The following is a 144,179-nucleotide window of genomic DNA, read 5'->3' as shown; positions in this document are numbered from 1 at the left end:
CTGAGCTCTGGGTGACTTGTCCCTTCCCGGTTCTGTGAGGGATTTATATGAATCTCTTAGAATACAACTTGTATCCTAGTTCCTCTGGTGGTGTACATTATAGGCTGGTGATCCTTTGATCTAGTTCTAAAATCCATATATGAGTGAGTACATACTATGTTCCTCTTTTTGTGACTGGGTTACCTCATTCAGGATGGTTTCTTCAAATGCCATTCACTTGCCTGCGAATTTCAAGATACCATTATGTAGATGGTATTCCATTGTGTAGATGTGCCACATCTTCATTATCCATTCTTCAATTGAAGGGCATCTAGGTTGCTTCCAGGTTCTTGCTATTACAAATAGTGCTGCTATGAAAATAGTTGAACAGATGTCTTTGTTGCATGGATGTGGATCATTTGAGTATATGCCTAAGAGGGGGATTGTCGGGTCCTGTGGTAAACTAATTCCCATTTTCCTGAGGAACCCGCCATACTGATCTCCAAAATGGCTGTACGAGTTTGCACTCCCACCAGCAGTGGAGGAGTGTTCCCCTTTCTCCACATCCTCTCCAGCATGAGTCATCATTGGTGTTTCTAATTTTAGCCATTCTGGCAGGAGTAAGATGGTATCTCAAAGTTGTTTTGATTTGCATTTCCCTGATAGCTAAGGATATGGAGCACTTTCTTAAGTGTCTTTCAGCCTTTTTGATTTCCTCTATTGAGAATTATTTCTTCAGTTCTGTACCCCATTTTTTAATAAGGTTATTTGGTGTTTTGTTGACTAGTTTCTTGAGCTCTTTGTATATTTTGGAGATCAGCCCTTTCTTGGATATGGGATTGGTGAAAATCTTTTCCCAGTCTGTGGGTTGCCATTTGGTCTTGTCCACTGTGTCCTTTGCCTTACAGAAGCTTCTAAGTTTGAAGAGGTCCTATTTATTAATTGTTGCTCTCAGTGTCTGTGCCCCTGGAGTTATGTTCAGGAAGCGGTCTCCTATACCAGTTTGTTCAAGGGTACCTCCTACTTTCTCTTCTAAGAGGTTCAATGTGGCCGGATTGATGTTGAGGTCTTTGATCCATTTGGACTTGAGTTTTGTGCATGGCGACAGACATAGGTCTATCTGCAGTCTTCTACACACCCTCATCCAATTGTGCCAGCACCATTTGTTGAAGATGGTGTCTTCGCTCCATTGTATAATTTTAGCTGTTTTGTCGAAAATCAGGTGTTCATAGATGTGTGGGTTAATATCAGGATTTTCAATTTGATTCCATTGGTCTACCTGTCTATTTTTATGCCAATACCAGCTCTGTTGTAGAGCTTAAAGTCAGGAATGGCGATGCCTCCTGAAGTTCTTTTATTGTATAGGGTTGTTTTGGCTACCCTGGGTCTTTTGCTTTTCCATATAAAGTTGATTATTATCCTTTCAAGGTCGGTGAAGAATTGTGGTGGGATTTTAATGGGGATTGCATTGAATCTGTAGATTGCTTTTGGCAAGGTTGCCATTTTTACTATGTTTATCCTACCTAACCAAGAGCATGGGAGATCTTTCCATTTTCTGGTATCTTCTTTAATTTCTTTCTTTAGAGCCACAAAGTTCTTATTTTATAGGTCTTTTACTTGTTTGGTAAGCGTTACACCAAGATAGTTTATGTTGCTTGTGGCTGTTATAAAGGGTGATGTTTCTCTAATTTCTTTCTCAGTCTCTTTGTCATCTGAAAAAAGTAGGGCTACTGATTTTTTTTTTTTTTTTTTTTTTTTTTTTTGAGTTTATCTTGTGTCCTGCTAGTGCTGAAGGTGCTTATCAGCTGTAGGAGTTGCCTGGTAGAGTTTATTGGGTCGCTTATGTAAACTATCATATCATCTGCAAATAGAGACAGTTTGACTTCTTCCTTTCCAATTTGGATCCCCTTGATCTCCTTTTGTTGTCTTATAGCTTTAGCTAGAACTTCTAGTACGATATTGAAGAGATATGGAGAGAGAGGACAGCCTTGTCTTGTTCCTGATTTTAGATGAATCATCTTAAGCTTCTCTCCATTCAGTTTGATGTTGGCAGTTGGTTTGCTGTATATTGCTCTTATTATGTTTAGTATGTTCCTGTTATCCCTGATCTCTCCAAGAACTTTATCATGAAAGGGTGTTGAATTTTGTCAAAGGCTTTTTCAGCATCTAGGGAGATAATCATATGGCTTTTCTTTTTCAGTTTGTTTATATGGTGGATCACGTTGATAGATTTTCGTATGTTAAACCATCCCTGCAATCCAGGGATGAAGCCTACTTGGTCATGGTGGATGATTTCTCTGATGTATTCTTGAATTCGGTTTGCCAGTATTTTATTGAGTATTTTTGCATCGATGTTCATCAGGGATATTGGTCAGTAGTTTTCTTTCTCAGTTGTGTCTTTGTGAGGCTTGGGTACCAAGGTTATTGTGGCCTCATAAAAAGAGTTTGGCAATGAACCTTCTGTTTCTATCTTGTGGAACAGTTTGAGGAGTAGTGGTATTAGTTCTTCATTGAATGTCTGGTAGAATTCTGTGCTGAATCTATCTGGCCCTGGACTTTTTTTGGTTGGAAGGCTTTCGATGACTGCTTCTATTTCATTGCGGGTTATAGGTCTATTTAAGTTGTTTGTCTGTTCTTGATTTAATTTTGGTAAGTGATAGTTATCCAGAAATTTGTCCATCTCCTTTGAATTTTCAATTTTTGTGGAATACAGATTTTCAAAGTATGACCTGAAAATTGTCTGGATTTCCTCTGTGTCTGTTGTTATGTTCCCCTTTTTGTTTCTGATTTTGTTAATTTGCATGTTCTTTCTCTGCTTTTTTGTTAATTTGGATAAAGGTTTGTGTATCTTGTTGATTTTCTCAAAAAACCAACTCTTTTTGCATTGATTTTTTTTTTTTTTTTTTTTTTTTTTTTTTGTATTGTTTTCCTGCTTTCTATTTTGTTGATTTCAAGTCCCAAGTTGATTATTTCCTGGCATCTACTCCTACGGGGTGAGTTTGCTTCTCTCTGTTCTAAGGTTTCAGTTGCGCTGTTAATTCTCTTATGTGACTATCCTCTGTTTTCTTCATATGGACACTTAGTGCAATGAACTTCCCTCGTAGCACTGCTTTCAAGGTGTCCCATAAGTTCGGGTATGTTGTGCCTCATTCTCGTTGAATATTAGAAAGTCCTTAATTTCTTTCTTTATTTCTTCTTTGACCCAGGTGTGGTGCAATTGCACATTGTTCAGTTTTCATGAGTTTGCAGGTTTTCTGCTATTTGTGTTGTTGTTGAATTCCAATTTTAAAGCATGGTGGTCCGATAAGATACAGGGGACTATTCCTATTCTCTTGTATCTATTGAGGTTTGTTATGTCACCTAGTATGTGGTCTATTTTAGAGAAGGTTCCATGTGGAGCAGAGAAGAAGGTGTATTCTTTTGTCTTTGGATGGAATGTTCTATAGATGTCTGTTAACCCCAGTTGAGACATAACTTCTGTTAATTCTTTTGTTTCTTTGTTGAGTTTCTGATTTGTGGTCCTGTCTAATGTTGAGAGTGGTGTATTGAAGTCTCCCACTATAAGTGTGTTAGGTTTTATATGAGCTTTGAGTTTTAGTAGCTTTTTTTTTTTTTTTTTTTAACGAATGTGGGTGCCTTTATATTAGGGGTATAGATGTTCAGAACTGAGACTTTGTGTTGATGGATTTCTCCTGAGATGAATACAAAATTACCGTCTTCATCTCTTTTGATTAATTTTGGTTTGAAGTCTAACTTGTTAGATATTTGGATAGCCACGCCTGCTTGCTTCTTATTTCCATTTGATTGGAAAATCTTTTCCCAGCCCTTTACCCTGAGGTAATGTCTATCTTTGAAGCTTAGATGTGTTTCTTGTATGCAGCAGAAGGATGGATTCTTCCTTCGTACCCATTCTGTTAGCCTGTCTTTTTATAGGTGAGTTAAGACCATTAATGTTGAGGGTGAGTAAGGACCATTGATTGTTGATGCTTGTTTGATTTAGGTTTGTTGTTGGCAGTGGTATTGTGAATATATTTGTTCTGCTTTACCCTTGGTTTCTGGTGTAGTTGGATTATCTGTTGCCTACATTTTTGTGGGCGTAGTTACCTTCCTTGGGTTGGAGTTTTCCTTCCAATACTTTCTTTAGGGCTGGATTTGTAGATATGTATTGGGAAAATCTGGTTTTGTCATTAAATATCTTGTTTTCTTCATCTATAGTGATTGAGAGTTTTGCTGGATATAGTAGCCTAGGCTGGCATCCGTGTTCTCTTAATACTTTTAGAACATCTATCCAGGACCTTCTGGCCTTGAGGGTTTCCATGGAGAAGTCAGGTGTAATTTTGATAGGTCTGCCTTTATATGTTATTTGTTATTTTTCCTTCACTGCTCTTAATATTCTTTCTTTATTCTGTATGCTAGGTGTTGTGATTATTATATGTCGAGGGGTCTTTTTTCTTTGGTCCAGCCTATTTGGGGTTCTGTATGCTTCTTGTACTTTCATGGACATGTCCTTCTTCAGATTGGGAAAGTTTTCCTCAATGATTTTGTTGAATGTGTTTTCAGCACCTTTGAGCTGGGCTTCCTCACCTTTGTCTATGCCTATTATTCTTAGGTTTGGCCTTTTCACGGTGTCCCACATTTCCTGGATGTTTTGTGTTAAGGACTTGTTGGATTTATGATTTTCTTTGGTCCATGAATCTATTTCTTCTAGTTTATCTTCTGCACCTAAGATTCTCTCTTCCATCTCTTGAATTCTGTTGGTTATGCTTGCATCTGTAGTTCCCAGTTTTTTTGCTCAGGTTTTCTATTTCCAGCATTCCTTCGGTTTGTGTTGCCTTTATTTTGTCTATTTCAGTTTTCAAGTCTTGAACCATTTCCTTCACCTGCTTATTTGTTTTTTCTTGGCTTTCTGTACTTTCTTTACTTTCCTTAAGGAATTTGTTCATTTCTTCCACTTTTTTGTTTGTTTTTTTCCTCCATTTCTTTAAGGGATTTTTCACATCTTCTTTGAGGGCCTCTATTATTTTTATGATGGTAATTTTAAGTCGTTCCCTTCTGCTTCCTCTGCTTTGTTGTTGTGTTCCATTCTAGTTGGTGTAGATTCTCTTGATTCTGGTGGTGTCAATCTTGTCTTTCTGTCGTTAGGTGTTTTCTTGTATTATCGTCTTCCCATAGCTTCTTTCAGTAGGTGTTGGTGGGGTCTCCTCTCTCTATGGTACTTCCCCGGTGGGCTTATGTGGGTCTGAGATTCAATATCTGTAGCTCTGTGTGGTCCAAGCTCTCTAGGAGGTCTCTCCACAGACAGGGACCCAGGGATGGGGTCAGGGATGAGGATCCAGTAGAAGATGCCTCTAGCCAATGGCTCTAGCCAATGGCTGGCAGAAGAGGACAAAGGCTGAGCTGAAACTTGGAGGTTTCTGCAGGATAGTAGGATCTCACTGGAAACTGGCACTCTCCAGCTGAAGCCTCTTTCTTTAGCAGAGGCCCTGCTTTGGGGGTCAAGAATCTTTCTGGGCGGGAACTCAAGAGTGGACCAGCAGAGGTAGGCAGATCTCTGGGAGGGGCCCAGGACTCCAGCAGAGGACTGGAGGTGGGGTCAGAGAGCAAGCAGGTGGAAATTACGGGTGGTCCCGCGTGGATAGGCAGGTCTCCTTTGTTCAGAGTTGCTCCGAGCTATGGACCGTTTTTAAAATCAGGTCATTTGAAGTAGAAATGCCCACCCTAAGTCTAGGCCACATTTGCTGTCAGTCCACGTAAAAGAACAGAAAAGCATTTTGTCTCCTGGCCCTCACTGTCTTTGTCAAGTTCATCTATCCTGCTGCTGAGGCATTCCTGCTGATAAGCTGGTATTAGAACCTGCTTTGGGGGAATTACAACATAGACCGAAAACAAGCTGAGACATCCAACCTTGTGGACTGAACAACTGTTTAATGGGCTTTCTGTTGGGAGTCAGCCTTTGTAATAGTCAAACCTCAACCTTAAGCCTTTCCAGTGAATCTGAGGGGGGAGTTCATCTTACCATTTCTGTTCCTCTAGAGAACCCTGACTAATACTTCATATGCTAATTTTAAAAACAAAAAGGTATAAAAATAACATTAATGAAGTAAAAACATTTACTTGTTCTCAGCATTGTTTTTCAGAACATCCTGTTCTTGTTTTGGTGATGTTCATTGTTTTTTCTTTGTTTTCTTCTGTCCCCTTTATTGCCACTTTTTCTTATTTGTACTTTGTACAATGTTGGGGGTTGAACCTAGGGCTTTGTGAAGCTTAGGCAAGCACTGTAATACTGACCTATATCCTTAGCTCTCCTTATATTTTCTGTTTTGAAATAAGGTCTTGTTAAGTTACCCACTGTATAGCCCAAGCAGCCCATGAATTTGCCATATTGTTTTCTGCTTCAGCATCCCTAATAGCTTTATTTACAGGCTTGCAACATGAGGCCTGGCTTGCCTTGTGTTTTGATTTCTGGCTTACATATTTTTATTTATTTATGTATTTGTGTCTACCTGCACCAGCAGGCCTTTGATATCATCCCTGGGAGGTGATCCAATGGCAGGGTATCTTGTTGGACAAAAACTCACCAAGTAGGCTAGACTAACTGGCCAGTAAGTCCAAGGAGTCTGCTCGTCTGTGCCTCCCCAGCTCTAGGGTTTTAAATGAATACCAGAAAGCAGCTTTGCTCTGCTTTTCTACGGGTTTAGGGCATTGAACTCAGGTCCTTTTGCCCACAAAGCATGCGCTTTACCAGCCAAGGCACATATCCCCAGCCTGTGGTTTTGTTTCTTCATTCTCTTTTGGGATCTCTGCTTATATATGATAGTGAAACACCACAATGTTAGCCATGGTGTCATACACTAGGAGAGTTGTGTTGAGTTCAAGGCCAGCCTGTGCTACATAGTGAACTCTAGGCTTAATCTCTTTTATTTAGCACTGAAATAATATTTTGAGGTATAGTATCATTTTGTATGTGTTACATTTATGAACTTATTTGTAAACAAATATCAATCACCTTACTTAAAGCTTAAGAAAACATCTACACAACATACTTTTATTGCACACTTTTACTAATAATAACACATTTATGATTGTGTCACATCCATCTTATAGTGATAAGTTGCATCTTACTCATACATTTGGACTTTGGAATAACTGGCCTACGTTGTTTGTTCAACACTTGTAGCTCAGTTATGGATTTTGGGAGTTATGTACTTTACTACCAAGTTCCTTTCTGTCCCGATGCACAAAGCCTTTTGTTGATGTTGCCAATGAAGGGATGCTGAAGGACTCTGTTATCTAGTCAAATGGCCCAAGTTTGCTGAGTTAGTCTCGAGTCATACTATAGCTTTCCTTTTGAAATTTTTTTTTAATATCTTTGGAAAAGGCACTGTGCCAAATCTAAGAAGCTAATTTTGATGCCATGCAGCCATCTACTTCAGAATCTTCAGGGGATAGGCCCTTCCTTCCCCTGACCTTTCAAGGGCTCCGGATCCATGACATTTCGAATCCATCCTGGTACTGGTTAGTTTTTGTCAACTTGACACATACTAGAGTCAGCTAGGAAAACAGAACCTCAGCTGAGGAGTTGCCTGCATCAGATTGGCCTGTGAGAGAATCTGGGAACTGTGAGAGAATCTGGGAACTGTGAGAGAATCTGGGAATGTTCTCTGGGTTAATGATAAATGTAGGCGGGGCCACCCTGGGCACTGGTTGTATAAGAAAGCAGTCTGGTGCAAGCATGGTCTCTGCTCCAGTTCCTGCCTTGGCTTCCATCACTCAATGATAACCTAAGCTCACTTACATCCTTTCTTCTCCAAGTTATATTTGGTCATAGCATTGGTGACAGCAACGGTAAGCAGCTATGCCGGTCCCTACCAACTTTTTTTCCCACATCTTAGATCAGAAAACAGAGAGTCATTTCACTGTCCCTTATTCTTTTTCCTTGTTTCTCATTTTTCTTCTGAAGACCCGGCATAAAAGAGTCAGAACAAAGAAAGGACACATCCTTGTGCTTTTCTGTCCCTTTTCCTTTTGAGTGATAGGAGTGCTTCCCCAGGCTTCAGAGAGGTGAAACACAGACTGGGGGTCCTGTGTCGCTCTGGAGTTGGTAGGAGTCTGAGTGGTGGTCTTTGAGCGTCATTGCTCTTGTGCAGCCACCTGCCCCAGACACTGACATTCCGAGGCTGGTGAGCATCTGTCCGGCACAGCGGGTGTGGCAGGGGCTTCCGGAGGCTGGCTCCTGATGTGCACCCTCTGCTTTCCCATGTGTGCTTGTACCGTTTTCTGTTGACCTGTTTGATGAAGATTGCTTTTTGTGTTTCATTTTCTAGTTACGAGAAACCTCCTCCTGGCTTTATAAAGGTAAGCATAAGCAACTGTAGGCTTTTTTACTCCATTAAATATACTTGGGGGCTTAGTGGTTTACTAGGAAAATATGGTGCATTTTTTTAAATCTCCTTATATGAAAACATTGTTTCTTTTCTACAGATACCAAGTGGACCCTAATTTTGGTCTTTGTCCCCCAAACCTATATATACCTTTCTAGAAATTTAGTCAGCTGTCATCCCCTGTCCCCAGGCACCAATGCAAACACACAGGAGCCCCTGAGCCACAGCCCTTTCTGTCTCTGGCAGGGTCTTCCAGAGGCTCTGCTGACCATTGGCCGAGTCTGCCTCACTTGGCCAGCTCCTCGGTACAGTTAAGGTTGGAGTCTTAAGAGCCCTCCGCTGAGCCTGTGACGATGCCTGAAAGGAGGGACACTCTAGCCTCCAGGGTGGGAGCCTGCAGCCTGGATCAGGGTTAGGGTGCTTCAGTAGTAGGGGGACACAGAGAAGCAGCCAAAGGCCAAAAGATTTTCAGTAAAAGAAAGATTTTAAATAACCAGGAAGTATTCTAGAATGCCTTTCTCCTCCCACACACTGCGAGAGGATAAAACCTGTTGGACCTATCTTACGTCAGAGTGTGGAGGTCGCAGGTCATTCCTGTGTGAGCTTGTGCTTCACAGTGAGGTGGAGCCGTCCTCTTGTGTAGTTCGTTCCCTGATACCTTGTCTCTCAGTTCCCAGGGCATGTTATGGAGGAGGGTAATGCCACACAGTTAAGAGGAAGCCAGATGATAGCCTCCCATGCAGGAAGCAAGGGCAGAGTCCTTGTTTTGATTTGTTGGGTTTGTTGTTGTTGTTGTTCTGGTTTTGTCCTGTTGTTTACACATTGTTATCTGTTATCTTCCTCTAGGAGGATGAGACAAAGCCAGAAGACTGTATACCAGATGTGCCAGGCAATGAACATGCCAGGGAGTTTCTGGCTCATGCACCAACTAAAGGACTTTGGATGCCTCTTGGGAGAGAGGTCAAAGTTATGCAGTGTGAGTGAGCATGGGTTTGAGTGACATCTCCGTGTCAGTTTGTCTTGTCACTAAACATGATATGTGAGGGTGGGTAAGTCATAAACAGGTTTATTTGGCCCACAGTACTGACAGCTGCATCAGGGTCTACACAGCGCAGCAGCCTATGTTCCCTACTTGCATCGTAAATGAGGGAGAAGCCAAAGGAGAGTATTCTGAAGGGAAACATAAGCAGGCAATGATGAGATGGGTGTACAGTCACTCCAGACCTGGCCTACATTCCCACTAGTGAGGATTTAGTCCCCTTGACCAAAAACCTTCCTCTAAGCTCTAAGCACCACATCTTAAAAGGTCCCCTAACCTGCACTACCACACTATGGACCAGGCTTTCAACATGAACCTTTGGGGAAACAAGTCAGATCCAAACCACAGCACACCTCTGTACACACTGGTTATATGCTGTACTTGATAGTACCTTAGTCTGTGTGTGTGTGTGTATATGCATGCACATAAGCACTTGCCTTTGCACCATGCATGCATGATGGGAACATGTCTCCTCCAAGCTGACACAGATTAGATCTCTGCTTCAGCTTGCCCCCCTCTTCTGGTGAGGTCTTGCTGTGTTGTCTCATCTTCCTGCTGTAGCCTCCTGAGTAGCTAGAACTACAGATGTTCATCATCTCACTCAGCTCTCCACAGCCTTTAAAGGCCTAGCTGCCCAGGCCCCAGATCACACAGAAGTGGGTTTCTGGAATCTTCCCAGACACATGCCAGCTCTAGATGGCCAGGATCCTGGTCAGGACCTGTGAGAGTTTCTCTTGAGTGTACCAGTCTGACTGGGTTCTTGTGTGCCCTCTTGATAACCGGCCTGACATTGTGCCTTAATTTGCTTGGGGAGGAAAGAGCTCGCTTGGCTTACATATCCTAAGTCACAATACATTGAGGGAAGTCAAGGCAGGAACTCAAACAAGGCAGGAACCTCGAGGTTGAAGCTGATGCAGAGGCCATGGAGAAATGCTGCTTACTGACTTGCTCTCCTTGGCTTACTCAGCCTGTTTTCTTCCTACACCCAGGACTGAACCACCAGTCCAGCCCAGAGGAGGGGACCACCCACTGTCAGCTGGGCCCACCTATATCAATTATCAATCAAGAAAATTCCCTATAGGCTTGCTTACACGCAGTATGATGGAGACATTTTCTCAAGTGAGGTTCCCTTTTCCAAGACGACTAGTTTGTATCAAATTGACATAAAACTAGCCAGCATGTTAAACTAACCATTATTTTCAGCCAATATTCCGAAAAGTTGTCATTTCTATAGAATGAATGATATGCCCAGACAAATAACTTATAGGTGTGGCTTTTCCAGGGTTCTTTGAGCTGATCAAATAGTGACAGTGCCATGTGGCTCGGTCTTTTTAAGGAGCTGAGACCTCATTCAGATTTTGATCAGACTGTTAGTGACCTAGGACAAGAATACTGTGAGTGGTCCAGTTCAGACACCAGAAGTGGCAGTCTTCACCAAAGTTGGGTGGATTTTCTGGAAATAGCATTCCTTACATTGTTGTATGGGAAGCAGATATTCAGTGTCATGCAAAGAAACAGGAACAGAGGGAAAGTAATTCAGTAAGGCTGTTTCTGTTTGTAAAAAGGGTGTCCTATGACCTAAAGCAGGCAGTAAGTGCACTTGATTGCATTCTAATGCAAGTGTGACTGTGCTTTTTCCCCACTGGATGGGGTCTGACAGCACAGGCTGTCAGGATTGGCTACTTTTAAAAGAACAGACGTAAGGGAAATGAAGGACTCTGGGAGGGCACAGTAGCTGGGGCCCATCAAGTTCCTGGGGTGCTTGCAAGATCTTTGGATAAGTTCTACCAGACTAAAAGACTTGATTGCCAGGTGGCAGCTGGAGACACGGTTCAGAGTAAGTATACCTGATGCTCTTACAAAGAGCCCAGAGGAGTTGGGGTCCCAACACCCACATGGGGGCCCAAAGCCTCCAGTTCCCGAAGATCTACGGCTTTCTTTGGCCTGCACAGGCACTTTGTGCACATGGTCCACAGACATATATGATGCAAGCATAACAAAAGTAAAACAAAAATTTACAAGGTCTCACAAGATGGGACTGGTTTGTGAAATATTAACCTTTGATTGAATTTTCTTTCTCAGTGAAAAGCCTGTGACTAATTTGCAGAGATCTATAAGGCAGTTGTTTTAGACAAATGCTACAATTCATTACTTGTTTAGGGAATTTTTTAAAGATTTATTTTTCATTATGTGTATATGTGTGGTGGTGAGGAGGCATGTCTGTGTCCGCGGATGCCCTGAGAGGACAAAGGTGGTTGAGCTACCTCATGTAGGTGCTAGGAACAAAAACTTGGGTCCTTTGCAAGAGCAGTATCTATCTTAACTGCTGAGCCAGCTCTCTGAGCTTTCAAAATTTAGTTTTTTACTTTTAATTATGTGCATGTGTTTCCTTGGTCTACAGGTATGAGCTGCCTAACATGGTTGCTAGGAACTGAACTTAGGTTCTCTTCAAGAGTAATAAGAGCTCTTAATTACTGAGCCCTTTCTCTAGCCCCTATGTTTGTGTGTTTGCCTGTTTGGAGATAGAATCCCATTCTATATTTCAAGGCTGGCCTAGAACTTCTCATTACTTTTAAGAAAAAACATATTGGGGCTTGAGAGATGGCTCAGCAATCGAAAGCACCTTGTTGCCCTTGCAGAAGACCTGGGTTTGTTTTCCAGCACCCACATGATGGCTCCCAACAGTCCGTAATTGCAGTTCAGAGGTTAGGGTACTTTCTTCTTACCTCTGAGGACACCAAATGCATGTGCAGTATACATGCAGGCAGCACACTCATAGGAATAAAATAAGTAAACAAAAAAGAATGATTTATGAAGGCTATCAGCTTGCCCATCTTAAGGGACCTCTGTATATATTCTTCATTAATCGGATTCCCATTGATGCCATGTTTATAGACTGTCAGGAGTCCTGTGGCACCCCCAGCAATGTGTTCTTGCCATATTTACATGTGATGATGGACAGTTTCTGAAGGCAAGATGTTTTGTATTTGTTTCCTCACAACCATTTACCCACTTCACCAAATGATGGAAGCTTCAGGTCCTATACAGCAGACTGTGCATGTACAGGAACCTGCAAACGTTAATTGTTTCTGGGCCTGGAGAGATGGCTGTGGTTAAGGGCACTGGCTATTTGTCCTGCTTACTTTGTGTTGCCATAATAAAACACACGAGGAAGGCAACTCAAAACACAAAGTGTTTAATTTGGGGCTTACTTCAGAGAGTGAGGCTATGAACATCATGCTGCAGGCAGATACAGTTCTGGGTGAGACTGAGAGCTCATGTCTGTCTCATCCACAAGCATGAAGCAGAGAACTAATTGGGAATGGCACGGGCTTTTGAAACTTCAGAGCCCATCCCAGTGACAAGGACACACACCTAATCCTTCCCAAACAGTTCCACCAGCTGGGGGCCAAGTATTCAGACATATGAGTCTCTGGGGGCTAATCTCATTCAAACCGACACATCACTCTCCAGAGGGCTGGAATTCCATTCTCAGCACCCACATGGCAGCTCACAACCACCTGGGACTCCAATTCCAGGGAATCAACGATTTCTTCTGGCCTTCCTAGGCTTCAGGCATGAATGTGGTATATAAACAGACATACATGTAGGCAAAACACCTATGCATATAAAATAATAACAAAATATTGAAAAAAATAATAGAAAATGGTTTCAAACTGCCTAGCCTACAGATCACGTTCCCCGTCCCCATCCCAATCTCTTTCTGTCTCTTTGTGTTCTCTGTTACAGTATCTCACTTGCACAAAGTGGGTCCTGTGCTGCTGAGCTGTCACTAGTTTCTTAATCTGCCAGCACAGCTCTGTATTCAGGTTATTCATTCATACTCTGAGGGGGTCCTAAGAGTGCACTACTAATAGCATCTTTCATGTTGTCACTTTTACTGTGGGCCACACTTGGAATTACAAGGACCATCATTCTGGTGTTGTTTTGATACCATCTCCTTATACAGGCCATAGTAGTCTTGAATTTGCAATCCTGTTGTGTTAGCGTGGGGAGGGGGAGATTATGGGTCTGCACCACCACTATGCCAACACATCACTTTCACGCTACGATAACTTTGAGCAAAACTAATATGCACTGGGATGTGTGCATATCCAGCCATGCCCCTTGGCATCTCACATGCCCTGAGTCTTGGTGAGCATTGGTTTAGGATGTGGTCCTTCTTCCTGAGACTGTTTAAGATGAGTGAAGGAGAGGTTGTGACAGGATCCCTTGCCACAGCACTTGTTAGCCTAGAACTCAGTAGGCCTCCACATCTTCCCTAGTACTAGGATTCTAGGTGTGTCTCTTTCTGTCAGTTAAAGTGGTGGTGGGTTCACATGAGGACAGGAACCCCCAACACCCATGTAAAATGGTGGAAGAGACTGTCACATCTATAGCTCCAGCGCGCCAGAAACCTCAACATTAGATGATGGAGACAGATCCTAAGAGCTTGTTGGCCAGTCAGCCTGACCCAAACATGGAGTTTGTGGTGAACCCTGTCTGGAGGAAATACAGCGGAGAACTGACAGAGGAGGGCACGTGACTTCCTGTGCGGCCTTGAAATGAGTAGTGCACTCTCCTACACGTGCACATGCCACAGAGGACAGTCACTTGCTTTTACGACATGCTTTCTAGAGTTGCTATCATGGACCACATCAGCTCACCTTTATCACATTCTTGCTTCCTGACCTCCTTGGTCAACACCTCAGTACCATTATCACTTGGCTCACCAGCCCCCAGCAGCTGCCTGATTTGCCTCACGTTTGGAATGTGATATTTTACTGTTTGGCTCTATAGTCTTTTGGAGGGGGGTGGGCTGCCACCCAGTTCCCACATAGGTCACTCACTGAGGCTTATTCTCATTTATAAATGCCTGTACTTAGCTTGGCTTGTTTCTTGCCAGCTTTTTTTGCCTCTGGGCTTTTTCCTTTTCTTGTTTCGGTACTTTACTCTGTGGCTGGCCCCTGATGTCGTCCTCTCCTTGTTCTATTGCTCTCTTCTCCTCATTTCGCCTATGTATACTCTGCTGCCAGCCCCTCCTGTCCTTGCTCCTGCTGTTGACCATTCAGCTCTTTATTAAACCATCCAGTATTTTAGACAGACAAAGTAGACAGACAGCTTCACAGAGTTAAACAAATGCAGCACACACAAAGTTACACACCTTAAAATAATCTTCTATAACAGGGACCGCACCAGTGTTTGCTTCATACGCCTCAGGTTGCCACACCTAATGCTAAGTGACGTTCAGTGAAGTCCTTCACACTGCATGCCTGCTTATGTGGACTTGAAGCATCAATTCTTCAAGGCCAAAACCCCTTTAAACTCCCCAACAGTTTCTCTTTTTCAGGTTAAGTTGTGTGATTCTAATGGCACTGCATTTTAAGAGGATCTGTTGCTTTGTTTAAAAGTGCAGCTCTAGCTGGAGAAGCTCAGCATAGAATACATTGTGCTCTTACAGAGGGCCACAGTTCAGTTCCCAGCATGCACATCAGGAAGCTCACAACCACCTGTGACTCCAGTTCCAGAGCATCCCACACCGTCATCTGGCCTCTTCAGGCCACACTCAGATACATACACATATCATTTTAAAACATTTTAAAAAACAACACACTGGGTCAGGTGTTATAGAATGTGCCTTTAATCCAAGTGAGAGACGGGCAGTCTCTGGATTTAAGGCTAGCCTTGGCAACACAGTGAGACCCTGTCTTTTAAAACAGAGAAAGCTGAGGTTCTATGAAGCTTGATATAGTAGTGTATCCTCCAAGTCCTAGCACTTCAGAAACCAAACGTCACTTAAGTCTAGAAACTGGAGCCTGAACTCTCTACCAGGGGGAGTGGGGGCAGCTTTGTACGTGGTTTACTCAACCTAAGAAAGATACTGTTGTGGTGAAGCTGGAGGTTTTACCCATAGCCTTGAGCATGCAAAGCCACTCTCTCTCACTAACCTAAACCCCTAGCCCTCAGAATCCGAGCCATTTCACAAATAAAAAGAATTTACTTTCCTCCACTTTTAGTTGTTTTCCTGTGTATGTGTGTGCTTGCATGAGCTCATGTGCACCCCCTGCAGACAGCAGCCCATGGAGGCCAAAAGAGCACCAGATCCCCCCGGAGCTGGAGGAGCTGGAGCTGCGGGTGGTTGTGAGCTGGGAATCAGCTGACCGTGTCTCCAGCCCCTGCTGTGCTCTTAAAAAATGGAGTGGAACATACTAAGAGCATTGGATTACCTCATAAATATTTGATGAGGGAACATTTATTCCTAACTTCACGAGATTCAAGGAAGCAATGAGTTACCCTTCATTATTTCCTGGGAACTTCGTGTTAACATTTCATTGTTAATCCTTTGTGTTTTAGAATTGGAGTCTAATATGAAACTAGAATCTACTGAAACATTATCTCAGTGAGGTGAGACATATCATATAAAATTGTTTTTCTTTGGCTTTAGGTTGGCGTTGCAAAAGGTACGGCCATCGAACAGGCGACAAAGAATGCCCTTTCTTTATCAAAGGCAACCAGAAGTTAGAACAGTTCCGAGTCGTAAGTAAACCCTGCACTGTTGATTTTAACGGTTATCAGTAGTGAATGTGAGCTGTATAAATACATATACTCCTGTTACACATTTGTAACAAATAACCTCTCTAACAACAAGCTAACTGGGGGCTAGATATGTAGCTCCTATGGTAGAGTGCTTGTGTAGTGCACAAAGCCCCAGTACCACATAAAGCAAGCATGATGGTACATGCCTGCAATGCCATCACTTGGGAGGGAAGGGCAGAAGAAGTTCAAAGTCATGAGTTCAAAATCAACCTTGGCTACTGAGTGAGTCTGAGGCCAGCCTGGGCTATAGAAGGTCCTATCTCAGAAGGGAAAAAAGAGAAAGGAGAGGAAAGACTCTACTAAAATGCTCTCTGTTTAGCAGGTCAGCAATTTGACATGGAGAACAGAAAGTTCATGAATAACCTGAGCAACTATGTGAGATCTTGTCTCAAATTGAGAAAGAAAGTTGAAATAGCTGGAAGTGGATGTAGACAGCTCAGTGGTGGCATGCTTACCCAGCATGTAAAGAAACTGAGTTCAATCCACAGTACTGCAGAAAAAACAAACAAACAAACAAACAAAGATAGATGAATGGATGGATGGATAGATAGATACATAGATAGATAGATAGATAGATATTCTTTACTAACCTGAGGAATAGTGGTTCCTTTTCTCAGATCCAACACCATGTGTTGAACCCTTCTTTGTAGTTTACTATCTGTAAATTCACTTTTTTTACTCAGGGAGGAAGTTTTGTTCCCATGTAAACTTAGATGTGCCTTTGGAGCTGGAAGTGTGTGTTTCTAAGATGACATAAAGCAGCTCCCCCATCTCCTTACTGCACCTTCATGAATCACCTCTTGGAGGTATGCGTTCACATCCACTAACTCGTTCTGCCAAGTGAGGCTTGATCTGTGAATGCACTGAGGTTATCAGTATATACAAAATAAGTCAACAGGGCTGGGTGTGCTGAGCTGTGTTTGCAGTCCAGCTCTTGAGAAACAATGGGAAGACCCTACGTGAGCCCAGCTTGGGGCCCATAGCAACAGCCTCTCACAACACATTCTCCAGGGACTAGGGAGATGACTTCAGGATAATAGCCCTTGGCAGGCAAGCACAAAGATGGGAGTGTGACTCTCCATCATCTGTGCAAATGCTAGGTGGGCATAGCAGCCCACCAGTGCCAGTGCTTAGTGGGTAGAAAGGGGATCCCTGAGGATACTGGCTGGATAGAATAGCTGTCTTGGGGGCTCTGGCCTCAGTGAATATGATGGAGAGCACTGGAAAAGATTCCTAAAGTCAGCCATGGGCTTTGACATTAGCACATACACACAGACACACACACACACAGACACACACACACACACACACACACACACACACACACACACACACACACACACCCCTCCAAAACGAAAATGAAAGAAGAAAGCACTGAGCATTGTCTAGGCTCTGTGATGCTAGAGCTTGAGCCCAGAGCCTCCTGCATTCTAGGGGAACACTGTGTACTCGCTACAGTTCCAGATATAGAATTATATTCTGATGTTCAAGATTGCAGAATGTTAGGGGAAAGGGTTCATGAAAACCTAAGTGAAAAACAACCTGTAGTCCCGTCACTCAGAGGCAAGGCACTTCAGTCTCTGAGCTTGAGGCCAGCCTAGTCTCCATAGCAAGTTCCATGCCAGCCAAGGGTGCACAGTGAGACTCAAAACAAAACAAACAAAAAAATCTGCATATATCTTATTGCTCAAATTCTTTATAAAATATACCAAAAACTAGCCAGGTGGTGGTGCACACCTTTAATCCCAGTACTAGGAAAGTAGAGGAAAGTGGATCTCTGTGAGTTCCAGGCCAGCCAGGGCTGTTAACACAGAGAAGCCCTGTCTCAAAAAAAAAAAAAAAAAAAAAAAAAAAAAATTTAAGTAATAATAAAATATATCAAAAATTAACAGTAATTACTCCTGGTTGATGAGAGTTCATTTTTACACTTTGGAGATTGAAGCAGGATCGACATAGTATGAGGTGATCCTGGATGACAAAGTGAGACCTTGTCTTAAAATAAGCTGGCACTGGTGACAAAGGCTGTAATCCAGCACTTGAGGGGGTAGAAACAGGAGGGTCAAGACTTCAAAGTCAAGGCTGTCCTCAGTGTCATAGAAAGTTGAAAGCTAGCCTGAGCTACATGGTAAAATCTTATATGATTGAGAGGACAAACACAGATGCTGATGCATATAGCACGAGGCCAAGGGAGCTGACTGTAACCCCAGCGGGAGGCCTAGGAGGAAAAGTCAACAACCCAAGGCCAGTCTGAGCTCCACAGCCAGTGTGAAAGTAGTCACGGCTAGAGTCTCAAACTAAACAACAATCTGCATCAAATCCCAGTTTCAGATCAGAGGTTCAAATTTTACATAAGCAGTCCGTGATTACTGACTACAAGGTAACCTTCTCTAACCCTTAAGGCACATGAAGATCCCATGTATGACATCATTCGAGAGAATAAAAGACATGAAAAGGATGTAAGGTAAGGCTGTCCCATTGCTACCAATATACAGGGTTTTAAACAAGTGTTCTAATATATGAGGGACCATTTGTAATCCAAGTACAGTAACTAAATAGCTGGGAGAGCGAGATTTATCACTGAGCGGAGATGTTGGGGTAATGAGTAGGAATGCTTCTACTACAGTGTCCTAAATAAACAGTAGGCATGCCTTGAGTTGTGGACGGTCACATTGTACTTAACTTTAGGGTGTGTGTGAGTGTGTGTGTGTGTGTGTATGTGCACGCGCATCTTATTGCAGTGTCTCACCATGAAGTTCATGCTGGCCTCAAATTCTAGACTTTCGTGTGTCAGCCTAAAGAGTGCTGAGATGACAAGTATATGGCCAAGATTAAGGAAGGGGTGTGTGGTTTTGTTGTTGTCAAAGTACTTACCTAGCATGCAGGAAGCCCAGGTATTATAATGCACACCTATTCCACCATCACTTGGGATGTGCAGGCAAGAGGATCAGAAGTTCAAGGTCATCCTTGACTATCTAGGAGTTGAGGCTAAGCTAGAATACATTGGCACCCTGTCACCCAGAACAAAAAAGGTTGTTTTCTTATTGGTTGTATTGTAGTTCTTGAGATGCTGCATTACCATGAAATAGTGGTGGCAATGTTTCAGTGGGTGTGCACTTGCTAGAAGTTACTAGGGCTACAGGAGTTTGCACAGCTATTTAGGACAGTGAAGGGGGTTGTCTTTAGCAAGGCTGCTCTTAAGTGGAATGTTGTGATGAATCTGTTTAGGATCCAGCAGTTAAAACAGTTACTAGAGGACTCCACCTCAGATGACGATGACAGCAGCTCCAGCTCCTCAGGCAAAGAGAAGCGCAAGAAAAAGAAGAAAAAAGAAAAACACAAGAAAAGAAAGAAGGAGAAGAAAAAGAGGAAGAAACGGAAGCACAAGGCTTCCAAGTCGAGTGAGAGTTCAGACTCAGAGTGACAGCTGATGGCAGATTCTCAAAACCACCCACAGGCCAAAGAACGGAGCTGCCCCTGAGAGTAATGGGGCAGGACTAGGAGGGGACACCTGGCACAGCTGCAGATTGCCACCACCTCTTGGTACAAAGTGACCACCTCAGGGCAGGCAGGCTCCCAGGTGCTGCTGCAACAGCACCTGTCCTCTCCCTGAGGGTCTCTTGTGTCTGTGATTGCTTTAAAAGGGCCCCCTGCAGGGGAGGTGATGAAGACACTCTTAGGAACACTCTAGGGTGCTGCCACAGCTTTTGCTCTCCATGGTGTTGCAACTCAGTTCCCATGAACTTCAGGCTTGACACTTCTCTGCGGTTCGGGATAATAAAAGTTGATGATTTATTTTTTAAATGTAGTCATTATTAATTCAGGCAGGTGGTCCACGCTCCATTTTTACCCCAGTTCCAGTTGGCTCACTAGTTTGCATTGGAGTTATTTTTATATCTCATGTAGACCTAGGTGTATGCGAGGCCTCCAGTTCCAGCCCTAGGAGACACTGATGCTGGAAGATCGCTGAGTCCACAGCCAGTCTGGGCTAAGCAGCAGGAACATATCTTTAAAGAAAGAAAAGGAAAGGAAAGAAAAGGACTGTGTGCCATCAACATAATAAATAGGATGTTTTATTTCATTTTGACATAGGGTCATAGCTCTGTCTGGTCCAAAGCTGGCTGTGGAGACAGGCTGGCTTTAAACTAACAGGGATATGCTTGCCTCTGCCTCCCAAGTGCTGGGATTAAAAGCATTTGCACATTGCCAGGTGTACATAGGACTTTAGTGTTCGTGTTTGTACGTACATGTGTATGTGCATGCATGTGTAAGCCAGAGGACAACCTGAAATGTCATTCCTTAGGTGCCTTTTTTCTCGGAGTCCCTCACTGGCCTGCAACTCACCAAGTAGGGTAGGCTGGCTGGCTAGTGAGGCCCCCAGATTCTCCAGTCTTCACCTCCCAACACTGCAATTACAGATACACACCACCATGCTTGGCTTTTTTCACATGGGTCTTGATGCTTGCAAGGCAAGCACTTACAGACTGAACTAACTAAAAAGGGTTTTTTTTAATACACAAATGGTCTTCTATGCTAACCATCACATTCTTAGGTGTTTTAAATAAGAGTCTGAAAAGGTTGCTTATAGTGTTGAATACTTGCTTGGGTGGGTACTTTTGTTACCACCCTGCCTGCTGTGCCTTATTTCAAGTAAATTCCATTCTATAAAAACAAAAACAAACTGGGCATAGTGCAGCACACCTTTAGTCCCAGGACCTAGAAGGAAGCAGAAATCTGAGTTGAAGGGCAGTCTGGCTGCCAAGGGAGACCTAGTCTTAAGAAACAAAGTGTATGTCCCCTGCCATTATTTGCTGACTTGAGGATGGGGTTTCCAATAACAATGGAATGTGTGTGCCTGTGCCACACTTAATATATCTCATAGTGGCAAGATCTTCACAAAGGAACTAGCTCATAAAAGGGCTGGAAATAAACTCGGGGGAAGCATTAGACTGAGCACCTAGCTACGTCACAGAATACATGCATAATTTCCTACCTCTAATTGCATAGAACAACCCACCCATGTGCCTGTACTTTAGACTGGGTTGTGACAGAGGTTGGGGTGTTCCTACAAGTAGAGAATCTGTATTTTGTTGTTGCTGAGCCAAAGCTGTACACACTCTTCTTGGTGTTTCAAGACAGGATTTCTCTGTATATCTGACTGTTTTGAAACTCGTTCTATACACCAGGCTGGCCTCAAACTCAGGATCTACCAGTCTCTGCTCCTGAGTGTTGGGATTAAAGGCGTGTGCCACCTCATATGGCCTGTACATACTCTTGAACAGCTCACCACTTATCTAGTTCAGGGTAGGAGGGAGATACAGAGGTCTTTGCACACAAGTAATAGGGGAGCCTAGAATTATAGCATACAAAGTTGTTTCTTCAAGGGAAGGACTGCATTCATTACCTGATATCCACTCAGAAGGCTGGAGTGCTGTGCTTTCTAGCCCGGTGACCTTTGCATTGTGTGGTCAGAGACTTCGGGCATCATATTATCCCCTAGACCCTTATACTAAATTTGCTTTTCCCGGTCAATCTATACAACATATCTTTATGGACTTTAGAAGTAGTTTTGATGCAGTCACATCTGATCTACATTTAAGCTTATTTGTCCTCAAGATGCATGCATGATTTATCTTGCATGCAGGATTGAGCAAATCATTACCAGCATAGTTTTCACCAAATTGTGCTGTGCTTACATATGCCTAAAATAAACTACTCCGGGTCAGACTCCAGAAGTTAGAACCAACACAGACTACTGAGTCCTGATGAACCAAAATGCCTCAGATTGTCTTTCTGCAGACCATAAAGGTCCCAGAGACAACTCCCCAACACCCATCCTCCTGCCTCAGTCTGGGGTGGTATGGGAAAATGCCCAATGGATAAGAGTACTGTTGCTCTTGCAGAGGACCTGGATTTAATGCACATAGTGGCTCACAGATGCAGGGATCTGATGCTGCCTTCTGAGTTCTGTGGGCACAAGGCATACCCATGGTATATATACATACATGCAGCTAAAATACTCCTGCACATAGAATAATTAAAATAGTGAGTCAGGTGACTATAGTAGCCCATGCCTTCATAATCCCAGTACTCAGGAGGCAGAAACAATTAATTCCTGTGAGTTCAAGACCAGCCTGATCTACATAGCAAGTTCCAGGCCAGTCAAGGCTATATAGTGAGACCCTGTCTCAAAATAAATTAACTACATATAATTTTATTTGGGGGCAGGAGAGATGCTTAGTGGTTAAGGAGCACTTGATGTCTTTCATAGAGGACTCAGTTCAGTTCTGAGCATCCATGTTGGGCAGTTCACAACTGTAATTTTAACTCCTGGGAGATTCAACGGCTCTGACCCCCGAGGACACCTGCACACACATGCACACAGCCATATACAGACACATAGAACTGATATTTTTATTTTAAAGTTGGGGTTGGGGCTGGAGATAGGGCAGTTAAAAGTACTGGCTGCTCTCTCAGGAGGCTCAGGTTTGATTCCAAGCACCCACATGGTGGCTGCAACTGTCTGTAACTGTAATTCTGGGACATCCCACAACCCTTTTCTGCCTCCAGGGGCAACAGCCACATACGTGGTCCACAGAAACACAAATGGGCAAAACACCCATACATATGTAACATTTAAGGGCTGGAGAGATGGCCCAGTGGTTGAGAGCATTTGCTGCTCTCACAGAGGACCTGAGTTTGGTTCCCAGAATCCACATCAGGCAGCTCCCAAGGGCCTATAACTCCAGCTCAAGGAAATCGGGCCTCTTCTGGCCTCTGCAGATGCTTGCTCTCATATTTTTATCCCCACCCCACCCCACCCCACACATTCTAGTGGGTGCGTGCCCATAATTAAAAATACAGAAATCTAGAAATGGTAAAATGTGCCTGTAATCACAGCAATGGGAGGTGGAAGCAGGGGGTCGGGTCAAGGTCATCTGTCCTTCGATGCACACCAAGTTTAAAGCCAGCCTGGCTACATGAGATCCTCTTTCAGAAAGAAAAATCCCAAATAATAAAGGGAAGTCACACCACACAGGACTGAAGACAGCATAATGGTAGACCCTTAGTTTGACTCCCAGAACTAGGAAAAGGGTCAGGGAAGAGATTGTTGAACAGAATCAGCATGAGGACCCAGTGCCAGGGGAGGAGACAGAGGGCTGGCTGAAACAGGCAGGCCTCAGAGGCTCACTAAGCAGGCAGTCTAACTGGCCTATGAACTCCAGATTCAGTAAGCAAGCCTGTCTCACAGAGAGTGAGCTGGCCTGGTGGCATTTGGGATGCAGAGGCAGGCTGTGGGCTCTGGTCTACAGAACAAGTTCTAAGGCTACGTAGTAAGACACCCAACAATGACTTCTGGACTACACAGGGCACACAGGTAGTTGAACACACCAGTGCACACACACGTATGCAAACACGGCATACACACAAATCACACCGTGTAAGTTGAAGACCCTACAAATGAGCCCACAAAGCCAGCTAGTAGAATATGTTAGTCACTGGTTCATACTGTAGTCCCCACATTTCCATATTACATCCCACTACATTCACCACAACACCCTACCAGCCATCATCATGGCTATGATGTGCAAAATGCTAACACCAGTCCCATTCCCTTCCCCTTATCCTCAGAACTGAAGCTAAGATGGATTTCTCTTGTGAGTCAACACTTTTAAGACTCAAGAGGTGGTAGTCCAGGTATTTCTAACAAAGTCACAGAGGAAGTCAGACTCCAAACCAAGGGAACATTTCCCATGCCAGTATTGACTTTGATAAAAGACATGCCATGTGACAAAAAAATACTAGATATCTTTTTCAGTGACATTTGTATTGGATATGTGGGCATGGGTTTGCCTTGGTACTTGTGTGGAGGTTAGGGGACAACTTGCTGGAGTTCATTCTCTCCTACCGTGTGGCTTCTGGTGATGCAATTCCCATCATGCTTTGCTCACTGAGTCACGCTGCCTACTGGGAGAAATGCTGGTCCTGAGCAACCAGAAGGGAAGTGGAGATCCAAGTCCTACAGCCAACCATCAGTAACCCTAACCCTAACCCTATACATTAATCATGTCCTCTAGTGAGTGCCTCACCAGCAATTTGGTTTGGGTTCTGTGAGATTTCTAGTAGATAACCCAGTTTAGCCCGCCCTGACTTACCACCTGAAGAATAAGGATCATATCTGGTAGATGTTTTGGGTTTTTAAAACTAGATGGACTTGAACCCATGGTCTTGTCTCAGTCCCATTCAAATGCCAAGATTACACTGTAAGGAGTATGGTTTTTCCGCCCGCCGCCTGGTCTGGTCCTGCCGTCGTGCCAGCCCCAAATAATGCACTGAGACTCTGTATTTGATACAATGCTATTGGCCTGGTATTAGTTTTTTATTGGCTAGCTCTGTCTTAAGTATTAACCCATTTTTGTTGATCTATGTATTTTTCTTACCCAGGAGCTGGCCGGCATTTTGCTTTCCCTGGTCTCTCCATCTTGACCCCTCCTCCCTACTTCCTCTTTCCTCCTTGTCCCCTAGTCCCTCCTATCTTCCTTTCCTATTGGCCAACAGTGTTTATGCATTAACCAGTATGAGAAACATATACAGAATGACATCTCCCATCATCTCTTTTCTGTCTAAATAAAAAGAAGGGTTTTAACCTTAACATAGCAAAATATATAACACAACAGTTATCAAATAAGAATCACAGTTAACAATATTTAGTCCATTAAGCAAGATTTAAGAAAATATCCCATTATCTATTTTATCTTTGTGAGTCTAAAGACCTATATGTAACTTATCTTTAATCCTAACTAAGGAAAACTATAACCATAACTATCTGTCTTCAACTCCTTTAAAGACCACAGAAGGATAATATATAAACTCTAGAAATGACAGAGACATCTTGTATTGTCAGTCATCTGAAGTTCTTTTGTAATCTTTTATTTTCAGCCCATAGGCCATAGTGTTGTCTGGCAGACTCTTCAGCAAAGCAGGAAACTTTAAACAGTCTTTTTGTATTGGCAGTTTGTCAGTCACTTTTCTCTGTGTCCTGCAGACTGTCTGGCAGACTCTTCCATGAAGCAGGAACTTTGAATCAGTCATTTTTCTGTGAGTCCTGCATGTCCAGTTTATACAGCATAAAGTCAAACAGTCCAGACAAGAGCAGTGTCTTGTCCAAATGGCTAGTCTTGCCATATTGAAAGCAAACTTTATAATGCATTTCTTTGATGTCCATCTTCCTTTCTGGTGCAGGTGGTATTGCCAAGAGCAATTATGTCTCACTGTCAAAAAAAAAAAAAAAAAAAACCCTAAACCATTTTAAATGCCATATTCTGTAGGTCTTTAAAAGGTTTGAAGAATGCCTATCCATCTCAAATACATGTCTGTATATCTAGAAATCTTAACTAACTTAACTATAATATCTGACTATCATAGGTACTATCTATAATCTGTATTGAATTATACATTACATTTATGACATCTCCCATCACACCACCATGTGTAGCTAAACTATTCAATGCCTTTAAGGTTGTGGTAGTTTGTTAAGGTGCAATAGGTAACAAACACTCCTGGCAGGCCCGTTGTTCCATGCTATGCGGCCCTGACAATGAGCTGCAGAAGTCAGTGATTTTTCAGGGGCACCGCACCCAGGCTGCCTGGGAGATGCAGCAGCTTGCTTGGCCTCTGCTCCTCCATTGCCCTGACTGTTTACACTCCTGTGTTATGAGGATAACATCATGTCATAAAACATTATTTTCTGTGCTAGAAATAGAATTCAGGGTGCTCCACCATTGAACATTGAACCATATCCCAGGGTTTTTTGTTTTGTTTTTTTGTATATTAAAGAGCAGAATTTTCTCATGATTTAATGGTTAAGCACATGCTAGCCATCCCTGCTCTTACTGTCTCCACAGCACCAAGGATCTTCTCCTTTCCATGTGCACCTCGCTTCTCTCTTGCAGCCAAGCCTTACATAAAACAGACTACAGGGGGGAAGCGTGGAAGCACACAGAAGGCCCAAGAAACAGCATCCCTCGGTAAAGAGGGAAGAAAACGAGCCTCGGGAATGTCCCTTTTCAGACCCCACCCACCCACATCACTGCTTCTGTTCCTTCTACCTTTGATACCTTGGGAGGTTCTAGATATGATGGAGTTAAAATCAAGTAAGGACACCTTCATCACAGCTTCATTTGCAACCAACACTGGGTGAACCCATGTTTTTAACCCCCCCCCCCCATGCCTACTGCTGTCCTCTCACACTGTGAACCTAACATGTCTCTATTTCCAACTGGACAGCATTTACCACCCATAACCCTCCCAGGCATTTCACGGGTGCTATTTTTTGTAAGACTAGCTGCATGAATTAACTAGCTAGGTTCCAGGGTCTGAGTGTCTTTCAAAGGCTTAGTTAGGAAGAAGGGAGGAAGAAAATCTCCCTTTCTGCAAGGGACTTTCTGCCTGCTTCTCCTTCTCCAAGTTTGGGTCTAACTGGCTTTACTTGGCCCTGGGTTCTGGGGCTAACAGTGTTGGCTTAGCAGGGTGAGTTGCAGTGCATTGTTGAGGATGGGGATGGGAATTAACTAGCTAGGTTCCAGGGTCTGAGTGTCTTTCAAAGACACTATGCTTTCGCAATCACCTGTTAAAGCCAGCAAGACTGTTTTCCAAGTGTTCATAAAACCAAGTCATGGACCACTCTGGGGGTAATTCCCATCTGTATGCATGTGCACTAGCTTGTGCTCTGTCCAAAGATTTTTAAATATTTCCAAATAAATATTTTAAAAGAGATGTACATGTGCTCACACACGCTTGTAGTGAGATATTCACTTTGTTCACATCTATAGCACTGGCCACGCCCATTGGGGGTGGAGGGGCAGAAGTGACCTGGGGAACTAGGTCTGAGGAAGAGCCCAGGAATGCTCTCTTGCTGGGATGCAGACAGGAGAGGATCCAGAGGCATCCTTGGGACCAGGAATGACCTGTTTTTGCTAGCGTGTTAATGCATTGCATTGTTTCTGTTTTGGTTATTGAGGCATCGGACATGGAACAAATTCTGTTTTCTACTTGGTCATTTTTATGTTCCATGTTTTGTATTCTACCTGTCAGCGCTCTATTACCATCTTCAATATTCTGGACCTTTTTTTCTAAGCATTCTATGTTTTGCGTTCTGTTTTTTTTTTTTTTTTTTTTTTTTTTTTTTTTTTTTTAGCTCTCTATTGTCATTTTCCATATTTTGAATCCTTGTTACTAACTCTCTCATGGTTTGTACAAGTTCCTTATTGTTTGCTCTAATCTCAAACCATTTCTTTAAGAATATCATATTAATGATGAAACCCATTGCTATTACCAAAAAAAATGTATATATTGGTTAAGTCATTATTTTCTTCTGCTAAAATTCCTTCTATGTATGAAGTAAAAGAATTCCTAAAGTCCTGCATTGTAAGATTATCTGCCATAGGTATGGAACAATTGATCTCAGATATTATATCAGCTTAAATTGCAAAGGATGTTACAATTACCTTAGGTGTAATTCTGCTGTCCTGGAACTTTGATGCTTTTAGGAGATCTCAGCTTGTGGTAGTTACGCCTGGAGCTGTACCACCAAATAGTCTCTGGGAGCAGACGATCCTTCTGATCCCGGTCCCTATAACTAAGGCAAGCAAAATTTTGTTAAATGAACGAGTGAAACGAGCCTTGTAAAAATTTCTAGGATCGCAGGGCTAACAGGTGTCGCCTCCAACTGGAGCCGCCGGCACGGGAACACACGAGCAGGGCGGGCACTGCAGGGCTCTGTGCAAATACAATGTGAGGGAATGGGCAGGAGATGAGCAGTGGTCTCAGGGCCATAGTGGAAATAAAGGAGATGTAGGGCAGACACAATCGTCTCACAAGCTGCGGTGTGTCTGCCTGGTTAGGCAAGGGACCTGCCTGTTCAGGGATGGTGGGGGAAGGGAATGGCATCTGCCGCCTGGGTGAAACCCAGATCCTGTGAAAATCCTGATCCCGCTTCTGACACCAGATATCGTGGTTTAATAAGGATCAGGATAAACAAATAGGCCAAAATAGATGTTTATTCAGGGAGAAATAACTTACAACATGGACAGATGAACACCAGCAGGTTCCTGGTCCTGTCAAGTCCCAACAAGAGAGTGCTCCCAGGCTCCTCCTCAGGCCTAGCTGGGAATGTCTGCATAGATGCAGTCAAAGTGAATATCTCACTACACACACTAGATAAAATTTGATTTTAAATGTTTTAAGTTTAGAAGAAAGTTGGGCACGGTAACCTACACCTGTAAACTCAACACTTTGGGAGGCTGAAGCAGGAGGATTGCTGAGAGTTTAAGGTCAGCCTGGGCTGCACAGTGAGCCTCTGTCTCAAAGAAGGAAACAAACAGTACAGAAGCTCAAAATAGAAAACCAGAGGTGATCCAGGCAGTGTTGGTGGCACATGCCTTTAATCCCAGCACTCAGGAAGTAGAGGCAAATGAATCTCGGTGAATCTTCAGAGTGAGTTCCAGGACAGGTTCCAAAGCTACACAGAGAAACTGTGTCTTTAAAAACAAACAAAAAAGGAGGAGGAAAGAAAAGCCAGAAGTGTTCACAAAAGAGACTTGCAATGTGCTGTGTGGAGTAGGGGGAGGAGAATACATGCATTTCTCTAGGGGCACATCTGAGGAGTCCCTGAGCAAGAATGAGGCCTTGATGGACAATGTTGGGACCACCTTTCACAGAGAGGCCTGAGGACAAAGATGTGAAGGAGGGAAGTTGGGAGTTAAAGGAGGACAAAGATGTGAAGGAGGGAAGTTGGGAGTTAAAGCCCATTCTGGTGACCAAAGACAGGATGGACAAGGCGATTGGGGCCCAGGGGCCTTTGAAGGACACCCAGCTTTGCCCCAACCAGCTTGCGTTTCAGACTTTTATCCTAAACTGTAATCTAAACTTTGTTTGAGGTCTTTAAGGAGTGGGGAGAAAGAGGCCAACTTGGGAGAGAAGATACTGTGTTAGATTATTGAGCTCAGGTAGCTGGAGGTCGGAAGCAGTTGGAAAGCCTGACTTTCTGGAGCTTTCCATGATGGGTCTGTTGTGTTCTCAGGGCTTGAGGCTCTGGATAAGAATGCACAGAATACTGTAAAGGAGCTTGCTTGCCTGCTTGCCTCACACCCAGACTATGGACATCTAGAGAAGCCAAATGGTCCACCTACCCCTGAAGATAAGACCGAGGTCACTGAGGAGGAGGGGCTGAGGGCAGGAGGCTGTTACTTTGTTACACGTTGAATCATACCCTTCATATCTCAACTTCCTGTATAAAGTCTTTGCATAAGTAATTAAGATGACCTCCTGCTGGAGCAGGTGGGCCCTGCATACCTTTTGACTTGTGTCCTTAGGTGAAACAACATGGCGACACACAGGAGCCACCTTTGTTTTCAGAATTGGATCTCATTGTCCATGCTGGGTGTGGCAGTGTGGCATTCTAAGGTCAACTAGAGACAGCAGTGAGCAGAGTATGCTCCATGTCTGAGAGTTCTGCTACCTCATAGAGATGACTGTCTTACCTCCTTCCAGGTGGCTTAGTTAGGAAGAAGAAGGGAGAAAGAAAATCTCCCTTCCTGCAAGGGACTTTCTGCCTGCTTCTCCTTCCCCAAGTTTGGGTCTAACTGGCTTTACTTGGCCCTGGGTTCTGGGGCTAACAGTGTTGGCTTAGCAGGGTGAGTTGCAGTGCATTGATGAGGATGAGGATGGGATTGTCCGGCATGCTACAGATTATGTTATGAAGAGCTGTTTTCATTATATGATTATTGGCGGTTAGTGAGCAGCACTGAGGGCTCCAGTCCTGCTGTGATAGGGTACGTAGTCCACCAGGTTGAGAGGATATTTGATTTGGTAGAACCAGCTCTGTTGGACAGAGCCAAACTGTAGACAGAGAACAGTGGGAGGTCACCATCTTTGGCCTTCTGTGTATTGTTCAGGAATTCTTTGCTGAGTTTTGAGACACTTAGCTGTGACATTCTATCATGGTTTAATAAGGATCAGGAGAAACAAATAAGCCAAATAGATCTTTATTCAGGGAGAATAACTTACAACATAGATGAACAGCAGGTTCCTGGTCCCAAGGATGCCTCAGGATGCCAGCGAGAGATGCTCTTCCTCAGACCTAGTTCCCCCAGGTCACTTCTGCCCCAGACTCCACCCCCCCCAGTGGGCGTGGTCAGTGCCACAGATGTGGACAAAATGGATTATCTCACAACAACATTCTATTTTGTTTGTTTGGTTTGGTTTTGTTTTGTTTCAAGACAGGTTTCTCAGTGTAATGGACCTCGCTGCCCTGGAACTCACTCAGTAGACCAGACTGGCCTCAAAGACACAGAGATCTGGCTGCCTCTGCCTTCTGAGTGCTGTGATTAAAGGAATATGCCACCACTTCCCAGCTTGCTGTGACACTCTAAAATTGAAATTTAAAGGTTATTTTGAGCTGGATGTGATGGCACATGCTTTTAGTCCCAGCACTTGAAAGGCAGAGACCAGTGGATCTCTGTGAGTTTGAGGTCAGCCTGGTCTACAAAACTAGTTCTAGGACAGCCAAAGCTACACAAAGGAACCCTGTCTTGAAAAAAAAAATTATGAAAGAATGTTTTGTCTGTATGTATGTCTGTGTATCATATGTGTACCTGGTGCCCAAAGAGGCCAAAGAAAAGATCCCCTGAAACAGGAACATAGACAGTTAAGAACTGCTATGTGCTGGAGATCAAACCCAGATCCTCTGGAAGAACAGCCAGCGCTCTTAATTAAAATGAGAAATTTGCGTATTTTATCCATAGGAGTGTTTTGCCTTCATGTACTATGTGTGTGCAGTGCTCACAGAGGCCAGAAGAGGGCATTAAAACCTTTGGAACTGTAGTTAAAGATGGTCATGAACCACCCTGTGGGTGCTAGGAATTGAACCTGGGTCCTCTGTAAAAGCAACAAGCACCCTTAAGTACTGAGCCATCTCTCCAGCCCCCTGGAATAGAAATTTCAAAGATGGCTCCACATCTTGGCATACAGGCACCATGACAGTCCTGTGTACCAAGGATCCCTGTTAATATAGGCTGTGACTATTGCTGACTGAAAAGCCAAGAATAGAATCAGGAATCCAAAGATGCAGGCTTCTCTGCAGAGTGGGGCTGGACCATTTGGGAACTCACTGTCCAAGGCAGTAATCATGTATTCCCAATAGTTATCCTCTCATTTGGAACCCAGAAGTCCGTTTTTGCACTTATATCCCTGAAGGGTCTCATTGCCCTATTGCAAGAAGCAGTCAGTTGGTTTCCAGTGCTGAGACTCTTGGGTGGATGTATGCAGACAGCTAAGAGCAATAATCCTCTTACTAGAAAGTCTGACCAGAGAAGAGCCAGCCTCGGGCCTAATCTTGACCACCAGAAGCTTCCAGTCAGACTCTGGAGGCTGAGGAGGCCAAGGCTTCAGTACAGTCAAGGTACATAGCTATTTGAGTAATTGTCCTTCAAGGCAAGCCCTGCCTTCTTGTAGCATTCAGCTGTGGGGATAGTCATGGCACCCTCACCTGAGTATCCAGCTACTGCCTGCCACCGTTGTGTACAAGTCTGCTTTAACAGCGTGTGGTCTGGAGGATGGGGCTACAGTTTATAGTGGGGGCACTAAGGGAGGGGGATCCTCCTATGAGGCCATGGGGAAGCCCTCATCCCTGCTGGATAAAGGCTTTCCAGATACAGCCTATTGGTGGGGATGGACTACCCACACCCCTGTAAGGAAGCCCAATAAACTCGTTGGCTCCTAGAGAGAACTCTGGCAGACTCCTGGCTCTGTTCCTTGTTGGAACTTTAAAAGGGGTAGATGTTGTTTACATATCTGCAGGAAGGAATTTCAACAATAGCCATGCCTGAATACCTTAGACTTAGAAATTGTCAGCAAATAGGGAGTCTATTTGCCTGGGGTGTGAGGTAGGTTAACTTTTGCAGCTTCTGGAAAATGGTCCAGAGGCTTAACAAGTCAAAGGAAAGCCAGTGCTGTTCATGACAGTCTGATCTTCTGTCTGGTTGTGCAAGGTGTTATGTATCTAAGCAGGGTGGAGTTAAGGTTGGAAACTGTCAACCCTCCCACCTTGCCTGTGACCTGAAAACAAGAAAGCTTGGTGTCAGGGACTATGCCTGCAGAAAGACAAAAATCTCTTTGGCCAGAGGGTCTGTGATTTTTCCCTTAGCACTTCCCTCCACATCTCTAAAATGGAACAGTGATTTCACTGAAACTTATCTAAGGTAAAATAGAATTTGAATGGCATAGACTGTCTCAGTTGCACACACTAAGCACAGAGTCTGTATATTGCTTTTCAGCCAAAATCATCTCAAAGAATGACATCAGCCTGAGTTTTAGATTAGAAGATGAAACTGCTGTTTACAACAGGCCTGCAGGAGATTTCAGTAGCTTATTCTCAGGTTCTTTGTAGTGATACAAAAACCTTCCCAACAAGCTATTCTTGCTTGGGCTTGCTTGGAGTATAGCTGTTTTAGGACTAACCAACAAGGTTAAACCTCTATGCACCCAGTTACTTTTCTATGGCTGTGACAAAACACAACCAGGCCAACTTCTAAAGAAAGCATTTAACTGGGCCTATAGTTTCAGAGGGTCAGAGGTCATGATGGTGGAACAAAGGAATGTTGGCAGGGGCAGTAGAGAGTTCACATCTTGGTCCACAAGTAGGAGGCATGAGTCTTTTGAAACCTCAAAGCCCATCCCCAGTGACATAGTTCCTCCAGAAAGGTCACACCTCCTAATCCTCCCAAACAGTCACCAACTGGAGACTGAGTATTCAAAAACACATGACACTATGGAGGCCATTTCCTTCAAACTATCATATAGCTCACTAAGGGGATTAAAAAAAAAAACTAAGTAGATAAAGATGTAATGTTTCTCTATGGGACACTAGAGGGTAAGGGTCACTGATGTCCTTTCACTATATAAAGTGTCACTGATAAGTGACACTTTATTAGACCTGAGGCCTACTCCAAGGATGGAGACTCCATGCCTGGTACTGCAGTCCTGGTCAAAGCCCCTGGCCAGGGAGCTCAATAAGCCCTTGAATAGAACTTGCTATTGTCAATTTGCTAAGTGATCCATGATGTCAAACTGCCTTCTAAATATTTTGTTTGTATACACAGTCCCAGGCTACTCTTAATCTTGGACAAAGAAACTTCATTTTTCAATGGCTAGCAGTCAATAGAGACATGCAACCCTGGTCAAAGTGCTAATAAAAACAGACTCAAAGTGCTCAGCCCTATAGAGTACATCTATATTACCATAACCACCAACCACTACCAACCACCACACCAACAACAACCACACCAACAACCAACAACAACCATCACACAACCAACAATCACCAACAACCACACCAACAACAACCACACCAACAACCAACAACAACCATCACACAACCAACAATCACCAACAACCACACCAACAACAACCACATCAACAACCACCACCACAACAACCACCACAACAACAACCACCACCAATCACCACACCAACAACCACCACCAATCACCACACCAACAACCACCAACAACCACCACACCAACAACAACCAACAATCACATCAACAACCAACCACAACAACAACCAATAACCACCAACAACCACCATACCAACAACAACCACACCAACAACCACCACCAATCACTACACCAACAACCACCACACCAACAACCAACAACCACCACATCAACAACCAACAACCACAACAACCAATAACCACCAACAACCACCACACAACCACCAACAACAACCACCACAACAACCAACAACCACCATATCAATAACCAACAACCACCACACCACCCCCAACTACCATACCACCACCAACCACCATCACACCAACAACAACCACCACCAACATACCACCACCAACAACAACCACTATACCACCAACCACCACCACCACCCAGCACCACCAGTACCACCAGCACTAGCACTACCATAGATGAGGAGGTGGGAAAAGCTGAAAGATAAGGAGTGCTATGGAATGTTGATTTCTGACATGCGGTCAATCCCAGCCTGCACTTGGGAGGCAAAGGAAGGCAGATCTCTATGAATTCAAGACCACCTTGATCTATACTGCAAGTTCCAGACCCACTGTGACTACCCAATCTCAAAAATGTTGAAACCCCATTTCAAAAATATACAAACAAATCCTGTACATATAAAGAAACACTGTGAATCCATGCATGTTGACATTGTTTCTCTGTGCTGTGTACCTTTGTATTTCTGTGGAGGTGGAAGTTGATGCTGGGCCTTCCTCACTCTCTTTCTGGCTACTTTTTCAGATAGGGTCTCTCACCAATTTAACCAGACTGGCCCCAGCAAGGCCCGAGATCCCCATCTCTGCTTCCCAACTACTGGATTTCAGATTAGTTCTCTATGAGTTCTAGGAATCATATCCAAATCCTCATGATTTCATGGTAAGTGCCATGATGAGCCATCTTTATTTCCAGTTTCCTAGCATTAAATTTACTTTGAGTCCATCTGGCATTAAAGTTTAACACTTCATCAACATTTGTGTTTGACCCATCCTATGTTAGAATTAACAGGCAAGGGCAGTGAGATGGCTCTATGGGTGGAATCACTTGCCTCTGCAAACCTGGTGATCTGAGTTTGATCCCAATAGTGAAAGGATAGGACAGACTATGCAAAGATGTCCTCTGACCTCCACACAAGTGCATACACACAAAGGCATGTACACACAATAGTAATTTAAAAGTGAATTATAACTGGGAAATTTATGGACCCATTACAATTAGAATTCATGTATATCAAGTTAAGTATCTTGCAAAATCTTTCTATTAAAAGATTTATTTTAGGAAAGTAAAGTATGGTGGTATACCCCTTCAATTCCTGTACTTGGGAGGCAGAGGCAAGAAGATCTCTGTGAGTTTGAGGCCAGTCTGGTCAGTAGAGTCCAAAACAGCCTGGACTATACAGAGAAGCCCTGTCTCAAAAGAACCTTTAAAAAGTATTCAGGGAAACAAAACTGATCTTATATTCAATATAGGAAAGAGAATAAATATCATCAACCTCAACTTATGTTGTTGTTTTGAGATAGGGTCTCACAGTGACAGTCCTAGTTTTCAAACCCCTCTGCTGTTCTGAGACCACTTTTAGCTGCTCTTCTGAAGATTTTTAATGGTAACCCATATAATTTAAGGTCATTGTGCTCTTCAGAATGCTTTCTATTTTATTCTTTTATCTTTTGCACCAAAGCAGTAAGGTAAGAAAGCAGCTCTCTTTCCAAACCAGAGATAGAAGGGCCCATGCACTCTAGAACCACTGCAGATAATACTACAACGAGAAATGAAGGCTGCTGAGATTCTCCTTTAACCACGAGGTAAGATTAGCCATGTTACTGCCAGCAGGTGTTGAATGCATACGCATCTGGGTGTAGATCACAGGACATAAACAAAGCCCTTCTTTCTCTTGTAGACTGCTTGCACGGTCATTTGGATAAGCTTAAGATAGGTGAGAGAACTAGAGACACGGCTCAAAGCCCAGCACTCTGCTGCAAGGAGAGGCATGCCTGAGGCGTCAGGAGCAGATGTTTCATGTCTCCTAAGTCCTTCCCTCCCTGGCAAACAGATGTGCAGACACATGTCGATTATTGCCGTGTGGAGTGAAAGCTCCCTAGAGCTGGCAGCCAATTTCTGGCTGCATTGAGAAAGAGATGAGCTTTGGTTAGAAATCACCATAGCGATCCTGGAGTGATCACAGCAGCTATCTTCCCAGTTGTTAAGTTGTAGGAAAAGTCATTTATGAGCCCAGGTGTACATGCTGCAATGTACACGGAATCTTCCTAAATTCTAGCTGTATCAGAATCGACCAAAGGTTGTTTATCGGAAAGAAAGGTCCTGAAATTTCATTTTTCAGGCCATGGCCAGGGTTATTCTGGGCAGCCTGTGTCCTCTCCTCATGATACATTTCAAACAAGCTGAGTGGCCTCACTTTTCCCAACAGATTGAGTGAAATGCATTGAATGAGTGAGTGAATGAATGAATGAAGTAGTAAGGTAAGAGGCAGAAAGCAGCACCTCATTTTCAAGGCTGCCTGCCTACTGCAGGGAACTGTCACTACTAAAATTTAAAGGGAAACCATGTTTCCACAACACAGTGTAGTTCAGGGTAAGTGGCAGGTCCTATGCTGTGGGCGGCACTGTGGGTACTGGCAGCGTGCAGTCCTCTTCAGTGTACTCCATAAATGGGGTGAGGGAGGAAAAGACACAAATGCCAAACCTTGGGCTATGGATCAGTGATAGATTATAACCATGTCTGATCCTTAGCCACACTCTCCTCTCTCTCTCTCTCTCTCTCTCTCTCTCTCTCTCTCTCTCTCTCTCTCATTTATATAAGCTGAGAAGGTAAAATGAAATGTATAAAATAAAGAACTTAATGAAAAGTTCAAATTTCTTTTCATTTTCCTTTTAACATTACTTCACATAAGAAAAATAAGAAATCTTAGATATCACTAGCCTTTTGGCATGTTACAAAATGAGAATTTCAAAGAACAACAATCACCAGTGTTTAGCAGAGAAAATAGAACCCTGGAGTTTATACAGTACAGCTTGGAATTTGGCCACCTCCAACCCAGAGCTGGCCTCAATGCTCAAGTTTACAATTCATCCCGGAGTCCTCATCACAGTAATCTTCATTTGTCTGGTGAGATTTGGATGAAGAGAGAAGCAACTTCCACCTGCAGTCTATAAGAAACATTTTAGGAAAATAGTTTCAGGTTTACATATAACCTAAAATTTCAGCCAGGTACGGAAACTGAGGGCTGTCTTCAGAACACGGAGCTCAGCCAACACTCTTCACTAATGGTGCAGGCGCTAACAGCCACGGAGGAGACGACATTGCTTAGATGAGATGTTTCAGCTCTGCGTCAGTTAGCTCATTCACCTCCATGATCTTCTCTAAGTGCTCCATGTACCGGCTGTGATCATGCAGGAAGTGGGGGACTCTCATGTTTTCAGTAACTGCTAATCCTTTTAAACGATCCACATCTTCATAAGATACCTGAAAAAGGAAGTTGTTTTTACAAGTTACATTTTGTACATGAATTTTTCTCTTAGACCTTAAATATGTGGATACAAGACCTGACTCATATCTTTTTTTTTTTTTTTTTAAGATGTATTTATTATATATAGTGTTCTGTCTGCACGTCTGCCTGAGTGCCTGAAGAGGGCACCAGATCTCATTATAGATTGCTGTGAGCCACCATGTGGTTGCTTTTAACCTCTGAGCTATTTCTTCAGCCCATGGTTCACATCTTTAATGCTAGCACTTGGGAACTTGGAGGCAGAGATAGATGGATTTCTGTGAGTCTGAGGCCAGCCTGGGCTAGATGAGATCCTGTGTCAAAACAAAACAAACAAACAAAAAAAAAGCATGGATTGTCAATTACTAGCTGCAAAATACAAAAACAAACAGACAAAAATGGTTGGTTACTTTACTACATTAAATATTATTTTTGCCCTCTCATTGTTGCTTAAAAGATAAAGTCAATATTTGACTTCACACTCTTATCTTTGAAATAAATCAGTTTGTATGAAAGTCAGGCAGGCAAACTTCCTGTGTGTTTAGGCTGACATTACCTTTTGTTGATGATGCGGAGGATCAAAACTTTGGCCTTGAGCATGCTAGGCAAGTACTCTACCACTGAGCTACATCTCTTGATTTAAAAAACGATGCACTGGGCTGGAGGGATAGCTCAGCTGTTAAAGGCTAGGCTCACACCAAAAATATAAGAGATGGTGCACGCCATTAGTCCCAGCACTTGGGAGGCAGAGGCACTCAAATCTCATGAGTTGGAGGCCAGTCTGATCTACACAGAGAAACTGTTTAATAAGGGAATCAAAATGCAGCTAGCATGATGAAATCTGGAGACGGAACACTCCCGTGGACTGGCTTCCTGACTCTATCCATCAAGCTGGCAGACACAATGTTATTCTCTCTTGCTTTCACTCTCCCAGCTGGCCAGCTCTCCCAGAGCCAGAGGTGATCTGCAGGTTGCTGGGGTGGGATTGTCACCCACAGTCTAGCTCAGCTGTAGGCTCTGCGATGTGCCCTCTGTGGTAGAAGTGGCAAGTCTTACAGGGATAGCCAACTGCTTCTTGGTCAGAATTGGGGCTCTCTCTATAGGAAAGAATTTGTGTAAAGGAACTATAAACCTGTCCAGCAGCCTGTGGCTGAGGTCATAACCATAGCTGGGAAGCTGGGGCTGCTGTTTGGTAGATGAGGTGGTGTCCCTACCAAATCACCTTCTAAATAACCATGTGCATGCCCACAGATGAACGTGCTGCTCTCAGCTTTGACCAGAGGAGCTTCTTTTCGCTGTGGGCAGTAGTTAAGGCAGAGACTCATAACTGGTCAAAGTGTCAAGCTCTAAGTGACATTTAAATGAGCAGCCATAAACGAGCCATCTACACCACTCTCTCCCAGACTCGGAATATCACAGAGGGTCAGAAAGAATGTAATAGCTAGTGGGGTAGAGTGCTGACTTCTGGGCTGAATTCACAGCAGCAGTGATGACCTACATAAGATCTGAGGTGGAAGGGGAGGGCTCATGAGGATTTGTAAGCAGTTAATGATTGACATTTTGTTCAGTTGTCTTGCCACTGGTGAGTTACCCATGTGTCTATAAGCAATCTCTTACCCACACTCCCATAAGCAACTATAAAGAAACTCACTGAGTCATTAAACAGACACAAAGCAGGGAAGACTGTCACACACCTTTAATCCCAGCACTTGAGAAGAAGATGTAGGTGGATCTCTGTGAGTTCCAGGCCAGCCTGGTCTACATAGGAGTTCCAGGCCATCCAGGGTTTTATAGTGAGAGACCCCGTCTCAAAACAAGTCCATGAAAATAAAAGGGGAACTAATTGAGAAGAGAAAACCTTTTATAATTCTATAAGTTATTTTTAACCTTTAAATTCTAAATTTTTTTGAGATAAGGTTTCACTATATAGCCCTGGTTGGCCTAGTACTTACTATATAAACCAGGCTGGCCTTGAACTCACAAAGATCTGCCTGCCTCTGCCTCTCAAGTGCTGAAATTAAAGGTGTGTACCACCATTGCCCAGCTTGACCTTTTTTTTTTTTTTTTTTTTTTTTAATGTAAGTGTTTGGATGCATGTATGTATGGGCACCACATGTATGCCTGGTGCCTCTGAAGACCACAAGAGGGTTTAGGATCCCCTGGAACTGGAGTTATGGATGGTTATGAGCCACCATGTGTTTGCTGGAAATCAAATCCAGGTCCTCTGCCAGAGCATAGGTGCTCTTAACCCATCTCTCCAGCTCAGCAAATACATTTTTAAAAGGTGTGTGTGTGTGTGTGTGTGTGTGTGTGTGTGTGTGTGTGTCTGTCTGTCTGTCTGTCTGTCTCTCTGTCTGTGCAGGTGTGCATGTGTATGCAGGTGCCTGCTTAGGCCAATAGAAAGTATGGGTCCCCCAAAGTTGCAGTTACAGGTGGTTATGAACCACACCATTTGGGCTACTGAGAACCAAGCTCAGGTCCTTTTCAAGAACAGCAAATGCTCTTAAACCACTGAGTCATCTCCCCAGATCCCTGGTTTCTGGGCTATTTGAAACCCACTGTTGTGGATTATTAGTTTAAGATGTATCACATTTGTTTATGTGTGGACCATTTGTTTAATGATGTGTTGCATTCTTTTATGTTGCATTTGTTGAACTCTATGAAGCTGTGTTACTCTGCCTGTCTAAAATACCTGATTGGTCTAATAAAGAGCTGAATGGCCAATAGCAAGGCAGGAGAAGGGATAGGCGGGGCTGGCAGGCAGAGAGGATAAACAGGAGGAGATCAAGGAACAAGTAAAGGAGAAGAGGACATCAGGGGCCAGCCACCCAGCTACACAGCCAGCCATGGGGTAAGAAAGAAAAAAGATACACAGGAATAGATAAAAGTAAAAACCCAAAGGCAAAAGGTAGATGGGATAATTTAAGGTAAGAAAAACTGGCTACAAACAAGCCAAGCTAAGGCCAGACATTCATAAGAAAAAAGAAAGTCTCTGTGTAATTTATTTGGGAGCTGGGTGGTGGGCCCCCCCCAAGAGTTAAAGACTAAAAACAACTAACAGCACACTGGTATAACTTGTTACTTAGAAAGGATTCCTTTCAGATGTCACCATACAATGACAAACTACCCGGTCACCTGAGTCCCTGACTGCCATATGCAACAAGACTGATACTATATTTTAATGTTTTATTGAATTAGTGATAAATTGTTTTTAATAATAGTATGGTCGTGTTACATGATATCCTTACTCACAAGACAGCTTAAAAAGATGAAGTGCAATAGCCATAGCTTCCTTTACACTTTTAGAGAGAAAACCTTTTTTAAAACTGGTGTGGCCATGCAAGCCCAGACACTGTCATAAAAAAAAAAAAAAAAAAAAAAAAAAGGCCCAACAGTGACACACACCTTTGGGAGGCATTCAAGAGGGAGGCAGAAGCAGGTGGATCTCGAATTCAAGGTCAGCCTGATCTATAGAGTGAGTTCCAGGGCAGCCAGAGCTGTTGCACAGAGAAACCCTATCTCAAAAAACCAAAGAAGAAAAAAGTTTAAAGTCATCTTCAGCAGCATAGCTGGCTGGAGCCTACCCTGGCTCCATGAGACCTTGGTTAAAACACAGACAATCAACACCCAAAAGCAAACCAAAAAAAAAAGATAGTTTTAAGGAAAAGATGCACATAAAAACAAATGTTTATCTGGGCAGTGGTGGTGTGTAGCCACTTTAATCCAAGCACTTGGGAGGCAGAGGCAGGAGGATCTATGTGAGTTCAAAGATACCTTGGTCTACAGGGTTAGTTCCAGGACAGGGAAACCCTGTCTTGAAAAACAAACAAAAAAATCATTTCCCCAAATCTTCTATTCCTTCTGTTGTCACAAAGAAACTTGTTCCAACAGCAACACAGTAACAAACAGTTTAAACTGGAGTTGCTTTGATCATATAATCAAGTGAAAGGAAATAGCAACAAGGACAAGGAACTTTGTGGGAGTCCCAGCCACTGTTCACTCACCTTGCCCAGGGCAGTCAGCAGATGAAAGTCTATCGACTCTCTGAATCGAAGAATTTGAAGGATTCCATCCAAGTACACTTGGTCTTTACTGAAACACCCTGAAGGAACCAGAAGAAAGTTTACTTTCTATTTAAAAGGTTATTTTTCCTTCCTCTACTTTTTTTTAACATTTATTTATTATGTATACAGTTTATTGCCTGCTTGTATTCCTGTATGTCATAAGAGGGAACCAGATCTCATTATAGACGGTTGTGAGCCACCTGTGGTTGCTGGGAACTGAACTCAGAACCTCTGGAAGAGGAGTCAATGTTCTCAACCTCTGAGCCATTTCCACAGCCCCCTTAAAAGGATATTTTTAATGGGGTGAGGCCGAAGGCATTAGATCTCCTGGGGCTGAAATTGAGCTGCCCAGAGTAGATAGTGGGAACTGGACTCTGGCCCTCTACACAATCAGTACACATTTAATTGCTGAGCCATCTTTCTAGCCCCAATGTTTACTTTTTAATGTTTAAAGAAATACAAAAGTAGATGCTAAGCATTCTCTTTGTGGTAGGAACATCTCTGTATTTAAAACATTCTAGCTTTATTTTTTGAAACAGGGTTTCACTCACTAGGTAGCTTTAGCTGTCTTGGCACTCACTGTGTAGCCCTGATCTTAAAGACATCCACCTGCCTCTGCCTTATGCTGGGATTAAAGGTGTGTACCACCATGCCTGGCTTATGCTTATTTTTATGCAATTATCTTCATAACAAAAATGCTGTGAAAAATGGAAATTAACAAGATAGTACTGATAGTATACAGTTCAGTACATTCACCTCAAGACTCCCTTTTCCTGATTTTTTTTTTTAATGAAATGACATCTTCCCCAAATTTGAATCCTGGGACTTTGATGTGATGAAGAGATGGGGTGACAGGTCTTAACAAGGGCAATATGGAGATATGGGATATTCGAATGTGCTATTTTTTTCTGTTTGTTCTGTGCTAAATAGCAATGGTCCTACCCTAACTCCTTTATAAAAATTATGATCCTGGACACTATGAAATGTACCCATGATTGAAGCTACTTGGGAAGCTGAGGCAAAAGAATCTTGAAATTTCAATCATCCTGAGAGAAATAATATGGCACTATTTTGGTTGATTAGGGTTGTCTTTGTTTTGCTTTGTTTTTTGAGACTAAGTTTCAGGCTCAGGAAATATCTCAATCTGTAAATAGCTTGCCTCTCAATTCTAAAAACCTACATCTAAAAAACTGTCAATTAAACTGGATTTTGCTGTGTAGCCCAGGCTGGTTTTGAATGCCCACCCATTTCCCATCTCAGCCCTTAAAGAGTGGAATTAGAGGCATGTGCCCCACATCCAGCTAAAACTATGACTTAATGACTTAAAAACTGGAAAGCCCAGATTGATCTACACAGGGAGTTCCAAGTCAGACAAGGTTACATCGTGAGACTTTGTCTAAAAAAACCAAACAAAACCCTAACATCATGGGTTTGTAGCTGAGTGGGTACAATGCATGCAGGGAGCCCCAGCTTGGATTCCCAGCACTGGACAAACCTGGTGTAGTGTGCACATCTCCTATTCTAGAGGCAGAGGATCACAAGTACACAGCAAACCTAAAGCCAACCTGGACCACCAAATTCTTGTCTCAAAAACATAAAACAAAAACCCCAACCAACCAAAACACACACACACACACACACACACACACACACACACACACACACACACACACACACACACACGAGATACCTGTAATCCTCTGGAGGCAGAAACAAGATGAGCTAAAAGTTGACAACAACCCTAGCCACATAAGTTCACAATTCTCATAGTGAGCGAGACTCAAAAAAATAAAGTAAATACACGATAGGTGATTTTGATATTTTTTCTCCCATGAGAATATGGATGAGACCCAGAATTTAAAGAATGTATAAGTTTAGGTCAGGCATGATAGTGTCCACCCTTAATCATAGCACTCAGGAGACAGAGACGGGTGATCTGTGTGTGTCTGAAGACAACCTGGTCTACAAAGTGAGTTCCAGAACAACCAAGGCTAAGTTATGTAACAGAGAGCTCCTGTACCTTAAACAAACACCCACCCAAGACTATACAGGACTAGAAGTAGGAAGTTCTGAAAGGAGCCTCCTTATAAGAAAATCTTTCTACTCATTCTCATACAAACCCTTTGAATAAGGTGCTTGCACTATAACCCCAGCACTCAGGAGGCCACAAAATGGGGACCAGCCAGCCTAGCCTACAGTGTGAGACCCTATCTCAAACAACAAACAAGCCACAATCAACATGAAGAAAATCTCAAAGCTTGCTTTAGCTTTTAAAAAACAATAAGTAGACTGTAATCTCTATATAGCCACATATTAAGGGATTACTGCTAATTTTATTACGTATGTAGTAGCATGCTAATTGGGAATGATACTTAACTTGAGATATCCTGACATGATATTGGAATCATATTTACATTGTTACAGGAAAGCAGATGACTCAGTAGGAAAAGATCAATGGATACTAAACTAGGATAATGTATTAATGAGGGTTTGGCATGTTAAACTTGTCCTTGTTTTATATACATTTCAGGATATCTATTTTTAAAAAGCTTTTAGGGGTGGAATTGCTGCTCCTGCAGAAAACCTGAATTTGATTCCCATCTCCCATATGGAGGCTCACAGCCATCTCTAACTCCAGTTTCAGGGATCCACAGAAACTTCTGAACTTCATGGAAACAAAGAGGATCCAACACAACCTCCTGCACTTCATGGACACCAGGCATGCACAGAATACACGAGGGCAAACCATACACATACCCATTTAAAATTAAGATTAGTTTAGTGGCTGGCGTTGGTGATGCACACCTTTAATCCCAGGACTCAGCAGGCAGAGGCAGGTGGATCTCTGTGAGTTCGGGCCAGCCTGGTCTACAGAGTTAGTTCCAGGACAGGCTCTAAAACAATACAGAGAACCCCTGTCTCAAAAAAACAAACAAACAAACAAACAAACACAGAAAGATTAGGCTTAGTGAGGAAAGGGCTTGCTGTGGAAGCATGAGCCTGTGTGACCCTCATACCACATAAAATACAGGTGTGCCATGCATGTGTATAATCCCAGTGCTGTGAGGGGAGGAGACAGGTGGGTCTCTGGAGCTCGCCGGCCAGCTAATCCAGTAGAACCCACAGTCCTAGTTCAGGTCAGAGACTCTGTCCCAAATTAAAAGGTAGAAAAGCAAAGTTGGGTAGGCAGCACACTCGCTTGGAATCCTAGGTGTTGAAGTAGAAGTAGGGAATCAGGAGTTAAGGCATTCTTGGGTATACATTGAGTCCATACCCGGTCTTAATTATTTTTAAAAAGAGGGGTAAATGGGCATGGTGACAGGGCACAGAGGCACATGGCTTGAATTCAGCAAGTGTGAGTTCAAGACCAACAAGGTTTATAAATGGAATTCTAGGCCAGCTGGGGCTGCTTTGTCTCAGAAGGAAAAAGCCTGAAGTGGGTCAGTGAGCTCATGGTAGGCTTACCATGCAAGCCTGACTACCTGAGCCCCATCCCTGGGACCCATGTGAAAAAGCTGGATGCAATGGTAATATCAGCATCCTGAGAAGCTTGGGGAGCCAGTCAGCCTAGAGCAGGTAACATGGAAGAAATGTGTTGTCTCCTGTTTCTGCTCCATAAGTTGGGAGGACAGAATGGATTCTCAAAAATTGTCCTGGAATCTCCTATACATGTCATGGCTCCTATGCATCCATGTTCACAGACACACACACACACACACACACACACACATACGTAAATAAAAATTCCTCCAAATAAATACAACACTACAAAGGTGTGTGCACTTTGACAAGGGTACTGGAAGCTGACCTCTGGTCTTCACACATATGTGCACACACATACACATACATGCACCAGCCTACACAGTTGTCTCCCTCTACATCAAAAGAACCTCACACATAAGGCTAGGCATGAGGAACATTTGCCTTCTGTATCATCAGTATGGGTGGTAGCTTTGACAACAAAGACAACATGATATAGAACTGGAAAGATAGTGCACAATGGCAGAAATATCTGAAAATCATGGATCTGACAGATTTGTAGCTACATAAATATATGTTGTGATTGAATTTTAAAAAGGCAAATAAACCAATTTAAAATTGGCAAAAACAAAACAAAACAAAACAAAAAACAAGCAGATAGTTCACTTTAAGAATTACAAAGATCTACTAAGCACATTAGAAGATGTTTAACACCACAGTCATCAGGTCAATGCAAATGGAGGCTACAAGAAAATGCATTTTCACATCCACCAGAATGCAGTAACAACTGCTGCCTTAAAAAATGAAAATCACAAATGTTGGCAAAGGCGCGGAGAGGAGCGCTGAGCACTGGGCAGTGAGCCAGCACAGTCACAGGGGATGGCTGCCTCCAAAGCTAAACAGAGTCACAGTGTTCCTTGACTCTTCTACTTCTAAGCAGTGGTGGCTTATACTTGTAATGCCAACACCCAGGAAGCTGAGGTATGAAGTCCTGGAAGTCCCAGGCCAGGCTGAGCTACAAAGTGGCATGCACAGAGTCCAGTGGAATGAAAACACAGATGCATATGCGCGCACACACAGCAAGCAGCAAGCAGCACGATTCCTGAGAGACTAAAAATGGAAACTGATGAACTGTCTGCCAGCTGGCAAAAGCACAAAAAATAATTTCAGCTACATCATGGATCTCAAAACATCCATCCAGGTGTGCTTTTCCATGACATTAGTCCCAGCACACAGAGGCAAAACAGGTGGACCTGTGAGTTTGAGGCTACCGTGGTCTACACAGTGAGTGCCATGTCATCCAGGGATACACAGTGAGACTGTTTCAACAAGAAAAACCAGCATGGGACTGACTCAGACCCTCTGAACATGGGTCTCAGCTAGAAGGCCTGGGCAGTCCTCAGACAGTGGAGCCAGGATGTATCCCTGATGCACAAAAGGACCTTGTGGGCACATCCCCCATGGAGGGATAACTGTCTTAACCTAGAGACAGGAGAGAAGCCCTAGTCCCTACTCCAAATGGCTTGACAGATTTAGATGGCCCCTCCTGGAAGGCATCATGTGGAGTGGGGGAGATGGGAGGGGACGGTGGTGGTGGGGGCATGGGAGGGTGGGAGAGAGAGAAAAAGGGAGGGAGGGAGGGGGAACTGGGATCGATATGTAAAATAAAAATAAAATAAAAAAAGACTATGAAACCCAGTGAATATATGTTAATAAAAGAATTTTACTTAAGAAAAAAAAAAAAAAAGAAAGAAAAACCAAAACTGAAACAAAAATGTTCTGCTAATTGGAGGAAGCCAACCACAAAGAATCACAAATTATATAATTCTATTCATATGACATGTTCAAAATAGGTAAATCTACAGAGACCTAAAGTAACAAACACTAGAAGTAGTTGTTGAAAGCTGAGGGCATGGATTCTAGTGGATATGTGCTTCTTGGGAGGGGGAAGGTAAAAAAAGAGTGATTACTGTTCTTACAAAGGATCCATGGTGGGTTTCCATTACATCACGTGGCTTACAACTGCCTGCAACTCACTTTCCAGGGGTTCTGAAGCCTTTGGGCATCCATATAGTAAATATAGACTTATGAAGACACACACACATACACACAAATAAAAATAAACACATAAATCTTTAAAAATGAGAGAAAATGGCAAACAATAATAAGTTACAAAGACTTTTACACTTTGTGTGTGTATGTGAGAGGAGAGAGAGAGAGAGAGAGAGGAGGAGAGGGATCTTAAGGCAACTTGCAGAAGTCACCTCTCTTCTGCCATGTGAGTCTCAGGGATCAAACTCAGGTCATCAGGTTTGGCAGCAGGCAGCAGGCAGCTGAACCATCTTGCTGGCCCTCTTTGCCCTTTTAAGTCAGGGTCTCACTATGTAACTGACTGGCTTCAAACTTGTTACCCTCCTATTTACATTCTCATTAGCAAGTTGTTACTTGCCAGAAAGTCAGAACCCTGTGACTGAGGGACACTTACCAGGTTGGGTAGTATCAGTCCACCCTCTCTTGGCTCTTACACAATAGTCCCATCTTGTATTAGGATCCTTGACAAACTTGCCAATATCTTTGAAGAGTTCACAAAAGGACATTTGGCTGGCTTGATAGACTGTGTAGTAGAGGAGGGCAGCCCTCCATAGGAAGGGGTCTTTTCTAAACAGAACACTATGAATGCTGGCCAGCCCTTCCTCTGTAGGGTTGTTTGGCTTTAGCTCATGTTTTTTTCGGCCAATCCAACTGTTCCATGGTTGCTGAAGGTTATTAATACCCCGAAAGTAATGAGTGCCTACAGAGAGAAAGAAGGGTATGAATGATAGGAAATGGCATTGTTTTGATCCTTCCCCCAAAGAAAATTTGCACTTAGATCTGGACTATTCTTCCTCCAAGTCCTAAGTACTAACAGCTTGTCTCCAACTTGGTGCTTCTGGGAGGTGGAAGGACCTAGTTGTAAGGCCTAGTGACAGTGTGGAGAAGGGACTGTGAGATCTTTCCCTCTGCCTTCTCTGCTTTCTTGGCCACGTTTGGTGGCCATATGCACCCACCATGATGTGCAGCCTTATCGGGCTGAGGGGCAATAGCATCAGCCTTTGAGTCTTTAACCAGAGAAGGGTAACTTTTCTTTCCTTTGTCTCCGTCCTAAGCATGCATGTCCTCAATTTCAGATGGGGAACTGAGAAACACACACACACACACACACACACACACACACACACACACACACACACACACTGAAAGAATATTTCTTCAGAGGGTAATTCTTGATAGTGAAATGAGTAAGTGGATAGGGCTGTCCCTACCTATCTCATGCCTCAGCATTCCCTCCAGCCAGTGCTCTCGAGCAGTAGAAATGTTGATGGTTAGAGTTGGGCATCCATTGACTACGGTCATGGATGCCCTGGAAAGCAGATCTTCAGTGAGATGAACTACAATCTAGGTAGAGAGAGAAAAAAAAAAAAAAGCACACATAGGGCTGGTAAGACAACCCAGTGGGTTAGGGCACTCAACACAAGGGCTGACAACCCAAGCTCTAGAAGGAGAACCAACACCCAAAAGTTGTCCCCTTGTTCTCTGACCACCATACACACTGCAGCATGCTTGTTTCCACATACATACACATATAAAGACATAATTACATAATATACATGCACGCGTGCGTGAGCGAGCACACACACACACATTCACACACACACACGAAATACAATGGGAAAGGGAAGAAAGTTTTTTACAAAAAATAATGGATCTATACATTAACTAAACTGAATTAAACTAAGTTGATGAAATGTACATCCAGTCACATTTGAACCTTCTAATTTTAACCCTCTGAGAATTTATGAACCTTTATTGGATTGAAAATAAAGTGAAGGAGGATGGTTGTGGTGATTCACACCTTTAATTCCAGCACTTAGGAGGCAGAGGCAGAGGGATCTCTGTAAATTCAAGCCCACTCTGGTCTACACAGCCAGTTCCAGGATAGTTAGCTGGAGAGAGAGGGGAGAGAGCGAGAGAGAGAGAGAGAGAGAGAGAGAGAGAGAGAGAGAGAGAGAGAGAGAGAGAGAGAGATGGCTATGCTAAGGAAGACAGAACTGAAACGTGTGCTCTCAAACACAGTTGCCTTTTAACAGTGCAGAAAGGATACAGTGGGGACTAGGGGGAGCAAGCAAGAAGGGCAAAGTCTACTTGACTGCAGAGAGAATTCAAGGCTACCCTGAGCAACTTAGTGAGATCTTATCTCAAGCAAAAAGTAAGAAGAGGGAATAGAGTTTCAAGGTAGAGTGCTTGCCCAAGGCCTTGAGTTCAATTTTTAGTGCTTTAAAGAGGGAGAAAGTGACAAGATGGCTCACTGGGCTTCCATGCTTGCCCTGCAAGCTGGCAACTCAAGTTCGAGCTCCAGAACCCACACAGGGACTGGAAAGAACCAGCTCATGTGTGAGTGTGTGTGTGGGTGGGGAACCTGCTCCTTGTTAGTGTCAAGGTTTTGAGATTGCTGAATGAGACTGGTCTGTCACTAAAAACACTGCAGCAATTTCTCTCAATAATTCTCCCTGAGTAACTCACCTGTGTACCATACATATAAAAATGATAATAAGAATAAAAGAAAGGTGCAAAAGACCATTCAATGAGTTAAATAGGACTGATCAAACAAAACCTGCAGAAAAGACAAACAAACAAAAAGCATGTATACATCACTGACTGCAAGTGCCAACATCACAGCCAGGTCCCCAAGCTCACCCACAGCCCATACCTCTCCGAGGCAGCCTTCCTTCACCATGTACTTCCTAACATGACTCCAGATTCGAGTTTTAGACAACAAGCTACCACCAGTAGCTTGTTCAAATTTTTCATAACTTCCGTATTTCTGTAAAGTCAGCTCCATAATATTGATGGACTGAAAAAGAAAGGGAGATAAGGAAGTGAACAGCTCATGCCACTCTGAGACAAAGGTAGCTAATATGACCTTATGTATCAAAACTTGTTCAAATTTATTGATTACTGAATTAAGCTGCAACTTCAGCTTCGCATTTTTTCTAAGCTTAAACAGTTTCTGGTGACTTTCACAAATTTACAAAGGCTCTTCTTGCTGGCACAGCATTGCATTCCTGTTGTAAATAGTGAGACCCTCCCAGGGCTACACAGTGAGCCTGACTAAGAAGGTGGAAAAAAGGGTGCAGTGTTCTTCTCTCCTGTCTTCTTGTCTCCTTAGCCAGGGCAGTGGCTGACATACCAAGCATCATGCCAACAACATGCCACTGGGAAAAGTTGGGCAAAGGGGACCCTGGCTCTTTGACAAGATATATGGTGGTTTGGAATAACCCTGGTGTAAATACAGTATGTCCCCAGATCAGTTAATACATTATTAATACCATTTAGATAAAGAAAAAAACTTTAAAAGCATACAAAGCAACCAGTCCTCTGTAACAGTCTATAAAATCTGCTTAAAATGCATCTATTTATATATTTACTCTTATGTTATGGGTGTTTTGCCTACATGTATGTCTGTGCACCACTTGCAGGCCACAATAATGAAAAGCACTTAAATGCTAAAAGCTACCTTTTATTGTGGTGACAAAATAATTAATTTGGTGATTGCAAAATATAACAGTAAAATAAAAATAACAGTCTTAAAATATTTCCATCTTCCATCTAGGGCAATGGGCCATCTACTCATCATCTTAAAAGGCTGATATTTTTACAAGACTAATTAAAAATTCAGGTGTTAAATACAAATCATCAGAACCTCTAAGAAAACCACAGGAAAGAAAAAACCTGTTCTGCAAAGATCTTTTGGGAAAGAAATTAAGAAATTCCCATGTCTGGCTCCCAGCACTCATGCAGCAGCCCGGTAATGGTCTGTAACTGTGGTCCCTGGGAATCTAAAATCCTCTGCAGGCATCTATGCATGAAGCACACTTCACCCACCCATAAAAATAAATGTCTTTTTAAAATCATGCATATTTAAGAAAATATACAAAAAGAAATCTAACTTCTGGGCTATTGTGGACTGCTAAGAAACTTATCAAGATACAGTTCAGAATCATTAGATGCCATGTGAGAGCAGTCTATTTCCCACAGTTTAGGTGTGTCACTGTGAGCAAATCACTGAAGGTATGACTCCACTTCCTCAGTGGTTGAGTGGATAACAATGATAATCTACTCCATAGCTGAGAAAATGCTGTCAACCTGTGTTGTCAGTACATGTTAACTAGAACTTCATCACCGATATGGTTCCATTCTTTATCAGCACTATAAACAATACACTGGTCACAACAGAGGGAGAAAAATCACATCTCAACTGTAACTCAACATACAACTGCATCACCGATGAACTAGGAATGCATCATAACACAGAATTACCTCAACAGGCGTTGCTGCCAAAACCACTTCTGAAAGCCTTGTTCGGTGTGGCCAAGGGCAGCAGCATTGGAGCAGCCAGACCGTTCCTAAATGCAGACCTTAAGCCCATTGCTTACCTTTATGCCTATTAAATCATAATCTGGGTTTTGCTTGTTTGTTTTTTAGTGGTGCTGTTTTGAGACAGGGCCTCACTGTAACTTTATGTATGCAGACCAGATTGGTCTCTATTCATAGATCTGCCTCCCAAGTGCTAGGATAAAAGGTATGGGACAGCATGCCCACACCTTTCAAAGCCTGCTTTTTTAACTAAACCCCCAGGTGATTCAAATACAGTAAAATGCAAGAAATGAGCAGAGCTGTGAGTACAGCACAAGAGTTCCATATGCCGATTACTTTATGTAACAACTAGAATAATTACAAGTACAAATTAGCAGTAATTAAAACCAACTAACAAAGATATTTTACAAAATTCAATCTAATGGTTACAATCATCTACTTATCAAAAGAATGTGGAAAAATGGGTCTTAAAGACTGCAGGAGTAAGTATACCTTTTGTATCGCAGAGACAGACATAAAAAAAGTTTAAATTTTTTATTGTAATTTATGCTTATACTTTTCACATATTTTAATTTTTCCTTTATTATTCCTACTAGGTTTTATTTATTTATATTTGTTTATCTATTTATTTTGGTTTTTAGACACTCGGCTTCTATGTAGCTTTGGAGGCTGTCCTGGAACTTGTCCTATAGACCAGGCTGGTCTCAAACTCACAGAGATCCACCTGCCACTGCCTCCTGAATGCTGGGATTAAAGGCATGTGCCACTGACACCCAGCTATGTTATTTTTTTAAATGTACTTAATTTCAGAAAAAAATAGCTTTTCTTGGAATGTTTACTTAGGGTAAACATGTTTATCTGATTATTACACAGGTGTTCCTTACATTTTTTATATCCTTGTCAAAGAATAAGTACAAACAGTGTATGTGTATGTTCAATAAGTACAGTGTGTGCGTATGTTCAATAAGTACAAATAGTATATGTGTATGTTCAATGAGGAGATGTGAATTTTCTATTAAATGGTACACAACAGAACACCACCATAGCAGTAAATACTATATGAGGGTTACACTGGGTTTTTTTGTTTGTTTTTTGAGACAGGGTTTCTCTATATTGCTTTGGCACCTGACCTGGAACTCACTCTGTAGACTGGCTTCCAACTCACAGAGATCTCCCTAGCGTTGAAACTAAAGATGTGTGCCACCAACATCCGGCCTTACACTTTTTAAAAAGCTTGTTTGAATATTTAACATCAAATATTGGTGCTGCAGATACATGTTGGTTGGTAGAGCCTTGACTGGTATGCATGGAGTCTTGGGTCTGATGTAGTACTGCATTAAATAAAAACAAAACAGACAGAGGTCTGCAATCCTGTCACTGGGGAGGTGGGAGGCGGGGTCAGAACTTCAAGGTTATCCTCTGTTAGTTTGAGGCCAGAATGGGCTACACAAGGCCATGCCTTTAAAGAAAACATTCCATCCTATGCAATTGATGCAGAGACAGTATTTAATGTCTAGTAGAATGAAAAACATTACATTCTCAAAAATAATGGTTTTCCTTTTCCTGTTATCAGTACTTCTGAATGTTAGAGTCCCTATCCCCAGAGTCAAAAGGTAAAGAGTATGACTGATAGAAGAATAGGGCCAGGGTTTTCCGTTCTTTCCTTTACTGGAGACAGGGTTTCTGAGCCTCTCAAACTCCTAGCTCTCCTGTCTTTGTCTCCCAAGCTGGGATTGCAGGTGTGTGTATTACACCAGGCTCCAGTTTCCTATGTGTCCAAGTTCTTAATACAGATGCTCACACTTTAGTGCCAAGCACTTTCTTGACTGAGCAATCTCCCCAGCCTTCAAGTCTCTGCCTTTACATCAATGCTGTCTAAACTATTTCCTGAGAGAAAGTGATCTGCATAATTGTCATATTTAAGGATTTCATGCTCAAATGAGTTTAGACAACAGATTACACAAAGTTAAAATACTCTTGTAAGTCATTATTGTGACAACTGTGAAAAGTGAATCTTGGAAATAGTAATGTAATGTATGTTAAGCAGTAAATAAACTAATAAACTAATTCTCTCTCTCTCTTCCCCTCTCTCCCTTTGATATTCTCAGAATGAATATCAACATTTCAAACCTAAATGAGTTTCCAATCCTGGTTACTGCTTCTTGGCTACAAATTAGGAAAATAAAGACTTGTAATTGCAAGTCAAATTTGTCAGTCAAATTTGAGGAGATGTAACAATAAACTTACATGACAATGCCCACAAGAGTGGCCACACTACAAGGTCTTCAATGTAAGCAGTAACCAGATACTTGAAACAAATAACATAGGACCATTTTATACTCTAATTTTTAAAAACCACTATGCTAGCAACAAACATACAAACATGTATGTAGGATGAAGTTGACCCATGGGTCACTAAAAATTGAATCCATTGTTTATAAAAGACTTCACTAAATTTTTAACCTATCAGGAAAAAGGAGTATTAATTTGTCTAGCCATTATTTGTTCAAACTTACAACTCCTGTATCAACCACTGTTACTTTCATATATCAGAATCTAAGCTCCTCTCCTGTCATTAGGCTGGCAGAGATGACATATAAACACATATAACAATATCTGAATATAGTTAGAAAGTATTGTGAAATAATAGAAAAATGCAAGTAGATGTGGGACATTAGAGGAAACAAGAGATATTACAGGCAGAGCAGAAGGTTGCTGTTAAAGCATACAGGGGTCAAAGAAAGTGAAGCCTGGTCTTGGGAACTTGATGCAGGGAACTGTACTGAATCCTATGATGGCTGCAACCTGTAGCCACACTGTTAGTAAGGAGGTGCTATCTAGGAGATAAGGCAAAGAGAAACAACAATTAGTACAGTGGATAAATGCAAGGGCAGGATACATCTGACTTTGGTGAACGGCTTTGCAAAGTTTGGACATGGGGCAGTGGGAGTGTTCAGCAGGGAAGGGCACTTGCCACCAAGCCTGACAGCCCAACTGGTAGAGGAAAACTGACTTCTGCAAATTGTTCTCTGATCACCACGATTGCACTATGGCATCTGATACCCCAACAAAGTAAGTGATAAAGATTTTTTAAAAAAGCTTTTTGGTTTAAATATGAATTTTTGGGAAGTCTGAAATGTTTTCAGGAAGAAAAATGTATGGCCAGGTCTGAACCAGGTCTGACAACACGGAAAACAGGGAAAAGAGTAGGGCAATGAAACACTTTGCCAATAATCAAGTTCTCCATAACATAAATTGCAGGCTAGAATTCTATTATAATAAGAAGAAACGGCCCAAATGCTTAATCCTCTGGGCCCTTGGATCTCCTCTTCTATATTCTGTGTGGTCAGGGCTGGAGGTGAGTGGACAGGAGACTGTGATGGCTGCCAGGGTGTTTATAAACAGCAAACTACTCCCTCACATCTCCAGCGGAACAAGCATACATATTCAAGCAGCTTCCTAGTAAGACTGTGAAAGCACTTGCTAATACTGCTTCCAAAGATCAATGTGCAAAGCCTTCAGTGACTCACACTGTCATTCTTCCAACTCAGATGTGTAAGAGATTCCTTTTTGTTATTAGGTTAAGAAATGACCCCACTTCTCCTATGTAGTATATAAAACTTCCATGGGACATAGTAATCTCTAAATAACCGATTATTAGAAAGCCTTATTACATTATGGTATCTGTGAAAGATTTGTGATTTTTCTAAATAGAAAACTGTGTCATCTAGAGAGAGTTGTAATTTTAAAACTTGTTTTTTCTCTTCTCTTTCACTTTTTTAGACAGGGATTCTTTGTCTCTCTACATATCCCTGGCTGTTCTGGAACTCACTATGGTTGGCTTTGAACTCACACAGCTCCACCTGCCTCTGTCTCTGGGATTAAAGGTCTAAACCATCACACTCACCCCCAGAAAATTTAAATTTTCTGGAAATTTTAAATATATCCAAGAGCAAGAAAGCGGAAGCTAACCCGGTTTCCAGCCTGTCTAGGCAGGGCTCACCAGGCTCTGTTCCTGGCTCACATTGAAGCCTGCCGCCCACACTTATGCCCTAGTGACCACTGATAGAGAGGCCAACTGGAACAGTCAGGGCCACATGCTGCCTTGGCTCACTCTAGCAGGTTTACTATTCAGATCAGGACCATAGCTGCTCTCCAACAGAGAGCCCGCCTGGGAAGCACCCAGATTATGTATGATACTTGTAAAATTCCAGTTGTGAGACTGCAGACCTCTTCCTAAGCTGAAGACTTTTCTGAGCTGGGCAGGGCAAAATGTGTTGTAGCTCACTCAGATTCTAAATAGGATTTCAAGTATATTTTTCCACATTCTGTGATTTTTCTTTCATTTGACTAAATATCCTTAAAGAGTAAATATGGAAAACATTGAGAACATTTCCCACCTGTGGCATTTAAGGTACAAACTGGCTAGGATTACCAGTGCTATTTAGAAACTTATGGCCATTCAAGTACATATAATTTGTCTGCAGATTTGAGTGGGTTAAAGTAAAGACTGTGGAGCCACGGGGAATTTATTTTGATGTGACATGGTTGGTACTTTTCTTCCCAGTGCACAGGGATGCTGTGGGCTTCAGATTAAAGGATAAATTAATCTCAGTCAGCATGTTCAGCACCAAGGGGAGGTAAATAAATAGTATTTTTACAATTATAAAATTTAAATTTATGGAATCTACTCATAACATTCTCTACAAAAGTGGGGGTGGGATAAGAGTGACTGTCAAGTAAAAGGAGCAGAGTAGGCCTGGGACATGGCTCAGTGTAGAGGGCTCGCCTAGGATGCTTGAGGCCCAGGGTTTGATCCAACCCCAGCACTGCATAAAGCAGTTGGATGATCGAAAGGTCGTCATTTTCCCTACACAGGCAACTCTAGACCTGGCTGGGCCATCTGAAATCCTGTCTGAACAACAAACAAAAGGGTGAGAGCTCACTGAAAAACACAAAGGCAAGAGAAAAAGAGTTCTTCTACCAATGGAAATACATAGCAAATTTAAAATCATTTTAGGATTTTAAAAAGCTTTATAAACTATGTAGGGTAGCACACAGGACTTAAGACTTATTTATTTTTAATAATACTGTATGTGGGGGGTGGCATGCACATGCATGTAATGTCAGAGGACAGTTTGCAGGAGTCCGTTCTCTCCTCCCTAACCTTGTCGGCCTTGGGGACTGACTGACAGAGGATGTTAGACTTGGCGGTGGACACCTTCATCTGCTGAGCCACCTCACCAGCCCAACCCAGCACCCGGTGGGTGCAGTTAGATCTGCAGTTCAAGGTTATCTTCAGCTATGCTGCAAATTTGAGGCTAGCCTGGGTTACTAGACCCTGTCTTCAGGATGTCTGTGAAGGAACGTTGGTGGCAGAACGATCGCCTAGCATGTATAAGACCCTGGGTGTGATCTCCTATGCCCCAAGGGGGAAAAGCTGACTGTAAGACAGAAGCCTAACCTGCTCTGTAGACTAGCTAATGATCCACAAGTTCATAACTCCCAAACTGAAGCAGAGAATCAGAAGTGGTTCCCAAGTATCTTCTTGTCAGAGAACACAGTGCAGAATCTTTGTACATTTTGATTAGTGCAGCATAGTTCTCATATAGGTGAGCAAAAACACTCACCTGCAAATTTCTTATCACACAGCTACCCATCTTTGGTGGGAGTTGAGCACAGAGAATAAGTGAGGTGTCTCTTTTGCTTAAAAAATGGTGGGCAATTGCTTTAGCTACATAACAGTGATAAACTACCACAGAAGTGGCATTTTACCTGCTTAAGAAATCGGTCAGAGGCATTGCTGTGTTTGGCTAACACAGCTGGCAAAGCAGGGTTGGCATACTCAAACTGAGGGTTATAAGTATAGTCCGACTTGAAGAACCTCAGCTTTTCCTTCTCCAGGTTAGTCGGCTTTATAGCGGTCAGGATGCACAGCTTCTTCCCAGAAAGGTCGTCTCCCTTCTCAAAGCTCCTACACAGCTGAGGCTGCTGCTTTGACTTTGGAAGAGGCGTGACACTGCGGCGTTTGACCTTGCTTTTCGGCTTAGGTGGCAGTGCTAGGCTGCTCCCTGTAACAGAGATATCACGGGTAAACTTTACAGGACTTAGTAATGAACTAGTGACAAAAACAGCAGACTGCCTGTCCAGGCAGTACCAAGTACCAGTGCTTGCCACGGGCACCAGGGCTGTCATCCTGTGAGGATCTTTGCTATGAGAGGAACTAGGAGATTTGCTGGGCTTTCTACGTCTTTTGGAGAAGGCAGAGGAAAACTGCTTTTGTGAATGGTGCTTTCTCTCCTCCTTGGTCTGTAGTAGAACATTGTAACTACTGGTTCCAGTTGTAAAAGTGTCCTTGAGAACTCCAGAGGACAAACTCGAAAAGCTTCTTTTGCTGTCAATGATCAAGGACTCTTCTGCATTTAGAACAGACTTCTTAGCAAGTTCATGCTCAGGCCAGTGAAGCTTTTCTGTGATATAAACAAAACCAAAACAAAGAAACAACAGAGATGCCAGGTGAAGCAAACTGCTTATTGAATGGAAAGTATCCTGAAGATTCTGTTAATAACTTGCAAACATCTTTAGAAAAAGCTACTTTAAATATTAAAAGGTCATGTTTCTATGGTCACATAAATTATATACTAAGTTGTTCAGCTTCAAGCTATGCATGTGGTCAAAGTCTAATAAGACATGAAATAATAAACACAAGAATACTCTAAACACCTCACTATTGTGAACTTCACGAGGATAGATTTTATAATACTATCAAAGCACCATCCAAGACACTTTCGAGGATAATATGATCTTGACATTTGGAACTAAATACAAAGATAACCACCACCAGTAAAGGCAGAGTGCAGGCTGTGGCACACTTCATACCTGTAATCTCAGAACTCATGAGTTCCAGCCCAGAGTTACATAGTAAGACCTTATTTATTTTACAAACAAACTGTGGCTGGGAATGTTGGCGAATGCCTTTAATCCTAGTACTTGGGAGGCAGAGACAAGCATCTCTCTGAGCTCAAGATCAGTTATTGAGTTCCATGAAATCCAGGGCTACACAGACACAAAAAAAGTAAAACTTAACACACACACACCCAAAAACAAAATACAAACTACAAACACGACAGTGTCGTGGAACAATCTTTTGGTCCACTGAGAAAATGTGTCACTCAGATTGGTTTAATAAAAAGCTGAACGACTGTTGGCTAGGCAAGATTTTGGGGGCAGAGAGGACAGTGGGAGGAAGAAGGGCAGAGTTGCCAGCCAGAAGCAGAATAACCAGGATGGGCATAATGGAGATGAGGTAACAACCATGTGGAAAAATGTAGATTTAAAAATATAGGTAAATTTAAGTTATAAGAGCTAATTAGAAACAAGCCCAAGCTAAGGTTGTGCTTTCATAATTAATAAGTCTCTATGTCATTGTTTTGTAAGCTAATGGCTCAGAAGGAAAAGTCCATCTATACAACAATGCTTTTCTATCTGAAAAACACATTTTTAAGATTTAAGAGATAATCAGTTAGGTACAGTGGTGCATACCTTTAATCCCAGCACCTGGAAGCAGAGGCAGTGAATATGCTTGAATTTGAGACAGCCTAGTTAGTTTACAGTGAGTCCCAGTGAAACCCTATCTAAAAGGAAAAAAAAATCAACTGATGATATATGTGTGTTTAAGCATGTTTTATTAAGATCAGTCACTATTAATAATTGGTTGAGAGTGGTTATATAGCTTAATGACAGAATGTTTGCTATTTCTCCATCACAGAAAAACAACAATAATAATTTTGGGGAGAGGTGGTGATAGCACATGCCTGTAATTCAGGAGAATCAGAATTCAAGGTTATCCTTAGCTACATATTTTCAGGCCAGCCTGGGCTACATGAGATGCTGTTGCCAAAAAAAGAAGAAAAAAAATATCAGTATTTTAAATGGCAAGTTGAAAACTTTAAGTCTCACAAATGCTTTACGGAGTTAAGAGTCATGTAGACTACTGCTCATGCACTAGTTTCAAAGCTGTTAGCTGGGCCTGGTGGCTTATGTGGGATTCCAGCATTTCAGAGATGAAAGTGGGAAGATCAAGAGTCTAAGATCATCCTTATCTACACAGAGAGCTTTCAGATAGCCTGGAGTACATGAGACCCACCTCAAAAAGTTAATTTATGTCATTTATATTTTCTTATTCTACAAATGGATGGCATATTGGGTACACATCTCTAATAAACATCTATTTTAAATTGTTGCTCTGCACAGCCTGCTTTCCCCACTAGGGCAAGGGAGTGATGCCATGGTCTCCACATTCTAGGTAAGAACTCTACCAAGGACCCAAGGATGCCATAACAGACTGCCCAGTCTTCTCTCAGAGGTCAGGCCTCAATTTCAGTTTCCTGAGATTGAACAAGCTGTTTCAGAGGAAGAACCATGAATAAAGGACAATCAATCTCCAACACCCCCAACAGGAAGGAGGAGGCCTACCTAGTACATGCAGTACTAGGCCAGGCCAGGCCTGAGCCAGCCTCCACAGCAGCTCAAGGACAGGGCCTGGGATTTGCCCAGGCCTGCCCAAACGCTGGAAAACTATAGCCCTGACCAGACCCTCACTAGCCCCAGCCAATTAGAACATACTAATCCACTTGCTTAAGCCAATTGTACTTAAAATGACCTAACCTTAGACACTCCCCTCAGTAATCGTGATAGGGGCCCACCTCCTTCTCAGGGTCATCACCAGCTTGCCTTTGTGTAGCATGGTTGGCAAAAGCAAGCTCCTGGCATGTGACAAGCAGAGACTAGGAATGGTGGCAAACATCCCTCATCAGACACAATGGAATATCCCAAAGTAGACCAGTGTCTCACTTGGTAGCACAGGCTGCCTGGAACTCACTATGCATTCTAGACAGACCTCAAATTCACAGTGATTCTCATCCTTGGCTTCCCAAAGTCTGGGATTATAAGTGTGTGTCACCACTTGGTTGGTGAAATGTCAGTTTTTAAGTCCAGAAGTATATGGGTTTACACTGAAGAAACAATCCCAAGTATGCAAGATATCTAAAAATCCTTTAACTAAAATTTCCTGCCTGCAGTCCCACCTCACTGGAGAGGTGAAGCTGCAGGAGGATCAGGTCACGTAAGCCATGTAGCAAGTTTATGGCCAGTCTGGGTTATGTGAGACCCTGTCTCAAACAAACAAATAAAAAATAAATAAGTAAATTTTCTTAGACAGTGTGTGAATTTTTAATACTAGTGTCTAAGGGATAATGTAAAAGTGTGAATCTGTAAGGGCCAAATGTAACTCTATGCAAATGTTTGGAGGTGGAGGGCCTGATGGGATGGCTCAGTGGTTAAGAGCTCCCACTGGCTGCACTTCCAGAAGACCTGGACTTGATTCCCAGCATCCACATGGCAGCTCACAACCGTCTCTAACTCCAGTCTCAGGGGATCTGATGCCCTCTTCTGTCCTTCAAGGGCAAAAGGCTTGCACATGATACACAGACATACATTCCGGCAAAATACCCATGTACATAAAGTAAATCAAATGTGGCACATAAAGTAAATCAAAAGGGTCATATTGGACTGGACAAAGAAGTCATTTAAAATGTTAAAGATTCAAAGATTCAACCAGCCAAAAGTAAAAGGACAAATAACACTTTCATCATTGGCTGGTTTGTAACAGTTTCTCAGGAGGTTCAGATTTTGGTGTTGCCAAGGGATAGTCAAAACTGGGCTGGCAGAGCACACAAACTGAAGAGTTCCAGGACACAGGCAGTGCTCCAAATGGCCAGGAGCAATGTCAATTTCCCTACAAGGACACAAGTCTAGGAGATAAGAGGCCACAGTGGAAGACAATGAAAGGGACAGGAAAGGGAAAGAGAGGGCAGAGGTAATACGGGGATTGGAGGACAGGGGGAGCAGGGTAGGATCGAGAGCAAGCACCCTGGAGTGGAATGGGGAGGTAACCAGATTCTTTTTTCCACTCCATCTTCATGGTATCAAGTAAGTTAAGTCATGTTAAAAACAATTAATAAAAATTACTCTAAAGAATTCCCATTTCTGTAGTTTACTGCCTACATGCTGTGCTGATTTTATTATTTTATTTTTTGAGACAGGATCTCACTCTGGAAGCCAGGCTTGCCTGGAACTCATTATGCAGCCCAGGTCCACATTCTCCCACCTCAGTCCCCCAGTGCTGGGATTACATTCTGAAATTTTCTAGTACTCTTAAGACCCAGGGCTAATCTTATTGATTCATTTTATTTAGTCATAAAATACCAGGGACCTCCAAATTAATGATCCCCCCCCCCGTTTCAAAAGGCTGGGTGCAGTGACACACACCTTTAATCCAAGCAGAAGCAGAGGCAAGTAGATCTCTATAAATTCAAGATCGGCTTAGTCTACATAGTAAATTCAGCCAGCCAGGACCACACAGTGAGAGTCTTATTTAAAAACAAACCTTACACTACTCCAGAGTACTTTTTTTTAAAAGCTCTGGGCCTGCACACATAGTCTACCTTACCTAGGGAGGATGAAGCTCTGGATTCAGCCCCTCCACCCTCACCCCATGTAACAATGTTTCAGCACACTTGAGGAGGTAAAGGCAGGAGGATCATTAGTTTAAGGTTATCTTAAGCTACACAATATTTGCGACCAGCTTGGGCTACAAAACAAAACAAAATACTAAAAATCGAAAAATCGAAAGCTTTCACCCCTCCCTTGAGGAGTCCACCCACACTTACTTCCCATCACTCTGCTCTGAGAAGCCACACCAATGCTTTCTTGGGTATGCCTTGCTTCTTTCCGAGTGCCTCTCTTACCCTTGTTTTTAAACCTCTACCAAAATATCTTTATTTAGCCCCTGTCCTTTCAGGGTTGCCTGGGAGGAGTAGGAGGGAGAAGTTGGAAGTGCATATAATCAAGTGTATATGATTGTTAACATGTGTGGAATTGCAAAGAATAAACAAAAGACATTCCATTAAAAACAACTATTCTGCTTGCAAAAACAAAACTCCTGCCAAAATCTTCAGAAGGAGTAGGAAGTAGCAGAAGGTTGCCTGGCATTTTAGCTCACTTGTTAATGATCTACTGAGGCCTCCTTCCATCTGTTCTAGTCTTCTAGAACGTATGGTGAGGTGAATCCTGCCAAATACTGGATAATCCACTGCTCCAACAAAGTGAGTCACATAGCAGTCCTGTATGAAACTCATCTAAGATGTGTAGGTTTTATTTCCCAGTCATGCTAAACCTAATTTCAGTTGTATTAAATAGTATAGAACCTGAGTTGTTTGTGGTGGCTCACTCATTTAATCCTATTACTTGAGAGTCTGAGGCAGAAGTATTGTCATAGTTTAAAAGTGAGTCAGAGCTACACAACAAGAATCTGTGTTTCAAAGAACAAAAACTGTAAGGGCCATACAGGTACCCACTTGCCATCAATCCTGTCAATCTGAGTTTGGTTCCTGGAACCCACAGGTTTCACACAAGTTTTCCCCTACCTCAAGAGCACTTCAGCCAATCACAAATATTTCATTAAAAACCTGGAGTGACTGCAAAGCTGGCCAAGAACCTGTGGCTGAGGAGATTGAATGCCCTTGTTACTTTGCTAAATGGACACAGCATCAAACTGCCTAATAAATAGCTTTTCTCATACCACAGACTAGTACAGCTCTCTACTCTTATTGCAGTAGACATCGTTTAACACAGAGACTCACAACTATATGTGACTGTGGAATAGTCAGCCCAAATGGGACGTCTATATCAGTCCCTTTACTTCCAAGAAGGTGGAAAGGTTGTAAGAGCCAGAAAATAGGAAAGACTGCTGTGAAGTAGGGTCTTATGGACACAGGAGGTCTGCTGTACCCATGATCTCAGAGCACCTATAGCTGCCTGCACAAGACCTACACGAGATCAAGCCAGCCAATGGCTGCTGGACAAGGAAGAGAATTTTTCATTAGTGGTCACTGGTAAAGTGCTCATATTTCTGTAGACTGCCCCTCACCCATATTCTTCTAAGTGTCCCTCCACAGGCCATCAAAACATGAAGTGAAGGGGAACTAGCTGGAAGGAGGAAAGGGATGAGAGGATGAGGAGGGTCGAATACAAGACCAATATATTATATACACATCCCATTAGTAGTATATACAACCAGTCTAGGATAACTGAACATTTTAAAATATAGTTCTACTGCACTAAAATTACTTCTCAGCATTAACACTCTGGTAAATACACTGGACTTTCCAACTTGATGAACGCTTCATATGTATCTAGAACAGGACAAAAGGACACTGGGATTCCTGGCTTCATCCCCAGCTCTTTCAATGACTCTCTGTAATATCAACCTAATCATTAAACCCATCAGGGGCTCTTGTTCCTTATCTAAAAGCATGGGGGAGAAGGGTCACTGCTCAATAAACAAGTGTTTCACTACTGGGAATGGTTAGGTTTCAGAATTATAAGGTCCTGACTGGAAGAGAGAACAGCGAAAGCCACACCTGGTGGAAAAATACCAGTCAACAACTGTGGCCTAAAAAATGGAGCTTTTTGTTTTCCTGTTCAGGGTCTATCTTCCTCCCCTTTTCTGTTTCTGGGTCAGAATTTTGTTGTTTTCTTTTTAACGTGTCTTTCTGTTTGAGTGAACATATGCCACTTGTGTAGAGGTACCCTCTGATGCCAGAGGAGATTGTGGGATCTCCTGGAGCTAGATTTAATGGCAGTCGTGGGCACAGAGCAAGCACTCTTAATTGCTGAGCCATCTCTCCAACACCTCTCCCCCTTTTAATATAAGATCTCACTGTGTCACCCTGGCTGGCCTGGAACTCACAGATCTGCCTTTGAATGCAGTTCTGGGTTTCGAACCTAGGGTCCTACATATGCTACGTAGCTGTTCTGATACTTAGCTACTCTCCAAGTCAAATGAAAATTTCATATGATTCACTAATACTTATAAAATATGACAACTAGGGCTAATTCTGCAATAGGATGCCCAATTGCAAACAGAAGTAAAAACATGACAAAACAAAAACTCTGTAATGTCCAAAGATAAACACTTTAATGTTATCAAGTATTTTATCACTTAAGCACAAATTATATCTACCAACAGCATTAAGTTATCAGACTATTGGAGCATTCTGCAGTGAAAATAAAACTGAGGTTACAAGTGACAATGTTGAGGGACATCAGATAATGTTGGGTAAAGGAAGCCAGATCAAAGGACTGTATGATTACATTTATATTTAGTTCAGAAGCAGCAAAACTAGCCTAGGCTTCTGTGGCTTATGCTTGTAATCCCAGCACTTAGAGCTGAGAAAGGAGGCCAACTGGGGTTGCAGTCAGTTCCAAGCCAATCTGGGCTAAAATGGAACCTGTCTTAAAAATAACATCTCCTCTCTCCCTGCACAAAGAAAGGAAACAGAAAACAAAATCCAAACAACCAAATTCTCTATTCTTTCTTCTCAAGAATTTCCCTCCCTAGGCTACCTTTCTGTCTCCCCTTTCATGAGCAGGGACATAAACAAAATCAGTTGTAAGCAGTTCTATACTGCAAAAGAGTTCATAGTTTTGTTGTTGGGGAAGGCCATCAATACAACCAATGTGAAACTGCAACCATAGCAACTACTTCAAGGAGATGACTTCAAGGTGTGAGGAAAGTCTGGTATGAAGTTGAGTGTCCTCACAAATGTTTCTTGAAGAATAGCTATTGACCAAACCTCCTGAGAGAAGAGGTGTGTCTAGGGAGAAAATGATGAGAGACTGACTGACAACAGGACAGGAGTGGGAAGACTAGGGGATGTGGGAGATGAGGCTGAGGGGGAAGGATCTGCTTGGACTGCATAGCTGTGGACGGTTTTCTCCCCTGAAGTTAAAGTTTCTGTTAAGGTATGGTCTTTCACTACCTGTTAGGAGTAGGTCACCCCCCCTGCCCCCGCAGCCAGTCCCACAGCCACGCCAGGCCCAATTAGCACACAGAGATGCTATATTTGATATTATGCTGTTGGCCAGTTACTAGTTTCTTATTGGCTAGCTCTGTCTTAATTATTAACCCATTTCTATTAATCTAAGTATTTCCATGTGGTCTCATCTTACCGGAGAGTGGGCCCAGACCTCTGTTCTCTCCACTCCCTACATACTGACTCCTCCCTACTCCTTCCTCGAATCCTCCTGGTCTCCTAGTCCCGATATCTTGCTTTCCTATTGGCCAACAGTGCTTTATTCATTAACCAATATGAGAAACATATTTACAGAATGATATCTCCCATCAACTACCATCACCATAATCAGTGCTTTGTGGATTTCTAACTGTAGAAACAACAAAAGATAAGTCTCATGTTAGAAGACTTATTATTTCCCATATTCTCTTTTTTATTTATTTATTGTCTTCATTGTGGTATTTTCATGTACACAATGCACACAATGCATTTTGATCAAATTCACCCCCATGATTCACTCTTGTTCACTCCCACCCCTGCTGACCCTTTCTCTGCACAGCTGGTCACCCTGTGCTTTCCTGTCTTTCTGTGTGGCTGTGTCCCACTATGTTAGAGAACTCAGTCCTATGTGCCTTGACGCCAGTATGTGCTCTCAGAGGATGTTTCAGACTCACTTCCACACTGAAGAAGGAACACCTGTCACTGTAGTCCTGCCTATGTTGCCATTTTGTGCTAGCAACAAAAGAAGTCTCTATCTTCATGGCCCAAGGCAACGTTAGTGAGTCCCTGCAACTGAGACCCAGGTGTCCATGCACTTCTGTTCTCGGCAAGATGAAGAAACAGGTCAGAGGTGCAGCGCAAGGTCGTCACTTGTGCCACAACTGTCCTGAACTCTGGGGTCACAGCCCTTTATTAGCTCCTGTATCAGGGGGCTTAGTTCAGGCCTATGCAGGTTCCTCGGCTGTCAGATGGAGTCAGTGAGCTGCCGCTACCTCTGCTCAGTTGTTCTGTGGGTTTCCCCATCATGCTCTTGACCCCTTTGCTCATATTATCGCTCTCCCCTTTCTTTGAACTCTGAGCTCAGCTCAGTGGTTAGCTGTGGAGCTCTGCATCTGCTTCCATCCATTACTGGATGAAGGTTTGACAATTCCAGTAGTCTCAATCTGATTACAGGAGAAGGCCAGTTCAGTCCACCTCTTCACTACTGCTTAGAGTTTTATCTGGGGTCATCCTGTGTATTCTTGGGAATTTCCCTAGTGCCAGGTTTATCCATAATCCCACAATGGCTCCCTCTATTAAGATATTTCTTTCCTTGTTCTCCCTTTCTGCCTTCCCCCAACTCGACCATCCTGTTCCCTCATGTTCTCCACCCCACTCTGAGAACTGTAGTATGGGAATAAGGGAGCACAAACCAAAGTCCCATTACAGTCTGTTAACTCTATGGTCAACTAGAGCTGGGTGCCACCAGAGCCTTCACACTGTTGTGTAGCATGACTTCAGACTTCTCCAGAGCACTCATTACAGAATTCACCCTGCTCTGCTGTCCACCGGTTTGCTCATATGTTGTTTTTATCTAAATTATTCTGTTACCAATAAAGACTCCAGAAAAAAAAAAGACTCTTATTTGGGTTAATGAGATTGCTCAAGTAAGTAAAGGTTCTTGTTGCCTAATCGGATAACTTGAGTTTGATCGCTATAACTCACAAAGCAGAAGGAGAGAACTGAATCCTGAAAATCATGCTGATCTCCACATGTGGAAGCCATCTATGCTTCAGTACACAATCCCCCTCAAGCTCCCTTACACACACACTAGTGTAAAAAGAAAAACACCAAATGCTTGAGGATTGGTAGTAATAGGGTAACCCTGAAGTAGTCTCAACTGGGACTATGCCGTAAACATTAAGTAGTTAAGTATGGTGGTTCACACTTAGAAACCCTAGCACTTGGGAGGCAAAGGCAAGAGGAGCTCCAATTTGAGGCCAACATGAGCTATAGACTCTGTCTCTGAAAACGGGAAGGAAACCAGGTATTCTGGTAAGGCACTTTAAATCCCAGTACTCTGGAGGCTAAGGCGGGTGGATCTCTTGATTTTGAGGCTACCTGGTCCACCAGAGAATTCCAGACCAGCCAGGGCTACAAACTGAGACCCTGCCTCAAAACAAAAACTGAAAGCAAACAAACAAACAAACAAAACAACAACAACAAACCAAAAAAGGACTGAAATATAATACCAAGTACTGGGGACTGTAGGTGTGAGTCACCATGCCCAGATTACTGAGGGTTTTGTTCTGTCTTTTGAGACAGGGTCTCACATATCCCAGGCTGGCCTAAACTCACTGTGTAGCTAAAAAATAATCTTGAACTTCTGATCTTCCAAATCCTGAGGTTACAGGTACATCCCACAATTGTCTATGACTTGATGGAAAAGAACATTATCCCAGGGAGGCAAAGACAATGAAATAGCTAGGTGTGATTCCTCACAAGATCCTGGAGACAGGATTGCTTGAGTTCTGTACTCAAGCAAGGGAAGGGGACGGAGGGAGACGGGGGGGGGGGGGGGGGGGAAGGAAGAGAGAGTAAAGGTAAAGAACCCTTTTCTGATTTGATGCCATTTCCAAGCACATGCATTTTTTTTTTTCTATAGCTTCCACTGGGCCTTGTTTTATCTCACCCAGTAATCAGCAGTGTCACTAGGATGTCATATTTAAATCATAGTACATGGTGACTAAGTTGTCACAAACAACTGCACTCCAGTTTTGAAACATAAAATGCCACTTTATATTTAGGTCTTTTTCCCCTACCTCCTGCGTGTCTGGGTTGTAAGTGTGCATGCCATGCCCAGGTTACAGGGTACTTGGTACCAGAACCAGGGCTTCTTGCATGCTAGGCAAGCACTCTCTCAACTGAGCCCCATCTCAGCTCCCCGGCTCCTTTATACTTATTTTAGGATAGGCTCTCAATAATTTGCCCAGGAAGACCTTGAATGTGCCATCCTTCTGCCTCAGCTCCTGAGCAGCTGGGATTACAGGCCTATGTCACTGCTGGCAAAGTTACTGCTGTTTCAAAGCTAGAAAAGGAATGCATTTTCATCAGTGCTCTTCTCACAGTCACATCCCTCTGATAGTAGAAGGGAATGAGCACCTGAGACACCATGCAACGTGAGGAAGTCAGGGTTATCCAGCGTGGGTTTTCAGCTACAGTCTCTTCTTGTGGTGTCTGGTTGTCCGCTGACTGATATTTCAGCAAAAATCCCAGACTACAGGACAGCCAGTCTAAAATAATAGTGATGATGACGATGTAGCAAAGGTGAATGCATAAAAGTACTAGAAACAAAAGTCTTCCTAATGGCTAGTGCCAAATTATTTACATCAGTCTACACAAGACGAAGTTGGAGCGGCGCTTGTACTTCATTAAATTATGGGGAAAGAATTGATCCAACAAAAGTTGATCTTTTGTTTAAAAAGAATCCATCCTCAAACTGACTGAACATTCTCAGGCAATTTTCTCTGTATTGCAGACTATCAAAAATATCTACTTTTAACATTATAATCATATACTATACTAATATTTTAATCATATTCTCACCACCATGACTTTAGTTTGGGGGAAGTGATTTTAATTGATGTGATTTCTAAACCCAGTGACTCACATGGGTGGCAGAATCTATTTTCTTCAAGGCAATGTTTTTAACTGTACGACAGTATTTTGCCACCCACAGGGCATGTTTTCTCTGAATGTGAGAAAACAGTCACTCACAATAAAAAATTAACTTCTCCAGTATTAAACTTCTGAAGTTGAGAAGCCTTGCCCTATATCATAAAAGGGACTGGTATTTTAAATGTAACTTTTTAGTGTACAAAAGTATGTGTTTTCTTTGGTTTGTTTCCTATTTTAAGCCTAGTTCATGGTAAGCAAGCACTCTATCAGCCCTATTACAACATTCACAATGAAACTTGATATTTGTCCCCGCTTCTGCCAGAATTGCTGCTTTAAAGAAACTTTTGACATTGTATTGTTTTGGTTTTTCATTTGTTTGTCTGTTTTTGGAGACAGAGCTATCAGTTCCTGGCTGGTCTGGCCCTTGTTATATAGAACTGGATGACTTCAAATTCATGGAAATCAGTCTGCCTCTGCCTCTGATATTGTGTTTTAATATGAAAGAGTAATATCTATATCAAATCGCAATTTTTAAAAGTCTAATGCCAATTTAGGTGGCCTCTAAGATCTTGGCTTTTATAACTAAGTTTCCTGTCAATATAACAATGGAGTAAACTGTAGGTTACCAGGATTGCACAAAAATCATTTCTGCTCATAGTATAGGAAATTAAGATCAGAAATATTTTCACTCAAAAATAATTTAGTTTTTCAATTTAAAAGATGCTGCTGCAATATACATGAGTTTAAAGTATCCTAATGAAACATATTACTTTCCATGATAACTTAGAAAAAACTTAGCCAGTGATGTCAATAATCTCAGCACTTGGGGACTGGGGCAGGATCAAGAGTCCAAGAGCAATCTAGGTAACATAACCAGACCCTGTCTCAAAACAACTAATTCAGAAAACTGTTTATCTGGGTACTGCAATACTCTGAAGCTAAAAGTTCTAGGTTTACTTTTGACTCTAGTTTGGTAATTAGCTATTTCCCTTAACTCTGTTGTTTTTGTACCTGTGAATGTTTTCATGCAGACTCAAATACAGGAGAAATGGCCCAGTAACTGTATAATATTATTAAAGATTTAAATATTGCTACTTAAAAGTGAAAGACAGTAAACTTTCCAGCCTTGGGTCTAAACATCCATTTTTATTTAGAACATAAATTCAAGATGTTTAAGAATAAAAGCATACACAACATACACTGAAATGTTGAAATGTGTTTCCTTAGTTGACTTTTTTCTGAACATTCTAGAAAATATAACACCTCACTACACACCTAAAACGCTCTGAAATCAGACTGTACTCAAGACAATCTCTCTAGACTGCACAGCTCGTGCCCGTGGCTAGTGACTGACAGCAGGAATGGGACAATGCTCCCTTTCCTCTGCAGGGCTCCAGGTGCCGCGCGCCACGCACACACGCGACTGTTGCCTCCTGATCCTCCGCATCCCGACCCCAAAGGTCTTCACTCACCTCAGCCGCGCCACCCGGGCGGGCCCTGTTTGCACTCACCGGTCACGCGAATAGACTCCAGCATCATCCCCACAGAGGCCAAGGCCAAGCCGGCGGGCCGCAGCGGCGAAGACTCACGGAAGGTAGCTCAGGGCCAGCCGGGGCAGGACCAACAGCGCCAGGCGGAGGAGGGCGTCCGACGCAGCGGCTGGAAGGTGCACTGGCGTTTCCACCTGGCCTCCGAGCTGAGAACCCGCCACGGTGACGTTGCAGCTCCCTCGTTGCTAGGAGACGCTCATGCCTTCTGAGCGCACCCCGAGCCACCAAACGCGCTTGCCGCTGGAGGCGCTCTTGTGACTGAAACCCTGCGTGCAGGGAGAGAGGTGAACTACTGCTCCCAGCATGCACAGCGCGGACCAGCGGCCGGTGGGGGGGGCGGGGAGGGCTGGTCAGAGGCATTCTTGCATTTGAATTTGACAGTTCGGAAAAAAAGTTTTTAAGGCTCAAAATGGCCTTAATTTCCTGATGGCAGCACGAAATAGGAATGGTGTGATAATTCTCAGTTTTGGCTGAACAGTGTAAATGTAGTGCCCTGATCTTTCAGCTAATTTACATGATATGAAACAAGACGATTTTAGACTGAACCGATTTTTTTTTTTTTTAAAGTGGATAGCCAGGTGTGGTGGCACACGCCTATAGTCCAAACACTTTGGAGGTGTGGCAAAGAGGATCAGGGATTCAAGATCATCCTTTCTACATAGTGAGTTGTGAGACCATCCTGAACTATAAAGACTCTGTCTCAAAAAGAATAACAAATAAGTAAATAAATGCACTTATTTTTCATTGAAAAAGGAGGTGCTGAAGAGATGGATCAGCGGTTAAGAGCACTTGCTGTTCTTGCAGAAGACCTGGGTTTGTTTCCCAGCACCCACATGGCAGCTCACAACCACCTGTCATTGCAGTTCCAGGGATCCCAAACCTCCATTGTTCTCCCCAGGGACCTCGTGACACACACATATACACACACATCTTTTAAAAGTATACTGAAAAAGGAAACTATTTGGGATGCAGCTCAGTTGGTGGCCTTCACAAAGCCCTGAGTTTGATCCCTGGTATGCACAAACCTGACCCAACAGCCCAGGAGGTGGAAGCCAGAGGATCAAGATGTTCAAGCTCCTTTGTGAGCTTGAGGCCAGCCTGGGTCACAAATATTTTGTGTTTCTATACACAATTTATATATTTGTCCACTGGTGTCGCATAAAGGGTTTTTCAGAGGACAAGGTTAATATTGAATAATTAAATAAAAAATGAATTTTAAATTAATTATTTATATACATGGAAGTTCACCATTTTAAAAATATGAAAGCAAATTTTCTCACTGAGATGGATATGATGGTTCATTTTTACATAATGAACTAATCCAGCTGAATATTTAATAATGCAGGACAGGTATCTTCAATACTGCTTTACATTTAGTGTGTGTGCACGTGTGTGTCTGTGTGTCTGTGTGTGTGTGTGTGTGTGTGTAAGCATTTGTGTGCCATGACATGTGTGGGTGTGAAAGTCAGAGGACAACTTTCAGGAGTCAGTTCTGTCCTTCCACCAAATAGGCTTTGGCACTTGACCTAAGATTGTCAGGCTTGGTGGTAGGCACCTTTACCTGCTGAGCATCTTACCAGCCTGCATCTTCCTCATTTTTCAGCAGTGATATTTTTTATACATATAATTATCAATGCTGAGAGCACCATTTTACATAAGTATATAGTACAAAACTGCAGATGTATGTTTAGGGATATTTTAGAATGTCAGAAATTCTATCATAATCCCAAAACTAAGTTTATTTCAATTAAAAAATAAAACTCAAATCAGCAACTCAAACAATTTTTGCAGGGATTGTGGTAGTAGTTCAGGTTGACCTCGAACTCACTACCCAGCTGAGGATAACTTTGAAATCTCTGCTCAGTCACTCAAGTGTTGGAATTACAAGAGTGCAGCCACATGGCTAAAACCGCAACTATTCTTAACATCCTTTACAGACTTTTAATGTGGTCTTTAAATTTGTTTTTATTTTGTGGGTATGAGTGTTTTAAAGAAAGCGTGTGTGTCACATGCATGTCTGGTGCCCATAGAGGCCAGAAGAGGCAGCGGATTCCCTGAAACTGGTTTTATGGATGGTTGTAAGCCACAGCATCAGTGCTGGGAATTGAACCCAGGTCCTCTGCAAGAGCAGCAAGTGCTCTTAGCTACTGAGCCATCTCTCCTGCCATTCAAACAGCAACTTATAAAGGCAAAAATTCTAACATAATACAATCTACAGATACACTATGTACTTACATGCTGAAGGATGATGGTGGAAAATATTAAAAGCCTTTGTTTACATAATTAAACCATTACATTGTACTTCCATAAGAGCAGAAAACCTTATATATACAAAACAAACAAACAAAAAAAAAACACCAACAACAACAACAAAAAACCTGCCACTCAACACCAAGTCCTCTGGTGTTCTAGATGGCAATCATCATTGTTGATGGGAGACAGCACACAATCTCAAGTACATGTCTTGCATTCAGAGCAAGGCTACAGGGACATCACTAGATGCCGTGCCAGTGAGGGCTACCAGAAACTGTCTGCATTCACTACACTTGATCTAGAATCAATATTTGATCAATACATGTCCAGAAATATTTTACTGCTGACAACATTCTCACAACCTCCACATTCAGTTACATGACCCCATCTGGAATCTCAACCCCAGTTTCTGAAGCTGAGTCCGAGATGATCCTTGTAGTCTCACTCTGACTCAAATCTATTTTCAAAACCCAGTGGGCAGAGTGGTTAAAGTCAGATCATGTCACTCTGCCTTTATGACCTCGCTCTGATCATCTATTTGATGTCATCTACTATGCCCTCAGTCCCCTCTGAGAGACCCACCTGCAACCTTGCTGCTTCTGATTGGTGATAGACACTGCTTCAGCGCAAGGCCTCTGTCTCGTGATTTTTCCTGTTTGGAATGCTCCTCCAGATTTCTACAGACTACCTCCATCATTTCATTCACGCCTTCATCCAAATGTCACTCTCCAATAAGGCTTTTCTAGCCACACTACTTGAAATTCCTTTTCATATTTCATATCCCCTTTCTCTGCTATATTTTCCCTTAGCATTATTCATCCTATGGTTTCCTGGATTTCTTTCCTGTTGTCTGTACCCATTCATAGGATGTGCAATGTTTTTTCTTTACGGCTATAAACGTAGGGCCTCACACATAAGCACACTAATCTCTGTTTACTTTGGTACTCTGCATCAAGAACAGTACCTAGGGAGTAGGGAGCTGAAGAGATTGCTCAGCAGTTAAGAGCTCTTGTTGCTCTTAAAGAGAACCTAGGTTCAGTTCCCAGCACCTACATGCCAGCTAACAATCATCTATAACTCTGGTATCGGGAGATCCAGTTCTGGTTTCTCAGGCACAGCAAGCATGTGGTGCACAAATATATATACAAGCAAAAGACCTTTACACCTGACATACAAATGAAAAAAAAAAAAAAAAAAAAAAAAAAAAGGAAAGAGGAAAAGGATGAAGAGGAGTACCTGGTACATAGTAGACAATAAATGTTTATGAATTGGTAAGTGAATAGTAGAAAGTGTATGGATTTTTAGTGTCAACTCAAGAAACAGAATGGTATCAGATGGGCTTCATGTGCCTTTGAGTTTTGGTTCAAGTATTTGCCCGAGCTACTCTTGCAACACAGGGCTGCATTCTGAAACTTGTTTTTCAGGTTTTCTATGAGCACTTTACTCCTCAAATTTCTAGTTTCTAAAGTAACTGTAGTTTCAGAGCTATTTCTAAAAAGAAAAACTGTGGATAGTAAGCAGTACTATACCCATTGTCCAGCCGGTTGCCCTTTAGTTTCTTCAGAACACAGACTTGTTCTTGGAATGTGTGTACAAGCTCCTCCCTGGTGTACCAGATAGGAGTGGATTTACTTCATGTGCCTCTATGGACAAATATGTCCTTGTGATTGAACACATTAGTTGTGATGCTTTGTAACCCTCAGATGCTCTGAATAAAGCTGGCTATTGCGTGAGACTTTAGTCCACCCTCAGTTTTAGACCCTGCTCTCTAGGGTTCATGCCACCCATCAGAATAAAGAACAGAGGTTTATAAAGTCATATGGTCTCAGTTTGTGCAGTTTACTCTGAATGTGTTTACCAGCACGCTTAATCATTATGTCAGTTCTTTTTATATTCCACTAGCCCTCTCAAAACAAAGCAAAAAAAAGAAAAAGATAAACTTAAGAATTCTAAAATGGGGCTGGGGAGATGGCTCAGTGTTTAAGAGTACCATTTGCACAGGACCTGAGTTCAATTCCCAGGGTTACCAATACCACCTTCTGACTTCCATGGGCACAAGGTACATATAAACACATGCAGGAGAAACATTTATACACATGAAATGAAATGAATAAATCTTTTTTAAAATTCTAAAACGGCCAGATGTGGTGAGATACGCATTTAATCTCAGTACTAGGGAGGCAGGGACAGGTGAGTTTGAAGCCTGCCTTATCTACATAGTAAACCAAAGATACACAGTGAGACTGTTTTGGTTTTTGTTTGTTTGTTTGTTTTTGTTAAAGAGAATTCTAAAACTCTAAAACTGAATTTGATCCCTTTGTACTTAGCCCACTTAGAATTTTAACCTCATCCTTACTACTTTTATGTTTATCCTACCAGTATTTTACTGTTTTATTTTAAAACATATTTTGTTTTCTTTTTTGGGGGGTTTGAGACAGGTTTTCTCTGTGTAACAGTCCTGGAACCTGCTTTGTAGACCAGGCTAGCCTGGTCTGGAACTCACAGAGATCTGCCTGCCTCTGCCTCCGAAGTTTTGGGTTAAAGGGATATGCTATCATTGCCTCACTTACTTTAAAAATCTTTTTTTGTTTTTTGTTTGTTTAGTTGGTTGGTTGGTTTTTTGGGTTTGTTGTTGTTGTTTTTGTTTTTTGTTTTTGAGATAGGGTTTCTCTGTGTAACACTCCTGGCTGTCCTGGAACTCACTCTGTAGACCAGGCTGGCTTCAAACTCAAAGAGATCTGCCTGTCTCTGCCTCCCCAGTGCTAAGACTACAGGCATTCGGCCACCACCACTGCCTGGCTTAAAAATTTTTAAATAAGTGCTCTATGAAGACATATGTCAATACAATTAAGACATTTAAAATCATGTTTTAAATATATTATCCAGGAACTTGCTACCAAATTCATAAACACAGAGTTTATCTAAGACTATAGTGCTATTTTTTTTAACTATCCCAGCTACGTAATTATTCATCTTCATCAAATCTATACATCTGCATTGCTAATTATTGATTCATTTGGTGCCTGCTCAGTGTCTGCACTGGACACAACATCTGCAGCTGTCTGTTCTGCTTTTGAGTCAGCATTGTTTTTACACACCGCCAGAACAATGAGCATTCTGTCTTTCTAAAAGCCTCCTTTTATACCTGTTTCTACATGAACCATTAAGACTGAGATAAAAGAATTGATTTAATTATCCTTTACGCCTCCAATTTTCTCCTCCTCTCCTCCTCCTTTCTTCCCTACCCCTTTCCTTCTTTTTCCCTCCATTTTCAAATCATTGTTAATATCAAGATTAAAGCCAGTTATGGTGGCACATGCCCATAATCCTAGCACTTGTGAGGTAAATTTTGGATTAGAATCCAAAATTATCCTCTATGTAGTTTGAGGCTATCTTGAGCTAGAAGAGTCTCCAAACAAAGAAAACAACAGCCAGGTTGCAGTGTCACATACCTTTAATCCCAGCACTTGGAAGGCAGAGGCAGGCGGATCTGCATGAGTTTGAGGCCAGCCTGGTCTACAGAGTGAGTTCCAAGACAGCTGGGACTGTTACACAGAGAAACCCTGTCTGAAGAGGGGGAGGATGACAAAAAACCCAGCCAGACTAGGTGGCAAAAGCCTGTAATGCCAGTGCTTGGAAGATAGAAGCAATGGAATCATAAAATTGAGACCAAGCTGGACTACATGGGACTCTTTCAATACCATCTTTGCTGGACTAACAAGACAACTCAGTAAAGGCTCTAAGTTCATGGCTCTGGAACCCACATGATAGAAGGTCAGAACCTGTTCCCACAAATTGTCCTTTGACTCCACATGTGCCTTATCTTTGGATTTTGTGATTGAGAAAGGGAGTCCTAGTCAAGGCCTAGAAAGAACGGGAGGAAAGAAAGGAAGAACCAAATGAGGTCCCCTCTTTCAAAATGAATTTATCCGGTCTGCAGAAGATATAAAACTAACCAGCACAATGTATGTTGAAATTTGTCAAGTCCCTCTTCTGAATCCATTGTGATGATCATGGGGAGTCTGTCTTCCTCTTCACCCTGTTTTATATGTATTGTTGTGGAGACCTGAAGCCTTGGCTGCTTGTGTAGATGCAACTGCTGCTTCTGCCTCATAGTCTGCTGCCTCTTAGCTAATCGAGGATGGTGGTTCTGTTGGCCTGGGCTGCAAGTCCAGGGGCTTGACTTCTTTCCTTGAAGAATTTCCTAAGACTTTGTTTCTGAGTCTGGCTCATGATGGTCAGTCGTCAGTGGTGAGTTTGAGGTCAACTCAGATCTCAGAGAACTTGGATGTAGAGCTCTCTATTGCTTTAGTGACCTGAAACTGGAAAGCTCCACCTTCAGATAGCCCAGCCTCCTCAGCACCTCCTCCCTCTCCTTGCCACAAAGGTTCCCAGCTCAGTTGTGGCTGGATTGCTCCTTGCTGCCTTGCCTGGTCCAAAAAGCCATTTTTTTTTTCAATCTTTTAATTTGGTGCTGTATGTTGATTCGTGGGTTTTTAAAATTTGGATATATTTAATCAACCTGAATCCCTCACACGAAACCAGTTTGATTATGTATGTTTGGTTTGTTTGTTTGTTTGTTTGTTTTAGACAGGATTTCATTGCGCAGTCTTGGTAGCTGAGACTCAGAGATTTGCCTGTCACTTCCTGCCAAGTGCTAGGATTATAGAGATATGCCACCAAATCTGGTATATGATTGTAACATGGTCTTGACTTTAATATATAAATAGTTTGGAAGAATTTGCATCCATGTTCATTAGAGACTGGTTTGTAGTTGTTGTGTCATCCACTTTGAGTATCAGAATTATGTTAGCTTCACAGAATGAATTTAGTGTTCTTGCCCTTTCTCACTTTATTATTATTACTATCATTATTATTGTTAGTGTGTATGACGCATGACTATGGATGAGTACCGGTGCTACAGGAAGCCAGAAGAGGATGTCAGATCCCTCAAGTATTTGTGAGCTACCCAATATGGGGGTTGGGTTCTGAGAAAAGCAGCAAGCCCATAAACAAATAGGGAGTGATACTATTAGGAGCTATGGCCTTGCTGGAGGAAGTGTACACTGTAGGTACAGGCTTTGAGGTCTCATATGCTCAAGATACACCTAGCTCAGTTCATTTCCTGTTGCCTTCAGATCAAGATGTAGGCCTCTCAGCTCCATCTCCAGAACCATGTCTGCCTGCATGCCACTATGTCCTACCATGATGATAATGGACTGAACCTCTGAAACTGTAAGCCACCCAATTTAGTGTTTTCTTTTATCAGAGTTGTTGTGGTCCTGGTGTCTCTTAACCAAGAAAAGTTGGTAGCAGAAATGGGGTAGTGTTGTGATAGGCCTGACCATGCTTTTGTTTGAAGGAATATGGACCTTGGGACCACGAGGCCAGGCATGTGTCAGAAGTCCCTCAAGAGAGGCCATTGTGTCATACTGTTAAGATGAAGCCTGGACTGCCTTGCAGAACCCAAGATGTTGGAGTGCCAGAGTCATGGGATACCTGCTGAGGAGAGCTGCTAACAGGGAGTGGAACTAGTCCAAGATAAAGAAGCCCAAGATGAAAGGACTGGAAGATCTCAAGACCCTTTTGACATCACACATGGAGATGCAGGCTTTGGAGTTTGCCAAGCTGGTTTTGGGTCTTGTTTTGGGTCCAGTATTTCCTCATTATTTGCTCTCTTCCTTATGTTTAGAACAGTAATGTACATTCCTGTGACAAAATATGTTGGAAGTTCAAAAGAGATTTGGAACTTTGTACTTTAAAACATTATGGAGATGGTGATAGAGCTATGGGGACTTTTGAAGTTGGGACTAAATGCATTTTGCATTTTGATATGGTTACAAGCTTAAGGGGGCCAAGGAGTGGAATGTGATAGTTTAAATGTAATTGGCTCCCATAAGGAGGCATGGCCTTGTTGAAGTAGGTGTGACTTTGCTGGAGGAAGTGTGTCATTGTGGAGGTGGGCTTTGAAGTCTCCTATGCTCAAGCTATGCCTAGTTCAGTTTACTTCCTGTTGCCTGCAGATCAAGATGTAAGACTCTCAGCTCCTTCTCCAGTTCCATGTCTGCCTGTACACCACCATGTCCTGCCATAATGTACTAAATCTATGAAACTGTAAGCCACCAAAATAATTGTTTTCCTTTATAAGAGTTGCCATGGTTATGATGTCTCTTCACAGCAACAGAAACCCTAAGACATGGATCTGTGTTGTAGAATATTATTTTAAGGTATGTGGCTTTTGTGTATGCTGCATTTGTTTAACTTTATGAAGCTGTGTTACTGCACCTGTCTAAAACACCTGGTGGTTCTAATAAAGAGCTGAATGGCCAGGAGCAAGGATAGGCAGGGCTAGCAGGTACAGAGTATAAACAGAAGGAGAACTGAGGACTAGGGACAGCAAGAGAATAAGGGGAGGAGGAAGTCAGGGGCCAGCCACCCAGCCACCTAGCCAGCCGCAGAGTAATAAGGAAAGAAAGATATACAGAAGAAAGATAAAAGCCCAGAGGAAAAGGTAAACAGAAAAATTTAAGATAAGAAAAGCTGGCAATAAACAAGCCAAGCACTCATAATTAAGAATAAGCTTCCATGTGTGATTTACTTGGGAGCTGGGTGGTAGACTGCACCTCCTTGCCAAAGACTAAAGAGCCTAAAGAGCAAAAATCACTACAGATCTGTTACAAGTTTTAATTTTTCTGGCTTGATATCAGTAAATTATACACCTTTAGAAATCTATCCATTTCTTCTAGACTTTCTAATTTGTAGGAATAAAGTTTTAAAGTTTTACCTTATGACCATCTAGTTTTTGCTAGAATGTGTTGTGACTCACCCTTCTCTAATAACGTGGGCCCTCTTTCTCTCTTTTGGCTAGTATGTTTAAGGGTTGGCCATCATGATACATTTTCAGAGAAACAACTTTTTGTCTACTTAATTCTCTATATTGTTTTGTAAGTCTCTACTTCATTAATTTCTGCTCTGAATTTTATTTCTTGCAATAGGCTGCACTTAATTATAACATTTCTTTTTTAGTGCTTTGAGGTATATTATTATGTTATTTGTTATCTCTCTAATTAAATGTTAATATTTGTGTGTGCGTGTGTGTGTGTGTGTGTGTGTGTGTGTGTGTGTGTGTGTGTGTGTGTGTATGATTTGTGTGGACATCAAAGAACAAATCATGGAATTAGTTTTCTCCTTTTGCCTTTACATGAATTTTTGGAAGGGATTTTGGGTTACAAATGATGCACAGACATTATCTTTACTCTTTGAGCCATCTTACCAGCTCCCTCTCTGGTTTTTCAATGTTTTCATTTATAAATATATACTTTCCCCCACTAAGGATAGGACTATCTCAGTTATACATCAGAGGTTCTGGTAGGTTGTACTCTCATTTCCCTTTGACTCCAGGAATTTAAAGATTTCTTCTCTTGCTGAGTGTGGTGGCAGACCCCTTTAATCCCAGTACCTGGTAGGTGGATCTTGTTCTTATACTGAGGCTTGTTTGTGGCCTATACTGTGAACATCCTTAGGGGAAGTTCCCTATGCCACTGACAAAAATTTATATCCCCTGTCTGTTGGGAAGAATATTCTATGGATGTTGGTTAATTTTTATTGATCTATGGTGCAATTTACTTGTAATTTTCTCTGCTGACTTTTGATTCAGAACCCACCTGTCTTAGGGTTTCTGTTGCTGTTAAGAGACACCATGACCATGGCAACTCTGATAAAGGAAAACATTTAATTGGGCGGATTACAGTTTCAGAGGTTTTAGTCCATTATAATCATGGTGGGTCATGGTGGCATGCAGGCAGACATGGTGCTAGAGAAGTAGCTGAGAGTTCTATATGTTGAACTGCAGGCGACAGGAAGTGAATTGTGTCCACACTGGACATAGCTTGAGCAAAGGAGACCTCAAAGCCCACCCCCAGAGTGATATACTTCATCCAACAATGTCACACCTCCTGATAATGCCACCCCCCTTTGGGGGCCATTTTCTTTCAAACCACCATACCATTCATATGTGAGTTCAAGCCTCCCACTATTATTGTTTCCAGACTTACGTGGTCTATTATGTTTGCTAGCATTTGTTTTATAAAATTGGGAACCCTAAGATTTGGTACATATATATTTACTACAGTTATATAATTTTGAAGAAACATTAATTTTATCAATATGTAGTGGACCTTATGTTTTCTTATTAGTTTTTAAAACTATACAGCAGTTTTTGTTCCTGGAGATACCTATATCCTTAGGGTTCTCTGTGTTGAACCTGTAGGGCGGGAATAAAAGAAATCCTTTCCACTCCAAACCATGGAAGTGTGTGTAGGGAGACATCACACTCCACCATAGAAAGTGACCAACCAGAGAAGCAGCACTGCTTGCTGAGAAGAGAGCTATTGTAGAAAATGATTTTTAAGGCGTGTGACTTTTGTTTATGCTGTGGAACTTTGTTTTACAATGTCTTTATTTGTATTTTATGTGCATTGGTGTTTTGCCTCCATCTAGGTCTGTGTGAGGGTGTTAGATCCCCTGGAACTGGAGTTACAGACAGTTGTGAGCTGTCAGGTGGGTGCTGGGAATTGAACCTGGGTCCATCTGGAAGAACAGCCAGTACTCTTAACCACTGAGCCATCTCTCCAGCCCCATAGCTTTGTTTTATGATGTAAAGGTGTGTTGCTTGTGTTTATGTTGCGTTTGTTTGACTCTGTGAAGCTGTGATTCTTTGCCTGTCTAAAACAGCTGATGGTGGCAGCACACACCTTTAATACCAGCAGCCACACTAGTTAGCCACAGACACTAGGCAGTGGAGGTACAAACCTTTAATCCCAGCACTTGGGAGAGAGCGAGGGATATCTGTTAGTTCAAGGCCACCCTGAGCTACACGAAATTGATCCAGTCTAAAAGAGAAACAGCTCACATACACAAAGGTGATCCCAGCACTTGAAGTGACACGCCTTTAATCCCAGCACTAAGGAGGTGGAAACAGGAAGGCATATGGCTGGAGAGAGGAACAGAAGGCAATCTGAAGTTTGGTGGAGCACACTGGAGTCTGAGGAGCAGTGTAGTCTGAAGCAGTGGATGGCCGCTTCAGTCTGAGCATTAGTGGCTGGCCGCTTTGCTTCTCTTATCTTCAGCTTTAACCACAGTATCGGTCTCTGGGATTTTAGTATTAAAACCAACTAGAATTCATGTTACAGTACACAAGGATTAAAAATGAAAAGCAAAATTGATACCTTAAGAAATAACTGAGAATGGCAACTTCCATTGAACCAGATACTGATATATTAGTTTCTCAAATACAAAGTCAAATAGCTCACTTGTTTTGTGCCCTCATCTCTTTCCTTTATAATAAAAATATTTCTTAAAGTCAATGAATTTAATTATTTACAGGCATTTATTTTCTATATTAATAATCACAAACTTAGCATGGTATGGTGCATGCTTTTAATCCCAACACTCAGAAGGCAGAGGCAGGCAGATCTCTGAGTTTGAGGGCAGTCTGGCCTACAGAGCAAGTTCCAGGACAATCATGGCTACATAGAGAAACCCTGTCTCGTAATAATAGTAAAGTGGATAGTAAGATCACTTTCAGTGAAGAAAGACATGAAATGTAAAATATGATGGAGAATGTGATAGGGATTCAAAGGGATAAGCTGAAAAGATTCTAAGTAACAAATGAGAAATGAAATTGGCTCAGTATCTTTTCCAGGAAGTGATTAACTCAGCAATCCAGGACAAACAGAAAAAGAGGCTAGTGGCAGGCAAATTAATTCAGCAAGGACAAAGAGCTAAAGAGAATGCCATTAAAATATTTTCCCTTGATTCTAAGAAGCAAGAGGAACACAACAGAGCTAGGCAACACCAGCTGTAGTGCACACACCTATAATCCTAGCATCTGGGAGGCAGGAAAAGGAGAATCAAAACTTCAAGGCTAGCCTCAGCTACATAGGGAGTTGGAGGCCAGCCTAGACTACTAAGACTCTGGCTCAAAACAAAACAGAAGAAAACAAAATAACCAAATAAATAAAGCCCATTTCATTGCAAGTAATCTTAATTACACTCATTAGGTCTCTCTCTCTCTCTCTCTCTCTCTCTCTCTCTCTCACACACACAAAGAAAACAAACTCCATGAAAGTAGAAATGGGGCAAGGTGTGAAGAGGAAGGAAAGGAACAAAGTGGGAAGGGGACACAAGAGGGTAATGGCGCTGAATAATCAAAATACATTACATATATACATAAATATGTCATCATGAAAGCCACTGTTATATACATAATTAATGCATGCTAATAAAATCTTTTAAAAAGAGGTTGGGGAAGCAATGCAGTGGTATGGATAAATCCCCAAGATTTGGACTGTGTGCTAATTCCTAAGGGCAGCAAACCTTTAAGGGATAGGGCCCTGTCTTCAGATAACTGGAGGGATTTCCTTCAAGTATGGTAGATCCACAGGCCTTCCTCATTCTTTTCTGCTTCATGGCCCTGGACTGAGTGGTTTGGCTCTGCCATAATCTCCCAACAGGATATACCATTAGCCATAAGAAAAGAAAATGGATCCAACCTATCATAAGCCTTTGAAACAATGAACTAAAATAAACACCTTATTTTTCATTGTACTGGAGAGTAAACCTAGAGTCTCAAGCATTGTGTCAATAAGTATATCCCAAACCCTCTTTTTTCTTTAACATTAAAATATTTTTATTCCCCCAAGAGTCAGAGACCATCTAACAAAAGCCCCAACACCAGTCTTCTTTTGAGTTGTTGGTCAGAGTTTCCCAAGAAATCCCTCAAAACAGTATGGATGATTGCCATTGCCCTTGGTTGTCCCCCAGAGGTAGAAGGTAAGTCCTTATTAAAGACACCTTGCACTTCAGATGCAGGGCTCAGAGGCCCCTGAACTGAAATTGACCTTAATGTCTCCTCCCTGAGGACTAGTTTTCATGGCACTGGATAGTGAAAGACTTTAGTTTGCAGAGCAAGGATGTAGGAAAGGGAAAGGAGAATAGTTCTTGCAAGCAGAATATAGAAAAATTACAAAGAATGGACGTTGACATGGGTGGAAAGATCAGGAATTATAAGAACAAGAAAGGTTACTATGGTGATGGGACTAGTGGTTATATGCTAGGCTGATCTTGTTAAATAGGGCTAGTTACTGAATCATCAAATCTTTGTGGAATAAATGAAGGCTCTAAATATACAGCCAAGAAAAAGCCAGAGTATGAAAGACTCTAGTTTGCAAAGAAACAAAGGATAAGAAGTTTCTCACAGTTAATGGCCCACAACAAGGAAATAGGCTTCCAACCCTGGAACAAATGGTTCTAAATGAGCAGCCCTGTCAGGGTCATACCTGGTCAACAAACAGTCTGGGGACTTTCCAAGGCACATTCTATGGTTTTTCCTTTTTCCTTTAAAGAAGAAGAGGTCACACCTGGGTGATCTCTCAAACATGAGATCATACTTTGTAATCAATCTCCTTGTGCCCCATGCATGTATGCTGATTTGCAGTGTTGCTCTATAAAAAGAGCCTGAACCCTTTGAGATGTGTGCAGCTTTCCCCGAGATTGCTGATACCCGAGTGTGCACTCATTCAATAAACACCTCTTGCATGTTGCATTTCCTGGTTTTGGTGTTTGTGTCGTGGGGCTCTCCCATCGGCCCATCAGGACCCCGGAATTAGGGTCTTACAATAGTACCATGCAAGTTTTTAAAGGAGGGAAGCAAATAACAGATATACCCAAGTATGATACCTATGAACCTCAATACCAACCAGCATGATGACCTTGAGGTGACCAACAACTCTCTGCTCAACAGAGAAGGCTATCATGCCTGGAAATGGAAACCTAGCCAACTTCCCCAACTAACTAAGGCTAGTGAATTCATGGATATTGGTGGAGATTCTACAATCACCACTTTACAAAGTCAGCATAATTACTAATTGCATTGTAAATATTTGTCCTTATACCCATAGATAAGTATATTCCTTATCCCTCATCAAGGAAACTTCTCTTTGCTACAGTGACCGTTACATAAAACCACAGCCAATCAATGCAGGGCTGTGGACTCCATTCCCAACTGATAAATTCAATTTCTGTACCTAAGGCTCAAGGATCACTGCAGAAGAGGGAGCAGAAAGACTGGAAGAGCCAGAGGAACAGGAAGTTTGCTGTGAGACTGTGCCTCCTATAAATGCTTGAAGTTACAACCATAAAGTCTCATCAACATGACTGCCTAAACATGAGCTGAACAAAGATGACACCAATAGACATGCTAATGTGTCTGGGTGAGGAGGTAGCTCATGAGGCCTCAATCCTATACTAAGTACTATAGGCAACTAAGGAATGCTAAGAGCAAGAGAAATAGTCTTCACCTGGGAACAACATACAAGTTGACTATTCAATACTATCTTAGTTAAGGTTTCTATTGCTGTGAAGAGACAGACACCATGACAATGGCAAACTCTTTTTGTTTGTTTGTTGGTTTGTTTGGGTTTTATATTTTGTTTATCAAGACAGGGTTTCTTTGTGTAGCCCTGGATGTCCTGGAACTCGATTTATAGACCAGGCTGTCCTCAAATTCACAGAGATCTGCCTGCCTCTGCCTCCCTAGTGCTGGGATTAAAGGTGTGTGCTACCACTGACCAACTCTTAGAAAGGAAAAAATTTTATTGGGGGTGTCTTCAGAGGTTTAATCCATTATCATTATGGTGCAGCATGGTATTGTGCAGGCAGACATGGTGCTGGAGAAGGAACTGAGAGTTCTACATCTTAACCCACAGGCAACAGGAAATGAACTGAGACATTAAGTGTGGCTTGAGCATATATAAGACTTCAAAGGCCACCTCCACAGTGACACATTTCCTCCAACAAGGCCATACCTATTCCAACAAAGTCACACCTCCTAGTAGTGCCACTCACTATGAGCTCATGGGGACCAATTACATTTAAACTGTCACAAATACCAAATGGTCAACCCTGAAAATATATGTGTAAAAGTAACACTATATAATTCATGTAATAAGATTCTGGGACACAATACAGGCAGATTAAGGTTTATTTGGGGAGAATTCCCTTACACAAGAAACAGACAACCGCCGCCAGTTCCCGCTCCAAGAATGTTCTGGGATCTTCTCTGTCTCTGACCAGGAAGTGAGTGCATCCAGGTCTGGACTCAGACCTAGACTCCACAGGTCACGCCCACACCTGTCTCCACGACCTTATGGGCATGGTCAGTACAACAGGTGTGGGCGGGGTGTATATTTCACTATAATTCCCTTTTTAGTCTAAAGAAACAATTTAGGCTTGATATATAACTATAAACAAGAGCAGTAAATATCAAATATGCTCTAGGAGAAGGAAAAGTAAGAACATACACATTTAAGGCCTATTGCCAGTGAGGAAACAAGAGCAAATGGCAAGAACTATATATCCAGTCCTAGGGTGAAGGCATAACATAGATTACTATGGAGTCATCCTAAGCTGGAAGGTTAAGTCTTGTACCTAATATTTCTATCTAGGAAGAGAGAGAACAATAATTGTGACAGTCTAATCTTCAACTTCATCAAAGACTTGAGAAGGAAGAAAACAATACTAGGGTAGGCGGGAAGTGCAGGCACACAGCTTCCACAAGATGCAGCAAAGACAGAAACAGCAGCCTACCAGGACAATCACCCAAAGTCTCACAGCAATATTGGGGCAACCAGCATTGTAAACAATGTCCCAGGTGATCCAACATTCAAAACAGCTGGGACAAGGCAGGCTTACAGACTACCCCAGGATTTCTGCATCTTCTTAGGATTCCCATGGTATTACAGTGTTCCCAACCAGCAGGAAGCAGTTTGGAAAGAACCATGCCCAAATTTCCAAATATTGTCTATAAATGTTTGTTTTCATTTAAATGGGGTTGGTTAATGATCACAACCAATCTCTTTTTAAAGGTAAAAAGTGGATTATGGTGTAGAAATGAATACTTTGCTTTGAAATGGATTCTCATTTATTGATACAAATTTAAGGTCAATTTTGTGATACACACACACACACAGACACTATATATATATATATATATATATATATATATATATATATACATATATATATATTCTTGTTTAAGTATTGCTTCATATAGCCCATTTAAAAATATAATGTATAGATTATAGATAGTTACCTATAATAGTCAAAACTTATAGTTAGGTTAATTAGGTTTTCTAGATATATAAAGATGTATTTGAGGTGGATACTCTTCAAACCTTTCAAAGACCTACAGAATATGGCATTTAAAATGGTTTAGGGTTTTTCTTAACAGTGAGGCACAACTGCTCCTGGCAACACCACCTGCATCAGAAAGGAAGATGGACATTGAAAAAAACCCTTATGGAGTTGCTTCCAATATGGCAAAAATACTGCTCTTGTCTGGACTATTTGACTTTATGCTGTATAAACTGGACATGCAGGACCCACAGGAAAGTGACTGCTGACACAAGATGGACATTGCTACAGGGTTCCTGCTTCATGGAAGAGTCTGCCAGACATTCGACTAACAAACTGCCAATACAGGTGGACAGTTTAAAGTTTTCTGCTTTGCTGAGGAGTCTGTCAGACACACTATGGCCTACAGGCTGAAAATGGAACATTTCAGAAGAACTTCAGATGACTGATCAGGCAATGAGCCGTCTCTGTCATTTCTAGAGTTTATGTATTATCCTTCTGTAGTCTTTGATGGAGTTGAAGACAAATAGCTATGGTATAGTTTTCCTTAGTTGGGATTAAAGATAAGTTACATATAAGACTAGACTCACAAAGATAGGATAGATAATGGAATATTTTCTTTAAATCTTTCTAAATGTTAATGGACTAAACATTGTTAACTACAGTTCTTATTTGATGACTGTAACTTTACTAGTTAAAGTTAAAGCCCTTTTTATTTTAGAAAAGAGGAGATGATGGGAAATGTCATTCTATAAATATGTTTCTCTTATTGGTTAATGAAAAAAGCACTGTTGGCAAATAGGAAGGCAAGACAGGTGGGATGAGGAGACAAGGAGAATTCTGGGGCAGGTAGTAAAGAGGAGTCAAGATGTAGGACGTGAGAGAAGTAAGAGGTCCGGACTCTCTCTCTCTCTCTCTAGAAAGACCATGTGGAAGCACTTAGATTGATAGGAATGAGCTAATAGCTAAGACAGAGCTAGCCAATAATAAGCTCTAGCCATTGGCCAACAGCTTTATAACTAATAGAGTCTCTGTATGTTATCTTGGGACTGACATGACTCTGGGACCAGGCTGGCAGGAAACTGCTTGTAACAATTATACAGACTGAGCAGGTTGTATTTAGAAATATACATATATACACAAATATGTAAGAAGAATGTGTATGTGGGGGTTAGAGGGAGAAAAGGAAAAATGATGTTATAGCATAATCTCAAAATATTTAATTTTTAAATTTATTATTCTTGTATGTATGTATTATGAGTGGGCACAACCATGCCAGGGCATGCTAGAAGTCAGAGGACAACTCTGTGGAGTTGGTTCTCATGTCTGTGATCACACTCACATTAAAAGGCTTGCACCACAAGCATTTTACTACTGAGCCATCTTGCTAGCCTTTGATGTGTGTGGGAGGGGGTCTCAGCTCTGCAGCCCAGGCTGGCCTAGAACTTACTGAGTATCATAACCTTGTCTCAAAAACAAACCCACTCTAGAATGACAAGTCTGAGGTAAGGATTGGGCATTTCCAAGTGTTGAGTTGAGTCCAAGTGCTACCATATATATGAGTAGATGGGAAGAGACAGTTCAATATAGGTGGAAGGTTTGAGGAATGTTGGGGTCAGCTTGCATAGAGATTGTACTTTCTTATAACTCATCAGAAAATGGCACTTGAGGGCTCAGTGACAACTGTGGATGGACCTGAGGAGTTGGTGTTTGGTTTGAGTGTGCTCCTTCAAAAGCATGTGCCTAGCCTCCAGTGCAACAGTGTTTGCCAAGTGGGGGCTGCATTCTGAGGAATGGTTAATACCCATTTACTTAGATAGTTTTAATTAAAATTTCTTTTGGGGTTTGTTTATTTTATATGTATGAGTGTTGTACTTGCATGTGTATGTATCACATATGTACTTGGTAGTCTGGGAGTTCAGAAGAGGGTGTCATATCCCTTGGAACTTGAATGATAGATGATCATGAACTACTATGTGGGTTCTGGGACTGAACCCAGGTTCTCTGGAAGAGCAGCACATCTTAAGTGTTGAGCTATCTCTCCAGCCCTAGTTTAATACCATGTCTTGTATGTTTTCTCTTGCCTCTCTGGTTCTGCTTTGCAAGAAGACCTTCATTAACTGTGGATCCTGGACCTTAGACTACTCAGTCTGCAGAATTATAAGAAATAAACCTCTTCAAAAGTTACTAAATTTTGGCCATTTTGGTGCATTCTGTTAGTCCTACCTAGCATTTGGGAGGCAGAGGCAGGAGGATCTCTATGGTCTATACAACCAGCCCCAGACAGCCAGAACAATATACAGGCTGTATTAAAACATAAACAAAAAGACTATTTTTTGATGTTCTGTCATAGCAGAAGATGGACTAACACAACTGTGATGATGGCACTCTTGAGTATAGGGGAAAGGAAAGTGAAATGGATTTAATGGACTCTGGCATCTGGAAGGTTTAATGAGTGAAGGCATGACTTTTGACATGGTAGAAGACTATGTAGTACAATAAACTTGATGTATTTCCTTAATTCAAGTTTAAGGGAAATTTATCCTTGATGCTCATTTAAGAATATGGGTATCAATCAAGGAGTAGTAGTGATGACCTTTAATCCCAGCAAGAGGCAGAGACAGACAGATCTCCATGAGTCTGAGGTCACAGTGAGACCCTGTCTCAAGACACCAAAAATAAATAATAAATTAAGTTTTGTGAAAACAGCCTAATGAAATAAATGTGAGTATGCATATGCACACATACACATTATAAGATGGGTATGGTGTCACACCTGTAGTCTCAGCCCTTGGGAGGTGGAGGCAGGAAGAAGATCAGGTCATCTTCAACTGCATAATAAATTTGAGGCTATTCTGGGACACAGGGAACCCTTCCTGAAGAAACTGAAACATTTTCACTCATTAAACTAGAAAAGGGAAAAAAATACATAAAGCTAAAAGCAATTAATAGCATACTTCATTTTTAGAAATATTCTCTTGCCACTCCTAGGAATAGGGATTGTTCATAGGGCTTCTCCTACATGCTACACAAGCACTCTATCACTGAACTACACCCAAGCTCAACTTTAGCTACTTTAAGATAGAGTCTCACTAAATGACACAGGCTGGCTTCAAATTTGTGATCCTCACACCTCAGTCACTTCAAATTGACTGGGATTACAAGCATACACCATCATGCCCACCTATATATAGAATACTGTTTGTTTTTGAAACAAGGTCTTACTACGTAACCCAAGCTGGCTTGGAACTCACTATGCAGCCAAGGCTAGTCCTGCACTGAAATCATCCTGCCTTGGCCCACTTGATATCAACTTTTGTTGGTTCTTATTTCTTCATCACAATACACATATAAAAGAAGTGGCCAGTCAGCCAGATAACCTGAGTTGGAGAACTTTTGTCTGATCCTTCTTGCCACCGCTTTCTGGTCAGGTCTTGGCCTTTTCTCTCTCTGTAAAAATATAAATATCTAAGTTATTGTATTTTTTGTCAGTTGTGAGAATGTATATGAATTTTGAAAAATTAACTGGAAATATATATATTTGAAGTATCCTTGATGAGGTAATGCTACCAATTTTTGTGTTATTTTAGCTCTCCATTAATTTTATCTACAAGAGACATAATTGTATGAAAAAAGAGATCATTCAAAGAGGAAATACTCTGCTTGAGATCTTTGTCTTTTTAAAAAGATTTTTATGTGTATGAATGTTCTGTCAGCCTGTATTTCTGTGTATCATGTGCATACCTGGTGTCCACAGAGGCTGAAGGAGGAACTGGACACCATGGAATGGAGTAACAAACGATTATGAGCCACCAATTGGGTGCTGGGAATTGCGTCCTTTGGAACAGCTAATACTCTCCACTGCTGAGCCATCTCTCCAGCCCTTGGGTATCATCTTAAATGAATATAATGCTGTAAGTATATATTTTTTTCTTTTCTTCTTTTTCTTAGACAGGGGTTGGCCTTGAACTCCTGACTTTTTTTCTGCCTCCTCCTCCTAAGTGCTGAGACTGTATGCATTACAACCTTAGCCAGCAATGATTTTTTTTTAATGAAAAAAAATTATTCCTGGTTATAAACCTAAGAGTGACATGGGTCAGAAATTCATGTAAACATATTAGGAAACAACTGCAGCAGTGTGGGGGTAACCTTGAATCAGTAGCATGGTTTCTGGCATATACCAGTTGCTTCATACATGGTGGTGGGAGCTGCTGTCCCTACTGCCACTACAGTTACAACATAATCAAAGGCCAGTGCTTCAGCGTTAGTAAGGAGAGAGAAACTACAAGTTTAGAGTAGCTATACTGTTTTATTCAAGCTGGCTAGAATCAAACTGTTGTTTACCACGAAACCAAGGATCACCGAGGCAACAGCCAGGAGGCACAACGGCTACATAAATTTCCAATGACTCATTCCCAAGACTGACTTACACAGCCACACCTTACTGACATCCACCCCTTTACCGTTCAGTACTTGAAAAAGAGTCAGGCATCCTTTCCCTTTGGCTCATAGGTAGCACGTTTAACTTATATTCCAACAACCCCGTACATGACACACTTAGAAAAAGGTCTTCTCATTTTTTATCATTACCCCAGCTCCAAAGACATGAGAAAGTCTACTATTCCTGTTATACCATGGCCCCACTGTGGAAGCTGGATTCTTAAAAAGTTTATCTAATTCCATGGCCAGAATTCAGTATATTATAGTCCATACATTTTTGTTTGTTTGTTTTACATTTATCTGTTTACTGTGTGTGTGCATGTCAAAAGACAATTTGGTAGAACTGATTCTGGGCCTAGAATTCAGGTCCCAAGGCTTGGCAGCAAGTACTTTCATTGCAAGAGCCCTGCTGCTGGTCCCAAGCTTCCTATTTTTTATTTAGCTTTCTGACTCTGGACTTGACCCTTCAACATGTTCACAAGGATTTTCTGCAGAATAAGGAAAGCACTGTAGTGGACCCATTTAACCACATGAACTCACCACAGGCCTTGCTAATGTATTATTATTATTTTTTTAAGACACTCTCCTAAGGACTTTAGGTCTCACAGCTCCAACCTGGGCACACAGTACATGCAGATTTGGGTGCTTTTTCAACCTTTTTGAGTACAAAGGCAAACAGTTCTACAACCAGCGTTTTGACAGCCCTGTTTTTTGTTTGTTTTTTACCAGCCCTGTGTTTTAAGACACTGCTTCTTGGAAATCCTGGGTCTGAAGGTCAAAGGATAGACACTAAGAAATTCCAGAAGACCCTCCCAGGAAGAGGAAAAAGGAAATTAGATTAAGACATATTGGGGAAGTAGTTTCTGTCCTGCTTACCGGCTGGTAAACGGGAACTTTTATTAAATAGGGACTTTTCAATTGTCCCTTCTCTCAAATGTGGAAGATTGAACTGGAAGGCTTCTCAAGTGGTTCTCAGCGCTGACATTTGGTACAGTTGTCTGGGGTTTGAAACAGAAGGGCCTGTGAATGAACTTATTGCACGGTCTATTACTGTTATCTCATTTTCCCCAAGGACAAAGAACTAGTCACTGGATGCGAGTGTGGGACCCACCAGAGTGGCCTCTCAGGAGGGTCAAGCTTGTAGTCCAACGACTCTTCTGGTAGCAGGAGACAAATTACATCCGGCCCGAGAGCCGGCGGGACCGCACCGGGCTCGTACTGCCCATGGAGGAAGAAGGCAGGGCGGCGGGAGCTGACCGGACCTCCACAGGACCTGTCAGGGCATGCGGGGGTGCGTGCGTGGCGGCAGGCGCTCTCCCTAAGCAGTTCAATGGCAGGACGGTCCCCAGCCACGACCGCAAGGGAGGAGGCCGGTAGCTCCGGTCAGGGCCGCGCCGCCGTGTCACGTGACCGAGCTCTGGGGCGGGGACAAACGCTGTCCGGCCGCGCCCGCCTCGCGCGCATGCGCGCCGTCCGGGGCGCTGAAATTCAAATTTGAACGGCCGTGGTAGCCGGCAGACCCTGCCGCTGTGGGCACAGCCGACTGGGTGTGGGAGAGCCCGCCGCCCGGCCTCCGGTCTTCCTCCAGGAGCTGCGCCGAGCTCGCACTCACTTCTTTCCTTTTCCTGAATTTGAACCACCGGACCCACCGTCTCGTCGTCCACACGTGAGGCTTGGGGCGATGGACCCGTTTACCGAGGTGAGAGACTCTGCGAGCGCTGTGAACCATGACCCCTGCGGACCCCCGCCCGCGCGGGCTGTCAGCCTGCGGCCCACCGGCAGGCAGCGCGGCGCGTGCGCACCGCTAGCGTGCAGGCGGGCGGAAGCCGCGGGGTCGCAGCCTCCCGGGCTCCGCTGCTCCCTCCGCCGCGGCTCTGCTGTTCCGAGGAAACGGGAGAGGTTCAGACTCCGGGGTGAGGCAGGGAAGACAGGGCCTCAAAACCCGCACGCCAGCTAGCCCCGAACTCCAAGTAGCCGAGGCTGGCCTTCCTCCACCCCCCAAGTGCTGGGCACTAGGTGTGAGCGGAGGGCGGCTCCGGCTCGACCCTGCCCTTCGCTTCCCGGTAACTTCAAGCGTACTTCCCTCGTTTATCCGTCTTGCCTTCTCCCGGGAGAGTGCGGCTTGGGGCCTGATGGGACCAGCCCTGCAGGAAAGCTGGAATAGTTGGCAGGGTGGAGTCTGCCCAGTGACTCGCACTCTCTGCCTGGAATCTGATGGGAGGTGATTACGGGCTTCACTGGCCCGGAAGAGCTGTGTGCACTTAAGGATCCTGTGATGAAACCATCCAAGTCCAAGTGAGCAGGTGCTTGAGCCTCTGCTAACTTTAGAAGTCTCATGCACAGAATTAACACTGATTAAAAGGAACCAGTGTTTATCGTATAAGCCAAAATTATTAGCGTGTGATGTAAGGTTAGACTTACTCTAAAGCGTTTATGTACCGTATCTTTCCAACGAGACCTTCCTCATCTCTTGGAAATAAGATCTAGACTACTTTGTTAATCCTATTATTTGTCTCCAGTTTTTGCTTCATGTTGCAACTGTGCACTGACATTGAGGAATTTTCTGCTGCTGTTTGCCCACTCCTACTCCAGGACAGTTCCTCTTTTTCTTTAAGCTGTTGTGCAGGTTTCAAGACTATGTTGTGAGTTTTGCAAAGTGGGTGTAAGTGTTATAGAAGATAGAAGATAGTAGTAATTTAATTTGGGTAGTGTACTTAGTAGTTAAATCCCTGAGCTGAGCCCAAGATATTAAGAGCTTCAACAATTAAAGGTTTTGACATGACAGTTAGGCTTTTCCCGCGTTTGAAGTTCTCTGTTACCTCTGAGGGAAACAGTTTGTTGACGTTATTCAACTCCCTAGCGCTCATTCTAGTCTCAACAGTCTTAACTCCAGCTTCAGGAGATCCAACTCCTACTTCAGGCCACCACAGGCACCAGAGAGATACATGTATGGTACCCAGGCATAAATAAATGAAAGCTAAACATCCATACACATAAAAATAAATGAATTGAAGAAAATTCTAGTAGAAACACCCAGGATATACTTTTTAGTAGCAGCTTTAGAAAATAGGAATGACTATTCACCAAATAGCTTTGAAAAAGTTTACGTCAGCTGGGCAGTGGTGACATAATCCCAGCACTCAGGAGGCAAGGCAGGCAGATCTCTGAGTTCCAGCCAAACTATCCTACAGAGCGAGCTCCAGGGTTACACAGAGAAGCCTTGTCTTGAAGTATATATTTGTTTGCCTATGAGTTTGAATTTCCTATTGAAAACATATTTATTCTTAAAACTTGCATATCAGTAAGATTACCACATTTCTAGATTATATTGACATTAAAATGATATTCTGTATTACTAAGAAAATGAAATTATTTTGAATAATGATATATGTAATTAGTAATTAACAGGAACAAAATACTTTAGAAAGTTGGTTGAAATTTATATTTCTACTTAAAAATGCCCACTTGAAGCTAGTACAAAACTTAAATGAAAAAAAAAAAGTCATTTTAGAATGTGTTTGGAAATGTGCATGCCTTAACTGATAGTTTATATTATGAAAAGCTAGGCCGTTAGAGTTGGAATCACAGCTCTGACATCTTTTCCTTAATTGGTAATGAAGACACCATGAGTTCAATACCCTAGGTGCTCAATGGTGGCGTTCTTGACAGCATTAATTGAAATTAATTTCTTATATTTTTGTTGTTAAAAAAGGACTGAATGTCAGTATAAATGACTTTTTCAACAAGTATCTTACTCAAAACCATGCAACAGAGGAAATTATTTTTAGAAAATTCTCCCAGGTTAATGGCAGGTTACTAACTCTTGTTTAAGTGCTACAACCCTGGTAAATATTATTTTCTTTGGGCTTTTATTCTCCCTGTTGCCCTGATGTCGGCATGTCCTTGCTTTACCTGTCTTGTCTGTTTTACAGACCCACTTTTATTTAACTTCCAGTTTGAAAGTTGATCTGCAGAGCTTCACTGTCAAATCACATATTTCACTTTCACTTACCTGTTAAGTGTGCTTCCCTCCAGAATGTGTGGGTTCTAAATGGGCTATAGTCTATTCAGAGGTGTTTGATCCAACCGCAAATGTATTCAAAAGTGTCTCGTTGAATTGACATATCAGAAGTTTTGGTTTTGGTATTAGGGGTTGAACATAGGGCCTCGTAAAGACATCTCCTATACCCCATTTGAGATAGGATTTCGTGTACCCCATACTAATCTCCAGCTTTCTGTAACTTGCTATGTTGACAAGGCTGGCCTTGAAGTCCTGATCTTCCTGTCTCCATCCTCAGAGTGACAGGATTATAGATGTGCAGTGCCCCACCCAACTGAAGGTGTGATTAAAAACATTAACATCACATTCTAAGCAGTGGTTTTCATTACAACATGTGTCATTTCCATACATGTGTTATTTTACTTTAATTCATCTCTCTCTCCTGCTGTTTTCCTTTTTATGTCCTTCATCCTGTCCCTCTGGCTGGGACTTTTTTTTTTTTTTTTTTGAAGGAAATACTTTATATTTAAATGATGCAATATAAGGAAGGTCCACTTAAAATACAGAGCACTTTCATTTATGTAATTTGGAAGACATATTTCTTCAGTAAAAAATCTTTAGCACTTATTGGCCTTATTTTGTTAATTAGAGTATTTAAAGTTATCTTTTTATCATCTGTGAGTTTTGACTCCATTGCAAACAATAGAGCACTTATGTATATTTGAATGGAAAAACAACATTCTTCTGCTGTGAACCATTCATTGCTCATGGCAACTGAGCTGTGATGACTCAAGTACTTGATTGCAGGGAATGGAATGTTGGGCGTGTTCATAGATGCATATAGTTAGGGTAGTTTTGTTTTTCAAAGTGATACATTTTATCAAAGGAGATTATCAAACTGTTATGAATTTGTATAGCAGTCTGATCACTTTGTGTGGGGGGAGAAGGTGGAATTCAAAACAGGGTTTCTCAGTGTAACAGCCCTGGCTGTCCTGGAACTCAGATTAGTAGACCAGGCTGGCCTCAAAGTCACTGAGATCCACCTGCTTCTGCCTCCCAAGTGCTGGGATCAAAGGCATGTGCCATCACCACCTGGATGCAGTCTGATCACTTTTAAGTTGGTTGAAGATTTTTTTAGGTGATGAAGGTCTTGGGCTCATAAATATTTTAAATGCGCAGCATTTTGATTGTCACTTCTTTCAATGAATCTTGAGTTGTGCCTTAACCCAAATTTGACTCATGCTTTGTTTTGTTTTAGGAGGAGTCTTGCTTTAGAGACCAGGCTAGCTTGAACTAGTTTTGTATTCCATGCTGACTTTTCCTACTCGTGACCTTTCTACTTCCTCCTTCCTCAGTATGGGGACTACAAGAGTGGCTGCCATGCTTGATAAGCCTCATGCTTCTTCTAAGCATTTCTTAAAACTTGTCATATTTTAAGGAATTAAAAAGGTCAAATAAATAGCTTAAATCCCCAAGTCTGTATTAATTACTGCTCCATATATGCAGGGTGGTGATTATCTGTGTCCTTTAATCATGTACATTTGAGGGAGAATAAATTGTTTTATAACACATTGATTCAAATAGGAATATCTATTGATTCATAGTAAGAAAAAAAGGAGTATTCATGATTTTATCCAGTGGCTAAGATTTGAAAATTTGAATTTATAACTATTTTGTTATATATTAGTATTTACTTAATCAAATACAAAATTACTTAGCATTTTTCTCCTTGGAAAGTGTGTTATGAAAGACTTCCTATTTGGGTCTTTTTTTTTCCCCCTGCTTGTCACAACTTCAGATCTGAGTATCTGTATTAGTTTTGAAGCTGTAACAAATTGTTATAAGTTTAGTGGCTTAAACTAGGCTTTACGTTGTACACCTTTAGTCCCAGCATTCAGGAGGCAAAGACTAGTGCGTCTCCTGTGGGTTCAAAGCCAATCCTGATCTACATAATGAGGTCTAGGAGACTCTGTCTGAAAAACAAATTAGTGACTTAAACACTTAATGTTTTTTAGTTCTGTAGGCCAGAGGTCTAAAGTGGGTTTTATCAAGTCAGAATCAAGTGTGGGTACAATTTCATTCCTTCTGGAAACTCTTAGGAGAAAATCTGTATCCTAGCCCTTTCCAGCTTCTAGACCCTTCTGCCTACCTTGACTTCTGGCACCTTTGTCCATTTGAAAGCTTCATTCTCAGTGTTCTGACATCTGCTTCTGTTGCCGTCTTTCCTGACTCTTCTTTCCACCTCCTTGTCCCCACTGTAACTAAGAACCACTGTGGTTTTGTTGGCTCCACTCAGATAACCCAGGATAATGTTTACACCTCAAGATTCCTAGTCACATTAGCAAAATTCCTTTTGCTATAAGGTAACACTGGTAGGTCAAAGGATTAGAACACAAGCATTTTTGAGGGACCATTTTCTGTCTAGCATACTGACTTAAATAATAGCTACTATCTGTTAAATTTTATTTTAATGGTGGAGGTAGGAGAGATGGCTCGGTGGTGAAGGGTGCACGTTGGCTCTTGCGGAGCACTTGGTTGGGTTCAGTTCCCAGCACCAATACGGTAATTCACAGCCATCTATAACTCCCAGTTCCAGGGGCGAATGTCCTCTTCTGACCTTCATGAGCATAAGCATGCATGTTGTTCACATACATGCAGGCATATTCTCATAATTTTTTTTTAATTAAAATTTTTTCTTTGTAGAGGTGGTTCAGTAGTTAAAGAAAGCTGCTTTTCCAGAGGCATGGAGTTCTGTTCCCAGTACCTACATTGAGCAGCTCATAACTGCTTCTTCTGGCCTCTATGGGCACTTAGATGGGTGCGTGTGTGCATATTTATGTGTAAACAAACAAAATTACATTTATTTATGTGTGTGTGGGTGGTAGTGCGTGCATGTCAGGCACATGTGTGGGATTCAGAAAACAATTGATTCTTTCCTTGTACCTTGTACCTACAAGGTTCCAGGGATTGAATTCTAGTGTCAAGCATGTGCTTTAACCTACAGAGTAATCTCACTGAATTCCCTCCCTCTCCTCCACACCTACAACCATTTTTTAATTCAGTAGAGCAGGAGTTTGTATTGGGCTCAGTTGTTCATCTGTTGGTTTTGCCTGAAGTCATACAGCGTTTCTTAATGTTACAGAAAATTGTCTGGAACTAGACTGGACTTTTCACATGATGCACCTGAAGGAGACCCACAAACCACACCCAAACACCTGTTTTCACAGAGAGACCCTTTATTAAGTGGGAAAGAAAAGTTAAAATGGCTATTTTCTGACTCAGGCGGAAAGTAGTAGCAAATGACTTTGCTGGTGTGATTCTTAAGAGAAGGGGAGGTCTGTGACAAAGGACTGCCTCTGGATAGAGAGTAGACAGATGTGGCACACAGGCATATGGTGGTTTATAAAGGTAAAGGGAGAAACCCTGTTTTGGAATGAGGTGTTTAATTTTGGTTGGGCATGTTAATTAGATGAACCAAAGGGGGCTTCCGATTCCTCAGGAGGAAGAAGTGGCCAAATAAGGGAATGGACCTTGGGGGCTAGCTTTAGGAATGCAATGTAATGGTTTTTAGCAAGGCAGAGGGAATGGGGAGAAGGACAAGACCTGCCAAGAGGCACGTGCTCCAGTGGCCTAGTGCCAGTCCAAGAAAGAGAGTGCAGACTTTTTGGGGCTAAGCATTGAAAATTGCATAGTGTGTTACTTCTGCCGTATTTTATTAGTCAAAGCAAATCATAGGCCTGGCCAGCCAGCCCAGAGGTTCAAGAATGGTGATGCAGATTTCCTTTGTGTCTGCTTGCATGGATGTGAGCAGATGTACATGTGTGTGCACATGGAGTCAAGATTCGGACATGCTTCTTCCTTAGTCTTACCTCTACCTTATGTTTGAGATAGGACTTTTCACCCAACCTGACTCACTGATTAGCTAGACTGAGTTTCAGGAACCCTCTTGCCCCTGCAAGGTTACTGATGTGTGGTGCCATGCTTAGCTTTATGTGGGCACTGGGGATCCAAATTTAGGTACTTATGCTTGCATGGCAGGCACTTTATCCATTAAGCTATCATCCCAGTCCCAGATTATACCTTTTGCTTAAAAACTTGCAGCATTTAAAATTGTATGTAGTTATCTTCACATACTGCTTATGAATGTTTATATGAATCTGGTAGTCTTGATACTGGGGTGCTTGGTTCGGTTTCTTAAGTGTTTGACTATTACCTATATAACAGTTGTTGGTTTTAGAAGGCATCTAAGGTTTTGTTAACCTTTGGCTAACCTTGTGTTTTAACATTGGTATAATACAGAAGTTGCTTGAACGAACCCGTGCCAGACGAGAGAATCTTCAGAGAAAAATGGCTGAGAGGCCCACAGCAGCAGCAAGGTCTGCGCTACATGCCAAACGAGGCAGAGAGCCACTTTCAGAAGCAAGTAATCAGCAGCCCCTATCAGGAGGGGAAGGTAAAAGATCATGGGAAAGGAAAAATAACATGGATTTTGGAGGACATAGCCCCAAACATTTTATTATGCATATAAAACAACTGGTCTTTGGGAGACAAATATAGCAGCCTCTGGGGCAAGAGCAGCCTTCTGTATCTTCTAGGGCTAGATCAGGTCCTAGATCTACCAGAAGACAGAACAGAGAAATCTCTTAGAAAGCCGGGGAAGCTGTCTATCTATGGAATTCATGTTCTTAACTTTAAAAAATTTAAAACTTTAGATTATATACATGTCTTTAGTTTATGTGTATGAACGTTTTACCTGCACATGTCTGTGCAGCACATGTATGCAGTGCCTGTAGAGGCCAGAAGAGGACACTGAACCCTCTGGAGCTGGTATTGTTAGCTCCCATGTGGGTTTTGAGTCCTATGGAAGGAAGAGCAGAGTAATCTTAGCCACTTAGTCATCTTTCCAGTGGGCATCTCCCAGTTTTTTGTTTGTTTAAAATAATATATTGTGTGTGGGGGCCAACTCCATAGACTTGGTTTTCTCTCTTGTGGGTTCTGGGGAGCAAACTCGGGTTACCAGGAATGTGCAGCAAGCATGTTTACCCACTGAACCATCTCACTGGCTTTTCATTCTTGTTTAAAATGTTAATGTTCTGGCTTGAGGAGATAGTTCAGTGGATAAAATAATTGATAACTCAATTCTAAGGATGGACTTTGAATTTCTAGCACCCATGTAAATTCTGGGGCATGGCAAGGACACAGAAGGTGGGACAGGGTTGTCACAGCAAGCTGGAGATCTAGACTAGCCCAGTTGATGAGCTCTGAGTTCAAGAGAGAAATCCTCTCTTGAGGTGGAGTGCATGGAGGAAGACACTCATGTCAACCTCTGACTTCACCTGCACATATCTGTGCCACATGGAAGAGCACACATACACATACCACCTACACACACTCATTTCAAGAGGTATGGTGAGACCAGTTCTTGGGTAGAAGTGAAATGCCTTATTTTGAATGATGCCTTTAAGATTTTCTCTTACTTTACATATTCATAGAAGTTTAAATTATGAGATGCTAAATATTTGTACTGGTTTTGTTGGTATAGAACAGAGAGTTCAGTTGCCTTCAGTTCTCTCCTCCTCCAAACCTCAATTGAGGTGCTCTTCTACTCTGCTTTAGTTATTGTCCATGAAATGTTGTTTAAAAAAAAACAATGGAAAACCCACTTTCTACAACTTAATTTCTCCAGGCTTGATTTTTTTGTTCCTTAAAATAAGGTGATTGAGCTAAATCTCTAGATTAGTTGGTTGTTCTTGTGTGTGTGCTATTTATTTCCTGTTGTGTTAAAACTACATTAAATCTTATGTATACATCTTGAAAATACTTAAATTTATTTTCATAGAGATTTTTCACAGAAAAATGACATGTTCGCCTAAACAAAGGTTTTTACCTTATTTTGAAATTAATTGAAGACAGGGTTTTTACATTTTTTACAAAAGTAGTGAAAGTATTAGAGAAATGTGATCCCTTATTGTTATGCACTGACCTCTAGTCTTTCAGGCTGTGAAACTGCAAAGTTTCCATGTAGATTTTTGTTGTTGTTTTGGATCTAGAGAAATCCTGTACAAAACCATCACCATCAAAAAAACAATGTTCTGACAAAACTGAAGTCGAAGTTTTGGACTTAGAAAATAAAGAACCTGTTGAGTCAACTGCTGCACAACCTTGTTCTCCAAGGCCTGCACCCCCTCAGGCACCGCCCCGAGCACTGTCTGCCATCAGTGATTCTGCGGCTGCCTCACCATCACTGCTCAGCATGGGCAGAGGACTGAGCTCAAGAGCAGAAGCATCTGCTGCCTCCTCAGTTAAAACACGAATGCAAAAGCTTGCTGAGCAACGGCGCCATTGGGATAGTGATACAGCAGGTATTAAATGATATGGGTGGGGTGGTCCCTGAATTTCTTTTGGTAAGATTTAGCCTGGAGCTGGATGTGGTGGTACATGTTTGTAATCCCAGCACCTGGGAGGCTGATCTAAGAGGATTATAAATTTGAGGCCAACCTGGGGTGGCATGAAAGGTGTTTTTAATATATGTATGTATATATATGTGTATACATTCTTTGCTTGTAGATGATTTGTATACCAGGGGTATATCCATAAGAGCAGTTTTCACTGGAGCAGGTATTGAGGTTCTTGAACTAGCACAGAAACCACCTAATAATGGATTACTTCCTGTTTACAGGGAAAAAAAGTATTGACCCTCAGCTGTATATTTAGGAAATCCTATTTCTTCAGTCGCCTATCGCTAAGGTGTGAGGTTCTGTTTGATAGGGGAAAAAAAGATGTCAAAACAAAATATCCCCACCTCCAGCTTGAAAGCGTATTCTTATGCTATAATTCTGGAAACAGACAAGTAATTGAACCTAAATGCAGGCAAGTCAGTGGTTATGTACAAGTGTTATTTTTGTCATGACTAACTTTATTGATCTCCTGGCTTGTTAGGTAAAATCCTTGAAATGGCTTCCTGAAATACCCATATTGTACTTTAAAAGAAACCAAGGTCCAGAGAAAATGTAGATAGAAAAAATTTTGGATTTGCATCTCGGAATTATGGGGAACCCAAGGTGTACTTTTGTCTCTAGATTATAAAACCTGCAGCCCCTGCACCAAAAATTTAAAAGAACATTTATTTTAGTATGTGTATGTTTGTTTGCATATATGAATCTCCTTGAGTATATATGTTCGTGCAGCTGCGTATCTGTGCCTGTGTGGAGGAGAGAAAGAACTGGAGTTTCAGGGTTTGCAAATTGCCCAGCTTGTTTTATAGTGCTAGATTCTGAATAACAGTCCTTATAATTGCATAGTAAGTACGCTTAACCATTGAGCCATTTTTCCAGCCCCTCATTACTATGCATTTTAACTGAAATTTTGATTAGTATTGGACAACTGAAAGTTTGACATTTTTTGCCTATCCCCCCTTTTTTGTTTTGTTTTGTTTTGTTTTGTTTTGTTTTGTTTTTTGAGACAGGATTTCCCTGTATAGCTTTGCCTGTCCTGGAACTAACTCTGTAGACCAAACTGGCCTCAAACTCATAGAGATCCACCTGCCTCTGCTTAAGTACTGTGCCACCCCTGTCCAGCCCATCCCTTTTTAATTTTTATTTATTTTAAAGGTTTCCTTTTTATTATTTTTAAGTGTGTGTGTCTAACATTCATGTGGAGTTTAGAGGGCAACTTGCTGGGTTCTGTTCTCTGCTGCCACCATGTAGGTCTGGGGAATGGAACTCGTATTGTCAGGCTTGGCAGCAAGCATCTCACAGTGATTCTCAGCCCTCCAAGTGCTGCAGCTCTTTAATACAGTGCCTCATGTTGTGGTGACCCCCAACCAGAATATTATTTTTGTTGCTTCTTCATAACTATAATTTTGTTACTGTCAGGAATCATAAGGTAAATATCTGATATGCTGATGGTCTTAGGTGAAAGGTTCTTTCAACCCCCAGAGGGGTCGAGATCCACATCTTGAGAACTGTTGATCTATTCCCACGGAGCATTTATCAGCCCTTATTTTTCAAGTAGAATGAACTTATTTCAGCAAGTATTAATGTGCTGAAAAGAGTTTGTAGGGAGGAAGAATGTTTTGGAGCAAGATTCCTGAGGTTTTAGAAAAGTAGAATTAAAATTTCAGGCCGGGTTAGAAGCTTTGACAGAAGTGGGTAAGGAGAAGTGGTCTCTTCTCTTGATTGTATGTGTAGAGCATGATGTGCCCAAACCTTGGTTCCCTTATTATATACATGCTTTTTGAATATACAGGCCTAGATCCTTCATCAACTATTACTGAGATTTGTCTCCAAATGAAATACAAATATTATCCAAATAGCCACTTAACATACGTAACTGTTTTGTTTATGGTTCCATTTCTCATTTCCCCTGGCCACATTTCAGTGGTCTAACCACATGTGCTGAGTGCTTGCTATATTGGGTGTGTAGGTGTAGGCTCCTCTGTTATCCTAGAGCTTTGTGTTGTGTCATTGGTCCAGTTCATTCTTTAGAATAAAAGGTTTCTTTAGGATGCACTCTTAAATTGTTCAGTATTATGACTCCATGAATTAACTGTGAAATATACAATAGTACAGTTAAATCGTAAAAATTTAATTTTTTGTGTATGGTACATATGTGTGCCCCAGCACACGTGTTCTCACTGTTGTGTCCAGCTTGAAATAGGTTGTTAGGATTCACAATCAGATTCCCATGCTTGAGTTACAGGCCCTTTATCCACTAAGCTATCACTGCAGCACCAGCCCTAGAATAGCATCTTACAGCATCTGTAATCTATCCAAAATAAAAAATAAAAAAAATCCTGTGTAAAGTACATGTTAAGAGTGTTTCAGTTTGGATTAAATATCATTTAAGTAATGTAATATTTCATGAATGCAATCAATCTCATTTTAAAATTCTCTATGAAGTGGTCATATGATTATACATAAGAATAACTATTGACTATGACTTGATTTTTTTTTCTGAAAATAGTTTCAGATGATGTATCAGAAAGTTCACACTTCACACCAATGCCATCTGAGGAAAAGGTTGCTTCACCTACCAAGCCACCCCTGTCAAATGCCTCAGCTACCCCAGTTGGAAGAAGGGGCCGTCTGGCCAACCTTGCTGCAACGATTTGCTCCTGGGAAGATGATGTAAGCTACTCATCTGCAAAGCAAAATAGTGTACAAGAACAGCCTGGTACCACTTGTTTATCCAAATCTTCCTCTGCAAGTGGAGCATCTGCTAGCATCAATAGTAGCAGTGTTGAACAGGAAGCTACATGCTGTTCCCAAAGGGATGGCAAGGCCTCTGTCAGTAAAGCCCCATCTTCAAGTGAAGGGTCATCGCTTAAATCCTCAGCGTCCAGCTCTGTGGTGAGCATTTGGGTCTTTTGAAACTTTTGTTATAAATGGTAATGTAGCTATGTATTCTGTAGTATATGTGCAGCATATTTATGTGTTTTTAGAATGTTTTATAAAAAGTGAAAAATAGAAATTTGGTAATTATCTAAGATAAATTAACATTAAAATTAACATGACTGAAATTATATTAAAGTTAATTAAATTTTAAAAATCTAAAATATATAATAATGGAATGTGATGGGGCTTTTTTGTTTTGTTTTGTTTTTTGTTTGTTTGGTTTTTTTTGTTTTGTTTGTTTTGTCATTTGGAGGAAAACTAAAATTAATCCCTCAATTATAACACCTTTATAAGTATATATAAATATAAGATAGCAAGAATGTAAACCCATATTTGTCATTGCCTCCATGGAAGGAACATTGACAGTGTCAGCAGTAACACTTTTTCTGTAACTTTTTGAAGTGTTTGAAACTTTACTTTATGAATGTAATGTTACTTCAGTAGTTTAAAAAAAGGAAAAAGAATGTTGAAGTATTGCTGATGATGGCCTATCAGTGTAGACAGAGGTTTTGGGTTTAGACCTACCTTCAATCCCAGCTCTGAAACAGTGAGAAATGTGACTTTGTACAAACTACTTAAGTGAAGCTTTTTTTTCCTCATATAAAATCTGGGAGCAGGGTTATTAGAAAGATAAGCTAATATGCATAAAATACTTAGCATTGTTCCTGGGTGAATGACGTTATTTTATAATAAACTTTCTATCACGGTTTAATAAGGGTCTGTAATACTTGTGGTATTTGGACATTCCTAATATCAAAAATTCAAAATCGGAAATGATTAAGAAATAATGAACAAAGCCTTCTGAGTGCTCACTTGAGATGCTACAAGTAGAAAGTTCCACGAGAAATCGTTTCATGCATTTTATTATTTGTGGTACTGGGAATTGAACTCAAGGCTTTCTGCATGTTGAACAAATACCGTGTCACTGAGCTATATTCCCACCCTTCTGGAAAAAGTTTTATTTTCTTTTCTGGCTTTTTGAGACAGCGTTTCCCCGAGTAGCCCTGAGTGTCCTAGAACTCACACTGTAGACCAGGCTGGCTGCCTTAATTCAGAGATCTACTTGCCTCTGCCTCCTCAGTGCTGGGATTAAAAGCGTGTGCTGCCACTGCCAGGCTGAAATTACTTTTTTTAAGATAATATAAAATTGCTTCCAGGCAGTGTCTAAGATATATATATATATATAATATATAAGAAAAAAATATACATACATATCAGAATTAAATTATGTGTTTAAGCTTGGATCCCATCCCTAATTCTTCATTGTAAGTATTTTAAAAGAAATCCCAAATCTGATAACCAAGTACACCAAGTACTTTGAGTCAGGAATACTCAATTCATGTCTTACTGAATTGATATTTAGTTAAAAATACATATCAAATAATTTGATATAACATAATTTAAAAGTTTAATAAAAGTACTAGCACAATAATTTTGAGAGTTTGTTTTTTATAAAACTGGGAGTGACCCTACCCCTGATAACTACTTAAATGTCAATATATTGTGAGACTAAATGTCCTATAGTTTAAATAACAGCATTTTATAAGTTGATAAAAAAATTCATGTTATGATATATTAAAGAGCAAAAGAACAATGTTTTTGTTAAGTTTTGTATAATGGCTACCAAGAAAGTGAAATTTGAACTGTTTTGTGGCATCTACACTGTGATGGGAATTGTTTACCCTATGTGTTGTCATGTTTCAGAAAGCGACATCTTCCCCGGTGAAATCTGCTACACTCATCCCTAGTACTAAGAACAGTGTTAGTCCTCTGAAAACAGAGGCATTGAAGCCAAGGGAGAAACCAGCTTTACCCCAGACACTTCAGTCCAAAGAGGAAGCAAACAGGGAAGTTTGTCTGCAGTCCCAACCCAGAGACAAGCCTGCAACACCAGGTTACATATGCTCATTTTCAACATTTTATTTAATGTTCATTTATTGTTTTTCAGTTTTGAGTTCTATGTATCTCAGGCTAGCCTGGAACTTACAGTAGCCCAGGCTGGTCTCCTTGTTGAGAAACCCATAGTCTCCAGGGTCTGAGATTAGACTTCTATCATCATGCCTGATTCCTAGCATTAAATTCCTCTTGTGAACTGTAGAGTGCTAGATGAGCTCTTTCTTCTTTATTCCTCTCTCTATCCCTCCTTCTTCCCTTCCTCCCTTTTCCCCTTCTTTCCTCATTTTCTTTTTGAGATAGTATCTCATGTACTCCAGCTGGGTCTGGAGTTGCTGTGCATCAAGGATGACCTTGACTGACATATTGATCTCTATCTTCCCAACTGCTGAATTGAAAAAAGATTTGTTTCCCCCAGGCCCAGCTTTCTTATTGTGCTCTGATTGAAAGCATATTCATTAGTGAACACTAGCCCTTTGCTGGTAAAAGGATTTAATCTGTTATGTTACCTTCCCCCCCCCCCCTGGTTTTTGATATAGTAAAACACATACAATTTGAACCTACATTTTAGGGAAATAGTGGAGAACCAGTCTTATGACTAAGTCTTTACTCTGATCTTACCTTGGCTACACTGGGAGGCCCTTGAGCTCCTAGGGGCTTCTTGATTCTGCTTCACCCCCAACAGTAGAGAGAAGCTAATGTGCATATAAAGCATTGCATTTCTGTTATATTTGTATATTATATACTTTGCATATATAAAGTTTTATATTTCTTATAGTAGAGTAAGCAGAAAGCCACAGCCAATTTCTAGATGTACTACAATGAGAATTGGAAACAAGAGTTGGGGCTCAGTGGTAAAACACTTGCCAAGCATTCACAGGCTCTGGGTTTAATCTATAGCACTCCTGCAGGCTGCAGGTCATATGATGACAACAGTGACCACCGAACCAGGAAAAAAGAAATAATTTCAATATCCTTTAAAATCACACTGTTTTTGTTTGGTTGGTTTTTTGGTTTTTTGAGACAAGGTTTTTCTGTGTAACAGTCCTGGCTGGCCTCAGACTCACGCACTAATCCATCTGCCTCTGCTCCCTGAGTACTGGGATTAAAGGTGCGCACTACCTCCACCTGGCTTGATTCTTTTAAAATAATTTTTTAAATAGTTTATTTTTAAAAGATTTATTTGTTTTCTGCTATGTGTATATTATTTTGCCTAAATCGTGTGCTTGATGCCCAACAAAGTAAATGGTTCAGGTCCCCAGGAGATGGAATTATGGATGGTTGTGAGCCACTATGTAGGTGCTATGAACTGAACCCAGCTCCTCTGCAACAAGTGCTCTTTACCGTTGAGCCATCTCTCCAGCCCCACAGACTAGCTTTTTTTTTTCTTGTTTCCTAAATACTTAAGATTTAGGACATAAGGGCTGAAGAGATGGCTCATCAGTTAAGAAGATATGTATTGCCCTTTCAAAGGACCCGAGTCCTATTCTCAGCATCCATGTCAGGCAGCTCCAGCTCCAGGGGAATTGACACCTGGCCTATGTTGATACCTGTAGTAATGCCCCCCCCCAGACACAGACATACAGAAAATTTAAAATAATAAAAATAAAATTTAGAGCATGTTTTTAATAGATGCTTTGAACAATTTTAATTTCTTTTTTGTGAATGATTATAACTAATGGATTTTAGATTTTTTTCCCCCCTTTGGAAATAATTGTTAGGTATTTTGAATAGATTCCAAAACTGTGTTTTTATAGGAGGAAGAGGAATTAAGCCTTTTCTGGAACGCTTTGGAGAGCGCTGTCAAGAACACAGCAAAGAAAGTCCAGCTTTTAGAGCATCAAATAAGACCCCTAATATCACCCCAAATACAAAGGCCATCCAGGAAAGATTATTCAAGCAAAACACATGTTCATCTACTTCCCATTTAGCACAGCAGCTCAAACAGGTAAGGTTTTCTGCATCTTTTAGTGCTACATGACCTCAGCATGAAACCTAAGATAAATATGAGACTTTAAAAAAAATGTATTTATTTAGTGTTGAGGGTGTTTTCCATGTAGTGACTGCAGAGGCCAGAAGAGGGCATCAGATCCCCCAGAACTGGAATTACAGATAGTTGAAAGCCTCCTTTGGATTCTTGAAACTAAACATGGGTCCTCTGCAAAAGCAGCCAGTGCTTTTACCCACTGAGCCATCTTTCCAAAGTCTCTTTACCTGAGTTAAAGAGACTCTTTTTGAGGACATGTTTTAGTTACAAGACATATCTCATTCTCTAGCGTAGGCTTCCTTGGAACTCACTAAGCAGCCCAGGCTTCCCCATGTTCTTTCTCAGCAGTTCTTCTACCTCGGCTTCCCATGTGCTAGGAATTCAGGCTTGATTACTAATACAGGATTTGATCAATAGCACTTTGCTTCTCTGTACCTCTTACTATTCTCTGTACCTCTTACTGCAAATTGGACAATGAAATAATATATCATATTCCACATGTATTATGAATCTTTATATTTTATAACTGAACACAAGAAGTTTTTTGTTTGTTTGCTTTTTGAGACAGGGTTTCTTTTTGTAGCCCTGACTGTCCTGGAACTTGTTCTGTAAACCAGCCTGAGATCCACTTGCTTCTGCCTCCCAGGTACTGTGATTTAAAGGTGCGCATCGCCACCACCTGGCAAGAAAAGGTATTTTTTAATCCTTCTTTTGCTAAGGCCTTATGAATTTCAAGCTGATCTCAGTCTAGCTCTGTAGCTGAAGATATTTTTGAACTGCCCCTACTGCCTCCACCTCCCAAGTGCTGGGACCATACCTAGCTTTTAAGAAATATTTGCTAGCATTTGGATATTCTTATATGCTGTTGATTCTTGTGTAAAATACTGCTTTATTTAATGGGTTTAGGAACGTGAAAAAGAACTAGCCTGTCTTCGTGGTCGATTTGACAAGGGCAATTTATGGAGTGCAGAAAAGGATGAAAAGTTAAGAAGCAAACAGCTAGAAGCCCACCAGGTAATATGAACAAGTATGTCACTAATGTTCTAAAGTAGTAGTATTTTGTAATTTTTTGGTTTTGAAAGGGTGGTTGGTCTAGCCTAGACTACTGCATACTCTTATGTAACCCTCTTGTCTCGGCCTCCCAAGTTCTGGCATGGTGACAGATGTGAGTCACCATGCCCAGCTTGGTAAAATAATTCTTAAACATCTTCCTTTCCATTCTCCAGTGCTTAAGTCTCACAACTCTTTCTTTTCTTGTGGTATTTTCAGTTTCCATCCTCTCTACAGCCTTCTCGCTGATGACCTTACAGTCAGTTCTTACCACTTTCAGATTCTTATTGCTCTGCTTAGATGCTGCTTTTAAAGTACTTCTTAGAATCTACATTTCTCATTGGTGACTTTTCTACTGTTCTAGTTTTCTTCTCTATTGTGATAAAGCCCTGACCAAAACAACCTGGAGAGGAAAGGATTTATTTGAGTTTACATTTTCTAGTCTATTATGAAGGAAATTCTGTGCAGAAATTGGAAGCAGGAACTAAAGCAGAGAATATGGAGGAAGGCTACTTACTGGCTTGCACGGCCTGATTTTTTTATATAACTCAGGCCCACCTGCCCAGGGATGGTCCCATCCATAATGAGGTAGACACTTTAACATCCATTATTAATCAAGAAAATGCCTCACAGATTTGCTTGTTGTCAGTCTTCCAAGATGACTCTGACTTGTATCATGTTGACAAAAAACTACCCAGCATACCCACATATGATGTTTTTAGTGTTTGCAACCCTTTCAGTTTCCGTATGCCTCCTAATTGTTTCTTTATTCTAATTAGTCTTCAATAAGTGCCTCCTTACACAAACACAGTCACACTTGGATACCTGCATCCATTTAATATTTTCTAAATCTATTGCCAATTTATCTACCTGTCAGCCAGTGTGATAGTCACTACCATAGAGCTATTTCTTTTTCTTGTCCCCTTTTTCTTTTCTCTTCCCTCTCCTTTTCTTCTCAAGTTCTTCCATGATTTTCATTGATCAATTTCAGACATTTAACTAGACTTCTTAGCAGCATTTGGCACTGCCAATGATTTTTCTGTTTGAAGACCATCATCATTTGGCTACCACAGTGCCAGATTCTTATGGTTTCCTCCTGTATCCCTGGAGACAAAAGTCTTTATTTTGTACTAAACAATTCCTTGGAAACTTGTGAGATAGCAGTTACTTATGCATGCGACCAAACTTATGAACATGATACTAACAGAGAGTTCATAGATTTTCTTCCGCAGAAACCCATTTATTTACCACAAAAGGAGTAGCCAAAAACAGGTGTAAAATGCGAGTGTCATTAAAGTTCAGGGAGACAAACGGTTTTGAAAAGGAAGGGATGGTTTTGTCCACTGTGGGTTAAAATGAGTCTGCTGAGGTTTGTCTAAGTAGTGTTTGTGCACGCTCTGGTTTCAAGTATGAAGTCTGCTGTGAAGAGTGCAGGGATGAGGAGGGGTGGCAGGGTGAAGAGCGCAGAGCCAGCATAGGCAGGTGCTGGGAGTTTTGTCTGAAAGGGAGGGAGAAAGGAGGTGCCTGGAAGGTGTGAAAAAGCAAAGTGTTTGAATTGGGTTTTTGTTTTTTTCTGTGATTTAAGAATGTTTTAGCATTGGTGGAAAGGAGTTAGCTAATAAGAAGTCAAGGTGAAGGAAAAGGAGCTGATAGTTGTAGGATGAAGGGAGGGAACTGTTTGTGAGAAAAGCAAGGTGGAAACTGGGGATCCTGATATCTGCAGCCCTGCTGGCAGGATCTGAGTGTCTATCTGTTAGTGGCTCACTTCAGAGGAGAGTGCTCACTTCTGTGCCTTTGACTAACACATGAAGGAAGAGGAGGCTAACTCAGAATCAGAAGGGATCAAGATGGTAGAGCTGAGATTCCAGTGGCCATGTGTCAGTTACTTTTCTGTTGCTGTGATAAAACACCATGACAGAAAGCAACTTAGGGAAGAAAGGGTTTGTTTTGACATAGGATTCCAGAGAATAGAGTTGATTGTAGTGGGAAATCATGGCAACAGTGAAGGAAGTGGGGAGCAGGAGCTGGCTACCCACAAACAAGAAACAGAACAGCAAGTAGAGTAAGGCTCTAACCATCAAAAACCTATTCCCAGTAACATATTTCTTCCGGCAAGGCTCCACATCCTAAAGACTCTAAAACCTCTCCAAGTAGCACCTCCACCTAGGGAGCCATGTGTGAAAATGCATGAGCCTGTGGGAAACATTGCTCAATCAAACTCCACAGGCCAAACATGATGCATGTGTACTATAACCAGATTGCACAGGTATAGCCAAAGAGTCTAGGTGTTGATTTGGACAATCTTGGTTAGTCCTTGGGTTAGGGTTTTCCCAAACAAAAGGTCTGGATGTTTGGTGAAATGAACACATTGAAGTCATTGGTGGGGAAGTAGTTGCCATGAAGAGTTAGTTCTGAGGTCCACTCTGGAGGGAGGAGTAAGAAAATAGGTAAAATCAATGAAGAAGTATCAGATGTCCAGAGGTCTCCAAGAGGCAAGAATGAGAGAGAGAGTTGGGAACATTGGAGGCAGTTAGGATGACGTATATGGAGAAGCACAAACCAGTTCCAGAGGAGGCCAAGTTGGAGTGATAGTGAAGGGTTTTGGAGTTGTGTTCCTGCAGCTGAGAGACCAAGGTGTTGCTTGGATAGCCTTAGTGCCACCTTGGATGCAAGTCTTGAACTAGAGAAACGCTTGGGAGTTCAGAGAAGACTCTCTGGTACTGGTGCTAAGACGCTCCAGTTGTTGCTGGTAGGGCCCGTGGTCATGGAGTGCACAAAATCTTGGTGGCCAAGTCTTGGAGTAAGACCTTTAAAAGAGGATGAATAAGACACCAAAGAGGTGCTGTTTTCATGTTGTCTCAGCTCAGGTGAGAAATCTATTTTAGATGTTTATGGATTAGTTTCTATATTTGTAGATAGCTGGGTTTGTTTTGGGGCTAAAAAGTGGAGGGTATTTGTTTACTGTGCAATAGCAATCCTCAGATAAGACTTAGTGGGGAGGAGAAAACAGGGATAATAGGTCATTAATTAGAAGATGAGTGTCTACAGTGTGGCAGGGCTCTGGTGGACACTTATAAAATATCTTTCTAATAACAATGTAAATTATTAATGTCATTTGTCTTTCCTAGCCGGTAAGCATGAAGTCAGGGCCCCGGAGCCTTCCTTTCATATACAGTGTGTATTTGTGGGTGCTGACCACAGCCGGAGGAGGCAGCAGGGAGCAGTGCTTTGTTCTGTTGTCTTTTTTTCAGTGCTTTCAGAAGGAGGACACTTTTCCATTTTTGTCAGTCATTTACTCACTTAGCAGATATGTGAGATGCCAGGATATCCTAGCACAGATGTTTTTTTCTCTCAACGATTACTTTGAAACTCATTTTTCTGTTTTCTGCAATGTACCTCAACTTTTCTTCCTCAAAGTTCTTGCCTACCTTTGAAATAACCTGTATACAGCATTTAAGAGTTTACTCTATGTTTTATATTTTAGAACATTCTCATTTGAAAAAAAGTCCAACCTGGAGCTAGATGAGGGGTGCCATTCAGTAACCATGTGTGTAGTGCCTTAGCTCCCCTGTGCCTGTTGGAGGGTCACCTGAGGCATTGAAATGCTTAATAAGTGACAGGCTGTGTCCTCTCTCCCTGTGTGCGTGCGTGCGTGCATGTGCGTGCGTGCGTGTGTGTGTGCGTGTTTGTGTGTGTTAGCTGCTTTACCTTACCTTGTTGGTTTCCAGTATCTCTGTAATCATAAAATGTGCTCTTTGGCCTTTGAGCCAGGATCTTGCTGTGTAATACAGCATGCTCTAGAACTCACTGTATAGGCTGGTCTCAAACTTGCAGTGCTTTTTTTGCATCTGCCTCCAGAGTGCTGGATTATAGAGTTGTGCTTCCATGCCTGGCCATCATAAAGTGTGCCTCCACTGCAGGGTGAGAACAGTTTATTGAGAACACTACAAGTTGGCAGTGGTCTATGTGGTAACTAGGCCTATACACCTTTAAACATGTAAAACAATGCATATTTTTCCTTATTTTCCTCCTTATTATTGGGTCTGTTTTATCCTTCTTGCTTTGTTTTTTAATTTTGTACTTTGAGTATCTGATAGTTAAATAGAATCTTCATGTCAGAATTGTCTTGAAAGTGCATAGGAATGGGCAAAGAAAAATAAATGATGGGAAATTGTTTTGTGTCGCTTTCACTTTAGTTGGTTTGTGTAAAACTGAACTCTGATATGAATTTTTATTCTTTCTTGATTCCTACTCTTTTAAATATTTTGCACAATGGGGATCTTACACACTGAAAATTATTAACACTGGCCTGGACCCTTCTAATAGTATATTTCTTTTATTCTAAAAAAAAAAAAAAAAAAACCAGAATATTATTTAATAATAGTCTTATTTCATTTAATAAACTAGTTAAGATAATCATGAGAAATAATTGTTTTTTTTTTTTTGTAGGAAACTAACTGTCAGAATACTCCCCTCAAGAAACATCAAATTGTTTCAAACACCCCATCGACTTCTGAAACAGATAAAGAGACTGAAAATGACACTGCAGTGAAGATTTCTAGTGCAGAACCCTCAGGTTAGTGTCCCATGCTGCTCAGCTGTAGCCATGTGCTGCTGCAGATGGCTGGAAATGGCTCAAGGGACAGATGCTGCTGTGCTGTGTGCAGGCAGAGCTGTTTTCTTCTTCAACCAGCTTCATTTCTGACCAGGCTGTGTGTTGTCCCCACCCGAAAGAGAGAAAGGCTTTGTTCTGACTTACAACTCTGGAGAAATACAGTCCTCATGGCAAAGAAGGCATAGTGGCCAAAGCTGAGGAGCAGAACCCTCCCTTTTTCTCCCCTTCCTTCCCTTACCCTTCCCCCAACCCTTTCCCCACCCTTCTTTCTTTTTAGAGGTAGGATCTTACTTTGTTATTCAGTCTAGTCTAGAATTTTTAATCTTTCTGTCTCAGTGTACTGAGTGTTAGAATTATAGGTCTGAGTCATCACACCTGCTTTATCACAAACACTTTCACATTTTTATTTCCTTCCTTCCTTCGTCAGCTTGCAAAAATGGAACTGTAGTTGTTAAACAAAAACTCTCCTCGTTCCTTTATTGTCCCGTTTTGTACTGTTGCTGTAAATTTGTCTTCTTTAAATATCTCATGAAAAGAAACACACAGTAGTCCCTTTTATCCTTAGGGGTGCAGTCCAGGATTCTGTAGGTGAATATTAAATTTGACTAGCACCCGAGCTCCCTAAGAACTCAGATTTCTTCCTATTTGTCCTACAGTGTTTTCACACGGGAGCAGAATTGTTACAGCTTGGTGTGTTTTTCTGGATTTCCTATTTCTGGTTGACAACAGATAACTGGAACTGGAAAGTGAGATCATGGGTGAAGGAGGGCCACTGTAGTGTATGTGTCAAGGCTGGACACTGTCCTGTGGTGTGTACATAGTTTATCCATTCTCTGTGTGTACACATGGAGAGTGTTCTCCCCTTCTGCTGCTGTGCCCAGTTGCGTATGTCCCGATCGCAGTCTTAAGAGAAGTGCTCCGACATGGAATGACTGCATCATGTTGCATAGCAGTTGCACTATTTTATGTTCTTACCAACAGTGCACAAAATTCTAATTTTTCTGCTTTTTAAACAGCATTGTTATTTTTTGCTTTGAGTGTTTCTTAATAATGTTTTTGTTTTGGGTAGTAGCCATCTTAATAAGTATAAGGTGAAATCTCATTTTGTTATTTGTGTTTCTTAATAGTGATGATGGACATTTTTCATATTCTGTATGGTTGTTTGTATTTCTTTGAGAAAATCAGTTTAGTATCCACCCATCCCACACATACACCTGTTTTGTTTTGTTTTTCTGGGGGGAAAAAGTCAGGACCTTGCTAGGTAGGCTAAAACGGCCTGGAATCTACTTCAAATTTCTGATTCTTCTGCCACTGCCTCCCCAAACCCCCCACCCCCACCCCACTAGGATTATAAGCATGTACCACCGTGCCTGTTCCAATGTGTGAATACCTGTGTGCATGTGTGTACATGGATTTGGGGCATTTTCCCTTGGGGACTGTCTACCTTTTTTGAAACCAAATCTCTTACCTGATTACATTAGACTGGCTGATCTATAAGCCCGGGGATCTGCCAATCTCCAGTTCCCTGGTGCTAGATTAAAAGTGATCACTACAGCCAGGTGGTGGTGGCACCCACCTTTAACCCCAGCACTTAGGAAGCAGAGGCAGGTGGATCTCTGTGAGTTTGAGGCCAGCGTGGTCTACAAAGCGATTTCCAGGACGATCACAGAGAAACCCTGTGAGCACTGTCATGCCTGACTTTTATGTGAGGCCTGGTGTTAAACTCAGGTCCTCATGCTCATGTGTCAGGCACTTCACTACAGACTGAGCTGCAGCTGCTACCAACACCGCCCCCAAGCTCTGCTAACTCCAAGCCCTGCTCCCTCCACTTTTGAGCCTTCTGATGTCTTATGTGGTGGTTGTCTATACATTGTAGATAATAACCTCTTCATCATGTACATGATGTATAAAGATCTTAACTTGTTTCATAGATTGCCTTTTAGTCTGTCACTGTGTTGAATGTATTTGGTTATTTTAAAAAAAAGTTTTGTTTGTTTGTTTGTTTGTTTGTTTGTTTCGGGGGGGGGGGTAGGAGGTTTCCAGACAGGATTTCCCTGAAATTAGTTTTTGTAGACCAGGCTGGTCTCGAAATCACAGAGATCCACCTGCTTATGCCTCCCAAGTGCTGGGACTAAAGGGTTGTGCCACCATCACCGGGTAGTTAAAAAAAAAGTTTTTAAGTTTGATGTGGTTTCATGTGACTATTTTCTTTTGTTGCCTCTTCTGTTTGTTTTAAATATAAGAAATTACTGAAAAATTCAACATTATGAACCATTTCCTTTACCTATTTTTTAAAGTATGGCTATATATGAATCTTTAATCTTTTCATTAAATTTTAAGTATGCAGTGCTTTGCATATGGATGCCCAGTTTTCCTAGGATCATTTACTGAGCTGATTGTGACCATCTTAGTTCCCTTGTTGAATATCCTTAATCATAGATGCAAACATTTATTCTGGGCTCTCCATTGTACTCCGTTGATCTTTATTTGTTTCTCTGCCAGTATTGTTCTGGATTGATAGCTATAGCTTTGTAATTTTCTTTTCTTCTCTGTTGCTGAAAGCAAGGGTCTTACACATGGCAGAGAAAGTACCCTCTAGCTGAACCTGACTATGTAATAAGTTCTAGCAGGAAATATGAATCGTTTGTTTTTGTTCTCTTTCAGAGATGTTTTGAATGTTTAGGGGGTCCTTAAATTCTGTATAAATTTGAGGATGCTTTTCTGCTCCTGGAAAATATGTTGATAGAGATCATATTGAGTGTACAGATCTCTGGTCCCAAGCGTTTAACAAAATCTTTCCCTCTGTTTGTGTTTCTACTTCCTTTTAGCAGCATTTTGTTGTTTTTAAGACACAAATTGTTTGACTCTTTAGTTGGGTTTATTCTAAGTATTTTCTTTTTGTTACCTTCTCACCTAGTCCGAGTTGTATCCAGGGTCCCCTTGAACTTCTGGATCCTCCTGCCCCTACTTTCCCAGTGCAGGGTCACAGGTGTATCTGCACCACCACCCCTTTATTTATGTGTACAGTGGTGATGAGTGCTCAGCCTTCCTGACTGCCAGAGAAATTAGCACTTGAGAATTAGATGTATGTTTGTATGCATGTATTGTTGGTAAACTTCACATTGTTATGCTCTTTAGCCCTGGCTATCCTTGAATATGCTGCAATTCTGCTATAGCCCCATGAGGTTTAGGATTTCAGGTATGAGCCACCACACTTAGGTGTTGACATGAGATGGTACCATCTGTGAGCAAAAATAATGGTAATTCTGTTCTGATTTGGATGCCTTTGATATCTTTTTTATTTAGTTAGTTGCTTTTGATAAGACTTTAAAACGTGTATTAAGTCCAGTAGGGAGAGTATGTTTCCAGTCTTAGAGGAGCTCTCAGTCTTTGGTCAGCAAGTATGTTAGTCTTTACATCTGTTGTCTGAGGAAATTCCCTTCTGCACCTAGTTGAGTGATTTTTGTTGATACTTTTTGTTTATTTTTTAGGTGAAAAATTGATTATGGAACAGTCTGAATAAAGAATAACTTGTATTATTTGTTGTCCTTTACCTCTTGGTGGAGAGGAAAACAGGAAGTTAAGAGGAAACTTCTATTTATAGATTTGAATATTTAAAAGTACAGGCATGGTTTGCTAATGAAGATTTATGACTCTATATTTGTACATTTTCAGGTTGTTTCTGGCACGAGAATTTACATGCACACACACACATTAATTTGGTTTTCCTCAAACATTTTTAGGTTCCACTGAAAGCAAAATGACAAAGTCCAGCCCTTTGAAAATAACATTGTTTTTAGAAGAGGAAAAGTCCTTAAAAGTCTCTTCAGACCCGAAGGCTGAACTGCAGACTGGTTGGTTACAGTTCATTTCTTGTTAGCTCTAGATCCACTATAAGAAATAATACAGTAGTATAAGGATAATGCTCTATTTTTAGATGTCCTGTCACTTGGCAATACCTTATTTTTTTCAAGTTTACGATATACTGTAGCTTCTACCGAGCTGTGGTACTGTTAGTGGTTACTGTTATTTTTTTTCCAGGACAGGGTTTCTCTGTGTAGCCCTGGCTGTCCTAAAACTTGATCTGTAGACCAGGCTGGCCTTAAACTCACAAAGATCCTCTGCCTCTGCTTCCTGAGTGCTTGGATTAAAAGCATGAGCCGCCATCACCCTTTGATTTATTATTTTTAAATTATGTGTGTGTATCTTTGTGGGGGTGTGTTCACATGACTGTAGGTGCTTTCAGAGGCCAAAAGTAAGCTACAGGTCATTTTGAGCTGCCCATTGTGGGTGCTAAGAACTGAACTTGGGTTCTCTAGAAGAATATTAACACCAAGCCATCTCTGCAGCCCTTGCGTATGTTTTGAAAGTCAGAATCTTGTGTCCTGCTTAATGCTCTTCACTTAAATCCAAAGCATTAAGTTTAGTTTTTTGTAAATCTAATCTTTATATCTTAGAAAGTATTTTGGAACTTTTTAAATGTTTAAAATATGGGAGTCCAGCTTTATCTTGATTTTGTATGTATTAGAAGTTGTTCCCCCTCTCTCTGCTGTTAGGAACGGATTTTTCTTAAGGTGCCTCTCTGTTTATTTTCATCAGCATGAAAACTCAGCTTCCTGTGCCATGTTGGTTCTTAGTATCTCCCCACTGAAATGTTTTTCAGAAGTGGTAGGTGAAATTGAGATGAATGTGGATGATGATGATATCAACAGCTCCAAAGTCATCAATGACATCTTTAGTGATGTCCTAGAGGAAGGTGATGTGGAAAAGAGCCAAGAGGAGATGGAGCACGTGGGAGGAGAAAACATCGAAGATCAGGAAGATGCACTGAATATCTCTTCTATGTCTTTACTTGCTCCGTTAGCTCAGACAGTTGGTGTGGTAAGTGTAAAGATAAGAAAGGCTACATATACACAGGCTCATAGCAAAATACAATGAAAGTACTGCATATCTCTTCCACTTTTGCTAAATGATTTCCCCTCTCTGGATAGAGGGGTTGTGTAAATCTGGTAGAATCCTCTTAGTAACTCTAGTAAACTCTACTATAATTTCCTATGACCTCAGGTAAATATTGCTATATTTTAACAAGTATGACATTCAAACTCAAATTCTGGTCATAGTGTTTTTGTAATTGTTGTGGTTTTCTCAACTGTTAAACAAGATTAGCAACAGTACCTACATCCTAGGGCTGATGTAATCTTTAAGTCTTAATTATATTTAGACTGGAAATACAAGTAACATTCAGAGGCCTAACCTCTGTTAATTGCCATCACCCTAAATTTGGTAACTGTAGCTCTGGAGATGAGCTCAGTTAGAAGTACTATTATTTAAAAGTTTTTCTTGATTTGTTTTGTTTTTGTTCTTTTGAGACAGGATCTCAAAAAAATAAAATATAACCTGTCCTTGTATCGTTAGGTTGGTGTAAGGAGAGTTGCAGTTTTAGACCATGAATTTTAAGTCTTTCTAACAAGCTCAGGTACATCTTCATCAGTCAATACAGGAACTATTATAATTAGCATATTTTTGCCAATGAGAAATGAATATGTTTAATCGTGTAGTAAAGCCTGTGTTTTAGGATTCAATTAACTTTTGAAAAGCATTTTCTGTACCCTGTTTGTTGTAAAAGCGTTTTTTCCTATAAAAGTGTTGTTTGAGTAAGTGGTGGTTGGCTGACTACAAGTCAGGTGAATATAGTGCATGAGGCCATGCCTGAGTCTTCCTCATGTATGTGCAATGCCTGCAGAAGCCACACAAGAAATGGATACTCTGAGACTGTTTTTTAGAGATGGTTGTGAGCTACCATGTGAGTGCTGGGAATTGAACACTAGTCCTCTAGAAAGGCAGCCATTGCTCTTAACCTCTGAGTCCTCTCTCCATCCCTTAGTTCAGCTTTTGAAGTTTGGTCCTGTGATGTTTGTTCTAGCTTTGTGAAGAACAGGACCTTCTCTATGGACCAGCACTGGCAGGAAGTACTGCCGCTCTCAGTGCATCTCATGTATATGCTATTTGTGTGTTCTTTACCCATTTACTTTGTATAAGTTTAGTCTGTTTTGTTACTTTTATTATGTGTTAGATATGTAACCTAATAGTAGAAAAGATTACATTTTTCAGAATTAAGTCAAGTATCACATAGGATCAGTGTTGTACATCCATAATATCTGGTGTGTAAATCCTGCATGTGGTGATACATTTTTGTAACACCAGGTTCAGGAGGTTGTGGCAAGAAGATCAAGAGTTGAAGACTAGCCTGAACTACATAATGAAGACCACATCTCTTTAAAAAACAAACAAACAAACAAATAAAGGTGAAAGCCTTAATATCTCATTTACTTGTTTACTTTTCTGTAGAATGTAATTTCTTCACCCAAATTGGGATTGGGAGACACTAGCCCAAGTGCTGCAAGTCCCACACCAGGAAAATTCCAGAGAACCCGTGTTCCTCGAGCTGAGTCTGGTGACAGCATTAGTTCTGAGGATCGAGATCTTCTCTATAGGTAAGGTGTTTGGATAAGCTTCTTCCTTCCACTCTGCTGACTTAGGTTGTCATGAAGAATGCTACAATTTAGGTCTGGTTTGAAGAGCTATGTACACTTGGGATAACTGTGACCTGGGAATTGAACTCAGGGCCTCAGGTGTGCTAGCCAGGAAGTCTGCTACTGATGGGCACTCCCAGTCTGCCATAACTTCTATTAATTTTCCTTTCACCAAATGATGCTGATGCTTAAGTGTGAGATTTGGTTTCTTTTGGCATGTTTGATAAATACTATTGTTCAGTGGATTTCTAACAGTAACTCTTTTCCTGAAGCATTGATGCATATAGGTCTCAAAGATTCAAAGAGACAGAGCGCCCCTCCATAAAGCAAGTGATTGTTCGAAAAGAAGATGTTGCTTCAAAATTGGGTGAAAAGAATAATGTCTTTTCTTGTCAAGTTAATATCAAACAAAAAATGCAGGTATGCTCTGGCATGGGAAGGGAATTTAGACTTTCTTGAACTAGTTTATGAGTTTGTGGCTCAACTCCAAGTAACTGGAATGGGATCTAAAATGTGGAAAGTAAGTTACTCCTAAATTCAGTTTAACTTCAGGAATACACTCTATTTAGAAAATTGGAAGCTGGGTCACATTGCTATGACATCATCACTTTGGAGTTGAGTGTGTAGCTCTGTGGTATAGTGAAGCCCAGCATGTGTGAAGCCCTGGGTTTAATGCTAAAAAAATTTTGTTTGTTTGGTGGCACTTTCTAAAAGGGTGCTGGGAATTGGGACCTAAGTCCCCATGCTTATGGCACAGATACTTTGTGAACTGCCCCATTTCCCCAGTCTTCACTGAATGACAGCATAGAGCTCGAGCCAGCACAACAACAATTTTTGAAACCAAATATGCACTACAATTTAAAGTTATTATTAATTAATAAGGAACAGTAGTAGGAAAATATTAAGTTTATTCTAATTAGTTAAGCCATTATGCTATAGTTATTTTGAGACAGGGTCTCTAATGTAACCTTAGCTGGCCTGGAGCTTGCTATATAGACCAGGCTGGCCTCAAACTCAGAGATCTGCCTGTTCCAGCCTCCTGAGTGTTAAGATTAAAGAACTGTTACTTGCCTTTTGTTGTTGTATAAGGGTCTAGGGAGGGCCTAATGATGGGTAAGTCTCTAGCCACAACAGATAGCACAAAGGTCCCTAGGCTAGAAAGAGTGTCTGCTCCAGCCTTCTGGGCAGATAGAGGCTTTTCATCCCTTCCTTTGGAGGGATAACCCTATGTGCTTAACATTCCAGGTTCTCTTACTTAGTCTAGAGGCCTCCGTGCCTCCTCCAATACCATAATGTCACATTACAGATTGTATTTATTGGTGTCACATGATGTGATATACGCTCTGTTTTGAGAAGTTTGGCCACACTGGAGGTGTGCATGGATAAGTGCTGCCAGAGTCATCATTTGTCCTTGAATTTATTTGATTGTTTATATTCAGAATCTTTTACTGTTGTTACAGTTTCGTTTTTGTGATGCTCACAGTTAACCCACAGTTTAAAGAATATATTATCTAAAAACATGCACAGTAAAGCTAACATTTGGATTTTACATTCTAAAAAATTTGAAAATTATGCAGTCACATTAATTAGAATTAAAGTTTAAATAAAGTGGTAATGTGATTAATTAATTAATTGATCCCTCCTGTGGTTTCACTAGGAGCTCAACAATGACATAAATCTGCAGCAGACAGTGATCTATCAGGCCAGCCAGGCCCTGAACTGTTGTGTTGATGAAGAACACGGGAAAGGATCTCTGGAGGAAGCTGAAGCAGAAAGACTTCTTCTGATTGCAAGTATGTGTAATGCACCTGAGTACAGTGTCCTAATGAACATATGTGTGCACATTCCTGTCTGTCTCCATCTAATGTGAAAGTGGAGAATGTTGAGCTGGGAAAGTATTATATCAAAAGAAAATTGATTAAAAGCTGAAACATTTTAAGGAGTTGGTAACAGACTACCAGATGACATTTTACCCAAACAGTTCCATCAAAGAGACAGTAACTGATTTTGTCTTTTCTTTTCTTCAGTTACCATTTCAGTGTACTTTCATGATCTGTCTCTTAGGAGCAGTTGCTGTGTTAATATTTGGAATATTTGCTTGCATATTTTTACTTAGCTGAGAAGAGAGCTCTTCTGATTGATGAGCTGAATAAGCTGAAGAATGAAGGTCCTCAGAGGAAGAATAAGGGTACTATCATATCTCAGAGTGAATTTGTCCCATCCAAAGGATCAGTCACTTTGTCAGATATCTGCTTGCCTCTGAAAGCAGATTTTGTTTGCAGCACCGCTCAGAAACCAGGTATGAGGCTGGGTCACATGGAAAACTGTAAAGTCCAGCTAGACTGGATTTGTTTGAGGAAGACATGCATTACGATGCAAAATTTCCATCTTATGTCTTCGTTCCTCATACTGTATAGATAGTTCCTTTTAATGAAACAATTAGGGGAAATTTACATAATAGGATTATTTACATAATAGGATTACCAACCCATTTGAGTGTGTAGATCACTTTATTTCCTAGGTTATCTTGCCAGGGTAAACCATTGGCTTTTCATTTATTAGTTTTGCTACGTGCCAGATCTTTTCAAAGAATTTATTTACTTTATTCTTGTTAAAATTTGCCCTATTTTAGACGTATCTTCTGGAAATTTTGAATTATTTGTTGTATGAGTGATAATTGCTCAGTGAATATACTTCTTTATATATATATATATATAATTTTTTATTTAATTTTATATAACAAAGTCCAATTAAATGAAAACAAACATTTATACACAATAGTTTGGAATTTGGGCATCGTTCTTTCCAAACTACTTCCTGCTGGTAAGGGGCACTGTCTTGGGGGATTCGAAGAAGATTCAGATATCCTAGCTGTAGTCTGTAGGGCTGTTTTTTTTGTTCAGCTGTTTGGAATGTAGGATCAGCTTGTACTCTGTTTCAGGCGGTCTGTCGTGATCAAACCACATTAGTCTGGAAGGAATCCACATCTTTTCATTTTCTGTGGAAACAAAAATAGAAATCCTTTTCCCCAGCAGTGAATATACTTTTTTTTCCTTTTCTTTTCTGGATTGGATAACCACAGTGATCTTTTTAAATTGTCTAATCTAGAAAACTGGGAGTAAAGTGAGTAAAGAAGAATATGGCAGCAGGATAATTTCTAGAAAACTCATGTGTGAAATGTTAGATAAGAATTATTTTAAGATTCTTTTGCATTTTTATTTAATTAGAACTTTAGTGGTAAGGAAGTCTCAAAAAGATTGAGAAGTGAATTTTACGTTAGGGGAAAGTAAGATTGAAGACTCTTACGTTGTTGAGCCTTCAGTGAGACCTGGTGGAACAAATTTGTAATCCCAGCTGCTGCAGTGGTCATAATCTCAAAGCCTGTTTTTCTCAAAACAAAGTTGAAACTGGGGTGGGGCTGTATGTAGTCTGTGTTGCCTTTCTTGTTTGAGTCCGTGAATTCAGTCCCTAGGACTTTAAAAAAAAAAAAATTGCTTTTTAATTCACTGGATGTGGTGGCTTGTGTTTATAATCCCAGCAGTTTGGAAGATTGCAAATGTACATTTCTCAAACTCAAGGCTGGGTTGCAGAAGGAGTACCTGTTTCCAAACAAACAAATGAAGAAAATGTGTGAATATTATTGTAGAAATGAGCTAACTTAGGTTACAATTTTTCCTTTTGTCTGCTTTTAGCATAATATAGAAAAGTTGATAATTTAGTATTTGTTTTGAGATATTGTTACTTAGTGACAGTGAATGTTTTTTATTAGATATTATCCCTGAGTACCTTTAATGGTTTTTAAATCTCAATTTTGAAAAAACAAAATCAAAATTACCCTTTGGAGGTATATGCTAACTACTGCCTAATCGATTATAGCAGAAAGTGAGGAATGTAGAATGAAGTTATTTTGCTTTATGTAATTAGGAGACTTGATTTTTATCCCTGGACTGTAGGTATCAGATTGTGTCTTTTTTAGTTTTTTGTTTTGAGAAAACTGATCTTAAAAATTATAAATATAAATTTTATATGGGTCAGCTGCTGTATAATGTGGGCTTCCAGAATGCTAAGTTTAATCTTCTTTTGCTAATTTTGCAATGCGGTTATTTATTACAGATGCATCAAATTACTACTATTTAATTATGCTAAAAGCTGGAGCTGAACATATGGTTGCCACACCATTAGCAAGTACCTCAAACTCTCTTAGTGGTGACGCTCTGACATTTACCACTACATTTACTCTGTAAGTAAATTGAGCATCTTATGGTTCAGATACATTTTAGTAGGGTTAAGACAGTCTCAGCATTCTAGTGATATTTATTTTATTTTATCTATTGTAGTGCATGGGATGGGACTCAGAGCTTTGTGCATGCTAAATGTGCATTCTATTAATTAGCAAACTATATCCCAAACTTTTATAGTTTGTGTTTGGCCTTTTTTTTTTTTTTTTTTTTTTTCTTTTGTTTTGGTTTTTGGTTTTTCCAGACAGGGCTTCTCTGTGTATCCCTGGCTGTACTGGAATTCACTCTGTAGACCAGGTTGACCCTGAACTCAAAGAGATTCCCCTGCCTCTACCTCCCAAGTGCTGGATTAAAGGCATGCCACCACCACTTGGCCTCAAACTTTATAGTATTTAAAATGCCTTTACTTTTGCTTGCTAACTTATTATAGTTAATGCAACATTTTATTAGCACATATTATACATGATGGCATGACATTTTCATACCCACATATATAATATTTATGGTTATATTAACTCCCCACTACCTTCTCTTGTCTCATCTGACTCATACTGGTCCCTTTGTTCTCCTCAATAGTCTCCCATCTACTTTCAGTCCTTTGTTTTTTCTTTTTAGTAGTATTGAAAATTAGACCTTGGGCCTTGGGTGTTAGGCAAGTGCTCTACCAATATGCTAGAGAGCCCATGCCCTCACTTTGTCTATTTTATTTATTGAGTTTAAATTAGGACCAAGGAGTTACTTACAGTAGCATGGGCACCTTATCAGTGTTTGGCCTACTGAAAGAAATGTCCCATGTCCTCCCCCACCCGGATAACCATCAGCTGCCAGTGTCTCAGGAAGAGACAGGCCCATGTGAGCACCTTCTCCAATTTTTTTTTTCTTTTCTCTCTCTCTCTCTTTTTTTTTTCTTCTTCTTTTAAATTTATTTATAAGGTGCTGGAGCAAATGGCTCAGTGGTTGAGAACAATGGCTAGTCTTACAAAGAACCAGGTTTAGTTCCGAATATCCTCATGGCAGCTCACAGAAATCTGTGGCTCTAGTTCCCAAGGTGCCCTCTAGCTTCTGCAGCCACTGCCCTCATGTGATACACAAGACATGCACGTAGGCAAGACTCCCCTACACGTAAATCTTCAAAAAGTTATTTATGATTATCATCTGTGTGTGTGTGTGTGTGTGTGTGTGTGTGTGTGTGTGTGTGTACTTGCAAGATGTAGGTGCATATGTAGAAATCAGAAGATAACTGTAGAATCTGTTCTCTACTTCTGCCTTTATGTAAGCTCTGGGTATTGAACTTGGGTTGCTAGGCTTGTGCAGCAAGCCCCTTTAGCTTCTGAGCCATCTTTTGAGCCTGTTATTCTTTAAATATGAACAGATAACCCAATTTTCAGTTATTTAGTTTTAGTCTTTTTTCTGATTTATTTCCTTCACTGATACTTTTTTTGACTATAGATATGCAGTACATATAGTGCTTCAGTATTTTACACCATTTTTTATGAATGCTTTAAATCATATAATAATATTAATTTTTTTATGTTTTTGATACAGGGTTTCTCCTTGCAGCCCTGGCTATTGTGGAACTTGTTCTGTAGACCAGGCTGGCCTCAAACTCTGAGATCTGTCTGTCTGTCTTCCAAGTGCCGAAATTAAAGGTGTATACCACCCTGCCCAACTATAATAATATTTCATTATCAACAAAAAAGATAATTAGTATCAACTATATATTTTAAAATTGCAGTCAAAATTTAATTTGAAAAATCTGCTTTTATTATTACTATTATTTATTCTATAAACTTCTAAAATTGCCTGCGTGTAACAGCACATGTATGAGGGAGGCAGAAGGAGAGCTTGTTAGGAATCTTCTGCCCTGTGGGTCTTGGGATAGAGCTCAAGTGTTCATTCAGGCTTGGTTGCAAGCAGTTTTATCTCACTGGCCTTACTTTATTATTACAATTGACTTGATTTTTATAACACAAATTTCAGAAAAAATTTTGTTCTTACAATTTTTTATTATTCTTGCCAGCTTTTTTTGTGCTTTTAAAATATATAATGGAGTCTTTTACTTTGAGTCTTGTAGCAAGTGTTTGTACAATATTTTTAAAGGCATAACTTAGGTTTTGATTACAGTTTTATTTAATACTCTTTTTCAGGCATGATGTTTCTAATGACTTTGAAATAAATGTTGAAGTTTACAGCTTGGTAAGCAGTTAAAAAACTTTCTGTAATAAACAATAATGTATTCCCTTACTAATATTAGATTTTAAGGTAGTTATGTTTTGGATTTGTGTGTAGGTACAAAAGAAAGATTCATCAGGCCCTGATAAGAAGAAGAAAGCGTTGAAGTCCAAGGTGAGAATTACAGAGACCTAAGAAAAGCACTATAGTAACAATGTCATCTAAGTCTATGTTCTGTTGCTGTGAAGAGACACGTGACCACACAGTGCTTATAAAGGAAAGCATCTAATTGGAACTGGCTTACTGAGGTTTAGTCTATTGATAAATAGTGGGAAACATGGCAGGCAGACATGGTACTAGAGAGAGAGCTGAGAGTTCTACATTTGGATTAGCAAATAACAAGGAGAGGAAAAGAAGACAGACAGACACTGGACCTGGCTTGAGCTTCTGAAACTTCAAAGTCCATCCCCAGTGGCACACTTCCTTCAGCAAGGCCACACTTTTCCAACAAGGCCACACCTAATAGTGCCACTCCCTGGTGACCAAGCATTCAAATCTATGAGCCTATGAGGGCCATTCCTATTCGAGCCAACAACATCATTTTAGTTTTAATTACAAGTTTCAGTGATTTTTTTTTTTTTTTTTTTGAGATTTTTTAAAAATCAGTTGTAGGCCCCACATTTCTATTTACTGCATTAAATGGGTATGACTGTAGAGTGTAAATGTATAGACGTGATCATGACAAGTGTAATCAGGGCCCTTCTAATACACACAGAGTATCTTATTCTGAATTAAAAATTGAGTGTACAGCGGCTTCAGCTTTCCTTTGTGCTACTGTCTACAAAGTCTAGGGTAGAGAAATAGGATTGTTAGGGTCTTGGTTCCCACCTTTCTGAAATTGCTCTCTTGTTTGCTTCCTAAGTCATTAGGAATTTTTTCTGGCTGGGCAGTGGTGGCTCATGCCTTTAATCCCAGCACTTGGGAGTCAGTGGCAGGCACATATCTGAGTTGTAGTCCAGCAGAGAAACCTTGTCTTGAAAATCAAGAAATAAATTTTTTTTGTCTTCAGCTTTTAAGTCTTGCTTTATTCTCTCTTTTTTGTTGGGTGGGAAGAGAGAAAACTTTAAAAAAAAATTTGGCTCTACTTTCAAAGAGAATAACAGTATTTGAAAAAACCTTGATAAAGGAGTTAAGTATTGTCTGTTTATATTTAACAGTTATTTTCTAAGAACATTCATTTTTCAGCTCTGAATCACAATATTTAATAGAAATGTGCTGAATTTTCTCTCTCTTACAGGCCATTACCCCAAAGAGACTTCTTACATCTATAACTTCAGTAAGTAAAATTTACAAAAATTAAATCCTCTTGATAAATGTACATTTTTAATAAGACTACAAATTGACAAATCAGCTTTAAACCTTTAATACTATAGAAATCTTTAAAATATATTAATAGGTCCCATTACCCAAGAGGCAGAAGTGGGCTTTCACAAGATAAAGACATGTTAATTTTGCTACTTATGTAGTATAATTATTGATGTATAATTATCGATTGTTAATTATTAATATGTTTTCTCAACTAGTCCTTGTGTTAAAATTTTGTACTTAACATTTAAATTTGTGTACTAAATAATAGAAAATTAATGTATCTTCTTCACCTTTTTTTTTGTTGTTGTTGTTGTTAGAAAAGCAACCTTCATTCTTCAGGTGAGTGGATCTAAACTATTTGAAACTTTGGAATAATTAAATTTAACAGGTACATACCTTTATAAATATATTCAACCATCCACACATATATACACATTCTTTCCTTGATTTGCTTTGGGAAAATATTTTCTGTTTTAAGAAGATCCAGTGCTCTAAACTACTGAACCGCTTCTTCTTCCTGTCCAATGCAGGTGCCTATGGAGGCCAGAAGAGGGTGTTGGATTTCCTGTAACTAGGGTTAAAGGCAGTTGTGAGCCACCCCATAATAAGTGCTGGGAACTGTCCTCTAGTCCTGCAAGAACATTTTTCCATCCATGGGAAAACATTTCCTACATGGACTTTTTAAAGCAACATATATTACTGGCCAGGAAACCATGTAGTCTTATTTTATAACCTTGTTAGACAGCAATCTGAGCTAATCACTAGGGTTGTTTTGGTTTTTGCTTCCCCCCTCCCCTTTTCCCTGATTGCAGCAGTCAGTACTTGTCACTTAATAGTTTAAGCATGTAGTGTTATTATTCAGCCCTACTTCTCTTTTTCTGTTATCAACGCCATGGAGTTTGCTTCTTTTAACTTTACCAATTTCAACTAGCATTATAATATGTCAACAAAGCATCTCTCTAGGTAGGTTCCTGGGAACAGGGCTGCTAGTGAACAAGGAAAGTCCTCTAAAATGAATTTAGGCTCAAGTTTTCAAAGGGGATTGTGATGGCCTCATTTACCCCCTGTGGTTGTTCTCTTGCCTATGGCACAAGAGAGTTAACAAAGATCTGTGTTACGAAGGTCACTCAGGACTATCAATATTCAGGGAGCCTTTTCCATAGTTCTTGACCTTTTATTTACTGGTATGTGTCTGTGTACACTTGCACACGTGTAAGTCAGTAGGTTCTCTTCTTTGACATATGGGGTTCAGGGATTGAACTTAGGCTAGGTTTGGGTTGGCAAATGCCTTCACCTACTGAGCCATCTATGTACCTGGCTAACTTTTCTGTATTTTTTTTTTAACAGGGAAATTGCTTTATTTATGTAGAAATAATCTCCTAAATAGTTTTATTTTGTTAGGAAAACGTGTTCTTTGTTTTTCCTCCATACTTAAAGTAGAGACAGTATGGTTGTGGCTGAGCAGGTAGATTCTTGTATGTAGGCCTTAAGATCTGAGTTTGATCCTGGGATGCCACAACAAGGCAGGAAAGAATTGTTCTCTTGATTTTCATGTGATTGTGTACGCACACACACTAAAGTAAAACTGTAGAACATTGGGCATGGGCACTGTGAGTGATCTTGATAGCAGAAAAGCTGAAGCATGCGAGGATTGCTGTGCTCTCACGGCCATTCTCAGCTAACTGGTAGTTCAGCCATGCCTGGATGAAGGGATGCATCCCTGTCTCAAAAGACAAAAGAAAGAAAGTGAAAATGAGACATATTCTCTGGCAGTTTGATTTCATTCATGAGGATGGTAAGAAGTCATTACTTGTTACAGTGTCTTAATCACTGTTCTGTTGTGTTGATGTGAAGAGACACCATGACCAAAGCAATGCTTAGAAAAGAAAGCATTTCATTGTGGAGGATTCTTACAGTTTCAGAGAGTGAGATTATCATGGTCATGGTGGGAACCAGACAGGCAATAGTTGAGTGCTTTATACTCTGATCCACAGGCCTTTGGGTGGGTGGCCGGGGGGGGGGGGTTGTTGCTGGAGAGAGTGAGAGAAATTGAGACTAGGTTTGGCATGGACTTTTGAAACCTCAAAGCCTACCCCCAATAACACATCTCCAATGAAGTGGTGCAGCAAGGCTATTCTGCCAAAGCCACACCTAATTCTTCCCAATTGATTTATCAACTGAAGACTAAGCAATGAAGCACGAGCCTATGGGGCCATTCCTATTCAAACCTAAGAAAGCCAATCTGAATTAAATTTTGCTTCATTTATTTACAGTTATGGCCAGTCCAGGAGGTCTCAGTGCTGTGCGTACCAGCAACTTTGTGCTTGTTGGATCTCACACACTGTCATTATCTTCTGTCGGAGACACTAAGTTTGCTTTGGACAAGGTAACTCAGCTGTACTTATGATTGTATTTCACTTAAAAACATTAGTGTATAGAAATTCCAAAATAATATTTTCAGACGTTTGAAATCATTGGCTGAAATACACATTCTTAGAATTATACATTTTAATAGCTAGAGGTATTCATGAGTGATATATGTTGGGAGTGTTTTGTATATTAATATATTTAAATCTTCAGTCTATACTGCTTTTTGTGGCAGTTCTGACTAACATTATACCTTGCATTTAGATGTTTATATTTTTAAATAATTCAATATGTTACAGATTTCAGTTTTTATATTTTATAGGACAAGGTCTTGCTGTGTCATTGAGGCTAGCCTGAAACTTGTTGTATATATAGTCCAGGCTAGCCTTGAACTTTCTTGGTCCTCCTGCCTTAACCTCTCTTTGTTGGAATTATAGGCATGTGTCAGTCATATCTTTTTAACTTAGGAGATTTCTTTCCTATACTTCCTTCCTAAATGTAATGCTTCAAACTTCAGATCTACATTTTATCACTATAGAGTGCTTTTCACCATAGTTCAAGGTAAATAAGCATTTAAATAGCTAATGAGACTATGGTTGGGAGTGAGAGATTGGAGGTGAACTTTCTTAGGTTGATTCCTGATACATAATATAGTAATTGTTTTTTAAAATACAGATTTTTTTTAAAATAGAATTTTTAAATCTTAATTAAAATTTTTGTATTGACATGTAGTAATTTGCATATTTATTTTAACACACATGTACACAGTGTACTGATCCAGTCAAGATAATTAGAATTCCTATTTCTTTATTCCTTATTGTTTAGAACTTTTGAGCTTCTGTCTTGGTTTTTCCTAAAATACATAATAGGTTAATATGAATATAATCCTCCCACTGTGATGTGGACACTGGAATTTATTCCTTCTAATTGTAGAAATTTTTTTCCTGTTTTTTGTTTTATAGTGGAGTTTTTTTGTTGTTGTTGTTGTTTTGAGTTAAGGTCTCATAGCCCAGGCCATCCCCAATCTTGTTATGTGTAGCCAAGGCTGACCCAGAACTCTTGATCTTCCTGTTTCTACCTCTGAATTTCTGAGACTACCAGCAGCATGGGTTATGATGCCTAGCCTGATTGTGATTGGCCTTCAGCCTCCCTCCTCTCCATCCCTTTCCTATGTCCTTCTCCATCTTTAGTAGTCACTATTGACATTCAGACCCACTGCTAAAAAAAATCCTCCATGTGGAGAGAGCATGCAGTCTCTGGGTATCTTATACTAGAGATTCTCTAGTCAGAACACAGAGGTGAAACTGTGTGAAGATGAGGCTTGGTTTCTGTCATTCTGCAGCTTGTTCCTCCTCTAGGAGCCCTGGAGGAAACTCCAGGTCTCATGCATGCTCAGCTGGTAACTTCTTAATTCCTAGCAAATATTAGGGAATATTAGACTAATACAAGCCAGCCTAACATTAGAACTATAAAAATATTATTTTTGATTGATAGACAATTGCTGACCATGTATGTTTTCGTTTTGACTACTGTTAACACAAAAATTATTTTAACATGCTAATATCTAAAATTGTATGTAACTTTTACTTAGTAATCCAATTAGTTTTAGCACATCGAGTGACTCTGGATCTTTTGTTTTTTCTTTTTTGTTTATTTAGATAAATTTTGATGTAAGAGAGCAGGAGCTACTGGGCTATTTGTTCCAGGAAAAGGTTGCTTTATTTTCTTTACTTAAAATCAATGTGCTTAAGAAATCATTTTCTTTCTGTCTTATGACTTCATAATCATGTTATGTTAAAGCTGCTGGTTAAGTAGACGTTCTGATGAGTGAATTTAATAATACAAAACCCTAATGTCCTTTTCAAAACAATAACCAACCCTTGATTTTTGGTTCATGTGTGTTTGTTTCTATAATCATTCTTGTATATTTTTGGTTTACTTGAATAATTAACAATATATATGTAGAGACAAAAAATTCATCCTTTGTACTCTTATAGATGGGCATCTTTTTCTTTAATTTCATAATTCTTTATAGTTTTCTTTAGAATGTCTCAATTTTATTTCTCTATAGGTTTGCTTTAGAATTTTCTATATACATAGTTTCTTCTATTCTGTGATTCTTTTTTGTTGTAGTGGGTTTTTGTTTTTGTTTGTTCTATTTTATTTTTTGAGACATGGGTTCTCTGTGTAGCGGCTTTAGCTATTCTGGAGCTTGCTTTGTAGACCAGGCTGGACTCAGAGATCTGCCTGCTTCTGCTTCCCCAGTGCTGGGATTAAAATGTATACCACCAACACTTGGCTTTTTTATTTTTTTTTTTTTTTTAAGACAAGTTTTCATTTATCAATGGCTGAATTTGAACTTCTATGTAGCCAGAGATGACCTTCAACTTGTGATCAAGCAGCCTTCCAAATTCTGGGGTCATAGCCATTGGTCTTCTTGGCTGAATATTGGATGCTAGGAATGAAACCTAGGGCTTCCTAAATGCTAGGCAAGCACTCTATCAACTGAGCTACATTCCCAGCCAACATTTTACATTCTTTGGAAATCTATATTCACTTTCATATTATTTTTGCATACAAGTTAGAATAGAAAATTAATAGCTGTGTTTAAGACTAAAATTATTCTACATTTGACTTCTGGTGTACTAAATGAACTATTGGTATGATATTTTAAAATTGTCTTTATGTGTATGAGTATTTTGGCTACATGTATGTATGTGTACCATGTGCTTACCTGGTTCCTGCAGAGGTCACGAAGAGGGAGTTAGGTCCACAGGTGGTAGATTTCTCTGTTATTTGAGCTGAAACTTAATTTAAAGGCTGAATTCTAGCGCTTAAGTCATGAATCTTGGTCAGTTGTAGTCTAAACTGACCTCCAATTGTTGCAATCCTCTGGCCTCAGCCACCTGAATGCTGGAACTACAGGAATAGGAGACTACAGCTGCCCCAGGTCCTTTTCATCTTAAATCTGTCAAACATACAGTAGGATAAATTTAGTAAACAGAATTGGGAATAATTTGAGGGTATATGTTTGTCTAAGATTACTATATCTGTTGTGATCAAGAGCATTTCAAGAGTGAAGAGTCACATTGTGCAGTGGGATATGATTTGTACCGTCTTTGTATAGAGACTAAACATCACTCCTGCAGCTAGAGTTCTGTATTGGCTTTCATTGTTAAGTCTAAGCCTATTTCTGTCCAACATCAGGCTGACTGACTTTAGTATGGACCCCATAGTTTTAGAAATCTGCCCCAAAGTAAAATGACACAAGCATAGGATGACTGTTACCATGAACAGAGTTCAGTGTTATGTGTACTTTAGAGCAGCTTAAAAAATGAGTATATAATCCACAGGGTAATCATTGTCAGGTCCCTTTTGTTCTCCTGGATGAAATTGTGTGTGTGAGAGAGAAGGAAGTGGTTGTAGATGGCATGTGGGTCCCTACACTTTAGTTTTCCCTCTATTTCAGGAAAAATTAGCAACAGAAATTAGCAAGGGAACAGTAGATTTATTTATAGCTTGGTCTAGCTGGGGAAAATAGCACTTCCTATGGCATGTTAAATTTTTATAGAAAAAAATGAACAAAAACCCTGGAAATATGCATATGTTAATTTGTGAGAAAGTTTCTGAATTCCTTTTGAGGAGGCAGCCCCCACTAGGGCCAGAGGTAGCCTTTGCCTCCATCATCTTGAGGTTCATGGGTAAATTTTAATTTTTTTGAGTCCATTTGGGTCCCTGTTTCAATTGTGTGTTTATTTGTATTGTCAATAGATGCTTCTTAACTTGAAATGAGTTCATATCCTGTTAATTTCATCATAAATTGAAAAATCACTTAAGATACCTAAAGCTACTAAGCTTGGCTTGGCCCTCCCTTCCATAAACATTACATTAGCCTGTGCTTGGACAAGTTAAATTATCTTAAATCCTATTGTATTTTGGCTTGCTTCTGTGGTTGTGTGTGCATGTAATAGTATGAATGCTCTTTTCAAGTTTTTGGGCCTATGAACATGAAACCAGCTTTGGAACATGACTGGGGAGACATAATGATGATTTCACTTATCCTTATGAAGAGCCACAATAATATGAGGTTCCACTTCCCGGGGATTTTCTTTTTAACTTTTTTCTCTGTTTTTCATTTTTTTAAAATTTATTTTACATGCCAACCACAGCTTCCCCTCCCTCCTCTCCTCCCACTTCCTACCCCTACTCCTCTTACCCCTCAACCCCCACCCCATACTAACCCTGGAATGATACAGAGAAGATGAGCATGGCCCCTGCACAAGGGTTTTCCTTTTAAGACATACCATACCCTTCCTAGGAGCTGTGACATGGCTTGCTGGTTTGAGACAGGCTCTGCCCTCATTTGAGGCATTCCTCCTGCTAGGATTGTGAGTTTGAGCCACCACAACCACCTTTCTTGTGAGTCTAATTTGCATTGAGTTTTGGCTTTTGGCTTTTTTGTTGTTGAGTTCTTTGGCTTTTCCAAGTATTACACACATGTAAACTTTGACATGTTGTTTTTGCTTCTCAGCTTTTGTGAGTAGTGCAGGTATGACTTTGAGAACCAATTCCTTTGTCTCGTGCTGAGAAGAGTGATCATGGTGTCATGAGAGTCCTTTTTTAAAAAATTGTATTTATTTACTTTGTGTGTGTGCTTGTGCATGCTTATAGCACTTACATGTAAGTTTAAGGACAATCTCTCCTTTCCTTGTGTGGGTCCTGGGGATGAAATTTAGGTTTAAGGCTTACCCAGTAAGCCATCTTGGTGGCCCTGTTTGTTTATTGTATTGTTTTGAGGCAGAGCCTCAGGTAGCCAGGCTGGCCTTGAATTTGCTATGTACCTGAGAATGGTCTTGACCTCTAGCCCTGTCTCCACCTCCCACTGCCTGGATTAAATTGGTGCCACTGCTCTTGACTATAATTATGTTGTTTTTAAATGTTTTTGTTAACATATTAATACCCATATTAGTGCATTTTAGTTTGTTTTTTCATACATGTCCATTCACCCTAAAAACATGAGCCCCTTTTGTGACTGCATCACTGAAGAAATCTTTTTTCCCTCCGCCATCAACTGTTACTCCTTTCCATGACAGAATGTTGACTGGCCTAATCTTGCAGAGTTCCTGAACTGGTAATCACAGATGTTGTGAGTTCAGGATTGCAGTGACCTCTCATGATCCCTGGTGTTAGCACATCCCACACCGCTCCCTTTCTCTGTTATATTATTGCACCCTTCTTCATTCTATAGTCGTTATCCTCTGTATTTTGATCAGTTATGAGTCTCTGTACTTTGTTCTTAATTTCTGAAGAACCTCTTTTCTGAAAGGTTTTAAATTTTGATGAGACTATTTTATTTTCATGTTACTTGTGCTTTTGCCATATCTATGATCATGAAATTTTATTTCTAAGGTATTTTGCTGATACTAGCTCTCATATTTAAGTCATAATCTATTCTGGGTTAACTTTTATGTATGTTAGGAAGTGAGGCCCAGCTGTCCTTCTTTGTGGTGTGTTTTTTGTTTTCTTTTCTTTTAACTTGACACATTTGAGATTAAGAAACCTCAGTTGAGAAAGTACTTCCACCAGATTGGCTTGTGGGCAGTGACACTACTAAGCGGCTGGTCCTGGGGTGTATAGACAGAAGCAAGCTAGTAAGCTGCACTCTTCCATGGCATCCACATCAGCTCCTGCCTCCAGGTCCTGCCCTAACTTCCCTCAGTGATGGACTGTGACTGGGAAATACATCTTATTTCCTTCCAAGTTGCTTTTATCATAAGCAATAGGAACCCAGCGAAGACACTAGACTTACTCTTTTGCATGTGAATTTCCAGTTTTCTCAATACCATTTGTTCAAGACTGCTCTATTTCTTCGAATAGTCTTGGCACGATTTTCAAAAATTAATTGGCAAAGAGCAACAAAAAAGTAATTGTGTGTCGAAATGTGCTTATCTCTGGTCCCTGTTTACAGGCGGCACACTGAGTCAGGGCCTTGTACATGCTACAACCGTCTCAGCCTTACCGGCATCCTCAGCCCTTTCTTGACCCCGAGTTCTGCTCCATTTGCCTGTGTGTCTGTCTCTCTGCTGCTATGATGCTATTTCCATTAGTTAAGCTTTGAACTAATTCATAAACTGGGAAGTATGATGCATCCAAATGTTCTTTTGATTATTTTGAGTATTTATAGTCCCTTGCAATTTCATACAGATTTAAGGATTGGCTTTCCCTTTCCTATGTTTCATTTTTCTTTTATTGCTAAGTAATGCTGCATTATAGGTGTAAGCAGTTGGTCTATCCAGGGTTCTCCTGAGTGTCTTCTCATGATAAAGGAGTCCCCAGCTCTTATTCTCACATCTTTCTTTTCTCATTAATTTGGAGTTTTGAGCTTTGGTTTTTGTAAAACTCTACTTTGAATAAATGTATTCTTTAAAAGTTTCCGTTGCTCTTTTATACTTCAACTTTAGAATGTGATTAATTTTCAGGGTATGGTATTCTGTGTTCATGGTTTATGAAGAAAGATTACACTCTGAAACGATTTTACAAATAATTCCCCTTTTTCTTCACAGGTACCTTTCTTATCTCCTTTGGAAGGTCATATCTGTTTAAAAATCAGCTGTCAAGTGAATTCAAGTGTTGAGGAGAAAGGTTTCCTAGTGAGTACCATTCTCTTTCTTCGGTACCTTCTCTTCTGTCTTCTATAGGAAGAAATGCCTATGTGACTACCTGATAAATTGGTTTTGTAAGGATTTGTTGCAATTCCCTCTAAGCCACTCACTGTGCTGGTGCTGGGATATAATTACACACAGACAAGGATCTCTCCACTTGCAGGAGCTTTAAAATTTTTAATTATATTAATTATTTGGGAGGTGCACATATGTGCCACAATGTGTTTGTGGAAGTCAGAGGACAACTTGCAGAAAGTTCTCTGTACTTTGTGGGTTCTGGAATCAAACCTAAGTCATAAGGCTGGCTGTAAGTGCCCTTATCCATTAAGCCATCTTGCTGGCCCAGGAGGAGCTTGTACTTTATTATGAAGGAAGTGAGTCAACAAGTGCCTTGCATCACAAGAGAAAGCATAAGGCACACTGCTCTGAGCTGAGCTTAGTAAGTCAGCAGAAGGGAAGGAGAGAAATGCTGCTGGTAAGTGGAACAGTGTCCTGGTTATCCCTTCCCTCTCTTACCCCAACCCAGAGAGAAGAGGAGAGAGTGCTGAATATTTCAGGATAGTAAGAGCTTAGCCTGGATATAGAGGTGGGGAATGAAGAGACTGTATAGTTAGAGAAATGGATCAAGTATTTTACAGAAATTGGACTTTATTCTGAAGCCAAGTGAGGGACTATTGTAGGGTTTTAAGAGATGAAAGTAACCACATTTTAGGTTAGGGAAATGACTGACTGATGTGGAGAGGGTAGTTTAGAGACTGGTGACTTGAAAGGGGCAGCTCACTAAGTCTGCCACTCCATATGAGAGAGGAGAGACCACAGCTGCGGCTGAAGGCAAGCATGGGCAGATGATGGGCAGGTCCTAGTGATTTATCTGCAGGGAGTGAGAAGGGAAAAGGCAGGAGAATGCTCAGATTGACCCTAACCTTGCAGAAGCTGGGTGGCAGGATCAGGAATCTGCTGAGAAAGGGAATAAACCTGCTTCCCTTTCTGACACTTGAAACAGAAGTGGTGGGTTTCTTTCTACATTTTACTGTGATACATGGCAGTCACCTAGAGTTGTTGGCAACATTTCACAAAGATTTACATTGGCCATCTCAATTTTGCCATTACTCTCTAGTATTTTTTGTTTGGTTGCTTTTATTGTTGTTGTTGTTATTATTATTATTATTTATTTTTAAGGCAGTGTTTGTTTTACATAGACCTGGTCATCCTGGAACTCACTATGTAGACCAGCTTGGTCTTGAACTCACAGGGATCTACCTGTCTCTGTCTTTTTAAAAAATAATTAAAAATTCACTATAAAGAACTTGAAAATAAAAAAAAAAAAATCACATAGTGAGACCCCCCACGTCCCTGTGCATCCCAGTGAACTTCTGTGTAGTTAAGACAGCCATTTGGAAGGTGTGCTACTGCACATTGAAGTCTGCACTTTCACTATCAATTGTGTATGTGAAGTTTTTCTGTATGGCTCTGGCTGACTTTGAACTCACAGTAATCACAAACACCGTGCTCAGCTCAATCTAGATATTCTTAAGTGCATTTTTGCACTTTCTGACTTTCTGACAATCTGACTTTCATTACTGAAGTAAAAGACACAATAAACTCATTCAAATAAATTTTCACATAAAATTGTCACAGATAAGGACAATGTTCTTCAGTCTTCTGATGTCAGTGTTTCAATTGACTTCCAGACTATATTTGAAGACGTTAGTGGATTTGGTGCCTGGCATCGAAGATGGTGTGTTCTCTCTGGAAACTGTATCTCCTACTGGACTTACCCAGATGATGAGAGGCGAAAGGTAATTAACACAACTGTAGTCAGTGGTAGAAGGCCTGCTGGGTTTTTGTGGTGTTCTACCTACCCCCACCCCTTGAGTGTGTATTAACAAATAACTGTTCATGTTTTGGTTATCTACAGCTAAAAATATATAATAGTAATTATATATACATGTGTGAGTCATTTCCCTTGCTCTCCTATTTCCCACCTCCCCCACTAGTGCTGGAGACTGAGCCCACAGCCTTATTTAGTTCACACACTGGTACTGCTAACTTGGATCCCCCAGAGTCTTTTTATGGAATTGTCTTTTTCAAACAAAAACAAGCACTTTTATAATTATTTTTTATTTCAGAAAAATTCCAGACATCTTCTAAAGCAGTAGACATACTTGTAATGTTTTTAATAATTGCTAAACAGCATTACATTATACCAAATAGCATATTATAGTCATTAAAATTATTAATTTTTAGAAAAGCTTCATTTTTATTGTATGTGTATGAGTGTGTTGCCTACATGTAACACATGTGTGCCTAATGCCCCTGGATACCAGTAAGATCCTCCTGCAACTGGAGTATAGATAGTTGTGAGCCATTATGTGGGTTTTGGGAATGGAACCTGGGTCATCTGCAAGAACAGTGAGTTCTCTTAACCACTAAGCCAGGGTCTTGCTTGTGACCCAGTGAGTTCCAGAACTTGAAACCCTCCAGATTCTACCTCCTGCTTCTGATTTTCAAGCTCTGGGATTGCATGCAGGTACCACCATATTGGCACTAACTTTATCTACTTTTTAGCTGCTTCTTCTTCTTCTTCTTCTTCTTCTTCTTCTCCTTCTTCCTTCTTTTTTTTTTTTTTTTTTTTTTTTGGCAAATTGAAATTACATTTTAGTAGTTTTTGGTTTGACTTATCTTTTAGCTTTTCTAAGTCTTTTTCACAAATAACTTTTACTATTAAGGAAATCAGATCTGTCAATCTGTTACATAGCTTGTTTGTACTCTTTATCTTAACAAACAAACAAAAAAAAAAAAAAAACAAAGCCCACCCTTATCTTATAGTCAGAAAAATTTCTCTTATACCTCCTCCTAAAATCATGAAAATCATGAAGTTTAACTTAACTAGAATTGATTTTTCTCCCTATCTGGACAACTGGTTGTACCATCATCATTGAATGGTTATAATACTTTCTCCACTAAACATGAATATATTTAGCACAATAAGCTCCTAGTTTCAGTCTTACTTTTTATGTTTCATTTTCTTTTCACAGCACCATACTTTTTAGTTCTTGTTTATTTGCTTGCATATTTTAACAAATACATGGCTTAGTTGATTATTTCATTTTCTTTACAATTGAATAGTATGTGTGTACCACGTTTTCATTATCCATTCATCAGTTAAAGGGTATTTATGTTGTTTCCATTTCCTAGCTATTGTGAATTAAAGCAGTGAATCTGTCTGAGCAAGTGTCTGGATAGGCTGTGGAGTTGGAAGTCCTGTGGGCACATGCCAAGGAGTGGCGTAGCTGGTTCTTGGGATTTATTTCAGCTACTGTATTTCATTCTTGTTCATCCTTCACAGATCACAACATGCGGTTTTCTTTCTTTATTCCTTCCTTCCTTTCACCCTTCCTTCCTTCCTTTCTTTTCATTTTGTTTTTGTTTTTCGAGACAGGGTTTCTCTGTATAACAAACAGTCCTGGTTATCCTGGAATGCACTCTGTAGACCAAGCTGGCCTCAAACTCAAAGAGATCCTCTTGCCTCTGCCTCCTGAGATCTGGAATTAAAGGCATGCACCACCACCACTTGGCTGACTGTGGAGAACAATAACCCATTGTATATGTATGCCAAAGATTTTTAAAATTTGTATTTTGATGGACCCTTAGGTTTTTCCCATATTGTAACTATTGTGAATAATCCTTCAATGAGATATCTTTGATACACAATGAGGTTTTATTTCTACAGCAACCTCACTAATCTTACTGCAGTAGTTTTCAACCTTCCTAAATCTTGGACCTCATGTTGTGGTGACCCCTCCGCAACCAAAAATTATTTCATTGCAACTTCATAAGGGTAATTTTGCTACTGTTATGAATCATTTTATAAATATCTGATATGCAGGATGGTCTTGGGAAAGGATCACTTAATCTCCTAAGGGGTTGAGACCCACAGGTTGAGAACTGTCACTATAATAGTACTATAATGGACCATATGGTAATTCTATTTTTTTAAAACTTTGAGGAACTTTCTATTATTTAAAATGAATTTTTCGATATTATTTTTGGTGATGTACAATGTTTTTGGATGTGCATATTCTGTGTGAGAATGCATAGTCAAATGTGTGCACATGTATATATGCATATGTATATATAATCATAAGACATTATTTCCTAAAAGTTTACATGGGAACATAGATTTATATTATTGAGCATGCACCCACAACCAAGTGGGCCTGATCAGTCCATTGCCTGTAATTCATGCATTGCGTTCCTTTGTACGTGAATAGAATCTGGCTGCTGTCAAGTGTTTGATAAGGGAAGAACTTATTCCCATTGTTTAAAGCAGATGTATGTGCAGCCTGATGCAAGTGAGGTCCTAGGGTGACCACTAGATTGCTAAGTTCATTGAACAGAGAGGGATGTGTGTACGACCTAAGCCAAGAGAAGTCCCAGGCTGCTAAGCCATTTCCTGTGCTTGGATGCTTCATGCTTCTTTTTTTTTTTTTTCCCCTGGTTGTTTAATATTAAACTTTAAATAGTGGCTTCTTTAAAACTTTATGCCAACTTAAGCACTGCTTACTGATTCAAATAATCTTGCTTGGTTTTTATAATGCTTTTTATATTTTATTTTGAAAGAATCCTGTAGGAAGGATAAATCTGGCCAATTGTATCAGTCATCAGGTAGAACCAGCCAACAGAGAATTTTGTGCAAGACGAAACACTCTGGAATTAATCACTGTCCGACCACAAAGAGAAGACGACCGAGAGACCCTTGTCAGCCAATGCAGGGACACACTCTGTGTCACCAAGTATGTACTGGTCCCATACTTGTTTCTGTCAACTAAGTAGTTGCCAGCTTTGTTCTTAGGCATATGGAAAATATTATTGATGGTCCTCAACTTTGAAAAGGGGTAAAGTCCTCATGAGAACATATAATAGTAAGAGAACAACCTATAATAACTGAATTTAATTAAGGAAAGTATATTGTTCAAGTTGAATCTTAGTTGGTCATGACTGTTCTCCAAGCAGTTAGCTGGTGATCTTTGGGTTAAACTTGAAGATTCCATGTGTAGTTGAGAAGGCAAGCATATTTCTCTTGATTAAGAAATATCCTCAATAGCCAGGCGGTATTGGCACACATCTTTAATCTCAGCACTCAGGAGGCAGAGGCAGGCAGGTCTCTGAGTTTGAGGACAGCCTGGTCTACAAAGTGAGTTCCAGGACAGCCAGGGCTATTGTACAGAGAAACACTGTTTCTCATTTAATTAGATTACTTACAAAGTTGATTTAATCTTAGTCTGCAGACTTCTTTTTGGAGGTTAACAAACTGAACACTTTGGCAAGCAACAGCATCTAAAACAGAAGCCATGGAGAAAAGCTGCTTGCTGGCTGGTTCCTCGTGGCTTGCACAGCCTGCTTTCTTATAGAACCCAGGACTACCTGCATCAATCCATAATCAAGAAAATGCCCTCACAGAGTTTTTCCACAGGCCAGTCTGATGGAGGGGTTTCTCACTTAAGGTTCCCTTTTCCCAGAGATCCTGGTTGTGTCAAGTCAGCAAAAAGATTGTCCAGCACAAATGCCCAAGAAAAACTTGAAGGCAGTCTTCAATGAAGAACAGGTTGTGATTAGGGATGGAGGTTAGAATGTGACACAGTCTATTTATTAGGTTGTTGCTAGGTTATAGATATGGGGTGTATAGAAGTCAATGAGACCTGAGATTCCATAAAAATAAAAAATAAAAAATAAAAAAAACAAACCCTAAGGATTTAGTGTGAGTTATGATTAGTTGACCAGACCAAGAGCAATGACAGTACCCCATGTGGCTCCTGGTTAGCATCAATTGGAAAGTAGGTAGCAAGTCTCGGTTTGTTTAGAGATTTGTGTTTTCCTAGACAGGATATGGGAGGCATGGAATGGTGGGAGGGAAGCTGACCTCTACTTGCCCTTGCAGGAACTGGCTCTCTGCAGATACTAAAGAGGAGCGGGATCTCTGGATGCTGAAACTCAACCAGGTCATTGTTGATATTCGCCTCTGGCAACCTGATGCTTGCTACAAGCCTGTTGGAAAGCCTTAAACTGTGGGAACTTCTGAAGCATGGAGAGTCTTTGCTAGCTGTGTCAAAAAGTGTCCTAAGAAGACATAATTAGGAGCATCAGATTTGCAAGTTGCATTTTATGCTTTAAAGATAAAAGGGACTGTGCAAATATTCACTACATATTATGCAGTATTTATATCTTTTCTATGTAAAACTTCAACCAGTTTCTCTTGCATTCATAAGTGTTTGACAGCCAATTCATAATTGATTTTGCTACATCTTTTAAGTTCAGAGTCTCATTTTCTAGACACCTAATTAGCCAGTTATTCATGACAAAAAAAAAATTCTTAACCAAGTTGAGTTGTCTTTTAGAGCTATGGGTTTTGAGATATCAAATCTCTGGTTTGATTCCTTCTCCAACCTCAGTGGGGTTTTTTTGTTTGTTTGTTTGTTTTATTTTGTTTTGTTTTTTGTTTTTAAGGTTGTGATCATGGCTCTTGCATGATACAGCTTATTACTAGAGTACTGAATGCACTCAGAGGATTTTACAGGAACATGTTTAGTGATGGAGATGAGAAAAGACAACAAAAGCTTATTAGTTTGGTATGGACTTGGCTATTTCTGAAGAGATGTGGTCATAGTGACACTATGTGACATGGAGCTAAATATTTTATATAGAAGCATTAAGAATCACATTGGCTTGCATTCACTCCATTTCTATTTATGCAGTGTGGTGCACATTTCCATTCAGGCTTTACTATTAAATAGTTATTTTTTCATCTAGCTTAGAGATTCCTCATATTAACATATTTTTCTCTTATGATAAGAA

General features: G+C 41.0%; 3 protein-coding genes and 1 pseudogene across 6 annotated transcripts in view; 3 read left to right on the top strand and 1 right to left on the bottom strand.

Annotated features, from left to right (window-relative positions):
- Positions 1 to 19,797, top strand: part of Rp9 (RP9 pre-mRNA splicing factor) — a 30,825-nt gene extending 11,028 nt beyond the window's left edge. Inside the window, exons 2-6 of the mRNA XM_051196875.1 lie at positions 8,304 to 8,334; positions 9,207 to 9,336; positions 15,845 to 15,936; positions 18,396 to 18,457; positions 19,222 to 19,797. Of these exons, the coding sequence (XP_051052832.1) occupies positions 8,304 to 8,334; positions 9,207 to 9,336; positions 15,845 to 15,936; positions 18,396 to 18,457; positions 19,222 to 19,417 (511 nt within the window). The 3' untranslated portion in view covers positions 19,418 to 19,797. The remainder of the gene's footprint in view (positions 1 to 8,303; positions 8,335 to 9,206; positions 9,337 to 15,844; positions 15,937 to 18,395; positions 18,458 to 19,221) is intronic.
- Positions 19,798 to 36,434: 16,637 nt separating this feature from the next.
- On the bottom strand, positions 36,435 to 92,809 carry Matcap2 (microtubule associated tyrosine carboxypeptidase 2). 4 transcript variants are annotated; one of them, XM_051196861.1, is made up of 9 exons: positions 92,657 to 92,808; positions 89,985 to 90,054; positions 57,200 to 57,505; positions 56,811 to 57,106; positions 49,369 to 49,512; positions 47,924 to 48,056; positions 47,107 to 47,412; positions 41,082 to 41,179; positions 36,435 to 37,055 (listed from the first exon to the last, which is right to left on the bottom strand). In XM_051196861.1, exons 1-9 carry the CDS (start codon positions 92,771 to 92,773, stop codon positions 36,897 to 36,899), a joined length of 1,629 nt encoding a protein of 542 aa, XP_051052818.1. In that variant the 5' UTR covers positions 92,774 to 92,808; the 3' UTR covers positions 36,435 to 36,896. The 4 variants fall into 4 exon arrangements, with proteins under 4 accessions (XP_051052818.1, XP_051052817.1, XP_051052819.1 ...); XM_051196860.1 differs by having other exon boundaries at positions 56,811 to 57,505; XM_051196862.1 differs by lacking the exon at positions 49,369 to 49,512 and having other exon boundaries at positions 56,811 to 57,505; positions 92,657 to 92,809.
- Anln (anillin, actin binding protein) lies at positions 92,602 to 143,753 on the top strand. The gene is made up of 25 exons (XM_051196850.1): positions 92,602 to 92,743; positions 99,344 to 99,497; positions 101,095 to 101,406; positions 104,009 to 104,394; positions 106,144 to 106,333; positions 108,090 to 108,280; positions 109,226 to 109,333; positions 113,819 to 113,945; positions 117,728 to 117,838; positions 118,648 to 118,865; positions 120,333 to 120,478; positions 120,790 to 120,937; positions 122,175 to 122,310; positions 122,634 to 122,816; positions 124,631 to 124,757; positions 126,903 to 126,951; positions 127,045 to 127,101; positions 128,225 to 128,263; positions 128,613 to 128,634; positions 130,569 to 130,681; positions 132,321 to 132,374; positions 137,226 to 137,312; positions 139,016 to 139,123; positions 141,948 to 142,120; positions 143,266 to 143,753. The coding sequence occupies exons 1-25, from the start codon at positions 92,726 to 92,728 to the stop codon at positions 143,387 to 143,389; spliced, it is 3,381 nt and encodes a 1,126-aa protein (XP_051052807.1). The 5' UTR covers positions 92,602 to 92,725; the 3' UTR covers positions 143,390 to 143,753.
- On the top strand, positions 134,894 to 134,975 carry LOC127232048 (uncharacterized; annotated as a pseudogene).
- Positions 143,754 to 144,179: the final 426 nt, after the last annotated feature.

Source organism: Phodopus roborovskii, unplaced genomic scaffold (assembly GCF_943737965.1).
Source record: "Phodopus roborovskii unplaced genomic scaffold, PHOROB, whole genome shotgun sequence".
Taxonomy (NCBI): domain Eukaryota; kingdom Metazoa; phylum Chordata; class Mammalia; order Rodentia; family Cricetidae; genus Phodopus; species Phodopus roborovskii.
Note: the sequence above shows the minus strand (reverse complement) of the source record. Positions and strands in the feature narration are given on the sequence as shown.

Coding starts and splice junctions, on each gene's coding strand:
- Anln (XM_051196850.1), top strand. Junction 118,866..120,332: donor TAGCTCAGACAGTTGGTGTG/GTAAGTGTAAAG, acceptor ACTTTTCTGTAG/AATGTAATTTCTTCACCCAA. Junction 132,375..137,225: donor GCTATTTGTTCCAGGAAAAG/GTTGCTTTATTT, acceptor TTTTCTTCACAG/GTACCTTTCTTATCTCCTTT.
- Matcap2 (XM_051196860.1), bottom strand. CDS start 92,773: ATGGTTCACAGCGCTCGCAGAGTCTCTCACCTCGGTAAACGGGTCCAT. Junction 47,413..47,923: donor AATGCTGAGGCATGAGATAG/GTAGGGACAGCC, acceptor TTCTCTCTGTAG/GCACTCATTACTTTCGGGGT. Junction 41,180..47,106: donor GACTGATACTACCCAACCTG/GTAAGTGTCCCT, acceptor TGGTTCCTTCAG/GGTGTTTCAGTAAAGACCAA.